The sequence below is a fragment of the Thermobia domestica genome, chromosome 3, assembly GCF_964235325.1.
Source record: "Thermobia domestica chromosome 3, izTheDome1.hap1.1, whole genome shotgun sequence".
Lineage (NCBI taxonomy): Eukaryota > Metazoa > Arthropoda > Insecta > Zygentoma > Lepismatidae > Thermobia > Thermobia domestica.
In genome coordinates this window covers 282,204,905-282,349,083 of record NC_137456.1, presented here as the reverse complement: position 1 = coordinate 282,349,083, position 144,179 = coordinate 282,204,905, and the positions used below count along the sequence as shown (strand labels likewise).

The window sequence follows — 144,179 nt, the reverse complement described above, 5'->3', positions numbered from 1 at the left end:
TTTTATTTTTATTTATTTATTTATTTATTTATTTATTTATTTATTTTTTTGTATTTATATTTGCGTAATATAAACAAAACCGAAACCATAAGTACTAAGAATGGATTCACTGCTGCAAAATGACTAGCGCCTCATGTGATTACACAATTAGAATATAATTTTCACTGTTTAAAGTAAATTGCATTATTCCTAATTTTCAGAAAATAGTTTAAAAGAGTTGTTGCTTATTTTCGAATTTTCTGTAGACTCCTTTTAATAGAATATCTAAGTAGCTAAGAATAGCTAAATCTTCGTCTCTAATATTTTTTAAGTCTTTTTCTACGGATTTCAATCTTTTCATTCAAATTTCCTTTTACAAGTAACTTGATAAGACTAATGATATAAATCTGAAAGATAGAGAAGACATTTTTACAAAAATTTCTAACGTAACTAGATAAATAATTTATATCAGTAAACAATATAATTTTTAAAAAATCCATAGTGATTAAAATTATGAAAATAGCAATTTTATAGTTCCTATGAATGCTTGGTTAGGGATTTATTTTACAACAAAATAGGTCTATTCACTCAAGAGTTAAATAGAAAAAGGAAACTTTTCCAAAGGAATCAATTCACTTTGGAACATTAGAACATGATATATTATTAATTTTAAAAATGAGGGTTATGATGAAATAAATTACAATGTTTCATTCGTGTAACAACAAAATTGAAATGAGCAGATCTTAAATAAAATTTTTTTGCAGTTTAAAAGTGTTGTTGTTTTTCATAGTACAGAAAACATTATATTCTATTTATTCAATTCGTTGAAAGGACATTAACAAACGAATTTGCATTAAAAGAAAGTGTTTTCTTTAGTAAAATTATAATGTTTTAAAAACAAGTAGATCACTTTTAAGAGAAACAAATGGGGATTGTATTATGTTGAAATTATTGATATAAATACTGAAGTGGAAGAAAAGAGGCGATAATGGAAATTTTCGATTGTAAGTAAATCTTCGAGTTACAAACCAAAACCTAACCCAACCCGTCACCTGAGTCCTATTTCAACAATCAAAAATTGACAGTGATTGCGTGCAGTCTCTAGTGATAGATTTTTTGTCATTGTTACATACTTTTGTACTTTAAAAAAAAAAAAAATAAGAAAAGATTTTAAAAATGTATTTCTAAAAGAATATTTTTATGTGTTTCAGTTCTAATATATATATTTTTAATGTTATTAATAAATGTTATTCGTCAGCAGTTACTAGACATAAATATCAAAAGGAAGAGAACTTGAATATTTTTAGTTGCTCCTAGAGTTAAACAGTGCTACTACTGCTGTACTGTCAGCATATTATATTTCGGTAACTAGCTTTTACTATGTTAACCGTGAAGATTATATATCTTTTACTTGCGTTAAATTATCAGAAAGATTAAGTGTAAAGAAAATTATTCTTATAAATGTATATTAATCTCAGAAGTTTTGTTTTATCATCTCTTGTGATAATATTAAGACTTAGAGCATTATATACAGAATTTTTTATACTAAATCTTTATGAAAATTTAACTACAAAACATCTGACTTCATGATAAGAAAGTTAACATTTAAAAACCACTTTCCTTAAGCACAAGCGTAATGTTTGTACACGAATATATTAAGTTTGAACATGACTTTTTATTTTTAGCACGGATATATAATGATGTTAGTATAGGCAAAAAGATATGGTATTGTAATTTATCTGAATTTTCTTGAAGGCCATTCAAGTGCAGCCCAACACTAACACTTTGTTATTTTTTACGTTGCAAGGCAGTGAAAATTTCTAGTCACAAAAAAAAAAAAAAAAAAAAAAAACGAAAAATAAGTCAGATACCTCATGTGTGCTGAGCTACTAGCCAAGAAGAGCTTGATGTAAAATATTGTAAATTTCATGTTGTTGTTTTCACTTGTGGACACCAACATTAAAGGTGGTAAACTGTTGATTTGTACTTTCAGCATATGTACAGAACTATGCCTGACATGTGTCTCCTATGTTGTAAAAAAATAAAAAAGAAGAATGTGTGCCAATTACTAAAAATAAATAATTCATAGATGATGATGTTCTTTTCATTTATTCATTTTCTTGGTTTTTCAGTTAACAAAGTCCAACTCTACAATATATAATTATTACCAAACCTACAAATAATTTCCCCAATTCCCTTTCTCTCCCTCTTAAATACCACATTTACTCAAACATAAGCGCTCCCTTTTTCTCAGAATTCTTGGCCTAAAATTCTTGGAGGGTGGAGGGTTTATAGTTGCTGTATAATTTTGTTTTCTATTTTTGAATCAAAAGATCCAATATATTTCAGGCAAAAAATTTTTGTAGGCCTTATATCTGGAGAACTACATACTGGTTCAAAACGTTTGTGGCTCTTGATCCAAAAACTAATTATTGGCTAAGATCGCAATCTTTGGATGCTTTTATATATATATATATATATATCATTCCTAAAATTCTTGTTTAAAGGTCACCCTATTGTTGCTGTTTTCAGCTTTAGTTTTACGCAATGAATGTACAAAGCTTCTAATACATGAGGGAGGGAAATGAAAACTATAAACAGCGATATGAGAATGCTGACGAATACTAAAACTTACTGTAAGACCATTGTCAATAACCAAACACTGCATAAATTAATTTTTCTGTCAAAAACCGTAAAATGACGAAGAAAACCGAGCTGAAAATGTTGACAACATAAAATTCTGATTTTTTAGTTCACAACACAATTTGTATTTTTCACAATGATAGAGATACTACTTAACTCTCTCTGGTTTTGTACAGGGGTCCTTCTATCCGCATATTATACGGATTCTCAAAACAGAAATTACATTTTAAGGGAGCACTTACACTCAGGGGGTGCTATATCTAGATTCGAGTAAATACGGTATGTATCTATATATGAGGCCTCTATAATAGTATCATGTATGCACGGAGATATATAGTGTCCCACATAAAACTGGTTCGCCTCACGCACGAGATTCAAGTAACACCTTAACAGCAACAATGAACTAACAATGAATAGATAATAGTAACGTTAAACAGTTATCTGTTTATAAGAGATGCTAGATGTGGTGGCCACGGGCATCCAGGCATCGCTGACCTCGTTTGATGACGTTACCAGTAACACACTGAAATTTTGCAGGCGTGATGTTAATTTCTCTAGTAATGTTCCGTTTAAGATTTAACATTTCTTTACACTCCTTGATGAAGCCTGTCTCTGTGTAAAATTACACAATATCAATTCGCTTTTCTATTGCAAATTGTCCCATTTCTGTTACAAATGTTCATTGTTACCACCAGCACTGACTCAACATAACACATTGCAACAACTCAACCGTACAAGATTCTCACAACTGACGCACGAATACGTTGCTGCACTCAACTTTCCGATAAAATGTAGTGTAACCAAGTTTCAAGACTGTTATCACCCCACAAGTAATTTAACTAGAGATGTAACACACTGTAGATGCGTGTGAAGCTACGCAAGTTTTAGTCGCTATGTACTAACACCGATATCAGCACTACATATTAAATTCTATTTTTATCTGAAATTACTAATTACAAAATCACTCTCAGTGATTACAGAAAAAAGTTTCCAAAAAATGCTGACACAAAAACCTAAAAATGAAGATGTTGACGCATACGTCGTTGCTATTCTAGAAACCTAATATAATAGAACACAGGTATTTATTTCACTATAGACATCAAAAAGTTAAAATAAAATCAAAGTAAGTTGATTAACTGATAATGATAAAAAAAAAAAAAAAAAAACGCACTGAAATATTAAACTAAGATACTTAGCTTTCAAGATTGAGCGTCCTATCATCAGAGTATATAAAAAGAGCTAAAGAAAGAAAAAGAAATAAATAAGAAATACTTTCAAATATCTAGGATCAAACCAAAAAACTCATGTCCACGAAATAAAATATCAACTGAAAACAGAAAAATTCATGTTATTATTAAGTCTAGCTATAATATGAAGTTGCCTTCCTGCAAAAACATGTAATTTGGGATCCATAGAGTTTAAAATCTTAACAAGCATTTTTATTGCCTCTAAGAGCCTCAGTTATTGGGTTCAAATTATACTTATGCTTTATCTTAGGAAATTTATTTTGTTCAGATGAGGCAGTAGCAGTATTTTTTTTTTAATTGTTTGATGGGCACATTCCGTTTCACATTGAAGAAACAAAGTTTGACTCAAGTTAAAGCCTTAAAAAATATGTATTATTTCTGGAGTCTGGGGGCTCTATTACCAGACATTGTACTGAAACGTGCTTATATTTATATCCTTCATCTATAATGAACTTATTCTATGTTGTATTTATACATTCATGTTCGTAATCGTATTAAAGGGAGTAAGAAAGTTTTATTTTGTAGTGAGCCACCTCGAATGCAGTGATGCTAGTTTGAGGGAAATTTCCCACGGCGTAGGGGGATTTAGCAAAGAATTTTTTAAGGAGAGGAAAAGGGAGATTTTACGAATATGAGATAAAATGTAGGGAAATTTAGCTTTTCAGCAAAAATATGTTACTAAGCATTGCGTCAGTATGACGTAAGACGGTGGCATTCTTTCCAGAATCCCACACACAAAGTGATGAACTTTTTTTTCCACAAGCCTGAGGAACACTGAGTTAGAACTTTGTTTCAATATTAATAGCAAACAATAGCAATATTAATATTATTAATAATTATATAAATAAAATTAAATATTAAGTGTTCACTAATCTGACTTAACTATTTTGGTAACAAAACTTTGAACTATCAATATAACGTATCTTTTTATTTGTCTGGAGATCTTTCAAAATCTTTGAACGTTCTTCGTCATCCAGTGCATAATATTTACCCGCGTATTTAGATTTGTAATACCTTTCAACGTTACATTTTTTCGGCATGATGGATGCATTACACAACAGATACGATACACTACAGCACGTATTGTTGCAAAATATTTGTCTTCCCAGGGACTGACTGTTTGGGTTTTCTGTTTTTGCTGGATTCTCCTTGATCAGCCATTGTACACATACGTTAATACATAGGAATAAGTACTGTTTGCTTGGTTGTTTCTCTTACACAAAGATTAGGCGTATAGTGTGAGGCAGAAGAACATGTTATACTCGGCCATTTGTGAATCTCTATACTCGGCTACCTGCAATGAAACTCTGTGTGAGTACGGTACACGCACATTTCAGTGTCAGTTGAGTGGCAACGTTGAGTATCGGTTTATTGCACACCAGCACTCAGCAGGGCCGAATTAAAGGAGGGGTTTAGGAAGGCTAGAGCCCCAAGTCTCCAGGTGGACAGGGAACTCCACTCTGATCAAAATCTCAACTGGCTATATAAAAAGAATTATGAGGATATAACCATCATAAAATAAAATATGACCAAAAATATTAAATATATTCTCTTATGTTTCCTACTGTACTTTCACAGAAATGTATTAGATAAAGTCACATATTTCTTTTAGCCCCGGTCATCCAGACGAGTTAATCCAGCCCTGGCGGGCAGAGAAGCCTAGTGTTATTCAGATGGACAAAATTTTACTGCCGCGTGCAGATCCCTTTTCTAGATCCTAATATAAGTTATCCAGTTTTGTTATAAAATATTATGCGTTCACTTTTGTGTATGTGTGTGTGTGTGTGTATTGAATTTGTTTTAGGATCTCAAAGAAAAGGAACATAATTATAAGCATATCAGATATAACTAGTTTTGGCAGAATTTATGAAATCAAATGAGATTAAACTGACGTGAATTCTCTGAACTTTTACATTCTTGTTTACTTAAATAATTATTTTAGGCTTTTAACTTAATACAAGTCAAGACAATGTTTGTCCATACTGAAAATTCTTAAATAAATTATTGTTATCAATGCTTATCACATTTTATAACACACATATATAATTAAATATTGCGGTCTCAGTTCGTTTAAAATTAGTTTAGTATCTACCAAAATTTACAACGATAATTATTTCAAAAGATTAAACTATTTTTATTCCTTTTAAATTTTGTATTTCCTTAATACTTATCATTCATTTCGCAGAAATTTAAAAATACACTTCAATCAACTATGGCTTCCTCACTTATTATATCTTTAAGGTGGATCACTAAGTGTTCTCCGTGTTATGCTAAACGTTACTTGAATAGTGCGGCATTGCCAGATAGTGTCGAGTGTTTACTGATGCCAGATAATAAAGGGAGTAATCATGGAATTCTGCTTAAATACTTACTGGAGAACTTATTTTTCGACCCTTACCGCGATTCTGCTTCAAGAACTGCAACGCTAGAATCCAGGAATTTTCTTATTGTGACTACTACAGTAAACGTACAGATTTGGCAACAACGCATTATGGTGCTCTGCGCAAGTTTCGTCTCAAAATCTATTTCCTTAAATGTAAATTAATATTTAAATAAAATATGAAACACAACACGAAAAACCGTCAAACAATATATGTATTTCGTGACAAGATTGTTACCTTAAAATACTTTACACATACAAATAAACATTTCATAAAAGGGAGCACTTCTAGTAAGATCTAACAAAAAGTGCTATCTTGTGTGCTCATTGTAAAACGAATCTAATATTTTCTTTTATTTGTTACCTTTTTCGATATCAGAAGACACCATCAAATGAATCAGTGTCTTGTGTTGTAGCTGAAACATAACTCTTTATTATACTACAATATTTATAATATGTAACGTTTCATTGCGAAGTAGTTAAGGGAATGAGCTAAAATATGTACTGACTTCCGGGTGGTGATCCACCTTAACAGCATAAATAAAACAAGTTTCAACAAGTCTGGTCACGAGATTTGTTATCATACGGTACCGGACTATTATCCTTGTTGCCCTAAAACTAAATATACATAAATATTATCGTTGCAATTTGAATGCCATTGAGTTACAACTTTGTAATGTTAAGAAGTCCTCTGCAACTTCTTTGTCTCTCATCGTCAAACTTAATTCTTATTAAGTTTAAGTTAACGTTTTTAATTTGCTATCGATTTACTTGTACTTTGATGTTTGCATATCGCTAGTGACTTCGTTCGTAATATTTCAATTTTAATACTATCTTCTATTTTATCATCATGCAAGATATTAAATTGCATACATCAATTATACGTCTAGACTAATAAGTACTTAAGTTATGAACTATTCTTAAGTACTTAAGTTAGCAGTTTGAAGAGCACATCACAGCACAATAATTTGTAATTGACCAATCAATTCTTAGTATTCGAATTATCCAACAACATTCATTTTCACATATATAACAACAAACAAACCAAAGTACTGTGCATCAAAAACATATTCATTTGGTGTAGACTTTACCTTTAAAACAGCTTATTATTTGCGTGATCGAACACCGCAAACTAACAAACGACATTGTTTCCACATAATTCGAACTACGTGTGTAATGGAAAATATATTTACGTATAACACTAGAACATACACTAAATAGCCCAAACAATTAAACACCAGTAACAATTTGAATATTCTGTTCTCACTTTTAAGAAGTCGTAAACCTCATTTGCTTAAATTTGATTGTTTTTGTACGGTCAATAAATCTTGAATTTCATGTATTGCGTGGAATACGATATTAATAACATTTGGTTGACTTTATCAATAATTCATCTTAAATTTTCAACCAATTCCGAAACAAGATGAAATTGGCGCACGTTCTCTATCTTTACTTCTTCTCCAACTCACCATCTTTATCATTACATAGATTTTCTATTCACCAGGTTATGGCATATGCTGATGATGTAAATTTAATAGGGGATGATAGGAGAACAGTAGAAATAAATGCAGAGATATTATTAAACGCTTGCAGGGACATGGGTTTAGAAGTAAATGCAGAGAAAACTAAATACATGGAAGTGCGTTGGGACCGTAATACGGCAAATTGTGGAAGCGTTAAAATATTAAATAATACTTTTGATAAAGTGGATACTTTCAAATATTTAGGATCAATATTAACAGATGAAAATCATATTCACGAAGAAATTAAATGTCGACTAAAAGCAGGGAATTCGTGTTACTATTCGGTTCAAAATCTCTTGTCGTCGCGAATTCTGTCGAGGAATTTGAAGCTTAAAATATATAAAACGATAATCATGCCTGTTGTTCTGTATGGTTGCGAAACATGGTCGCTTACTCTGAGGGAAGAACATAGACTGAAAGTATTTGAGAACAGGATCCTGAGAAGAATATTCGGACCCAAGAGGAACGAGAATGGGGAATGGCGAAAGCTTCATAACGAGGAACTACATAGTATATACGGTTTACCCAACATTGGTAGGGTCGTCAAGTCTAGGAGGCTTAGGTGGGCAGGTCATGTAGCTAGAATGGAAGAAAGTAGAAACGCTTTCAAAGTCTTGACTGGTAGACCCATAGGAAAACGACCATTAGGAAGACCTAGGCGCAGATGGGAGGATAATATTAAGATGGATCTCGCAGAGATAGGAATACAAAGTAGAAACTGGATCCAATTAGCTAAGGATAGAAGTCAGTGGAGAGCTTTTGTGAACGCGGCACTGAACCTCCGGGTTCCATAGGCCATAGAGTTAGTTAGTTAGTTAGATTTTCTATTTGTCTTTTGTATTACTCTTCCCTGTGGCTGCATCTGGATAACTGAAAACACGTTAAAACTGTATTTCTCTGTTTACATCTGTCCAACATTAAAAATTTTTCAACCGTATTTACTTCGAGTTATCCAAAACATAGATTCAAAAGTTTGATTTATTCACGATTTTTTACTGTTGTTTTCAATACAGTTTTCATGGGGAATGGACTTCTGTTCGAATTATCCCATATTTCGAATTATCCAAGTTCGAATTAACGAGACTCCACTGTAACGAAAATAAGTTCAAAGATCGAGAGGAGGTTCGAACACATGACTCCGGATCACTAGGATTAAACTCTAACACGCATAGTTATCAAGCTGCTTCACTGCCGTATTCGGAAATTCTAGTAATTGCTTCTCTAGGATTTCTCCCTTATAATCCTTCAAGTCCCCGCGCATAGTAATGGAACCATGTGTTAGATGTCTGCACGGGCCCTGGCAGTATTTTTTTTTTAAATATACAACCATGCTTCTTGGGACTTTTCGGGCCTAACTTTTTAAATATACTGTACAACGATATTTATTGGACCGTTCTTTCTGGAGAACTTTTAAAGCACAACTGTAAAATTAAACCTCTACTTGCTGTAAGCAAAAATACAATTTTGCGTTAATTATTAAATTTCTGTAATTCGGACTTATTTCGGGCTCATTTGATTATCAGACGGGTCTAAATGCTGAAACATATTTCGTACTCGGGTCGGGCCTCACATTATAAATTCACGGCCGGACTGGGAACGGGCAAAAAATTCAGGCCCCATGCAGACCTCTACCATGTGTACTGTTGATGTGTCAATAATCATCCTCGAAACTTCAGGATTATTTTATGATCTAATTTTGAGAAATAATGTACTATAAGTTTTTTCTTTAATTTTCAATTTTCTGTTTTATTTATTTATTTATTTATTTATTATTATTATTATTATTATTATTATTATTATTATTATTATTATTATTATTATTATTTTACTTTTTATCTTACAATAAAACTATTAAATATGCTGTAGCTACAGGAATTAATGTAGAACTAATTATAGTTATATTGTATCTCACACCTTTATTATTGTGCGTATAATACTGCCCTTCATTTTGAAGAAAGTCTGAATTATCCGAGTCATCAATACGTAGGCCTATTTGTGCTGAGTTAGGTCCACATTAGGTCCTATAAATCGGGTTCTAATGTGTTATGAGTGTTCACGTATGAGTATGCGAATAGATAAAAGGCATTTCTGTTGTGTAGCAGGCTCGTAGCCAACCAAAAAATATAAGAGGCGGTAGAAATTAGGAGGGATCCGATCCAACCATATTATAGTTCATTTGCAAGCCTACCGGGAAAATTTTAGGGAGCCAGTAGAAATTTAGGAGGGCCGCCCCTCCTAGTCCCTTTGTGGATACGGTATTGGTTTCGTAAGTAATTCGAAATTGAAATTTCTGAGTGGGAATCTTTGTTAAATGTTTACTTCTTATATTCTTATATGAACGACATTTTATTTCGTCATTAGGTCACATATTATTTAAAACTGCATCATATTACTCTTTACGATAATTATTGGGGCATATTAAATATTGACTTGCGTGATCGTAACGTATCTTTGCGATTAATTTCCGACAAACAACGCTAAATATTTTTTTCGGAATTTGTGTAATAACGTCAGTCGTAAGATTTTGAGATTTTGAAACTAAATTTATCATATTGACAGTCTTGAATCCGAATTTTAGAAATACTGTTTGGTGAAATTTTTTGCAGAGAGCAAGCAAAATTCTACAAAATCACAAGCTTTCATTTAGGATTTGACTAACATAGGTATGTTAATTCCACGCAAAGTAAAATCGCAAACACGTCGTAAACGAAGAGAACAAAAATTTGCTAGACACTATGACCGCAGAGTTCGGAAGAATGATATTTAATCGGCTTTGTTGTTAACCCTTTTAAATTTTATGGGAACTATAGTTCCCATGGAGCAGTGTCTTCTTTTTGGGCTTAAAAATGAACCAAAGAAAGCTTTTTACCTCGTTTGTGTGTGTGTGTGTGTATGTGTGTTTTCTCAACCATAGAAGCATTGTAGAACATGTTTCGTGGGATTTTTTGCATCTTGGGGTCATGACGTCATAACTGAATGACGTCATAAGGGGAAAATATATTTTTTGTTACACCTAAGTTCATTATTTTCTGGCGGGCTTACTTTTGCAGCTAGAAGATTGAAATTTTGTACAAACATTCAGTGTATACCATAGTATTTACCATATTTTTCAGCTCTGTACCTTAAGATGGGCGGACTCCAGAGGGGCGACAAGGGAGGGAAATGCGATTTTTCAGGGAAATTTCCCTTTCCCCTCAAATTTCCCGCCTCTGGTACATGATGGGGAAATTATAAAAAAAAAATACGATGTGAAAGAGTGTTCCATTCTGAAGAGAACGAACTATGTACTATGGTCCTTAGTTATTTAGAGACGTCTCAGGAAATTTTTATCTGAGACCTGTATAAGCAGACATGTGCAATATTCTGGGAATATGCGTAGGACATCGGTAAATATTTTTCCCGTCCTTATTTCTCAAGATAGGAGCCTGAAATTTTGTACACGTAGTTAGCATACCAGTTGCTATTTCATGAATTTTTCTGATGTCTGCGTTAACACAGGGGCGGCTCCGGGGGGAGAAAACGGGGAAAGGGATTTTTCTAGTTAAAAATTCCCGTTCCTCCCGATTTACTCGCTTTATATACATGATGGACAGATGTGAGTAGTACCGTCTGAAAGGTTGTTCTATTCTTAAAAGAAGAACAATAAAGCAAGGTTCTAGTTTAATTAGGGACGTGTCAGGAAATTTTTATCTGAGAAATTGTATAAGCAGGCATGTGCAATATTCTTGGAATATGCGTAGCACATTGGTAAATATTTTCCTCGCCCTTATTTCTCAAGATAGGAGCCTGGAATTTTGTATACACAGTCAGCATACCCCTTGCTATTTCCTGGATTTTTTCTGAGTTCTGCGGTAACACAGGGGCGGCTCCAGAGGCATGGGCGTCGCCAGAAACTTTCGCAAGGGGTCAAGAACAAACGCTAATAATACACACATACACACACACACACACACACATATATATATATATATATATATATATATATATATATATATATATATATATATATATATATATATATTAAACAAAATCACAATATTATAATTAGGAAGTCATGCAAGTACATATACTGTGTTGACTTTAGAACTTTCCGAAGACAGTATCGTGTTCCCTCCTTAATACTTCATAATAATTCCTGTTTTCAACATCTCAAACGTTGAAAGAATCAAGGAGAAAGAAAGAAAGAGAGAGAGAGAGAGAGAGAGAAAGAATGCATGTTCGTGACTATGTTGCTTCCGTACGTGCCTTTGGTGAGGGAGATTCGAGTTAGATTCCCGGTAGAAGTTAAGCTCATGAAGTTTGCATTCCATATGAAGCTTTAGGTCCACACCTCACCCTCGGGGCTGTAAGGGACACTAAACTCAGAATAAACCAACCGAAAAAGAGAAAACTTTATAACAGTACTGTATTTCTTGATGTTTATTTATCAGTCCTTTGCGAAGTCATGCAACAACGAGACTGCTCTCGGAATCTCGATAAATACAAGAAAATATTTTTTGTGCATGAAAATCAGAACCTAATCATTTCACATAAATAGAAATTTTAAAAAAATCACACATGCAAAAATGTATTTACGAAAATATTACGGTTTTACTTACCAAACAAGAAAAGAGCAGATTTTATAAGATAAAATCGTCGTTATCTTTGTGTTTGTAAATAACTAAGCCATAAGGTAGAAATAATTCCTTGTCTTGTCTCATATTCACACAAAACGCACAAAATCTTTCTTTCTTCCGTAACCACTTTACAAAACGCAGAACAATCAAATTATATTTATTTTTAAAAAATGCGAACACACAATATAAAGGAAAGTGCACATAGAAATTCTCTCTATATAAATAAGCATTATTACGTAGGTCTACTTCTTGAACAAGAATTGCATACGCCTTGGTTCTTTCCCAAAAGCATCCAACACGTCTGAGATGAATTGTTTTATTTTTATTTATAAGTTCCCGATGAAGACTCATCATACCAATCCTGTCAATCTTTCTTCAGAGATAGTTGACGTTAAGCACGTTTTCACACGTCTTAGGGTGCTAAAACTTCTCTCAACACTACATGTTGTATCGGGGAGGGTAACCATTACTTGTATGCCTTGCTTTATTGCCGGATAAAATGTGGCGTGATCCATCAAATCAAAAAGAGAGAGTTTCTCTAAACTGTCTGCATCTAGATTTCTGTGTTTCCATAAATCGTACCAGCATTCAGCTTGAGGAAGGAAATTGTCAAATTCATAAATGTCATTTATTTCATCCATCATCTTCATGAATTGTAGTTTAGAGGTGTTTTTTATTTCACGCGGATGCAGTGTGAAGAGTGAAAAGCCTGGACTATGTTCTTCCGAAAATATACTATTTAGCGACTGTAACAAAGAATCTATGTACGGTATAAATATGGTTCGCCGAAAGTATTCTTCCACATTTGTATATGGAAGATTAGCACGATGAACTTGTCGAGATGCAAGTCTGGGAACTGACAGCTGAATATTCAGTTCGTCAGCAACACGAATACACTTTTCGAAGATCGAATGAAACGTAACTTCAGCTGTATCTCTCTGTTCTTTGAACATACAAATCAACTCCGAATTGTGATTTTGCCGCCATTAAGTTCAACTGAACTCTTTGCAAAATTTGTGCTACTGGCTCAAGGTACGAGGAATATTGACTGATAACTGACAAAGAAACAATAAAGGCTCCTGTTGTTCCTGCACAAAAAAAGACAATAAGCATTGCTTCTATTCTCAGAAACTGTAGAATTTATTGACAGTTCTTCTAACACATACACTATTTCTATGAAATGTTCAGAAAATTTTCTGATGCTGCTGTATTTGGAAGTCCAGCGAGTTTCAGAAAGAAGTGGGATATTTGGAATATTTTTCTTCTTAATGGGCTCTCGCGAAAGAAAATTGTGATTTCTTTGATAGTATCCACTGTGTTTCGTTTGTAAGAAACAGAACATAGCTTATTAACGACAAGATTAAGCTTGTGTGATGCACAATGGTATATATATATATATATATATATATATATATATATATATATATATATATATATATATATATATATATATATATATATATATATATATAACGCTTCTGGGAATTGTCGTCTGATAATGCTTTGTACACCGTTACTACATCCAGCCATGGTGGAACAACCATCGAAACCCTGCCCTACAAGTTCACACTGAGATAATCCACGTTCCTCCAATGCTTTTAGAATTATTCTAGCAATATATGCGGCGTTTAACTTTCCTAATGAAATGAAACCTACGAAATCTTCTCGCATCTGATTTTCAACAGTGTCATAAAACCGAATACCTAGAGACAAGTGTTCTACAAACCCAATATCAGCTGTCTTATCTGCAAGCACACTATAATGGTGGGAAGAAACAATTTTAGGCTTTATATACTGTTCATATAAAGTGTTGCCTGCAACTGATATCAATTCATTTTGAGTTTGCACAGATAAGTATTTTGCATTTTGAGCAGCAGTTTCAAAGTGTTGCTTTAATGTTATATCTCCTGAATCTACTTTAAATTGGAGAAGATCGTAGAAATTGCCAGATTTAGCATTCTTTCCTCGTAAAGACAAATCATGTGTCGCACAAAAGACAATTGTCTCAATGATTGATGACAGTTTTTTTTTTTTTTTTTCGGTTTTCGTCAACTTTCTTCCGAGCCGCTTCATCAATTTTCAAATCAACGGGCAAACTTTTCGTAGACATAATAGAAAATAACTGAGCACGTTCTGTGGACGCCCGATGCCATTCAGATTGTTCGTGTTGTCGAGCAGATGCAAAAAATCATTGTATTTTCTAAACGGTGTTAGTATAAAAGACCCGTGCAATCCTCTTTTTACCGGAGATCGAAAAAGAACACACTGCTTGCACAACCCCCCTCGCAACTTTCTAGAATATGCTAGCCACGGAAATTCAACAAACCACTTATACAAAAAGGGACGTTTTCCTGGCATAACATCTTGTTTAAAATCATATGTTTCGGTCGGGTGCCACAGAGACATCAATATTTCATATCGACCAGTGTCCGACAAACTTGACTGCAAATTTAAGTCTACATAATTGCCAATGTCTTTTGGGTCACAGAGCGTCATCTCACCTAATAAAGTTTCACAAGCGGACATTTGGGGAGAAGGTACGCTAACGATATTGCCCTCCGGTAACTTTTTTCTTCGCTCATATTTTCAACACATAGAATATCACGTTTGATGTTTTCCAATTTTGAGGACACTTGCTGTTTTAGAAAAACATCGAGTTTCATTTACTTATGCTTATGCATGATTAATTTTTAAAAAGCAATTCTTTCTATTTCACTCACCTACACATGAGATATTAAATAAATTATAAACTAAGGGGAAAACACCCTCTAAACTCTGAAAGAGACCAGAGATCGAAAACCACACACATTTATCACTTTCCGACACTCCCGAGCAACTTTGAAGTTTTGAAAACGAAAACCGCCTATATGACACACCACAAACACGGATTTCCAATAACTGCATACAACCAACTATGCAAAACTAAACCTTTCTCTTCTTGAAAAGGGTCAATCTCCATCCTCCCCTCTAAAACTTGTACTTTTAAACCGCGGAGTTTCATAGAAAAAAAAAAGCTTAATTTCTTTCTGCTCAGAACGCTACTAAGAAGTAAGAACAAGAAAGACAATGTTTGACAGCATTAGAATAATTGTCTCTGCTGCTCCATTTGCAGTTTTGTCTTCTCGACCCCTTCCCCTCTCTGTAATCCATCAAGATGCTTGGTTTAAAAGGAGGCGGGGTCATTCAAACAGGTGCAGAGGAGTCGGTGACATTATTTCCATCACAAACAGAATTCTTGGGTTATTTTTAACATCAATATGTGTTAAATGCTCATACTTTTCCGATTGTTGCAAAGGTCAGACAAATGAGTCAGAGAAACATTTTTATTCTGCTTTACAAAGGAAACCACTGCAGAAGTATTAAAAGATGTGGCTCTTCATTTTCTATGGGAACGATTGAGGATAATTTGGTTGATTCTTTCAACGTTTGAGATTTTGAAAACAGGAATTATCGTGAAGTGCTACGGAGGGAACATACGATCTTCTCTCCGGAAACTCCTTCTAAGTTCAATATATATACTTGACTACTTCAAGATCAAGGCAATATTAACTAGATTTCCAGGGGGGTAGACCGACCTCTTCGACCCCCATGACGACGCCCATGTCCAGAGGGGGGAAAACTGTGGGCGGGATTTCTCTTCTAAAAATTCCCTCTCTTCCAGATTTTCTCCCTTTACATACATGATGGAGACATGTTAGGCCGCGCCTCCATTGCATCCGAATGCGACTGCGAACGCGAATGCGAATGCGAACTGCGAATTCATGTGCCTCTACTACATCCGAAGTTTTGTGAATGCGAATCAAGTTGCAATATCTCTTTCAAACCTTCAATGTGAAATATTTTTGCTTGAAAATTCATATCTTAAAGTTTTCAGAGCAATAATAATAATAATAATAATAATAATAATAATAATAATAATAATAATAATAATAATAATAATAATAATATATTAATTTCCTTTGTGTGCAAAATAGAGTGAATGTTGCTCCTGTTATTATTATGCTTCTGTGCTAACCGCTATTTTCAGTTTAAAATAAATTAACTAAATAAAATTAGAGATTGCAAAATCAACCAACTTTCTAAGAAAATTTTCTCCATTAGTAAAAAACCCGTTTTTGCTATCTCAAACATATTAGTCAATAATCAACATGCACGGCAGTGCATGGCAGCCAAGTTCCACGGAGAAAATGAAAACTGGCCTCCACTGCCGTAAGCATATTATACACGAACGAGTGGGGCCTCCACTGCCGTAAACGGCTTTGTAAAAATGATTCTATTAAGGGTAGAAACATGAAATTTAGAATTTAAGGAGATATCCGAGAGATGTACTCATATGACAAATCTCTTATTCCTACCTTCAACCATATTCGAGTACTGGACCCCCAAAATATGCAGTTTTCAGGCTCACTGACTCACTGACTCACTCATCGAATTGATTAGGTACTTCCCAATGAGATAGAGACGTGAAAGTTTCCATAAAGGTACCCTATAACGACTTGAGTATGCAAAAAGTCCGAAATCTGAGGAATGTGCTATGGCAATTTTTTTTATGGGCAAAAAGCTGTCCTTAGTCAGAAAAAAAATCATTTCAGTCACTCACTCATTAAATTGATTAGGTACTTCCCAATGAGATAGAGACGTGAAACTTTGCATAAAGGTACCCTAAAATAACTTGAGTATGGAAAAAGTCCGAAATCTGAGGAATGTTCTATGGGAAATTTTTTATGGGCAAAAAACTGTCCTTAACCAGGAAAAAAAATCGTTTCAGTCACTCACTCATCAAATTCATTAGGTACTTCCCAATGAGACAGAAACGTGAAACTGAGCACAAAGGTACCTTATAATAACTTGAATATGGAAAAAGTTCGAAATTTGAGGAATATCGTATGGAAAAGTTTTTATAGGCAAAACACTGTCCTTAGCCAAGCAAGAAATCGATTCACTCACTCACTCATCAAATTGATTAGGTATTTCCCAATGAGATAGAAACTTGAAACTTTGCATAAAGTTACCCTAAAATAACTTGAGTATGGAAAAAGTCCGAAATCTGAGGAATGTGCTATGGGATTTTTTTTATGGGCAAAAAAATGTCCTTAACCAGGAAAAAAATCGTTTCAGTCACTCACTCATCAAATTCATTAGGTACTTCCCAATGAGACAGAAACGTGAAACTGAGCACATAGGTACCTCATAATGACTTGAATATGGAAAAAGTCCGAAATTTGAGGAATGTCCTATGGCGAAGTTTTTATAGGCAAAAAAACTGTCCTTAGCCAAGCAAGAAATCGATTCACTCACTCACTCATCAAATTGATTAGGTACTTCCCAATGAGATACAGACGTGAAACTTTGCATAAAGGTACCCTAAAATAACTTGAGTATGGAAAAAGTCCGAAATCTGAGGAATGTGCTATGGGAAATTTTTTATGGGCAAAAAACTGTCCTTAGCCAGGAAAAAACTCGTTTCAGTCACTCACTCATCAAATTGATTAGGTACTTCCCAATGAGACAAAGACGTGAAACTAAGCACAAAGGTACCTTATGGTGACTTGAGTATGGAAAAAGTCCGAAATTTGAGGAATGTCCTATGGGAAAGTTTTTATAGGCAGAAAACTGTCCTTAGCCAAGCAAGAAATTGATTCACTCACTCACTCATCAAATTGATTAGGTACTTCTCAATGAGATAGAAAAGTGAAACTCTGCTTAAAGGTACTTTATAATCACTTGAGTGTGGAAAACGTCCGAAATTTGAGGAATGTTCTACGGGAAAGTTTTTATAGGCAAAAAACTGTCCTTAGCTAAACAAGAAATCGATTCACTCACTCACTCATCAAATTGATTAGGTACTTCCCAATGGGATAGACACGTGAAGCTTTGCATAAAAGTACCCTATAACGACTTGAGTATGGAAAAAGTTTGAAATTTGAGTAATGTGCTATGGGAATTTTTTTATGGGCAAAAAACTGTCCTTAGCCAGGAAAAAAATCGTTTCACTCACTCACTCATCAAATTGATTAGGTACTTCCCAATGAGACAGAGACGGGAAACTCTGCACAATGGTACCTTATAATGACTTGAGTAGGGGGAAAAGTCCGAAATTTGACGAATGTCTTATGGAATAATTTTTATAGGCAAAAAACTGTCCTCAGCCAAGCAAGAAATCGATTCACTCACTCACTCATCAAATTGATTAGGTACTACCCAATGAGACAGAAACGTGAAACTTTTCATAAAGGTACCCTATAACGACTTGAGTATGGAAAAAGTCCGAAATCTGAGGAATGTGCTATGGGAAATTTTTATGGGCAAAAAACTGTTCTTAGCCAGGAAAAAAATCGTTTCACTCATTCACTCATCAAATTGATTAGGTACTTCCCAATGAGATAGAAACTTGAAACTTTGCATAAAGGTACGCTAAAATAACTTGAGTATGGAAAAAGGTCCGAAATCTGAGGAATGTGCGATGGGAAATTTTTATGGGCAAAAAACTGTCCTTAGTCAAGAAAGAAATCGTTTCACTCACTCACTCATCAAATTCATTAGGTACTTCCCAATGAGATAAAAACGTGAAACTTTGCATAAAGTTACCCTATAATAATTTGAGTATGGAAAAAGTCCGAAATGTAAGGAATGTGCTATGGGAAATTTTTATGGGTGAAAACTGTCCTTAGTCAAGCAGAAATCGGTTCACTCACTCGCTCATCACATTGATTTCGTACTTCCCAATGAGATAAGACGTGAAACTCTGCATAAAGGTATCTTATAATGACCTGAGTATGGAGAAAGTCCGAAATGTGACGGATGTGCTATGGGAAATTTTTTATAGGCGAAAAATTGTCCGTAGCTATTAGGTACTTCCCAATGAGATGAAGATGTGAATGTCTATACGAAGGAAGCTTATAATGGCTTGAATATGAAAAATATCCGAAATTTAAGGAATGTGCTATGAAATTTTCTATGGGCGAAAAACTGTCCTTACTCAAACAGAGATCGGTTCATTTACTCACTCATCATTGATTAGATGTTTCCAAATGAGATAGAGAATTGAAACTCTGCTTAATGGTACCCACCTTATGTAATGACTTGTGTAAGTAAAGGTTCCAAATTTAAGGAATGTACTACGGGAATGTTTATGAGCGAGAAACTGTCCATAGCCATTAGGTACTTCTTAATGAGATAAAGATGCGAAACTCTCCATAAAGGTACCCTATAACGGCTTGAAAATGAAATTTGAGGAATTTGCTATGAAAAATTTTTCATGGCAAAAAAACAGTCCTTACAATCAAAAATCGGGAACGATTCCGTTATTGAACACATCATGTGCATAGTGATAATTTTGTCAATCGTATGAGTGGTCGAGTTGGTGCCCTCCTCGCTGGTCTATTGGCTACCACGTGCGCCTTTGGTGTATGGGGTCCTGAGTTCGATTCCCGGTGGAAGAGCCTTTGGAATCTTAACTCTCCGCGATGTTTCTGTGTTCGTATCCCTGTCGTTCTAGGTTAATAGAAAAACGAGCTAAGGTTACTGAGAAAAATCCGTTATCCGGACAGCGGTATAGTGTACAATTATACGGGATCCTTATGTTTACTACATAAATCAATAATTAATATACGTTATCCATATGCTACATACGTACTGCCCTCTTTCCCGCTTAGATGTTACACAATGTCGTTGCAGGATGTCTGACATCTAACAGTCTTCTGTACATTACGTACGTCAGCTATGTTACATACGGCCATCTGTATGTGAGATCCTGACCGCCTACATATAGTCTTTTCGTTCGTGCGGAAAGTACGTTTATTCGGAACACTTATATGGAAAGTATGTTTAAAATATACTTTTTCAGTTATACGTTTAGTGTACGTTAAGTCCAAAAACTACAGGATTTGCACATGTAACCAACGTTTTTACCTACGTCACATACATTTTTTTCTCAATGTGCGAGTAAAATAAGTGAAAGCTAGTAATAAGTAGATAAGCAAGTTAATGAGTCACGTTCTGTGAATCAGTTAACTTTTAAAAACGTGGGCTAAGACACGTACATATTGCCGTAAATTTCGTGGTTGGAAACCCAGAAAAGAAAGCCAATATTTTGTCTTTTTTCGGTGAAGATTTTTTCCTTTATTGCAGTCATTGGTATTAAATAGATATTGAAATTAATTTGATAAGTAAGATACTCTAGAGGTGAGAATATTTAAAATTAATGAAGTTTTCGAAGAAATGAGAAATTCAATTGTTCGAATTTATGTGAGACTAGCAACAAAATGTAACCGATTTCGTAAATATATTGGTACCACGAGTTATATTGTAGTTACCACAGTCGTTATGTAAAAATTGTCTTGATGCTTCGTGTCTCTATCTGTGAACGGTGTGAGAATCTCTTACGTATCAGTATTTTCATCAACAGTGAATTTCGTGCCTTTGCTCTTCATATTTACTGAATTTGCCTTCCTGGGGGTTCGCCCCCACTCCCTCGCTTTTGCTCGGCCTACTTTCTCACACCTCTTAAGCTTACAATTCCCGAATTTCAAGTTTCTTTTTCCTATTTCAACTAAAGATAAGATTTTGTATTCCAGGAAAACGCTATTTAAATAACATGATGATTTCTTCATCTCTCTTTAGACTCCTTAAAAATTGAAAATATTCAATTTTAGCAATTTTTCTGTAGGTCAGTACCGGGAGGCTTCAATCGTGCCAAATTTCATCATTCTAATCCAGCCGGAAGTGCCTAAACATTTTGGGGTTTAGGAGACGCCCAATATAAATAACATGGAAAAGGTTTTTCAGTTCCCCATAAAACCACTCTGAAGTTGGAAATTTTCATTTTTACTGACTTACTTAGGTAATACTAACGAAAACGTTGAAGCGTACCGAATTTTACGTTTGTATTCCAATTTCAAGTACCTAAAATATGAGATTATAAATAAAAAAAAAAAGCCTATTTAAATAGCATGGGGAATTTCTTCCTCTCCCCTTTAGACTCCCTAAAAATTAAAAATATTTACTTTTGGAAATTCTTCTGTCGGTTAGTTCCGAAAAACTACAATCATGTCAAATTTAATCATTGTAGCCCTACAGAAAGTGCCCTATAATTTTGGGGTGTAAAAGGTGTCCCATATAAATACGTACGTACCATGGGAAAGATTTTTCAGTTCCCCATAAAACCATTCTAATGTTGGAATTGTTAGTTTTACTGATTTACTTAGGTAATACTAATGAAAACGTACAAGCATAAGGAATTTCAATTTTTTATTTCAATTCCAAGTTCCTAAAACATGAGATTATATGTCAAAAAATGACCCATTTAATAAACATGGGAATATTCTTCATCCAGACCCATTTAAATAACATGGGAAAATTCTTCATCATTTCAACTTTCCACGTCAACCGGAAGCACCCTTTAATTTATGTCAGTTCATGTAGTTTTATATACAGTTAGGATATGTTGGTGGCAAATATTATTAAGTTTACAAGTTATTTGAAAGGTGTATATGATTGGAAGGAAAACCCGAGGCAGTATGAAACTGCGCGACATGAACTCCGTAATTTCGCAATGTGGAAGGGTAGAGAACATCTAAGTATATTGAAACACCAGCCATGTCTAGTGATGTAGCAGCGAGGATTCAGCATCAAGGGTTTTGGGCCCTGTTGATACTCTTCGTATTTAGGTAATGAAAAATGAGATATTAGCGATCGTGATTTTGTAGTTAGGGTAAATGATATAGAATCTCGTTTGGACATAACTCTCTGACAGATATTTAATAGAATAAATCATTCCTGCTGTTCTAGTGGCCAGCATGTGCGCCTTTCTTGTACAGGGTCATGGGTTCGATTCCCGGTGGGAGAGCCCTTGGGAACTAATGTTGCATGTGACACATTATGACTCCTTTAAAAATGTACAATTTTAAATTTAAATCCAACAATATGCCACAATTGAGAATCCCAATATACGATATTGACATAGTGAACTACAAAAAGAAGTGAAATATGAACAAAAACACCAGAGATGCAAAAAGTGCAGCCAAGTTCGTCAGCCTCAAAAAGTGTTGAGATGAGGATGGATGAGCCAAGTTCCTTGGCCACTGCATCTGAAACAAACACTGGAACTTGGCGCGAGATGTCAAGGAAAATGATGTTAAGGAACCTTAGGGATAGTGGTGTTGGGCGTGGTGGGTTTAGATCCACCACCAACTTAGGAATATCAATTTTGCTAAGGCGCTAAGGCACATATACATTATATTGCAGTAAGATTTGATGGTTCGAAACCCAGACAAGGAAACCTTATATTCCTCCACGAAGTGTCAAAGTAAATGAAGTTAACGAGGCTTAAGGATGGTGTTTGTGAGCGTGTTGAATTTGGGGGGTCACCACTAGCCTTAGGGCTGAAATGTCCCGGCCGTAAAACTAGGAACAGACATCTTAATGTATTCGAATATGTTAGACACCTCGCGCCAAGTTCCAGTGTTTGTTTCAGATGCAGTGGCCAAGGAACTTGGCTCATCCATCCTCATCTCAACACTTTTTGAGGCTGACGAACTTGGCTGCACTTTTTGCATCTCTGGTGTTTTTGTTCATATTACATGTATTCGTAAAATCATTATTTGAGAAACAAAGAGGAAATATAAATTGAATAAAAAGTTGCAGTTCGTGTATTAATTAAATCTTCATATTTTAATGAGAAAATAAAGAAAATTATACATATCTTCCACTCCAAGTTCTTTACTTACATCTGCCCATAATTTGTTCACGACGTGTCGTTTGTGGTAATTTGGATGAGCTTGGATCCACAATGGAACTTTATCAAAAACACAATTTATTAAAACATCAACATCTATTTCCATTTTTATTTTTATCTTCGCAGCTCGCAACGAACGCAAAGCGAACTTTCTTCTCTCACGTAGCGCTCAATTTCTCTGCAGACAACTCTCCATTCGCACGAATTCGGACGAACAATCCCAGCATGTTGGGATCGTTCGCATTCGCATCTTTTCGTCGGTTTTCGCAATTCGCAGGTCGGAACTAATCGAGGCACTCCGAGTTATTTACAAATGCTGGGAAATTCGCATTCGCATTCGCAATTCCATTCGGATGCAATGGAGGCGCGGCCTTAGTCTTACTGTCTGAAAGGTTGTTCTATTCTGATGATAGGAGCCTGGAATTTTGTACTTGGACTCAGTATAACAGTTGCAATTTTCTGTTTTTTTTTTTTCTGATGTCTGCGTTAACACAGGGGCGGCTCCAGAGGGCCCCAAAATTTAAAAAGAAGGATTTCTGCATTTTCCCCCCTCAGATGTATCATAGGGACATTTGAATAGTACTTTTGAAAAGGTCGCTCTATTCTGAAGAGGACGAGCTATAAACCATGATCCTAGGGTAAATAGGGAATGTTAATAGAAATGTTAAAGTTACATTTTGTGTTTTTAGGCCTATTTTGGGTGCATTTTTATGTTTTCCCACAGAGGTAAAAAAAATCCCTCTCTTACTATTCAACCTATGACAACAAAATTTGGTAACGTTGAAAATATGGCTCGAGAGAGCTCCAAATATCTTTTTTTTCTTAATCCCAAAAATTCCGATTTTCCCTCAAATATTTCCCCTCCGGTACATCATAGGGACATGTAAGTGGTACTGTTTGAAAAGGACTAGCTCAGGAGAGTAATGCTCCCGGAAGTAGGAACGGAAAACACAGTTCTGATTGGTTGGCGTTATCTATGTCTTGCCACGTTGCATTCAAATAGCAGAATTCAGACGGTTGTTGTTGTCGGTCCTCGTGGCCGAGTGGGCTAGCGCTATATGTTAGTAACGAAAGTCACTTTTGGCGTGAGTTCAAACCCGGCCCGAGGAAAGTTTTTTAACCTTTTTTTTACATTTTTATAACGCTTTTTAAATTAAAATAATACTCAAAAATGTGATTTACTTACTTTTGTGCAGATAAGTAGTAGTAGTAGTAGGAACGGGTTAGAAGCCCTGCAGGGCTCGTTTTGTTGCCCTTGTACTCCATGATATAAGGCTCGCTTTGTTCCCCTTGTACTAAATGATATAGATTTTGTGACGAACTTAAAAACAACTGACTAGGATAGCGCGTAAAACAGCTGGCTAGAGTAGCGCGCGAATAAACGTACTTCCGGGAGTATTACTCTCCCGAGCGGGTCGTGTTTGAAAGGCTGTTCCATCCTAAGAAAAAAAAGAGAGAGCTATGAACCATGATCCTAGGGTAAATAGGGATGATACTGTGGCTGCTTAGCTGAGACTCAAGAAAAACGCTTAAAAAAAAAAAAAACAGAAGTTAAGAGTTAATAGGCCGCATTCCGTATTAGATTGTGCAAAATTTGCGGATAACATCGCAGCGCAAACGATACAAAAAATAATTACAATTGTTATGTAGATTATCGCAAAATAGAATGTAAATTTTGCGTTCCATTCTCACAATCATAAAATTTTAAATTTCATATGATTTAATCACGCTTATTACATTTCATTTGTTACCATCAAATGCATGTTGGGTTGTTTCCAAGACAGCAATTTCCGGTCCTAAGCGGAAGTAGTGTAAGTTGTACTAGGGGTGCTTCATACTGTTTGGTGCAAATGTAAATCGTCTGTTTCGTTAGTATTCTTAGAAAAATTGTGTTTTGGATAGGAAAATGAATGAGTTATATCTCCAACCTTTGTCAAGAATATTGTACATTCACGCGAGGAGATGTAAATATTTAATATTCCTCATGATCTAGTTAAACAATCGTTCTGACGTGTTTCCCTTGGTAAGTATGTTGGTTATGAAGTAATATTGCACTAATCTGTGTGTTTATTGTGTATTTAATTAGTAATAAAAATGAAACAAGCTTGAACTATTACTGGTGTTACGGTCGTTAATTTTGGAATCCTTGGTTGGCTTTGGGATCCGTGTAAGTCGGTGTACAAACTGACTAGTCCTATTTTCTAGCAAACATATTTCGAATATTTGAAACTTTGTTTTTTACGTTATATATATACGTATGCACTATGCAAAAACAAAATTTCTAATATTCGAGGATATTACATGAAAGACAGAAAAGTACTGTTATTACACATTATTGTTAACAAAGGTTAAACATTCTTAAGAAATTAATTACAATAGAAGTAGAAGAGGCCCTTTTTTTTTTTTTTTTTTTTTTTTTTTTAATGAGCAAGACTTACGCCCTTGGTTTCAGTTGGATTGTTATGGAAGTTGTTTGTATGTGTCCTTGGTTGCAAGTGAGTGGCCACAGAACCACTGTGACCATTTGATTATATCACTAGGTGTATTGTTTAAGAAATTTATTTTAGAAAAGCAGGTGGTCTAATTTTCTCGATTTTTCTCTATCATGCTCCTTGTAATAATGAACAAAGGAAGTACCACTGACACAAGAAATGTATATTCCCTACTTTTAAAGTTAAATATGTATAGCAATTTAGAATCTCATACCAAAAAGCAAAGCTGTTGGTAGTGACAGTGAGTAAAGAAGACTTACGTATTGCACCATTATTAAGCACATCATAATGAAATGTGGGTAAGTAACATAAGTATTATTATAATAGCATATTTTTAAAAATTTTATTCACAAAAAAGAGTATGCGAGGGCCCTTTACTTCGCAGGAGTCCAAAATATTAATGACTTAAAATGTCAAATTTGGGTTGGGATAAAGTTTTAGGCTGATTCTTGACCTCTTCTGTAAAACTTGCCTCAAGAAGAATAATATATATAAGAGACAACTTAGAGGTGCCTTTTAATTTCAAACGTACAAAGAAACACGTAGCCCATAAAAAATTGTTAGATTGCGTTACGTTACGTTAATTTTTAAAACACGACTTCCATGCTCCTGAAGCATTGAAACCTTCCGCGTCTTGCAAATAGTACCAACTTCCACATATAATTTCTCGTATTGAATATAACTTTACTTCCAAGCTTACATACCTAAGATCACATAAGAACTCGAAGTCATCATTTCTTATCCGAAATTTTTAGTAAAAACGGAAGGGCACTACTAAAGTTAAGCCTAATATAATTTAAGTACAATAACTATGTAATCTGATATGAAATAACTGTACCCAGCATGCACTAGAACACAGGACACAAACTCTGACCATAGGAGATTTATGTAAACCTGCTCTTGTGCAGTTGATATCTAGTGGCCTTAAATATTGCTCACCCTTGCATTGAATTTTTACGCAGAATTAGACCTTATGTGGTCTTGCGGCTTAAGATTGCACGTCTGCATTTAGGTTCTGCACAAGAACTTTTGTTTTTAGGGACCTGTTTGGAATAAAATTAAATTAGTAGGGCTATAACAAAACTTGTCTTTCTTAACCATCTTGATTTCATTTGAAAATCGGACAATTTGCTGAAGATGTGTTTGAAGTAAAAATCTTAAATCGTGGTGAGCAGTTGTAAAGGAATCTATCAATTGGAGATTCGGGTTCGATCCTGGCTGGAGACGTGGTTTGTTTTCGTTGTCCACATCTACAATGAGGCTTAAAGCTCCGGAATGCCTTCATAGCCTAAAAACTACAGTGTTTGTGCGTATTCTTAGTTTCAGATTCTGCCGGGAGTTCAAAGTTGTTTATGGTGAGATTATAACCAGCTACTTGTGCTTATCCTTCTCACGGCTAAATTCGAACTTTTATAATACTTTAAAAGTCAGTTAACTTAACTGTTAAAATGAATTAGTAGACTACATTTGAATTCACGTTGTTTCGAAAATCCAAAAAAGAAAACCCGGTACTTTTTTTTTTGTTTTTTTGAATGAAAGTTATTTTTCTGAACCATTCGTTATGTTAAAATTACGTGTATTGAAAAATATTTCTATTTCAACTACTGTGATTAAATTTAATTTTCTACTTACTTCATATTAGTGTGTAAACACATTGGAAACTCATTTTTACTGATTAACACAGCACAGCAGTTAGTTGAAGTAATTTCTATAGCAGCAGTTCCATTGTAGATATATAAATGTTTATAATGACGCAATACTTTACAACAATGAATATTTCTTTCATATGAGCTCTTTTTCGTCAGATAGTCGTTTCAAATGCGAGCCTTTCACATTGTCTACACTTGCGTCTACGTTTGACATTTTGTACCCGTTATATGAAAACTTTTAGAGTATTGAGAGAGAGAGCAGTTTTTTTTTTTTTCTAAATTTCTTTTAAGCGTAAGCTAACTAATTTCATATTGTAATTTAAGTAATTTCCTATTACTTAAAAATTGGTAGTATGGCCGTACCCAAGAGTTTCTTCTGAACGGTTTTCGTTTTGGGTATTATTTAGTTTCTCTTCCAAATCACTTGGTAGTGCCTCTGGCTCACTTAGTAGTGATTACGGTTCGTTATTCTTAACTGTGATGAGTATAAATACAGTGTGGACATGTATTATAAAAACTACAGTGCATAAAATACGAACCAACTTATGCGAGGTGGACTCTAAAAATAATGCTATCTAACAGAGTCAGGGCAGGATCGTAGCAGGGGAACCCGAGGATAGCGAGGGGGTGCGTCCGTAGGGAGCAGACGCGTCGGCGATGGTAGGCGTACGCATAAACGAGGTAGTTTTCGACGGCTCACTATACCAAGTCACAGTACCGGCTCCGGAGCCATCGATGGATTTGGGGGGGATAATAAATGCCATTCTCAGTCGCTTATACTGTAACCTTTCTCAGCAGGTGAAGTCACTCACCTGGAGGTAGAATCACTTTATGAAAATGAAAAAGCTGATCTCATCAACTTGTTCGTGTAGAAAATGATTCTTGCAGAGGTTTCTGGTGAATTCACGAATCTTCTAAAACCACGAACTGTGGGTGATTCTCATTTATGTGAATCCTGCTTTTCGTGAATATGATTTTACACATAACGTCTATTCAAAACTAAGAAAAACATTAGTAATTCCACGGAATTGACAGCATTATAAATTATTTTCTATATCAAAAATTCATGCCAATTTTCTTTATTTTAAGAGCAGGGTGTGTACTATTTTGAATGATTCAGTTGTCCCATTATCAATTTTAGATCCTTGCACCCAAAGAACAAGATGTTATCCTAAAGTGATTCTGTGGTCATGTGAGTGACTTCACCTTTGACTGAAACTGTGCAGGAAAACACACTAAAATCGCAATAAATCCATGCTTCACTCTTTTAATGTTATTAAAAATGATTGAATTACTTCCTTTAAACAAACATAACCGATTTCTTCTTTTGTGGACCTTGTGTCGACGATTATAATAAGTCGTCATGAAACAGCCTGTATTCCATCTTCCGCAGTCTTAAAAGTGTAGATACAATTGGAAAACCTTTAGGGTATCACCAAATGATTATTAAAGATCTGACATCTACACAATTTCACTTTAATTGTACAAGAAATGAATGGAAGATATATTTGTCTCTTAAGAAAAGGCATGCAGATGTCCTGGAAAAAGGTCATTCCTTTATAAACATCGAATTACCACGATTATGATATACCTATAAGCAGAATCAAATTCCACGAGGGGACTCAACATTTCCTGGGGGAACTAGACATAATGATTTTATTGAGGAAATTGTCGTAATCATACTTCCGAAGGCCCTGGTTCGATTCCTAACGGGTTATGTGGTTCGAATCCTACCTTAAGTTAGGAGGGTACGGTGACTCAGTGGTAGAGCGCTTACCTTTGGTGCCTGGGGTCCGTTTTTCTATCCCCGACCAACTAAGTTTATGGAGGACAATATAGTGTGTATGAATTTCTCGGGGTGCTCCCGTTTCCTCCCCTTTCATTCCACTAATTCTTCTCTCATCATTCACTTACCTTAAAAATCGTCTCCCTTAGACTGAAGGGTATAAACTTGGACGTCAAACTTAAATACTTCATTTGTCCTAACTTAAGTTGTAGGTCCACGTCTTATATAGCCTCACTGCTGAAAAGGGCAATAAACTCAAATAAAAGAGATGCCCTACCACTCGTTCTATAAGATCGTCACCATCAAAAAGATCAGAACTTCATTAGATTCAGTGGTATTGGTACTCACAAATAGCTCGTTGTCTCAGGCACCCAAATCTATTTTTCGCATTTACCTTTATCGATCAGTAGTTAACTATGTGCATATAACAATTGCCAAAGATATTTTCATCCTGTTGCAGTACATGAAAACGAAATTAATGTTTTATCTCAAATTGTTATTAGATAATATTCCCAGATACAGAACTCCAGCACATAATTCAAGGACGGAAAAGAACTCTGATAATTTCAAGTACCCTTGACACTGTTTAACTGCAAGCTTGAATAAAACACATTTATCGTCGTAAAAGAGTCGTAGAGTTTCAGAGATTTACAATGAAAGCTCGTAGTTTCCTGAGAGAAAGCAAGATATCGAAATTGCCGTAGATCTGGAAAATCCAATTTAAAAAATTCTTTTTGTATCCGTATAATCCTTAGAAGAAATATCGTATTTTGGTTAAATAAGTTAAGCTTCTTTCGGTGGGTTAAAATTCAAGAGGTGTAGTCATTTATTTATACATATTTCTGAACATTACCAACATCCATGACCTTAAGTCCGTCACTTATGAAGGATGATATCGCTCGACTAGCACTCTGTCCGGGGAAGGGGTGAAAGGAAGCAACCTGAGACCTTTATGTTAGGTACCGTCCCGTCATTTGCCTAGTGTACATGAGGAAAACCTCACTCAAGATGGCTGGTCAGAAAACGCTGTTACATCTTTTCGACATCGTACTTGTTTAAACATATTTAAGAAGCGTATCCAGAAACTTACTTTCTCCAACATCTAAGTACTACAATAGGAGAAATTGTGATAGATACCGTGTGTGTGAGAGTTTTCTTGGGGTTCTCCAGTTTCCCTTAGCGTAGGAGCATAATTGTGGTCGAGGTTAAACTAAAAAAATAAAATGTATTGAATTTCAAAAAATATTAGAAATGACCTGTTTACCAAACTCTGTTATTCGGGCTTCCATATTAGTTGTGTTGTATTACAGCCCATGTCATCTAAGACAGAAAAAATTATTGAATTTCAAAGATTTTAAATGACTTGTGTACCAAACCCTATTATTTGGCCTGTTATATTAGTTCTATTACAGCCCATGTGATCTAAGGCATAATATCGCCTTCAAGAATGTAGATGTGTGAATCATCTCTGGAAGAGGACTGAGTGGCTAACACACCAGAAAGATGAACCGGAGACCGGTGTTTGATTCTCAGCCCATTCGCATACTTTTATTTCTTGCAATGCAATTCTTAACATTATAGTGAGGCTATTTCCTTGAATTGGCCTAAATAGCATTCGCCAATTAAAATTGTGAAAAGTTGGTAGTTTTTTGTGAGACCGTCGGACATCGTTATAAATATTGTGCATAAGCTGGACCATCTAATTCTGCTACATATGTTTCAAACATAATACAATACAAACACCACGCACGTAGCAAAACCGCACATCAGAGAGCAAGTAGGGACCTTGCTGAAACACGGACAGTCCTAAAGTCCTCCCCGCTGGTCTACTGGCTGGCGCGCGGTGTCCCTGGTTCGATTCTTGCTGGGAGAACATTGAAATTTGAATGCATTGTGGTGTTTCCTATTCTACTTGAAACTATAGATCCACGTCTCATATAGCGTCGGTGCTGGAAGGGTACTAAAACCCGATCCAACCAACGGACAGACTGAAGAAGTCCTTTCAAACTTTTTTGCAATTCTGAAACAATCTGAAAATAGGATGTTCGCTAGAAATTAGAAAGTAGCTTGTGCACCATAAAAGCATCATTCTCGCTTTAAATTTACTAGATCATTAATGCATAATTACAGCAACACAAAGGTGACTATTCAATAGTATCTTACTTTTTTATTTTTACTTTCATAGGCCACAATGTGGTGGGGCACCAGTTCTGGTAAAGAGTCCCCTCCTGCCTCTCAGAGTGCGCCGGAGGTGGACCTCGAAGGAAACTTGGAACGTCAACAAACAGCTATTGATCAGCTACAAGAAATGGTGAAAAAGAATGAGGAGCAGTTGTCATCAAGGGAGAAACAAGTACAGGTGAGATTTCAATGTCGCGAGTAGTATTTTGTAAAGTGTAAGAAGAGAATGTGAGCTGATTGGTTTAAAGTGTTCGCACTGTTGTCATAATAATTCCTTGACCTTCCGGCTAACTTATATAATTTCAGAATCACACAAGGTATAGCGAACTTAATTCCAGGGTGGAATGTTTTATTTTAGATAGTCGCCAGAAAATGGTTTACTCATAAATATTTTTTTTTTCTGTTGAAATGAATGAACCAAATTAAATGTAGTTTGTGATAGATTTCAGAAAATTACATGGGCCGTTTATTTCCAAGTTATCGATACAAGTACATTCGTTAAGTGAATATGCACTTTTGTCCGTTATTGTCCGATATAGTTGTAAAACTAGTCATTGATCACATAAAACGTATAGATAGAGTTAGAACAGAGAAATCCCAGCATGGACATACGAGAAACAAAATTTAAAAAAAAAATATGTTGTATTTATTTACAATATAAATTGATGGAATTCAATAAAGGTAGTTAGCTTTGAAGACTCAGCGTCTTGTCATCCGTGTGTTAAAAAAGTGAAGAAAATAAAAAGATCACTAAACACAAGGTCTAGTTGTATGTCACTGTGGGGCCATGTTGAATGTTGCCGTAAAGCTTTAAATGTGTGCTTCCATGTCAAAATCTGAGTAGGTGTCAAGGAGCAACGCTAGAGAAAGGCGGACATGGTTTACAGAGAAAATATTATTGTAGTAGCTACAACCATAATTAGATGATTAACTGAAGAACATAAATGAGACAATCGATCAAATTATTATGTCCAATGCTCATAGTAAAGTGCATTCAAGATAACAATGGTGCAATAAATCTTTTTACTCAGTCTAAACATAGAGCTGTATCATTATCATAAAAGCAATAAGAAGATGTGGAAAAACATTAGCTCCATCTCTCTTGCCAGCTGACAACTAAAAAGGAAAGAATAACCAATTTTGCCCTGGTTAGGTTATTAAAATCTATATGTAAAGAAAACAGTTTCGTGAGTGAGCAAAGAAACAGTTATTGAACGATTGCTCTTGTGCTTAGAACTCGTGAGGTGTGTGTAGTCACTTAACATGTTACACAGTACAGTATTTGCGCGAATATAGGCCGCACTTTTTTTCCCTATATTTTGGCTTGAAAAATATAGTGCGGCCTATAATCAAGATTTTCTTCCAAAGATCATAAATCTTAAGTTTCAAAATAACACGTACACGTATTATTTTGCAACCTCCAATTTGAATCATTTCAGTTGTAATGGCATATCCACATTTCATGTTTTAAACTACAAAATCAAGCAAATGTTTTTCCACAACTGAATATTTGCTATTTTGCGCTCGAAATGATCACCAACTTGTCAAACTATTTAAGAGTTTCTCTTCACTTGCACACCACCGACGAAGGTTTTAAATACAGGATGTTAATGAACTATACCGACAAACTTTAAAAGGTGATTCCTCATATCAAAGTAAGAGAAAAAGTTCATATGGACCTATGGCAAAAATTGCATAGTTTCAGAGCTAGGGCTGTCCAAAATCGCGAAAAAGCCAAATTTCAAAAGGCCCTATTTCGAATTCAAGGGACTAGATGGTGGTCCTTATCAGAGTAAAGGAAGTCACACACACGCAATCCAATAATGTATATTTCATTAATGTTCAATGGGTGTACAGATTATTCCCTGCAGGGTTAAATTCCCAGACATGCCATCAACCGAATTTTGAGATATGCTCTGGCTTTATGATTGGTCCAAAATAGGCAAACAGTAAGCCTTGATAGCATTGAACACAGAATCCTTTTGCGCGATGTCGGAAATGTTAAGGATCGTCAGCAGCACGGTCTCTCGTACTTGGGAAAACGCATGCTGCGATGATTTCTTTCACGCTTATAAGTGAAAAAAACGCGAAATATACCGTGACGAATTACATATCATCACACGTTATTCCTAACACAACGAAACATGGAGCTGCCGGTTCCTAACACTTTCACCTTCTCTCCGAACCATTGGATGTCCATTGTTGTTAACGTTTACCTCCTGGCTACTTTGGACCCTTCTTAAAATCAGGGTATATCTGAAAACTCTATTGAAAACATATCTGAGAATTACATCCTGTAGGGAATACCCTCTACACCTATTGGCAATTGATGAAATATGCACTTTTGGATTGTGTATGTGTGACTTTCTTTACGCTAATGAGAACCACCATCCACAGTTCCAAATACGGCCTATTGAAATTTAGCTTTTTCGCGATTTTGGACAGCCCTAGCTCTGAAACTATGCACTTTTCGCCATAGGTCTATATGAACTTTTTCTCTTATTTTGATGTGAGGAATCACCTCACCTCTTACAGTTTTTCGGTATAGTTCATTAACACCCTGTATATATATATATATAAGATAAGATAATCAATTCTGCGTCCAGCTTCCCACTTGCAGTGTTCTTTTGCATAGCTGATATATTGAAGTTTAAATTTCGCTGTGTAATTAGTACTCTCCTTTCTCATCGTTACTCAGAAACCAAATGACCAACTTTTGTCGAATAAATGTAAAATCCGTGCTAAGTGTCAGATATGGAAGAGTTCGGTTTAATGTAAAAATGTGGCCAATGTGCCTAACACTGCTCAGTGAAAAACTGGCTATCTAGTATTCACTGTGGAAGTAATTCAAATAACCGTCAGAAGAATATATGGGCCTTTGTACCATCAGTTCTGAAGTAACATCTGGACTGTTTACTCAATATTTTTGTTTTGACACTTCCCACGGTTTTTATATTCAGTCTACAAATCAACTTTGAACTTCCTCGCACTGTCGCTTAAATTAATCACGTTACCAGACCTCCCAATGCGCAAAACCTGTTCTGTTGATGATGAGTTTACCCTTAGTTATGCGAGAATTGAAAAAGGGAAAGGAGAGAGATGCAACTCGAACTAAATTTAGTGGTGCGGCCTATACCGTATTCGCACACGGCCTATATTCGCGCAAATACGGTATTTACAAAGGGTTACGATGGCTCAGTTGGAGATGCCTAATCTCTAGTAAGATAAGCCTTCAGTTTGATTCCGGGTCTTGAGGGATTGTGGTAGACAATATTGTGTCTGTGCGTTTTGTTTTTAGTTTCGTTTCGTCATCGTATTACTTTCGTTTACTTTTTTTTTTTTTTTTTTTCATCAGCTTGAGAGGGATAATCGAGGATGTTAAGCTAAAGATTTTATTTCGTAAAATATTTTCTGATTAGAAGTATTTTATGTTATTTGTTGCTCAATTGATCTAAGTAGAGCCACTAAGACTTAACTCGTGTATATTTTTGCATGCAGTTTCAGTGTAGCCTTTCGGAATAAAGAATCCCTAATTCAAGGAAAGGATCAGGAGCGGTGTAGCCACCGAGTTGCTCTAGGAAAAGGTGCGGGAAGAATTTTTACATACGAAGAGCAAACGTCTTTCAGAATATGAAAGCACCAATAACTCTCAGTTCATACATATACGGGATGGACCATTTATCTTCATACGCTCATGTAATTTTTAAACTAATGAGGGAAAAACAACACACACTGAGAAGTTTTGTACCATGCAAACATTAACAGGGATACATTGTTTGGTATACTCTGCGATACCACAAAGTTAACACTTTTTCCAACCCAACATGAAGTATTTTTCAAACAGCACTATTTCAGGTTATATTTCTTTTCTACATTTTAAATGAAAACTTACAATGTTGCATTTATTATTAAGTTTATTAAAAATGGGATTTTAAAAATGAAATTTATTAATTAATAAGAAATGGAAATTAAAAATTGCGTTAAAGTGGACATAAATACTAAAGAAAGAATAAATAAGATCAGACTCAAATATTTTATTCAATAGTATATAATAACTTGGTAATTATGTGCATCTAGTTAGGTAAATGAGAAAGCAAAGTAGATTATTACTTTAGTTGTTTACTTATTTTCACGCTGTTGTGTGCGCGTACATTTCTGTGCTGAGAAAACAAGAGGCGAGTTTCACTTGGCAGAAAAAGAAAGAAGATTTGCAAATAAATGTTTTTACTGTGGACAACTTTATGTTATTGTTTGCTGTTTGTTTTCTTGTTATAAGTAGTGCGATTGGGGATCTGGCAACTTCAATCACTTGTCAATTAGATAATGCTTAGAAACAAGAAATTTATATTTTGAAAAGCTAAGCATCGAATTCTGTGAAAGGAAAACACAATTTAAGATTTCTTATTCTTGGTCATATGTGGTAAATGTGTGGTCTGCTATCTCATATTCCCAACAATTCCGTATCCTTTTTATGGCTTCCTTGACTGTAGCTATAACTGTTTTCAAACAAAATAATAATAATAATAATAATAATAATAATAATAATAATAATAATAATAATAATAATAATAATAATAATAATAATAATTATTATTATTATTATTATTATTATTATTATTATTATTATTATAAACAAAGAGTAATGTATTAAAAACCTGATTTATTGAAAAATAGAGTCGTGTTACATGATCAAACACTAGTTCAATACTTTTATCGGTAATTGATGGTTAAAACAAAAACAAAGTAATTAATTAAAAGTGGAAATTAAAAATTGGCGATATTTTTAGCTGTTAAAGTAAAACAACAGTATGTGTGATATAATGTAAGAGGACAAGCTGTAGATTAATATGATTCAAAACTGTGGTAAGCAAGCGAACATTATATTTACTTATTTATTTTTTTAAACACTTGCTCTCAATGCTTTGATTTCTGAATTTGACAAAATGCAGTATTTATCTGATCGTTGTTCCTGGCCTATAAATAAACTTTTTAACCCTTTATTTGCGTCGTTATGTTTTGACGTTTGGATACTTCAGTGAGTGAAAATTTTTACTTTTATTATTATTATTATTTGTTCTGTAGGAGTATGCTGCCAGATTGTCTCGCATTAAATCCCAGCACCAGGCCAAATCTTCAAAGTCTTCCGCAGATGCCCAGAAATCCCAACAGGAAAAGTCTGAGACCAAAAAAGATGATCCGCTACAACAGGAAGCTTTATCAGAAGAAACATCCCAAGAAGAAAAGAAGACAAAATCTAGTGAAAAAGTGCAGAAAGCTAGAACTTTACTTTTAAGAAAACAATTAGAGGAGAATAGGTAAATTTTATTCTGTAATCCCTATTAAATTCTTTAAATAATATATATATAGTGTGTCTATAAGCCAGAAATATAAATATAGTACTGTTCATAAAGCCAACGCCCGAGGAACACCAGAATATGGGCGACCGTTCGTAATCACCAGATAGTGGTGGCATTGCGGCGTCCATCCAGCGCCGTGAGAACAATTGGGGAAACTGCTTGAAAGAAAGAAGTAGCGAACCTCATTCAGGAAAGCCTGTATTAATGGCAAAGGAAGCCGATGTTCTGACCACACATCAACATAGGCATTAGTTCCTCAAGCTGGCTAGTACTCTGGCTTCTAATGGCTGTTGTGTCAGTATTAAACGTGTTAAGCACACAATTTCACATCAATAATTCCGTTGTTTTAGAATAATGAAAAAAAGCGTCTTCTGTTTAATTGGGTACCAGTATTAAATTAATCAGCTTGAAGAGATATCTTTAATTTTTTAAAAAAATGCTTTGCTGTGTTGTTTTACTAATCCATTAAAAAAAATCATTTAATCGTAGAATTTTCGAGAACCATTTTCCGCATTCTAAAAACATAGATAAGAAAAAAGTAGATTTAATGGAGATGGTTGGGTGGAGTCAATTGCACAGGTAATACAATGTGCATTAGCTTGTTAATACCTGTAAACATATCTTGAGGCTTCCAGTGCGAATTTTCCCATATCTAAAGTTATTGCGCCTCTTCTGTTAAGGTTAGTGACGTCGGTGAAAGTGTCAATATGCTATTCAAACCGGAGTGTCCATATTAAAGTTTTATTTATTCATTCGAATGAAAGAGTCTCGAATGAGCTTGTCTGTAGATATATTTGATAAAGAAATGATCAAAAATTCTTTATCATTCATAGACAGACAAGTGTACGACGCTTTTTTCTTTCTAACTAAAGAAACTCCAACATGGGAGCTCTCAACACAGACTTGAAATACTGTAATATGGACACCTTCTCTGACGTCAGCAACCACAAAAGCAGACACACAATAGCTAAACATTCGTGTACGCACTGGAAACCTTAAGATATGTTTACAAGTAGTTAAGTTGTTAGTATGAGCGTAAAGCATTAAGTGACACACATCAGTATTTTCATGAATGTCCCAACACAACTTAATTGAAAAATAAAAAAAAAAAAAAAAAAATGTGGGTATTATTAAAAGTTCATATATCGAGTGTACCATTTATTATGTTCTACCTTGATAACGGAGAAACCAAAAGAGGGAGAGAACCTAACTGCACGAAGCAACTATAGGGAGGGGGACACCTAACCATATATTGGGTAAAATCACCAGATGAACAGTGTTGCCCAATACTGATCTGGGGCGTGAAAACTGAATGAAAACTACTTGGGAATTCATACTGTAGTTGACAGTGGTTCAATTAGATGTATATCTAGCGGCAGCAGCGTGAACTACTGGAAAAACAGCGCGTGTGTTACACTCGTCTATTTACGAAGTACAGAGAAGTATAGTTCGTTTCTTGTAGGCCAAAGGACAAAATTCAAACCACAGGGAAATGGTGTGCGTCTATGGGAAAGAATGTATGGACCGTAGCAACATATCCAGGTGGTGCAAATTCTTAGAAAAGAGCCGTGTAAACCTTGCGGATTTGCCACTTGCTGGGCGTCTAGTAATAGTAACAGTATCAAGGTCATAACCATTGAAAAGGAAATGACCGGCAAATCCATCTTCGAACATTGTCGTACACGTTCGACATTTCGTACGGTGCAGTATATGATGTAGTGCATAACAAATAGAGATTTCGTTAAGTGACTGCTCGATGGGTGCCAAAGTATATCATACACGTCCATTACAATAGCAAATGAAATGCCTGGACCACATGGTACACTAAAGAAGACATGGCAAGTATTGTTACAAGTTACGTTACGCCTGAAACAAAGCAGAAATCCATGAAATAGGAACATACTGATTCCTCACCAAAAATCAGTTTCAAAATGACTCAGTCTACGAAAAATGTGCTTATAATTGTATTCTGTAATATGCAGAGGGTTCTGTTGATTTTTTTCTAACACGAGAAGCCACTTTAAATGCAGTATTGTATGAAGCAACATTGTCAAAGATGCGTCGTGCGCTTCGTGACAAGTGCACTCATATTAATGCTGGAAGTATCAAACTCCTTCACAACAATGCACACTTCCGTGTTACTGCTTCTGTCCGTGAGAAACTTGAGAAGTTTAGGCGGGAGGTACTCGAGCACGCGCTGTACAATCCTGGTCTGGTATCTTCAGACTATTATTATGTTCTTTGGCCTGATAAAGACATTCTTGACTGGCTAACGTTTCAACTCCGGTGCAAAGTCGATCAGTTGTGCGCAGATGGGTGTACCGAAAAGATAGACTTCTGTGGACAGGGTATTTTGAAACTTGCCATGATTGGAGAAATGTGTTTGAGAAACTTGGCGGCTGTGTTGAAAAATAGCTTTCATGTGATCCCTTAATTTGTATGTTTGCTATCTTTTACCCTTTTTTCTGTTCTACATAAGTTACGTGTTGCTTATTGATCCTTTCTCGTATATATAGTACTACACATGTAATTAGTAATGTGTTTTGGCAGTACTGACAATATTAAGCGCAAATTAAACGATCAACTCATCTGTTTTAATTTCCAAAAAGTATAAACACTTGGTTTGAGCGTTGGATGCACTATGATAAGTAGACATTGGATTTTTTTTGCAATTGCACAGTTTGTTTCTTTATATGCATGTCTGTTAAACTTTGTAGGAACTTGCAACAACAATAATACACCTAGAATTCGAAGTTTTATAATGCATATAAATGCATATTTCAAAAGTTAGAGCACATATTAGAGCTTACGAGCATATTCAGCATATTTTATGAGTTTTTATTTCAGATGTATGCTTTTTGCGTGGAATAAATCCAGTTTTAGTTTGCAGAGATGCTTACGATTGCCAACACGTTAAGGGAAATCTGATAATGATAAAGACATTGCAATATCGTGTCGACATCAATTCAGAGACAAGAGACGCGAGGAATGCTGGTCAGTGAATGCTTAGTTTTAGTTGATGAAGTTCAGCACGAGCTGCCGTCAGTTTCTGATAAATTCCAGCGGTATGTGGGGAAAAAAATGACGGATGTTATTGCGAGAAACTCCGACTGCAAAAGAATTGAAGCCATGAAACAATATGTTCAAGAGTTAAATTTCAGCTTGCAAGAAAATATAGACACTAAACTTGCTCCTCTCTATAAATATTGTCCAGTAACATCTATTAATTATAACAGGTCATTTTCTGGCTACAAATGTCATAGACACCAAAAAATGAAGAGAAGCATCTTTTAATATAATGTAAGGCTAATTACGTAGAGAGTACATCCTTAGAAGCGATTTTTTTTTTCAGTGGAATCATGTAGAAAAGTGAACTTCGTATTATTTCGTGTAAAGTAAATAATTCTAAAACACAAATGTGGAGAAAAACTAAAGGTCTTGTTTTCATATCACTGTGTTATAAGTTTGCTGCATGTTAGAAAATGCTCTCTTTTATTGCATTGTTAGTGCATATTTTAACACATTGAAGAGCATATTTGCGTGTATGTCATGAGTTTCAAGTGCATAAAAATCCGATGTCTAATGATAAGTTACCTGATTCGTGATTCCTGTAAATACTTGTATTATTTAGGCTTTCACGTTACACGGCTTGTATTTCTCGTCTGGAGTATACAAATAACAAAGAAAAATTTACTACAAGATGATAAAAATATGCAAGGGAATAAAGGAAAATATCTATAGATGTCTTCTATCGTCTACATTGTTGCAAGCATAGTTTCGAGAATAAAATAATCTTTCACATCATTAGTTTTGTATAAAATTACTAAATTGCTGTATTGAAATTGTAAGCAGATAACGAAAATTAAATCTAGACAAGTATTGGATCACAAGTAGAGTGGTGACCTCATTAAATGTACCGAATTAATTTTTAAAGAATAGTTTAACTTGTATGGAATATATAATTTTGGTACTTTTTTTAACGTTAACTATTTTCTTTGTTTCATATTCTTCAATACAAAATAGTCGACGTATTTCAGTAATAAATTCAAAGTTTTCAGTTGTTGTGTTGCTATCTTAAGTATTAGTTGCTCACTTTTCGTAATATTCCTATTATGAAAAATGGAGTTTGCTAAAATAGTACGAATGTTAAAAGGATTTTTAGTACAGTACTTCTAGTAAGAGGGATAAACTGAAGCGTGTAGTATTGTGAACATATAACGCAGTATTGAGGTTTCTGGCAGATCCTTTGGTAAAGATACTTTCTAACCCTGCTTAAAACGATTTTTAAAATGTTAAAGAATTCTTTTAGTGCTATTTTTAGATCTTTATTCAATTTTTACGTCGGGGCCGCGGTGCTCAGTGGTAGAGCGTTCACCTCTGGTGCTTGGGGTCCCGGATTCGATCCCAGCCCCCGCCAAGTGAAGTTTCTGGTGGATAAACACCGTGTGCGTGGGTTTTCTCGAGGTTCTCCCGTTTTCTCCCACTTTCTTCATTCCACCATTTCACTCATCTCTCATCATCACCGTCTCCTTTAGCCTAGCCGGCATAATCGTGGGACGTAAAACTCAAAGATCTCATTTCATTTCATTTTTTCAATTTTTACGTCGGTAGAAACTCTGGTTGACAAAACAACTCCAAACTGATACCATTTTCGTTGGCAATTATGTGTTTCATTTATAAGATATATTGTATTGACAGTAATATTTTTCCCTGCTAATAATTCTGATTATATATATAATCAGAATTCATTTTTACTGTTTCTTTTCACTTATTTCTTGGAGCTTGCTGACAATGTACTTTAAAGGTAGAACACCATAAATATTTACAAGAGCCACACAATAGACTAAATGTTAATATGCAGCTTTCTCAAAATAATTTAATTATCGTGATGATATTTAACAGTATAAGCATAGAAAGTTATTGAATAAATATCATTTAAAAATTGAATTTTGGATAGGAGGTTGGGAGATGCAATTTTATATACTAATTTGTAATTTCAATTGTTTTTACCCAGAAATTTGGTTCTTGTGAGTTTTCAACTTTTTCGACCACACCTCTTATTTTAAGTTAATTACCAAAATTGATCATCGAATAAATTAAATGAAAAACATCAAACTAGGCAAATACTTAAGATTTCGTAATCTAACCTGATGTTCATGAATGTCTGAACACAACTTAATTGATTTTTTTAAATGTGGATATTACTAAAAGTTCATATGAACATAGTGCGAAAAACGCTTTGTTTCAAAGTTATGAGATGCCGAAATCGAGAAAATTGTAACTTTGAGGCTGCTTAGCTCAAAAACTATGAGAGATAGCAAAGACGGTTAAAGAAATATTAGAGGAACTAGTAGACTCTGGATCTAAATAACCATATTTCAGAGTTGGGATGTATCAGCGCAACGGATTTTATAGAGAAAGCTGCGGTATAGGTCTCGCTCTTCCACCTCTCTCTCTAAAATCATATGCGTCGGTACAATCCAACTCTGAATCATAGGTATTTAGATAGAGAGTGTACTAGTTCCTCTAATATTTTTTAACCGCCTTTGATATCTCATAGTTTTCGAGCTAGGCAGCCTCGAAGTTACAATTTTCTCGATTTCGGCATCTCGTAACTTTAAAATAACGCGTTTTTCGCCCTATGTTTATATGGACTTTGTTTTTATTGTTTAGGTGTGAGGATTTCACCAGTGGCTTTTGTCTACATAATAAATGAACACTCTGTATATATATTGAACCAAGTGAAATTTTCCGTCTCGCAAAAAATGCGGTCAGTTCATATAAGCAGTTCATCAAGTAAGAAAAGGGAGAGATAGTGAGAAAAGAACAGAAAGTCATCAAGTATTTAATTAGCTTATATTAGAATTTATATTTGTCAGGATGGGATTGTTCCAAAAATTCTTCCGTAACTATTACTTATTTATTTTCTAGTTCTTATGCTTTTGTAATTACAGTTAACCTTTTAGTTATTAGCATATAGCTTGTGCTCACAGCATAAGTGTCCGTTGTGTGATGTTACAAAATTCGATTCGCATGTATTTTTTACAGGCTAAAATTCGAGCAGCGAGAAAGAGAACTATCGGAGAAGAGGAAAGGCATGGAAGATATGGTTGAACAGCTTCGTAACCAACTCTCGGAAAGAGACAGTGTGATACAGTCATTAAAAATGAGCATTGAAACTCAGGAGCAGCATCAAACGGAGACGAAGCCGCAAGCTGTATCCAAAGAGGTAAGTGTTTTCTTGGTCAGAACAAAGGAATCCCAATGTGGGAATAAACAAATAAATTACTTACCAGAAATATTAGTAAAAGAACCTAATCGCCTAAGGAAAAGTTGGAGGATACGCTACAATCGTTTTCGCTAAAAGCTTGATCACATAGGAAGAAAAAAGTGTAGAGAAAATAAAATAAAATAAAAAGCAGAGAATTCAAGTATTGGATTAGTTTTTAATAGAATTATTCAGTAGCAAGTAAAAGATAATACTTCATTCTCACCACTATAATTCACAAAACAGTGTCACTTTCGAGGACATGGCCCTCATCATAAGCTGATTTGAAGTTTGAAAAATAAAGTTAAAAAGGTAAAAAAAAAAAAAAAAAAAAATCTGGAAAATGGAAAGGATAAAAATAATTATTCGAAGCAAATAAGCCATTTCATGTTCACGGACACTGTGGCAGTTGAATCACTTTAAACACACTAAAGATTGTCCGGTTATTGTTCTTTCTTTCCAACCAGTGGATACACCATTTAGAAAGATCATTCTATATTGGATTAATTTCCCGTTTGTCCAGATTGAGTTCAGGATTAAATTTGTGAATATAAAAGGCCTCCCCTTTATTCTACGTTCAGTCGTAGTTTTTGCTTTTTTCAATTTCTAGTACTGAGAGTCCTAGTAACGCAAATATGTTCAGCTAATCCGGTAGAAATATTCCTTTTGGTTTGTTCTATATATACAATTTATCACAGTGATAAGTGACATGATAGTTGTCACTTACATTTGTTTATAAACTCGATTAAATAGTTGAGAATCGGTGAAATAATATATGAAGTTTATTAAATAAATCCGGACAATTATAATTGGGAAATACTTTTCTTTGACGAAAATATTTTTATCTGAGACATTTCAGCTGACAAAATGAGAGGAAATGTGCTAGCTACAAGTTCCTAGAAAGGTCCCAAGACCCTGAGTGCCATAGTCGTGTGTTTGTTTGGTGTAGCATGGGTATGCCCTATGATGGCTTTACTTTATTTTAGTGAAAAAGATGTTTGAATTTCGTCCGAAGTCCACCAAAGAACACAATTTTGAAACTCGTAGTATAGCAGTTATTGTGTTTTATGTCACCAACGGGTTCAGTAGCTGTTACCTCAAGCCATGGGACTGAATATAAGTTGTGTCCATATTTGAGAACAAGGCATGCAGGAAGAAAGCAATATTTCCAACCATAAGCATTCCTTATGTCAGGCAGCACCAGACATTCTCATGATGCGAATGGTGAGTGACCTCAGAGACTTAAGGTCTTTGTGAAGATTACGATGGACATTTCATGATGAGAACGTTTTAAAGTTCTAATCATAATTTTTGTATGTCGGTGATATAACTAGAGCGGTAAAATATCTTTAAAGCCAGGGGTAAAAGTGCGGGGGGACGCCGTACCCCACCTCCAAAAAGTAAGTACGGTGTCCCCCAGTTCCTAAAAAAAATTACAATGGGCAAAGATAGGCAGGCGGACGGCGGGACGTCATGCCGCTACCTACCGTCCCCCACTTTTTCAGATCCACTTTTACCCCTGTTTAAAGCTATGTTAGTAATTCTTAAAAGCTATGTAACGGAGTTTGTGTATGATAAATATGTATGAAGTGAATTCCTTGAAAGGTTTTTCAGGACTCTTTTTTTTTTAACCATAAAAATGAGGTATATTTTTTAAAATAAAATTATTATTTTTAACATTTTAGCGAAAAATGGAAATTGCTTAGGTATTAAAAAAAACTAAAAGTTTCTTTGCCGAAAGTATTTCTTCTTCAAAACACTTTTGTCACAGAAACCTCAAAAATAATCTTTTGACTTTAGATGTTAATTTAGTTTCCCGTTGAGGATATTTATTATTTTAATTTAATTATTTATTTATTTACTTTTTTAACAGGGACCGGAAAGTATGCAAGAAGTATATGCACAAATGTTGTATAAAGATAACAAAATTATCGAATTAAATAATAGGATATTAGAACTCGAAAGAAATATAATGGATCTACAGGTAAGTTTCGAAAGGCAATTAGTTCTTAAGTCATTGTATGCTATGCATATATAAATCAGTCATGGCTCCAGGATTCTATAAAAAGGAAATCATATTGACAGTGACACTAAAACCTACAACACATCTCGGGTTTGGGCTTTTTAATCAGTTTTCACTTCGAAGGCATTCTTTAAATTCTGATATGAGGTACAAAGATTACAGAAAAAATAATAAATTTGACATTGCACAAAATTAATAAATACACTGTTCAGCTTATTTCTTCAGTTTGAATTTCGTAATGAAATGAAATTTTAGTTTAACGTCATAGTATTCGACACTAAGGTACTGTAGATGTGCATTGCCTCATCCGCCTCACTTGAGTTATTACAGTTCCAGAAGACTTCAAAGTTCGTATGTTTATGATGCTGTGGCGCTCTTAGTTTGTAACACTGAACAATCAGTGTAGTACTATAAGATTCTGTTTAACATGTAGATTTGGAATATGTAGTAACCTGATGTAGTGCCATTTGATAAAAGTGCAGCTTTACGTTGGGTTGGTAATACTGTTTTCATACAGCTTTGCTGCAGAAATACTGTTAACCAGGGACATTGGAGAGTATGTCAGACAATGTCCCTTTGCCGATATTTGCACCCTGCAAATTTCAGCGTGTCTTAAAGGGGCCGCGGTGGCTCAGTTGTAGAACGTTCACCTCTGATGCGTCGGGTTCCTGGTTCGATCCCAACTCTCACCAAGTGGACTTTGTGGTGGACAAACACCGTGTCCATGGGTTTTCTCGTGGTTCTTCCGTTTCTTCCCACTTAATTCATTCCACCATTGCATTCATTTCTCATCATCACTGTCTCCTTTAACTTAGCCGGCAACCGTATGACGTAAAACTGAAAGATTTCTTTTCTATTAGCCTGAAAGTTAAAAGATCATTTCAAGTTAAATGATCCACTATGTTATCGTACTAGTGGTTTATTAAGTGAGACATTTTGGTTGCTGGAAATGTCAACCTTCCTTAACCACGAAGTACAAACATACAGTATCATTGTTGCATTGCTATTAATTTCTTGTCAGTTCTACTAAGCCATGAATAACAAATTATTTCCGCAAGTTTACCATTGTTTTCTTTTCTTTTTCAACTTTTTTCCATATATATTAATAAATGTGTAATGTTTTAAAGATATCAATATACGTCCAGATATATCCAAATATGTTATTGGAAAGATATCAACCAAGTTAGTTAAATGACTAGTTGGGTGGAAAAATTAGCACTAGAAGTTTTTTGCTTTCAATTGATAGTTGAATATATTGTTAACCCCCCTTTGGAAAACCTCCGGCGCCTCCACCATGTCAACCTCCCTTTTGGTGTTTTTAATAGTAATAGCGTAGCTTTGAAAGTAGGGAGATTGTTTTTTGAACATTTTTTAAAATGTTTAGAAAATATTTAGTAAATTTGTTTTAAGGAAATAAATATAATGACGAATTTTATTATTAAAAATTTGTATTTTTATTAAAGTAATTGTTTTTGATGTGTGTGGGATATGTAAAATATTATTAGATTATAATGTATAAAGTTTGATTTTTTTATTTGATAATGATGATTAGATAGTAAATATATATTTTTTTTAAGTTGAAGATGTTGGTTGTTTTTTTGAAATAAGGTGTAGCTTAGTGAAATTTTTATGATTTGTATTGATGGAATTATTTGGAGTGAGAATTTTAAATCACTGTAAAATTTAATAATTGATAATAGTTTATTATGATTTGTAAATTATTTGTTTTTAGTTTTTATTTTGATTTTGATTTTTTTATTGATTTTAGTTTTATTTTTGGTAGAGTATTTATTTGAAAAATGTTGATTTTTAAACTGTTATTTTGATTTATGTTTTTATATGTGTTTGCTTATTTTATTGCTGAAATTTATATTTTTGTAATGATTATTAAACAGATAAAATTTTTAGATGTTTATTTTTGTAATTTGACAGATTTGTTATATTTTAAAAATTGTGTTGTTGATAACAAACAAATTTTATAATAGTTTTTACATTACAATTTAATTGTTTGTTGTTTTTTGTTATTATAATAATATAAATTTACATGTTTGTGTTTATTATTTTATATAAACAAAATAATAACTTAAATAACATTATATTTTATTATAATTTTAAAATAACTTATTAATGTTTTTTATTTAATTTTAATTTTGTAATTTTTTATTTTTTATTTTGTAATTTTTTATTTTTATTTTAATTAATTTTTATAAATTTTAAAATTATAATTTTATTTTAACTTAACTCCTTATCAATAAATATATTTCACAAGGATACATTGTTACTTAGTAAATGCGCAATATTTGTCATAGTTCAGTGAACTTTTTTTTTTTTTTTTTTTTTTTTTTTTTTTGAAAGCTAGGGCAAGGGCGAGAAATTTTTTGTAAAGCTTACACGAAATTCTAAACAAACTGACAAAATGCAAGAAACTTGCTGGATCAGCCATAGATATTTCACTGGTAGTCCAAATGGTCCTTAGTTCGATCTTTCTTACTGGGAGCGTTAGCAACAGTTATTTATTGCGTCATTGGATCATTACCTTTACATTCGTGTTGTGGTTTTAGTTTTTTTTATGAAGAGCAATTTACACATAGTATTCCGTAGACGTAATTTTAGTTTTTAATTGCCCGAAACTCGCTGAATTATTGTCACTTTATTTACTAACAAGAAGTGAAGAACTTTAATTTAATTAGAAGAAATCTTAATGGCATAAACGTACAGTGTTCATAGTCAAAATAAGTGTTCAGCCACATAAGTCCTATAATTGACAATAATGTATTCGGAATGTTAAATCTGCCAATAAAAGTAGTATTTACAACAACCGCAAAAGTGAATTTAATGCCAATTATATTAGAGCAACAAAATTAAAAAGACATATTGTGAAACTCCACATAAATTGTTAACTGGGACAATAGTCTTTCTATAAAAGTAGTGAGTGGAGTTTCATTTACAGTTACAATAATCAGGGGCAATTAAATCTGAAATTAAGTCTACTGAATACCCTGTGTAAATTGTTCTTTGTAAGAAAACTAAAACTACACTAGGACAGGGCGCAAAATTTCAGGTCGCCATTGACGACTAAAAATTTAGAACTGGCGACCATTACGCAGTTCCTGTTTTGCACAAAAATAATCTTTGAATTTGGTGTGGAACAAATAAAACTGATTTTTTAAGTACTTGCAACCAGATTTATACAGTGAAAAAGTGGACCTTGTTTTAGCAGAGTGGACAGAATATATTTTTTTTTTCTTTCTTCATTGACGTTGAACCAGACACTGAAAAAGATTATCAATAAAAACTTCATTACGAGATTCCTAAATCAGCTTCCAATGGTCACATTTTTGTGCAATTTTACCTGAGCACTGCCTCATGTGAGAGAGGCCTCTCATAATTTGCACATGAGAGATCCTGGCGACCATTATTTTTGGATTGGCAAGTGCGTGTTACTTTGAAATTTTGCGCCCTGTACTAGATTAAAGGTAAGAACCTGAGGACTTCGTTAAAAAAAAAAATGCTGACGACGTTCCTAGCGATGAAGGAAATATATAAGTAAAGAAACAAATAAGAAGACACAAGGAAGTAACTTTTTTTTATGAATACGAGGGTCATTTCAAAAGTCTTGCACACCGTTTGAGTGGTGAGATCAAGTTCACTTTTATATCAGTTGTGAATCAGAGTTTGGGCTTGACGGTTGTGCTTGTGTTTGCTAGTTCGCGTGACTGTGTTGTAATAATGTAATGTTAAAATGGAAGGTGAACCCGACTCAGGTCGGATTACACATAGTAACCAGTGTTCCTATATCAAAATCGAAACTCTACGTGGAAAGAATCCAACTGAAATTTACAGTGCTTTGCGAGAGGTTTAGAGGTTTGTGGAAGTAGTATAGTGGATCGTAGCACTGTATCACGGTGGTAAGCTCGTTTCCGTTAAGATAGTGTAAGCACTGCGGACTACCGAAGAAGTGGAAGACCACCAACTGCAACAGACCACACCTCTTGAGATTATTGTGAATGACGTTTTGAGACAAGATCGACAAAAAACACGTGAGGAAATTGCATATGAGGCCAGAATGTCTGTCACTTCAGTTTACAGAATCATTACTGAAAGATTAAAGATGAGAAAAATAGCTGCTAGATGGATTCCACGTGATCTGATTAAAGACCAGGAAACATGTCGCAAAAAGAATCGCAGAATTGCTTCAACATTACCGAACAGGAGGAGATCAGTTTCTACGAAGGATTGTTGCAGTTGATAAAAGCTGGATACGAAATTTTGAACGAGAAATTGATGGAACTACTCCGGGGAAAACGTTTCGATACAACTGGCGAAGCTTCCAGTGAGGCGACCCGAGTGATCAGACAGCTCAACAATGAAGGTGCCCTATCCGGAATACAGAGTTTACCAAAATATTGGGAAGCTGCATAAGCAAGAATGGAGATTATATTGAAGACCTGTAAAGGTATTTTGTATAAATGTGCAGAACTTTGAAATTACTTTCGTATATGCCCTGCAGCTTCTATCAGTAAATATTTTGGTGAACAACTCTGTCATTGGTAGTTTTGTATGTGTTTTCTCATTCTGTTCATTTCTCCCATTCTTCTATTATCATTGAGTTGCATTGTCGTTCTCTTTATTGTGCAGAACCTTTAACTAAAGTTTCCGTTCTTCATACATTCCATTGTCTGCCAAAAGTGCCAATTGCAAAATTCATTAAAAGTGTGGAGAAAGGGAACTTCTAGGGAGAAATGAGTCTATTATTCTTAAGATACTTAATTTCATTCATTGCTGATAGAAATTTATTTATTTTTTATTTTATTTATTTGTTGTTCTCCTGTCATTTCTCTTTCGTTTTAGGAAAGTTTAAAAGAGAAAGATGAGGTAATTGAAGTCCGAACGAAAGCGATAACTCTTATGTCAGAAGACTTGTCGAAGAAGGGTCGTATGACATTAGATCAACTAGACGAAACCCGAGATCAGATGCGACAAATGCAAGAAAATTTTGTGTCCATGGAGGCAAAAATGAAGGATGAGAAAGATAGACTTAATAAAGAACTGGAGGAGAAAAATAAAAGGTGATAATCTTCCATTTGTTCGTAAGAAAACAAACAACTATACAAAATAACAATTTAAGGACATAACAAAAGAAACACTGACCAAAGCGTGAAACACACTTCATTTTATTAAGGACTTAACTGACTCATGATTTCAAACATTAACTTAAACTAACCATGATATACATCTAACATTTCATAATTGCCGAAATTTTCAGTGTGTGATAGTATCTTCCCGATTGGCGTTTTCTTAACGCATCAACTGCAGTTCAGCTAAGTAAAAAGTCTAATCAAAACATTACATTATTCGGAAGTATAATGTATTAGTGCCTTTTTTGTTACCTCAAGTTTGTCATCGTATAGTACATCTGCGCCAATCTGGAAAGTTTCAAAGAATTTCAAGTGAAGTTCAGTGTGATTTTGTGAATGTTCCGATAATTAAAAGTGAAACCTTTGTTGTGGATCCTAATAAGATAATTATATACCTTTATTTTTTGAAGAAAGATTTTTGTTCGATACATCTGTACTACAACGATTGATGCCATAAGATATGATTTAGGAGTTGCAGTTAATGCTTTAAGAAAACGTCGCTGAGGAAGATCCATTGAAAATTTCAACAATTACTAACCTTGATTATACTTGTGATTATAATAATATTAAAAGCGCAACAGCTTTTGGGGGCCATGCCCTACTAATCGAATTTTGCCACTAATGACTTTGAAGTGGTATGTAGTCAGCACATGACTCTCTCGCCGTTAGAGTTTAGTAATTGTCCCCATGACATTGGGTGGACACCGCGATACCCACACCGTTTGGTTACTACGAACAGTCACGCCACCTTTCCTCTGACTAGATCCATCAGTGCTTGATTTGGCTGATTTCACGAGAACCGATATTCCCATGCAACTAGGGCGTTGGCAAGTAGTATTGATTATAAGATAATTTTTTGTACGAATAGAACCAACAAATAAACAAACAAAAACTAATTCAATAAAAAATGCCAGTACTTGGCGAACCGTGGTTCCACAGAAATTTTACAGGGGCCAGTTTATGGAGTAAAAATGACATACGCGTATCTATATTTACGTAATTTCATAATTTTCTCACAATATAATATATGATAGTAATTGGAAATCAAATTAACAATAATTAGAATTAAATGAAATCAAATTAAGCAAGTAGTCAACTTAACGGGTTGTTACTATAATATATCCTTAGAAGTTCTTCAGCTTAAAATATAAAAAGTTTCTTTGCGAAGTTTCTCTGAAATTTCTGGAATTTCCGAAAACTACGCATGAGTTGTAATGGCATTAATTTGACAATCAAAAAGGAAGAAGTTGAACTAATTTAAAATTCACATGATATGCGCCATTAAAAAGTCATAAATTTCTTTAAGATCTGGAAAATAACCCAAATTGATAAACTTTAATGTTAAATGTAGCAATTCACCGGTGTTGTGTTCTATTTCAGTTTATGTAGCTAATCATTTCGACGACTTTAATACGCTACTAACGTCAATTACCACTTCGCGGGGGTAAAATAAGAAAAATTAATAATATGTTCCGTTAGTCAGTCACTTTTTACTCTGGGGGCGCGGTGGCTCAGTGGTAGAGCGTTCACCTCCGGTGCTTAGGGTCCCTGATTCGATCACAGCTCGCGCCGTGTGGACTTTGTGGTGGACAAACATAGTGCTCGTGGGTTTTCTCGGGGTTCTTCCGTCTCCTCCCACTTTCTTCATTCCACCATTTCACTCATATCTTATCATCACCGTCTCCTTTAGCCTAACCGGCATAACCATGGGACGTAAAACTTAAAGATTTCATTTCATTTTTTCACTTTTTACTCTTACTTAAGCGCTGTCAAATCGATAGAAACAAAGAATATACAATGAAATATTTGAAAATAATAAGTAATCTGTATAAATAAAAATTAAATATTACTATTATGGGCTGAATTTGTATTTAAACTGCATCGGAAGTGTCACTGATCATCTCAGCGACCCCGAAAACTAGGGATTTGATACTAATATCGGCCATTTTCATATATATATATAATCCCCAAGTTGCGGATCTGAATTTGGATTTAAACGGCATCGGAAGTGTTACCGTTTATCTCAGCGACCACGAAAACTATGTATTCGACATTAATATGGGTCATTTTCAATTATTTTTATATAACTTCCTCCTCCTCTTCCCCATCCCCTAAGTTGCACCGTCAAAGTGAAATAATAAAAACCATCCTAGACTCGAACCTCATGTATGTTGAAAATTTGATCGAGATCGTCGGGTGGTTCAAGAGTTATTAAATCGCAAACATAACATTAATTTTTATTTATGTATATAAATATATAAAAGGATTCCCTGCTCTTCTAAGGTGTTGTTTTGTGTTACTCTTCAAATTATCCCCTTTCTTTCCTCGTAATAGTAACCGCTAGCACGATCTGCAAAGAGTTGTTTCACGATGGTATGTTACATAATTTGTGTGAAGTATTTCTAACTTTCACTTTTTCCTTAACCAGAATAAGGAAAAGAAAGAAAAAAACTGTTAAAAAGTTTGATTAAAGTAATTTTTTTAAATGTTGATTAATTCCAACTTATCTAGTGATTAGCTTTGGTTCCAGTTTTTGTCTTGTAATTTCTGTTTAGAAAAACAAGAACATAATCAAAAACCGGACTCTGAGAAAATCAGGTCAAGATTGATAGCAAATCCGTGAACACATAAGTAGATAAAGGGTATCAGAATGTAAATGATGTAGGATCAGGAAACTTAACGGTCCAATATAGTGTTAGAATCTTTTATTTGCAAGCCAGAAACTTGAAGTCTGAACGCTGTTATGATTACAGGTTTGTTCGTTGATTGTTGACCTTGTTTGTGTTTCGAATTGTTTTGTATATTTTAATGGAAACTCAGCTTCCATTGTGATGATACATGCGAGTGCAGTGTTAATTCTAAATAAGCAACGTGTATTTTAATTAAGTTCAGGTCTGATCAGTGTGACAGTTCTTACATTGGGACAACACAGAGAAATAGAGAAACTAGAATAAAAAGGATTCGGCGTTGCTGGCTTATGAAAACGCCTAGGCGTATCCAAACATAAGCAGTTCAAACTGGTTAGGAAAATGTCACCAGCAGAAGGAGAAATGTGTTTGAGTTACACTACATTAGGACAAAACTCCCAACGTTAAATATCAATGGGTACAACCTTGATGAGGATTGGGATGCAGTTATAAACAGCTTCATTCAAAAACTCAACCCTCAGTGTCTTTAAATACTTAGGGGCTACAGGTAGTTGTCTATACGGTATTTTAGAAGAAGAAAAAAGTGAAATATTGTAAAGTGTGAATAACAAGTGTAAATGGTTGTGTCTAATTTTTTTATTATTTATTTTTTATTTATGTAAAACTATTGTCTCCAAATTTTGGGCTAGTGTGTGTAGGTGATCACCAAAAGTTAAAACAAATTGATTGTTGATATAAGTGTTTTCTTTGGAAAGGACTAAGTGAAATAACGTGCAATAATTTTTGTGAAGCCTACGTTCTTCAGTTAGTATTAAACGGTCAATGACAATAGGACAGGTTGCCGAATTTTTACCAGGAAAGTGATAATCTGATTAGGATTCCCAGCATAGCCGTAACAGTCGGTGGGCAATGCACCGGGGCCGCAGACGAAAGGGTCCCGCACCAACTGCTTGAAGCTCATATTACTTATTACTGAATAATTAAAATTATACTCTTATTCATTTTATGTATGTGAAATATGTACAGTAAAACTGCATATTAGTAGTAAACTTGTTACGACTCCTATACTTCAAATATTAAAACGATTAAAACAGTTTGGGATATGTTAGTCTTAGTCCTTGAATGTGTAATAGCAAAAATGTCCCTGAAATGTCAGCGAAACCGATCATCAGTATATTGTTGTGAATGCCATCAAAACTTTCTCTTTGTTGAAATGGGAAGATCTAATAGGCTGACTTTTTTTGATTTAATGGTGTTACCTTTCATTGCCCCTAGAAGAAAACTAGCCATTCCTACAACAAGGAGACCCGAAGAGAGAAGGTTCCTCAGAATCAATCAGAGTACCATATATACAAATCACCAGTTGTTATATGTAGTGCCGTATGCACAATTTCACGGGTAGGAGGGTGTTTAACCTTCCAATCTTATATCCTTTCATGAGAAGCTTTTTTTTTTATGTAACATAATATATTTTTGTTGATTTTCCATAGTATGTTACTCAAAGGGGAGGGTGTAAAACTTCGACCCCCTTTGTATACGCCACTGGTTATACGGATGGTATAGGAGGTGCTATCGTGCTTCAGGTTTCAATTGTTATCTCTTCAAAATAACTCGCTGGTTGAGGGCCCCACAAATATCTTCCAGCGCTGGGGTCCCGAAGAAATTTGTTACGGCAGTGATTCCCAGGGACATTAAAAAAATAATTAGTGATTTAAATCTTGCCATGATTATTCTTCGATTATCTAAAGTACAGGAACTAACAACATTCATCATTCAACATAGGAGCACCTAGATCTTTTAATAGGAGCTACCTTGGTGTGTAGTCTTTTGTTGGTATCTATAAAGTGTAAATTTTGCCGGACGGCATATTTTGTTCATAAAGCAGATCAAAACTTTAGAAACACTCAGAAAACTTTAAGCGTAAGTTCAGCGTAATGTCGTTCTACATATTTTGTGGGAACGAAAGTATTTTCGACATGTTGAGTACTTCTGTTCTTAAAAATGGAAATGGAAAATATCTTGCAATATTTCATCTGAATATTTTATTCATTCTAGACTCCACTTCTGTATAGATTACCCATAATAGCGTATGCCGTGGCATTTGTATTTATCATATCAAGCTACAAATATTCAGATATAATTAATGTTCTGAATGCATTTTGAATTTTAAGTACTCACTCAAAATATTATATTGAAGCATAAAGTATAGCTCAGCTGTCGGCGATTAATGTTCTGTAGTCAGTATGTTTGCTTAATATACTTTTGTGTAAATGTCATTTTGATTACTTTAATTATTTGAAGTTCTTTGTGTGTCATTGTATCTTTTGCTTGCTATCTTCACATGATTCTATTTCCTCTGTATCTCCTGTGTTTCTGGGTGTCGGTCCGTAAAAGTTTGGATTTCTCACTTTTCTTCACTCGTCTATCGATTGCGCATTGTTTGATTGGCCAGTGGTACTATCAATATAAGATGTTCCCTTGTCAGTGATAAAGTGCACACACCTGGTGCTAAGGGTTTTGATCAGTCATATCCACGGGTTTTAATAAGATTCTCTCATTTTCTGTTGAGACACGGTGACTTAGTGGTAGACCTTTCACCTTTAGTTCAAGGGGAGTTAGATTTGATTCCTGTCGCGTGATCTTGTAAACAATATTTTGTCCGCGGAGTTTTTAGGATCCATTGTTTCCTACCACATCTTAATTGTAATAGTGTCTAACAGTAAGTACGTCATGCTAATAGGTGCTGCTATCTGCGTTATTGTTTGCCTGTCTGACTAATAGATGTCGCTAGCGTGCAGGTAGTTTTCCTATTTAAAAATATTGTGATAATTTAATTACAACTTATTCACTGTATTGGTTGAGTTGAGTTGATTTTGAGTTTAACGTCCCGTTCAGCAGCGAGGCTATATGAGACGTGACTGTATTGGTTGAATTTAATTGTCAAAATAGATATCGATGTAACTAAACTGAAGCGTGCTTTGCTGTTTAGTATTAGGACAAGGATCGTAATAATATTTAGATTTGAGCATTAATATTTGTGTAACTGCCTGTTAGTTGGTGGGCAGACTTTAAAAATAAAAAATAAAAAAATGTACACAATTAGAGGTTTTAATTAAATATAATGTTTAAGTTACAGCGAGCCGAAGGTCTGGGCGCAACGATTAGTTATAATAATACCAATTATTTCATGAACATACACTTGTTGCTGTCTCCGGGACGTTAGATTGAATATTTTATTCATTATTATCAGATGGCCTCTTCTTCGCACGGGGAGAATATATATATATATATATATATATATATATATATATATATATATATATATATATATATATATATATATATATATATATATAGATAGATAGATAGATAGATAGATAGATAGATAGATATAGATATAGATATATATATCATTTTGGGCAAAAAGGGAAATTGGGGCTGAATTTAGATTTAAACAGCATCGTAGGTGTCACTGTTCGTCTCAGCGACCCCGAAAATATGGATTCGGCACTAATATCGGTCATTTTCGAACATTTTTAAATATTTCCCCTCTCCAAAGTTGCATCGTCAAAGTGCAATGACAGAAAACATTCCACACCCGAACCTCATCTATTTGATCGAGATCGATCGATTGGTTCAAAAGTCATAAACATAGTCACTTTCATTTATATATATATATATATTGTAATGTCCCACATGATGTGATAAACAAACAATTCCACACGCCAGTGTTTACAAACACCACCACGTGGTTTGGCAAAAAGACTTCACACCAGATGGATCTACAGTCACTTGCAGACGACGGCTTCTAGCCCCTCACACGGAGTAGAAGACGACATCGGAGCAGTAGCGCCACCGCCACTCAAGGAACGCTATAAATTGGATGGACCAGGGCAATTCTGTACCAGTTTTCTGGTGACCCTCCAATTTGCTTCGGAACATTAGGAGTAACCTAACCCCAGGGCCTCTAGTCTGCTTCGGGACTACGCCTATCCTTTCTTCTGGCTTAGCGTGGCGCTGACTGGGAATCCTACCCACAGCCCGCTTAGCCTGCTTCGGGGTTCTGTTGGCCACTTAACCTTCCTTCTGCTTGCTTCGGAGCATTGGGTCCCTAATTCCACTCTGCTTAGCCTGCTTCGGGCCTCTGTAGAGATCCTGTCTGCGACCTTACGGTCAAAGACTACCTATAACTTACCTTGTAAATTTGAAGAGATTACTTGTATAGTATTTTGTAAAAATAGTTTTATAGTAAGAAAATTTTATAATAAAAGTTAGTAGTGGGAGTCGATTCCGGACACTTTTTATTAAGGCTCTACCTATACCTATATGGGACAAAGTTTTATATATTCACATATATATAAGATCAGGCTGTGAACATTTTGACATGTTTAATAAGCCTCTGTTTTCTAGTCTTTTTCTTAACACACGTCTCCTAGAATACAGATTCCAAGTTGTCTATCTATTTTTCAGTTAGCGAGTTATTGCACATAGAGAATCGTAACATTTTCTTTACACTGCAAAAGCATATCCAAGCATTAAACCGATTTATTAAGCTTAGTTTAGTGCTCTATTCGAATGAAGAAAGTATTCCAATTCTATATGTGAAATAACTCTATAACTCAAATGCAGGTAGACAACATTTGAATTCTAAGAGAAATTATCTCTGATAATACCCAAGATACTTTGACTTTTTTCTATTATACATATATACGTATTATATAAAGTAAAAACTTACGTCTAGTATAAAGTTTTTGCGTTACTGTAATGCTTTAAATCTGTAACTATTTTATACGTAAAACTTGTGTATCATTGTACATGGCTTTGTATATCATTGTTGTTTTACAGATTTCAGACCAAAGTATTCTGTTTCGATTATACTTGTAAATACATCCTTTTCTTTTCAAATAGGATAGAAGACCTAGTAGACGTAACAAAAAGGCTAGAACTAAACAACAAAAAGCTTGAATCAGCTCGCTTTGATTTAAGTACGAAGAACGCAGAACTTCAGGAGAAAGTTGTGAGGCTTCAAGCGGATCTTGTAGCGTATAAGAAGAAGGCAAAAGAAGACGCAGAGTCCGAAAATAGAATAGCAGAGCTTGTTCAATCACTAGAAGAAGCTAATAAACAACAATCTCAACTCAGAGGTAGAATCAAGACATTAGAAAGGCAGAATGCTGGCCTTAAGAAGGTAAGTCGTTTATATTGATGATTCATAACAATTCATTTTGAATTTCAACAATATATCTCTAAGAACGTTGTATTTAATTTTGAGACTGATTTCTGTCTTGATTACGAGTTCTTAACCTTTTTAAGGTTAGCACCTTTAGTAACTTAGATTACTTTGGCAAGCGTCGTGAAGATTTAACTATAATCTATATATTAAAATGCTAGGTTAATATGTTTGTGGTCAATTCCATTTATATGTTTGTGACGAATTCTGTCGACAATGAGATCTCGGAAACCACAAGCTCTAGAAACGTTCTGTTTTCACTGGTCTATTTCAAAGTTTGTGTACACTTGTCAGTTCTAATCCAATTTAAGAAAAAAAATGTGCCGTTATTGTTCTATTCAACATTTTATGGGTCGGTTTGAGCCCATAAGATTAACATTGTCGCTAGGGCAAAGCTAGGTTTATATCATTGTGTTAGGCAACCAGTAGAGAAGTTACGTATGGCGGGTTGACGTACATTACAGGCGCTTTGCTTTAACGTATTGCATGCAGGGAAAACCTATTTTATGCTGGCAACTTCAAAGACCTCAAGAGCTGCAATGAGACGTCCTCGGACGAATTTGGATTTATAAGGACGTCATCTGTCACTTCTCGAAGTTCGCCACAAACTCAACTGAACATTTGTACATTAAAATGCTAGGTGTATATGTTTATAGCAATTCATCCCCTTTATGAGTTGTCTTGTCCTTTAATTGTGTGTATGGACAGCTATAGTGAGGACATGGGAAAAAACCCATGGTCATATCAAAATGATGAGCTGAGTAGACAGCGCAGGTTCAGGTAGTAATAAATAAATACGTTCTCTGACTGTTAGAAATTGTCTTATTATTACCTGTATAGTTGTTTCTAAGAATCTACTTTAAACATAACATTAAGTTGGACTAACCATGGTATTACTCACTAGTAAAAAATTGCCAGCAGCTGGTTTTGTAACTGAAATGTAAACAGCAATGTTACCACCCTGTTAACTTGTAATTAATTTATCACAGTTCATATTGTCCAGCTCGTTAGAAAGGACCGAATGTGTTTGTTCAGTTAAAACAAATAACATTTCAACTGGTTTGGAAGTTACTTTGAAAATATTTTAATGGTATTACCACTCTCAGTAATGCTAAAGTAGTTCGTTTTAAATACCACAAACTTCGGAGCATTTGACTGTTTTAATCTTTTAAATTTTATCATTTATTATTAGGTGATAAAGTAGTGTCTTCATTATTCGATGAAAATAGTATCAATAAAGTTTTTTTTTGTTTGTTTGTTTGTCTTTTCAAGACTGGAGGTATTGTTGCGTTACGTATTTTTTCATGTGTTTCTGCGTCGAGACATAGGGGATAATGATGACATAACTTTTAAAAAATATTTTTTATTATGCCTACTTTCATTATTTTTTGGCGAGCTTACTTTTGCACCTAGAAGATAGAAATTTTGCACACATACATTCAGTGCACTCCTTAGTATTTTTCACATCTCTGCGTTAACACAGGAAGGATCCAGAGGGGCAAAAAGATTTTAAAAAATATATTTTTTTAAACAATAAATCCCTTTTTTCGCGATAATCCCGCCTCAGATACATGATGGATACATGTGAATCGTACCGTTTCAAATGCTGTTGTATTCTGAAGAGAATAAGGCATGAACAATGATTCTAGAATAAATAGGGATGTCTCAAAGAGCTTTTACCTGAGATCCTGCTTTATGCGGGAATCCAGGGTATTGTGAAGATATTCTTAGCACATTGGTAAATATTTTTTACCTTACTTTTCAAAGTAGAAGTTTGAAATTTCGTACACACATTCAGTATACGCCTTAGTATTTTTCGTTTGATTTTGAGATCGTGCGTTAACACAGGGGGTTGCAGAGGGGCAAAAAGGTTTTAAAAAAGGATATTTTTTAAACAAAAAATTCCTTTTTTCGCGATTTTTCCGCCTCAGATACATGATGGAGAATATGAATGGTGTACCGTTTGAAAGCCTGTTCTATCCTGAAGTGAATGAGATACAAAACATGACCTTGGGATAAATAGGGATGTCTCAGGAAATTTTTATATTACATCCGGATCTTTTGGGGTAATTTGGGGCATTATGGAGCTCATTCGTAAATATTTCCCCCACTTACTATTCAAGATAAAAGCTTAGTTACATGCAGCTGAAGCACTCAGCATGCCGTTGTTAACCACGGCGACTGGATTTTTTTATAACATGTTTAACCACAGACTAACAATATCTTTTGGGTATCTGTTCAACTGTTTCAAGCGGTGTTTGCGAAGTCTAGCAAGGAAAAAGCCCGGACCACTTGTCCAGTCGCGGTTGTTAACTACGGCATGCCGAGTTCTGCGGTTGTATGTAAATACGCCATATCGCTCTAAACAACTACAGCTTATTACAACGTTCCAATGAAGATGTATGCACCAGTGTGATTTGCAATCAAGAAGGAACCATCGATAACTCCCGGAGCACGACACTTCTAGAATGTGATACACTTGTCCCGATTTCTCCCACGCCACTTTAGAGATCTAATTGATAGGGTCATTTAACAAAACGAATTCGTCACTCATCCTGAAAATCTCCTGCTAGCTTTAATATCCAACCAAACTCAGACATAAGAAATCTTGATTGGCGAGGAATTAAGGAAGCAAGAGGATCGAGAAAAGACAAAGACTTCGCTCTTGTGTTTTACCAACCATTAATTTTAGAGCAGAACAATACTATGACATGAATGATTAGGCTTCATGCTTCCTCTTCGAACCTCCATTGATCAATAATATTACAAATGAAGAAGTAGATGACTGTATTGTATAAAAGCGGAAATTCAGGGCTTTCTCTGCCAGACCCAAGGAGTAGAACGACATTTGAAAATAATCATCACAAAAGTTGCTTCTTCCATTTTCGGGGTCAGCGCTTGTCATGCTACATCAAAGCGAAATTGTAATCTAGGGGATATACGCTGACATTTCGAACAAAGAATGACTAAAAAGTCCAAGAAGAAAACTAGAAAATCTTGACCTGCTCCTTAGCAAAATTATGTTTGCCAAGATAATTTGGGGTGGGTAGACCTCGCAGTCCAGCCACTTCCTTCTGGTGAGCTGTAGGTTGTTTTCAAAACATAATAAGCTATGAAAGTAAGCGAAGTGTTGGACAGTAATTGAGAAACTGTTAACAATTAGAAAGCCAAATCTTTTATTTATTGTGTAATATCGGAAAACTTCTCAAAACTCAGTCAAAACCAATTGGAAAATATCAATTAAAAAAAAAAATGTCTAAAATTGACAATTTTGGGTCAAAAACATAAGTAAATAGCATAGAAAACCACCCCTGAGGTACGAATTTAACATATTTGTCAGAAACAAAACAATAAACGACCATAATGCAGAAAAAATACATAAAATAGCCAAATAATGAATTTTTTGTGCACGCAGGAAAGTCAGCAGACGTCAAATCTGGAGAGCGACTGGGCCATAAATCTGGAAATCAGACGCTCGCCAAAAAATTCGCACAGCATGCGAAGTGAATCGTTGGGTGTGTGGCAAGTTGCTCCATCTTGTTGCAGCCAAGCATCACGTTCATCTTCTTCCAGGAGAGCAACGAATTGCATTACGAGATCCCCGTACACAGCAGTATCCACTGTTGTCTCAAAGAATAACGGTCCGACAATACGTCGTCTCGATATTGCCCACTACTCTTCGACTTTTTGGGAGTGCAAGGGTTGTTCATACAACTGATGTGGGTTTTCTGTGGCCCAGAATCACGAATTCAGGCTGCTTACAAAGCCGTCCAATTGAAACCAAGCTTCGTCGGATATATATATATATATATATATATATATATATATATATAACATATTCAGAATATTGACACCATTTGTTCTAATTAATGATTGGAACCAATGACAGTAACGCAACCGTGATGCAAAACCCACCTCTTTCAATTCATGCACAACATGAACTCTATATGGATAAAATTCCAGTTTCCGTACAACTCTGTGAGCAGTTGACTTGTGTAAATCACATTCTGAGGCGAGCTTCCTAACTGACTTCTTTGGTGATGCCACATTTCTTTGTTCAACACGCTGCATAACGTCAGCCACCAAAACAGAGAGGCGTCCTGAACGTAACCTGTCTGCTACTGATCCAGTTTCTCGAAATCTTTGAACTAGGGAAAAATGGTTTACTTCTGTGGCAAAGGAGAGTTCTTACACCAGAATGACACTGTCCGGAAGTATTGTTCCACAAAAAAACACTTTCCTGCGTAGAGAATTTCATTTTGAAAAACAGAGCACTTCAGCACAAGTGGACACCATCACCTATCGAACAACGAACAGCTAACTGGATAGCAACTATTCTAGGCACATGAAACAAATGAAAAACTAATCGCTACATTTCAGGGTTGCCAAGTATATGTACGTTATGAGATTTTCCCATAAAAAAATCAGCTTTCTCCTTTTTCATTAAAAGTGCCTTAGTGTGCTAGCTAGAGGTCAAACTCATCTGTTAGTGACACATGACAGCAGCAGTGTTGCCAGCATGGTTCATATTATGGTAAAAACATGGATTTTGGGAATACACGTGTGCAATGTTTGTAAGACTTCATCAACGTACTTTTTCTGTCAAATTCAATATATGGGCATCCAGATTATTCAGTAGTATTGAGAAATGTTGGAAAAATTTACGCGTATGGCTTCTGTGATTCAATATAATCGATTTGCAAAAATGTTTTTTCTGACTCGGGCAACATTTTTCATGTTTATTATTAAATCATGCATGGCAAGAAACATGTTTATGTCTGAAAATTTTCTCAATATATAGGGCTTTCTATTGCAAAGAGCGTTCCTTCTCATTCCATTTAGTTTGTTAGTTATACGGTCTTAAACATCGGGTTCGGTGACTTGTGGGACGCCCTGCATTTATGTATTTACTTCATTTATTTCTTTCCTTTCAAATACGATAAATTGCATAAACGTTATCCTCCCCGTGCGAAGAACGGTTATTTCAGCTAGTATTTATATATAAATATATTATTTAATTATAGATTATATTTCAGTTCTTCTTTCCCTATACCCTATTATATGTATATAGGATGGTACAGTCACGAAAGAAAGTATTCTTCAGTTGATATAATTTCTTTTCCTAATAACTCAAGAATAAATTATTCGAGTTCCGATTTTGGCAAGTTATCAATTTATAACTATTCTAAAGATAACGACAGAAAGATCCAAATTCATTTGTTCCTGAGTTAATGGAAAAAAAAAATTGTCAACTGAAGAATACTTTCTTTTCCGTGTGTACAATAATACACTGACAAACTGAAGAAGGTGATAATACATGACATTAAACAAAAAATGTCAATTGAACATAGGTCGAAAGCGGCACTCTTTTATCGTGAGAGGCGTTCAAGCGCTGATATAGTGCCGAATATCTCACGAACACGGAAAGGTATTTGGTATTATAACAGCGCTTTCGCCGCGTCTTACGATAAAACGGTGTCGCTTTAGGCATGTGTTCATTAGACAGTCTTTTCCTTAATTTCATGTCCTATCACCTCCTCCAGTTTGTCATTCTATTATCATGCTACTCTGTATAAGAAACACTGTCAGGATTGAAGGAAGTGGTTCTCTTTTTGTTCCTATGCAATCTTACCGACCCATTAGTTTTATGTTCGTTCACTAAACAGTATCTATTTCCAGCCTTGAACACTATCACTTGATCCTCCTATTCCTAGAAGGTTCACGCCTGTGTACTTAAAAATTATTTTTCTGTTCTTCTGTTTTTCTTTCCCACTTCATTTCGTCCTTTTTTGATGAAGCAGTTAACGATGACACTTACAGTAAAATTTTTTAGTGTGTGTGATCGTTTTTGATATGCTCAGAGAAGTCCGAATTACTGGATTTAGCGAGTGAATGAACGAGCTCAGATTTAAGTGTACTGTCATTTTTTACTTTTCTAGTTTGTATTTGCAGTTTCTGATATATTCTACCATTTTTGATTGCAGGGATCAGATGCAGGTGAGGAGATAGTCCAGCTGCAAAATAAAATAGCTGAACTGGAAGAAGAGAAAGGTAACCTCCAGTTACAGCTGGTTAACTTTGATGAATTGAAAGGTATGGTTTTTATAAGCACATGTTGTAAATCACTTGGTGCTGGTTGTCTGGGGCACAGAGCTTGGAGTGCTTGTTCAAGAATGTAATATGGTTGTTGGAAAAGTGTTACAATGAAGCGATTTTTTTTTTTTTTTTTTCTCGTTCGTGAAATAGTTTTATTCAGGCAGTGAGTGCAGAAACAAAAATAATGGAACTAATTTATGTGATATAAAATTAAATATTAAGCACCAAAAAAAAAGGCCAGAGTAGCGTAATCAATAGCAAAAGTATAAAGAAGTATTCTTACCTGGAGCTCGGAAATGTAAAAACTGCCACAAGATTTCATTATTAATAGCAAATGCTATACAATTAATAGATCCAATATACCGTAGAGGTCAAAAATAAGGGACCACTCACGTTTAAAGCAAATATTTCGCTGAAGAGCGTTTGCCATTATATTTACCGCGGAAATGATGTTTTCATTGGGAAGATCATGTATTACTGCAAGAAATTGGGTCAGTATATTGCAGCATCGCAGCATCACCCTTATTTTTAAGGAAGAAACAAAATGGCTTGCAATTTTACTGAAATTAAACATACTTTATCCTGTAATAAAAATTAAATGTTCGCACACAAACATTGCCGCTTTATGTATAAAACAATGTGGAAACGAAAAAAAAAAAGTTTGGTTCGACTACATTGAATTAAGTGGCAACAGATTTCTTGATCGTTCGATGTTACACAAGTTTTGCTCACTTTTAGTTCACCGGCAATTTCCCTTTTACTGAATTGACCGTTATGCAACTCAATACTCTCCTATTTCACCCATCCGCCACTACACACCTTCGCATCTTCGTGTCTACACATGTTACGTGTAAACAGTCGGGACAGTTCTCAGATAGCCAGTAGTTGACCAAATAGTTAGTAGGGGCGTGTTGGTGCCTCGATTAGGTTTTATTCTCGTTATTTTTGCTTGCCATTTTTTAACTTTGGTTTGAAAACAACAAGAGATATTGAGTCAAATTCTTTTTGGTTTCCTCATTCTTGTAAACATACAACGGCAATATTTGTATGATTAGAAAAATCTTAATTTTTATTATAGAACGACATATGTTTAATTTCAATTAAACTTCAAAGTCATTTTATTTCTTTTTCAATAATAAGAATAATCCTGTAACATGCTGACCTTGTATCTTGCTTTTTCCGACGAAATCATCAGTTTTGCCGTAAATCTCATGACAAACGCTGTCAGCAAAATGTTTGCTTGAAACATAAGTGGTCTTTTATTTAAGATTACTATGGTATATTGATAGAAGGTGAAATTCTAGTTTATTTTTTGTGAAATCTCGTTCAACCATACTTCAACGTGTGCTAAAATTTGAAACTAATTCATAACATTTTAAGATTGCATGAATTTCCTTGTTTTTCTAAACTTCAATTCGTACAAAAAAAAAATCTAGTTTTGGTACAGTTCACAAGTCTTACAAATTTTGGTTAGATGGATGAGATAAGAAGAAGTAGAGTACCTAGATTTGTGACAGGTAAAAGACAAAGTAACTAGTGTAACTGAAAATAAAAGAAAAAAATAGATTAGGTTCACAAGAGAGAGAATTAAAGATCGAGTATATGTGCATTTTATATTATGTTGTTTCTACTCGCATATAGTCTAATGGTTATTCGCGTGTCTGTGGTGTGCTTAATTGCTCCCGTGTTTAGTTCTCTGTCCAGACAAATTTTAAATGTTGCCGGAGCACTGCGGGGCATTTATGTGGTGTAGAAAGTCAGAAATAACGTAATAGAAGCCGATATTCTAACCATGCATCAGTCAAGTAAATCCACCATAACTGGTTGTAAATGCCAAGAAGTTTAATGTAAGTGTTCCAAAATGTAAATAACGTACAATTTTTCGCCATCCTCAGAGTATTAGTTTGGTTATAACACAAGTTCAAGTCTTTCTGAAAAAAAAAATAAAATCCTATTGCCCTACCTGTTTTTGAAAAGCCCTATATGATCCTTAGATAGAATTAAATTAAGTAAAAGCGAATCTTCTTTGGTTATTGACAACTTCCTTCAACCGAAAGCATTATAATTTGCTACATACATTTTTGCGAATATAATTTTTTTAAAAAAAAGATCGGTGGCTAGTGCTTTTTATTATTATTATTAAATAAAAATACTATGGTGAATTATTCTATGAGGAAAAATTGTCTTCTTGGAGGGTGCTTCTTTGTAATTCTATAATATTTAAACGTTTGTTACTCTGTTTTTCCTCTGTCATAGTTGCTAGATCAAGTAGTATGAATAGACACTTCTCGAAGAAAACTTTATGTGGATTTCTATTGCGACGGAAAGTTGGGAGGATAGTTCTTGTAATGCTCGGGCAGAAATGGTTTGAAAAAATGAAAATGAAATCTTCAAGTTTTACGAGCCATGGTTATGCTGCCGAGGCTAAAGGAGACGGTGCTGATGAGAAATGAGTGAAATGGTAGAATTAAGAAAGTAGGAGGAAACGGGAGAACCCCGAGAAAACCCACGCACATGGTATTTGTCCACCACAAAGTTCACTTAGCATGAGCTGGGATTGAACCAAGAACCTCATGCACCAGAGGTGAACGCTTTATCACTGAGCCACTGCGGCCCAGAAATACTTTGAGATGTAGGCACGCTCGACCGGTTTCTACTTTCTTCCATTCTGGCTATATGATCTGCTCACCTGAGCCTCCTAGACTTAGTGACTGTTAACAATGTTTGGTAAATGGTATAAATTATGCAATTCCTCGGTATGAAATTTCCGTCATTCTCCATTCCCGTTCCTCCTCGTGGGATGCAACACATATAATTTCTAACTCTACTAATTACAGTCCTAACTGGATTAGTTGGCAGAGAATAGAATACTATTCGGGCCTTTGTTTCAGCGTCGATGATCCTTTGAAATTTTTGTCATACTTTGTGTCTGTGTCGTTAAAATTTTAAACTGGTGGATATAGTTAATTTAAGTTAGTATGCCAGATCGTTAGAAAAGGAAGAAACAGTGTCAGATGCCCTTCGATTGATGCAAAAATCAAATTCATCCTGTTTGTAGTTCGCTCATATTCTAAGCTTGTTATAAATACTTAAAAATGCATTTAACAGTGTTGGAAAAACAACTTGTTTACCACTACTTGTTTCTAATTATTGGTAGCCTTCACCCTGGCTGGCTTTAAATTACTAAAAGCAACAGAATATGTACACGCTCTCCTACATTTTCAACACAAGCATTACAACTTAAAATAAAAACATTTTCATCTAGTCACCTTTAATAGTTTATTTTGTTATTAATATTCAGAGTGTGAACACTATTTTTGAACACACTATATATTATCTTAAAAACATACATATATTAATACTGCATTTATCTAGCTCTTTGGGATCTATTCATTTCGTATCATATTGTCTGTTTAATATTTGAGCTTATTAACGTCAGTCTAAAGTCATGAAATAGTATCGTCAGAAAGAAGTACAATTTTTCACTCGCAGAAGACGTAGTTTTCAGTTTTTACGAAATTTGCAAAAAATGATAGCAGTATTGTCGTACCCAAGTTAGAAGATGAGATAAGATCTTTTTTGAGTTAGATTCTTTCTTTCCTCTCAAAGATTAGGTCAGACCGTGTAGGTGCCGCTTGTTTGCTACCTTCGTAGGACTAGATACTTCCATCCCTCTAAATTACCCGAAACCGCTGACTACTGCCCAATACTATGCAACGTGTACGTTCGTTTTTGAAAGGAGTGTTTGTAGCTTATCGGGTCATTTCTTGCACAGAGGAACCCTGAATTAGCGAAAATGCCGATTACTAAAAGCACTTTATATATATATATTTGTAGTACATTACTTGTCTTGATTCACGTAATACTGTAATTGCAATTAAATACACATTTGCATAGGATAGATTTAATTTATTCAAAGACGTCACAAACTACAACACAAGAAACTGCAGTAGCGTACACAGAACGTTATTAAGAGGAATTCAAGCACCCAAATTCATATCGTATGACACTGATATCAACAATACAGTAAAGGATACGGTACACAAAAGTTTAAATCTTCAACCCAGTATAGGGGGTTTTAAAACGTGTTGCTCTTTTAAAATTTCATATATATTGTCAGTGTGGAGTCATAATGCTGTTTAGCGATAACGACAATAAAAGAAAGGAAAGAAAATAGTTTTAATGACCAAATTGGCGAGAGAAAGTAGTGTATTTACGAAGGTGCAATAGTAATTATCAAATACTTAAAATTAGTGAATAAAGTGACTAAATTGTTAGTCATTGTAGAGTGGTATCTTATTTGAAAAAAAAAAAAGAAATGAAATATTTCAGTTTAACGTCCCACAGTTATGTTCTTCAGGCTAAGGGAGACGGATGACTCAGGCAAGTGAATGATGGTGGAATAATTGGTGGAATGAAAAGGTGGGAGGAAACGGAAGTATTCCGAGAGAATGTAGACACGATGCTGTCCACCACAAACTTATTTGGCTATAGGTCGAACCAGGGACCCCACGCACCAGAGGTAAGCGTTCTGCCACAGCCACTGTACCTCCCCATATATATTATTTGCAAAAAATTGCAAAATATCAATGTATAAATTATAGTAAATCACTTCGTAAATAAATATTTCATTAACTTCTGCACAGTGTTATATAAATCATTTCTGCTGGAAAGGAGGAGTGTACACTTTAGGAGTTTTCTTCAGATGTAGTTTTCCGAAAACGTCTATTATGAGTTTTTTCATATTTCGTAACTGCAGCATAACCCGATTTAATTTTAAAAAGGGTTTGGGTTTGAAGTTTTGTATTTTACGTTCTTATGCACTAATGTAATTGGACGTTGTAGTGGACGAAATCAAGAACGTGTATTAACGTGAGCTCCAAACCACGACTGGGGCTTGAGTGCTGCGTAATTAGTGAATTCATAGACCATCATGCGAGATCAATTCTTGCAATATATTTCGTTCCCCATCACAATCTCACGTCCAGGAAATATAAGAAAGGGGAACATGAACTGTATTTCCTTTTATTTATTTCAGATTAAGAAAACAAGTATAGTGAGATTTCTTGCTAAGTTTATTGTTATATATAAGATCTGTACTTGTAGTGAATATATTCTTATGTGTGAACTCACTTTCCATAGATTATGAGATGCAGAAAAAAGACGAAAGGTTATTAAACAAAAGATTAATCAGTCAGGGGTGCGAAAGGAGTGATACGAAGACATTGTCATTGCGAATTTGATCTTTTATTAAGAAAGCATGTAACAAATTGAGAAATCAGCACATTTTTAACAGCATACGATATGAAGAAACGTCATAATTTTTGCAAAATCCGAATATAAGCTACATCCTAATTTTCATAATTGAAATTTTGATAAAATAGGCGGCTTATATTAGAGTCAATACAGTATTTGGTTTATTATAATGCGATTTTGTGTTGTATATAATGATAAGATAAAAGTCAAATGGAGGACATCACTTGCTTTTCCTATTTAATTATTAATATACAAATTCAATAATCGTGGGTTCAATCTCTTATAAATCACAATAGCTCAGTGGCAGAAACCCTATTTCGGAATGCCAAGGGTCAAATAACGAGTTTGGTACTAAATAGTTTTTCTCTCTCTCTCTCTCTCTCTCTCTGGAGAACTCGAAAGCGAGCCTGTATTTATACATATTTGCATAAACCTTAACGAGGACTGTGCTATTGGATATATCGATCTATCCATCAGGTATTCTCGAATATCTAAATATCAATATCGGAAAACTTACTGATTAAAATTTCGATATTTTTCAAAACCTCGATATTTCTATGTTTTTCCCTAGAAGTGTCGCATATACTTACGTTTGATGTCATACACAAGATGCAACCGTTCAATTTTTCAGTGATGCTATAATTGAACAACACTTTGTTAGCCTACTGGATCGTTTTTACTTTCGAGCGACGATATGAGAGAAGAAATCCCGGCGGGACCTCGTGTGGTTCGGATCCCACGTTAAGATTTAGGATTTAGATTGCTGGGCTTGCGGCATCTATGGCCATGTTAGCTTATTACGTATGTGGGATGACGTCCCTCGGCGAGCACACTATTCGGGGAAAGGGAAGAAAGGAAGCGGCTTTGGACCTATACGTTAGGTACCACCCCGACATTTGCCTGGTGTTAATGAGGAAAACCTCATTCAGGATAGCTGGCCTGAAAAAGCTTCTTACATTTTTTTGACCGAGTGTCCCCACCGGGAATCGAACCCGGAACCGCTTGCACTCACGTTAAGATGTAGATCCACTTCTCATATAGCCTTGCTGCTGAAAGGGACGCTAAACTCGAAAAAGCTAAATCTAAATATAAACCTTGTTTTCGAACCGTTTCCTCAGGAGCTCAGCCGATTTTGTTCATGTTTCATAAACAACCGTATAACGTGATGAGAGCAGTTTCTTCTGAAAATATACACAAAAGGTGGGTTTTTCAGCCGATATCTGAAATTAAAAAAAAAAAAAAAGGTCATATTTTATAAATAAACACAGTAACAACCCTACAATAAGGCGGATGTAATTTCAAGTTAGAAATCAACAAGGAGTAATTTAGTCTTGGAATAATTTGACTTCGAAGTTTTCTGGAAATTCGTATTATAACTTTGTTGTATTTCATAAGTAAATGGGAGAATTTTTCTCGACGATATTTCTCAGTCTATTTTTACTAACAGGTTTTTTTGCTTTCCTTACACCTTATATGTTATGTACTTCAACAAATACCATATAAAGCTTAAAATATAGAATGTAATAATAGTAGTAAAAGAAAAATAAAATTAGTGAGATAGAATTTTTAATAACGTTGTGCTCTTGTGTCAGTGTATTGCGCAAGCGACAGTGTAATTGTATTTTCGGAAAACTAATGTTTGGAAAGTTGATTTGGTTAAAGGTTTTTGTAACAAGTTTGAAATTTTATAGAAGAGTTTCCTATTCTGTTTTTCTTCTTTTTAATTTTTGTCATGTTTTACAGATTACGTTAGTTACTTAGATGTATATGAAGGGAACTATAAATAATCTAAGTTACAGAAAATAACCTGTAAAAGATTACACGAAAGCTAAAAAGAAAAACCTATTCTGTAAAATTTCAAATTTGTTACATGAGCCCTTATCTAAATCAACTCTTCACTTATACAAAGGATTGTGCTATACGGGCTTTATTTGGCACTTTTTCACTACCAAATTCATTGCTTATGTGCTTAACATTTTGGTAATAGTATTAAACAGCTAACCCTAAATATAACTTAAAAATAAGAAACATTTTTATCTTATTATGTTTCCACCTTATTAATTATAAAATTTTTAATCGGCAAAAGAAATGTAATTTAACAATTATAAGATTTTTCCATCTTCTTAATTATAAATTTTTCATCATAAAGGAATTGTAATTTAACAAAAACATATAATATAGAATGTAATTAATAATTGAACCTTACCATTTAATGTTTTGTAACTTTTTTTTTAACTTTGTAAAATGCTGTGTTGTATTCATGTTGAGCGTCTCTTTTCAGTACTACATAGCTTATAGTTGCTAACGAACTGCATATTCTTCCATTATGTGAGCATCATGTTCGTGGCATTAAATGTATATTTGTGGAACGTACCTTACACAATTCCTGTATTGCAGTTTTTCCATATTACGATTTCATGTTACCTTGCGCCAAATTAGGACTTTTCGTCGTAGTTTTCGGTATATTTTATTTACGTGTTACAATTACTTTTTAAATCTGCTAATGTTCTACCAGATAGCATCAAATTATGTCACATAATTTTCGGACTTTTCTGTTTCCAACGTACTGTAGCTTTGTAGACTCCCTTGTTTCCGCGAAGCTTTTTTTTTTTTTTCTTTTCATTCTTGCTTCGACACGATCTTATAATTTGGTAGTTCCTCATTTTTAACATAATTACCGAATGGAATCAATCATACTTGTGCCAAACGAGGATTTTGTAGCGATTTTTGACAGTTCCTATTTTTTAATCTGGTTTTATTTATTGCTTCAGATGAGTTTATTATATAAAGGTAATCAAGAAAGTCCTGTCGCTTTTTTGGGGTTCTGTGATCAATTGGCCCTCAAATCGTGAGTTGAATGCGAATGGAGATAAGTCGAAGGTCAGTTGTTGGTGTGGATATATCCAACATTCTATCTGGTTGTGGCAGTTCAGTTACACCGTGAACTTCGTAAGGACAGAGCGTCATAAGGACATGTATGCTGTACGAGTTCAAAATGGTTTCAAACGCTGTTGCAGCGGGGCGGAAGATATGCAGCCCTTCTATGAGGGTGTTGTGACTATGCGGACACTGCAGCGATGGTTTAACAAGTTTAAAGACGGGGACGAAACACTCGGAAGACGCACCACGTGCCGGAAAACCAACACTTGTACAAAATGAAGATCTTCAGGCAGCAGTTGAGACGAACAGTGACCAGACATGTAAGGAACTGGGACTAAAATTCAATGAGTGGAGAAACCATTCGACAGCACCTCCATCAACTTGGGAAATACTACAAGTTGGGCCGATGGGTCCCACATGATTTGACTCCTGCCCAGAAGGCAACGCGAACAGATACCTGTGTTTCTTTGCTGTCTCTTCTGAGTAAGGAGCCATTTCTGGACAGGGTGTTGACATGTGATGAGAAGTGGGTCCTTACGAAGCTCCACGGCACCATCATCATTGTTAGCATTCCATGAACCTGTTCCAAAACAGCCGAAACCAGCACTGCACCAGAAGAATGTCCTGTATATTTGGTGGACTGCCCGCAGCATCGTAGATCGGGAATTGCTACCAAATGGCCAGAGCATCAATTCAAGTGAGTGCTGCCAGTAGTTGAGCAGTGTTCAAGAAAAGCTCAAAAAACTTTGGAGCCAGTACTTCTAAATTGCAAAGGGGTCCTCCTGTTATAGGACAATGCTAAGTCCTACTTGGCCAGGATGACTCGGGATACCATTCTACGCCTTGGATGGGAAACACTATTACACCAGTCATTGCACCGTCCGATTATCATATGTTCCATTCTTTGGACAATAACCTTAGAGGACGCCAGTTGAAATCCCTAGTAGATGTGCAAAACGTACTTGATACCTTCTTTGCACCACGGCCCATCAAGTTATACCACCTTCTCCTTCTTTCCAGAACCATCCATGTCCTTCCAGAACGTTGGCAAAAGATTGTCGATACTGATGAGGGGGCGATAGGGGACTTCCAGGTATGTCTTAGGTGACATCGTTGTTCGAAGGTGATGGGTGAAAAAGCGATAGAACTTTCTTGGTTACCTTTATATACCCTACAAGCATCATGTTGATATCTAAGAAACGAAGCTTGTAATTAAAAAAAAAAAGATTATTGAAAACAGAAAAGAGAAAGAAAAAAACAAGGTTAAGAGCCTAAATTCGAATTTTTCATGTGCCCCTAATTACCCAATGGTAACGATCTGTACTTGCTTTTGTTCAGCAAGAACTGATATTCGACTGGCGTAAGTTGATTTGCGTTCGTACTTATAGTGCGGATTTATAAACGTAAATTTCGAATTTTTTGACCGAAAAATTGGATTTTAATTTCCCTAGTTTGCAACACTTAGTGAGTGTTCTAATTGGTCTAAAAAATTTGTATCTATATGAGGTATATATCTGACAAGTCCTAAGTAGATCTCTCTAAAACGAAGGAAGTTATACTGAAAAAACTTTTAAAAAAATTGAAATTCGAAAATTCTCGAATTTTTTGCTTCGGGCTCAGTTTGAGAGAGAAACTCGATACTCAAGAAAAAAACAGGATAAACTATAACCACAATCATATTTGACATAGAAAAAATCATCCCGATATCTTAATTAGTGTACACACAGCATAGGATTAAGAAAGTGGTACGCCCGCGTCCGTCACTTTCCCGACCCTGTTTCGAAAGGCTTAAAGATAATTTGATTTTTCGGTATAAATTCAAAATACGCGCTAACGTATTTGTTTTTGCATTGAATTAAGATTTATGTAATTACTGGTACTTACGAATTTTTGTTGATGAAATTGTAAATTTTCTCCGCGTTTGGATGCATATTTAAAATACAATATTTTTTAATGTACCACCTTCTCTTTCGTCTGTCTCTTAACAGTAACAGGATATTTTAGAATGATATGATACTTAAAGAGTGAGAGAATGAAACCTATAGTCGACGGAAATTTGTCCTTAAGGTAAAAAGTTTTATACAGGGTGGAGCAGAGGGAACGCATGTTTTTCTAAACTGCAACTGCTTCGCGACAAGTAAGGGTATTTTGATTTACCATTGGCACACAGCTCAGACAATGCCGTTTCAGTCGTTGGGTTTCATAACTCATCTGCATCTTCCGTAACAATAGCGTCCATTATGTCACAAAATTTTCTGTGCTGCATAAAATCCGTTTCACTTAGCTGCTGGACAATCATTACTTTATGCGGCTGAAATTTGAGATTATCATGTAAGATGCGATAAAGCAAACGACGTGACATACCCAGCGATACAGCTTGTTGCCTAGCGAATCGTTTCGGACTAGCAAGAACTGCCCTTTTCACTCTGTCTACGTTTTCCAGAGTTCAAACTAAATGGGTTTCCATTTCATCGCAGATCCAGTACATCTGAACGTTGCAACCCATCTGAGTATAGTGTTTCGATCTGAGACTGTACCTCGACGTTCGATATTAAACTTCCGACGGAAAAGACGTTGAACCGTGACCGCAGAATCATTGTTTCTAAAGAACTGCTCGACCGCGAACACATGATGCTCTACGCTTCCCACTACATAATGACTGAAACTGCATTGTCTGAGCTGTCTGCCAACTGTCGCTCAAAATCATTACCCTTACTTGTCGTAGAGTACTAGCGGTTTTAAAAAACATGCATTTCCTCTACTCCACCCTGTAGTTCCTTAAATTTTTGAAACAGCATAACTTTATTTAACAGATTTTGTCAAACAACCGAAATAAAACGTGCCATCCGATGAATTTAAGGAAAAATGTCACTATATTTGCATTATTCTTATTAAATATTCATAATCAGGTCATATAGAACAAAACCTCTTTTTTCCAGTGTCTGAATCGAGATGGCAGAATCAAGTTACAGAATTGGAAGAGCGAGTAAAACTTCAGAATTCTGACTTGGATAACCATGTGCACATGATCAGTCTTTTAGAGAATGAGAAATTGGATTTACTTAATAGTAAGTATTATTAAGCGTTTTCTGTATTCGCATTCTCTGTTGTGTACTCTATTACTGTATTTATATTTCATAAGGACTTTCTAAAACCTGATGTTGTGCTTTTGTATGTTTGAGGAGAGGAAGAGCAAGGTTTGTAATAAATTTGTATTATGCGAGCATTAAAATGCCAGAGGAGGTTGTATTGTGACTTATAATTGGAGGGTTGGGCAGTTTTTCTTAGGTTATTTACTTAGTACAAATTGTTTTATTTGAAGCTCTGATTGTTGAAAATATCTTATACTTGTAATCTTCCGACTCTCCCCACGAGTTTTGGTCACTCTTTTCCACGAAGCAAAATTTCAAGTAAATAAAGCGATTTTTAAAATTCCTGAACATGTTAGCATATTGTGCATAGCGAAATGTTTTGTTTAATATTCGCATTCTGCTGTATTACAGAAAATATTATTTAACTATATAGAGAAACGTTTCAAAATCCTCTGTTATGGATTAAAACCCATTTTTCGGTTGTAGTCATAAGTGTTATTCCCGAAGCAAAGGTTGAGGATAAAAAGTGGCATGGACCGAAGCAGCAAATAACGGTATTTGTCTGCAGATTTAAACATCTTTAAAAATACCAGAATCCTTGGCGAAATGTGCAGAAGACGCCATGACAAATGACTGAGGTTTCAGTGCTGCCAGCTGTGTTGTGTTTTGTTTATATTATAATTATCCAACAATTATTTTGTATAAATTTCTTTTGTGTAATGAAAAATAGAATCTCAAGTACTTTCTTATCCTTTGTGTTTTGTGGTGTGTGTAAATTTTGACGCATGTAATATTAAGGTTTTCTGCTTTTAAATATTTGAAAAGATTATGCGAACTACGAGGATCATTTCATAAATAATGCACACTAACTTTTTGTGACTTACACGTCTATTGTTTGAAGAGGATCTCTCTACATGCCTTCGCTATAATCTACCTGGTTGGCAATGACGGGCTCCCAACCTCCGGGTAGCGTTTGTATTCCATCAAGGACGCTATTTTTGTAAAGCTGCCGAAGGGTTCGGATAACGGTTGCAGAAAGCTTTTCCAGACATGGAAACCGAAGTCAATGCATACGTTGTTTTAATTTCGGGAACAGGTCGTAGTATGGTGGACTCATGTCCGGACTGAGAGGAGCATTAGGTAACACTTCCCAACCGTATTTGCGAAGGGCTGTACACACAGAATTAGCGCTGTTCGGGCGAGCCTTCTCATGGAGAATCAGTGGACCCGAGTAACTGCCGTCGGGTTTTGTGTATTTTTCTGCGCAGTTTCAGGAGAAATTCAAAATAATATGCTGCTGTGACACTTCTTCCACGTGGAACTCATCCGTTATGATAATGCCTTGGTGATCATAAGCAAAAATCATCATTTGTTTAATCTGTAATTGAGATCGGCATTATTATTATTATTATTATTTATTGGAGAAGATGGAGCTTTCCATTCGTTGGATTGTGATTTCAACTCCGGCTCAAAGTCTTTGATCCACGTTTTATCAATAGCAATAATGGGACACAGAAAGTCCTCACCTTCAACGTTAAATTTTTGTTTCAGCACCATTGCATTGCCCAGACGTGTCTGTTTCTGTTCAGCAGTCAAGAAGTGGGGGACTCACAGCACAGAAATTTTTCTCTTCTGTGTAAATCACTTGTCAGAATTCGGTAAACTGACGCAAATGGGATCCCTGTGATTTCAGAAAGTTCCTCACATGCCACACGGCGATCTTGTTCAAGCGGTTGATGATTTTGACTTTACTGATCTTGCATCATCCTTTATGTTCATAGGGCCACTACAGAAACGAGTTGCTAAACGAGAAACTGTACTACGGTACACTGTTGTCTCGCCACAAACTTTAGAAAACATTGCAAATTTTTGTAGAGTTTTTGCCACGTAAAGTTCCAATTTTTGTGTACGTCTTCTGATCTTCAGTAGATACGTTACCCGAAACACCTACAACCTCCATTTCCAACACATGTCACAGCCACACTGTGTTCACTAGAGAGCGTGCAGGCACACGTCCTGGTGCCTCAAGACTTTCAGCTTCAACGAACGAAATGTTTACGTCGATTGCATCATCCAGTTCGCAACGTTGCTATAGTGTGCACTATTTATGAAATGACCCTCGTAGTAAAAATAGTGTTATGTGATAAGGTTTTCACTATCTTCTTGTAAGTTCATTTTCATTCCAATTACTGTATTTACCGGATGTTTAAGATAAAACGTCCAATGTTTATAAATCACAAACATCTGGATATATATATATATAAGGATGAAACCAACTGAGATAGGAAAATATTAGAGTACGCATGGAACGGAGCCCTGCGGTTCACCCGAAAATATAAGTAATAACATATATAATCTCATACAATGTTGAAAAGATAGTGGTCAAACTAACCACTTTTGTAGGGAAAATTATTTACGAAATCGACATCATTTTACTGTGAATTGTTTCACAATCAGATGAAATATCTGTCCAATGCTTATAAACATTTTGAAGTATAAGGATGAAACAGAAAGTGAAATAGGGAAAAATGTCTAAGGACGCATCGAATTGATCGTTCTGCATCCCACAGGGTCGCCCGAAAATTGTATTTGGAAAAGTGTACCATTTGATACATCATTGAAAAGATCATGAAAAATAAACAGCTTTTGTAGGGGAAAAAGTTGTTTGTATGGGGCACCGCTTACGAAGATCAAGGAGATGTTTAGTGATTTGGTGTTGCATTGCAGTTAAATAGTAGTCATTCCGTAATCGGTGTCCCACATGAGAAATGAAAATACAATTTATGATTGGATGACTTTGCAAGGGAAATTATGTAGTTGGGTTTGTCAGGAAAAATAACACTATGTATCTAATGTTTTAGCAGTTTTAATACTTGTGCTTGTAGTTTTCCTCTTTTAAATAAATTTGTGTAAAAAGCACTGAACCGCTTTGCAGTACACTTTCTAATGTTTGTAATTTTTGATTTCAGCGATCCAAGACCAAAGGCAGAATATAAACGAATTAGAAACGGTTGTTAATAACTTGAGAGAGGCACATACTGAACTGGAACACTTCAAAGTATCTGCTGAGATGAAGACTGTTGAATTGGAAGAACAACTGGATATAGTCACAAGAGAAAAATCCGAACTTCAAGAAGAAATGAATAATTTGTTGCAAGAGCGTACGGACTCTAGCGTGGAATCCGAAAAGAAGAAGTTAATAGAAGAATTAGATTCTTACAAAACCGAACTAGAAAGTGACAAAAATAAAAATCGAGAGTTGGAAACCCAGTTAAATGAAAAGACTGAACTTATTTCGAAACTAGAAGAGGAAATACATTCTGTGAAAGATACTCTGTCAAAACAAAAAGATATTATAGATGATCTTTCATCGAAGTTGAATTCGAAACAAGAAGAATTAGTGTCAGTACAGGAAGAAATTACCAATCTTACTTCTGATTCATCGGAGAGAACTCACGTGTTAGAAAGGCAGATAGAAAGTTCTACGCAAGATATTAAGGAATGGGAACAAAGGTGCTGTAATTTAGAAGCTCAAGTGCGATTGTTAGAAGAAGAAAAAGTGAAAATCTGTGAACAAATTCAGTTCCTAGAGAAATCGAATTTAGAATTGTCAACGTTATTAAACGAAAAAGATTCTGTTCTTAATGAAGTGTACAGAGAGAAAGTAACGAAAGAAGAGACGTTAGTGACACAGAGTGCGAGAGTGCAAGAGTTAGAAAGTACTGTGAACGACTTGCGCGAGATTGTTCGTGCAAAAGAGGCCGAAATAGCGGCTGCGAAAACGAACATTGAAGAGTTAAAGGTACAAGTGCGAGAGAGTGTAAATAGAAATGAAGTGAGAGAAGAAATAGATAATAGCAAAGCAGAAATTAATAGACTTACGTGTTTGATAGATGAAAGAAATTCAGAGATTCATCAACTTAAAATTGCGTTAGAGAATAATTCGGTAGAATTAAGTGAATTAAGGGAAAAATTAACCGCTTCTTCGGAAAGTATACGTGTGTACGATAGTCAACTTCAAAATTTGACAGTAACGATTTCGGAAAAGGAATCAGAAATTAGTAATTTACACGCGAGTAACGAATCTCTGATGCAACAGTGTGAAAAGTATATGAATATTATTGCTGAGAAAGACAGTGAAATTCAACGACTTACTAATGACTTGCAAGAGCAACTAAAAAGTGAAGAAAATAGGCATTCTGAATTATCATCTGTTTCCGATAAAATTACTGAGCATGAAGAAACCGTTCGTTCATTACGAGAGCAACTTGAGAATGCAGAAAAGATAGCGAAAGAAAAGGATGAAACTATTCAAGAGCTGCAACAGTTGCGTGAACAGCATGAAACAAAAATCAAGGAACAATTAGAGAAAATGAAGAAGTTAGCTGCTAGTTTGAAGCAGAGAGCTAAAGATGTTAGAGATTTGAATGATAAATTAAAGCAGTTTGAAGCCATTATTCAGAGTAAAGATGAACAGATCTCTACTCTTTCGTTAGAACAGCAGAAAGTTCAAAGCCAGCTTAATGAAGGCGAAACGCGAATATCAGAGAATGAGCATCTCGTTAAAGAATTCCAAGAACATATCAAAAACTTAGTTGGCGAGATGGAGCTGAAGACTAAAACAGTGCAAGAAAAAGAGCAGTCCATCATGGAACTTCAAACAAGAATTTCTGACTTGGAGCATCAGTTGCAGAAAAAGGACCAGGAACTGGAAGAAGTTGTGACAAGTGTGAACAAGTTAAGTGAGCAGTTGAACAGTGTAACGGAAGCTAAGAAAACAAGTGAAGTGCAGTCAGAACAAAAACTTGCGTCGTTGGTAGAACAATTATTGGAACTTGAAAAGGAAACATCTAACCTGCAAGAAGAACTCTCGCAAAAGGATAATTTTATAAAAGAACAAGAGACTATATTAAATAAAGTGAGTGGTGAGAAACACCAATTGGAGCAGCAAGTGGAACAATTAATGTCAACCTGTAGCGGTCTAGAAACCAAGATCGAATCATTAGAAATCTTGTGCAATGAAAAGGTTAGTGACTATGAAGCAAGGATTTCGCAGCTAACAACTTTTACTGAGAACGCAAAGGAAATACAATTAAAATATGAAGAATTGCTAAAAGAAAGAGAAGAATTGGTTAGTAAATTAGAAACTGTTCAAAATGAACATAATAAAGTAGTTGCGGAAAATCAAAATCTTCAACAGGAGTATGAAAATCAAGTGCAAGCTGTTCGTGAGTTAAACACGAAACTGTCTTCCATGGAAACTAATCTTGAAAATTCTAAAGCACAAATAGAGGACTATGTAAACCAGATAGAACAAATGAAGGTTGAACTTTCAAGTAGTTCGGAGGAAATTCAAAAATTACAGTCACAGATTACGAATGTTGATGATTTGGTAAACACGAGAAACGAAAAAGAGGCTGCTGATGCTAAAGTAAAAGAACAAGAAGCTGTAATAGAAGAACTGGAGCAGCAATTAATGAAGAGCGAAGCCAGGGTAGAAGATTTGGAAAACAAACTGAAAACTGTAGACGAAAGACGTTTATCATTGGAAAACAAAGCAGAAATCCTTGATTCAAAACTACGCGAATCATTCGAGGCTAAAGAGGAGATGGTAAGAACTGATGAAATGTTAAAAGAAGAGTGTATGAGTCTAGCTGAAAACGAAAAGAAACTTCTTGAAATGAACAGACAGTTAGAAAAGCAAAACAATGATCTGAATCAACAAGTTGAAAAGCTACATCGAGAATATGAGGAATTACGAAATAACTGTATAAGCGCTGAAAATACAGTAAGAACTTTACAGCAACAATTAGAACATCTCAAAGATACAGAAAGCTCTCTCAATCAGGCAGTGGAGAAAAATGCTATACTGGAAAGAGAAGTTAAAGCCCTCCAAGAAACTGAACAACATCTAAAGGACGAAAGCACGAAAGCACAGCAGTACATTGAACAAATCGATACTGAACTGCGAAACCAGATAGAAAAATTGGAAAGTGAGAAAAGGTCGTTGTCTACTGAAAATGAGAAGCTTCAAGATGAAAAGAACTTTATGAATGAAGAAATGACGCAGTTACAAGGAGCAATGGAAAGCATTCAAAGTCAGCTTGAAAACAGTCAACAGCAAGTTACAAATTATAAAAAAGAAATTGAAAGTGTAGAATCCATTCTTAAACAGAGGGAAGAAGTCCAAGATGTAGTAAATATGTATCAATCAAAAATTAACGACCTACAAGAAAATCTTCGCATAGTTTCAAGTGAAATATCGGAGAAAGATGAAAAGCTTAAAGCATTGCAGGAGGAGAAAGAAACAAATACAAAGAAAATTAAGGAATTAGAACTAAATATAATGGAATCCATATCTACGCGTAGTGATATAGAAAATGACTTACATAATACGCAGAAAATGTTAACCGAATCAAATGCCTTTGTTGAAAATCTTCAGCTGGAAATTCAGAAACTCCAGCATGAGCGGGATGATTATGTACAGTACAACAGCTCACTTCAATCAACAGTTAGTGACCTAAATAGACAGTTAGAGGAAAAACTAAATGTCGTAAGTGAAAAAGGAAATGTTCTAGAAGAACTTAAACTTGCGTTGGATACCAGTGCGAAAGAATGTAGTGATTTAAAATGTAGGTTACAAACTATTACAGAACAAAGGACTTCAGTAGTTATATTGTTAAACGATACGTTACAAAGACTAAATAACTTAAGCAAGGATATTACAGGGTCTTTAGAGATCGTTATCAATGAGTTGGGCTTCTCGCAGAAAGATGATACTCAGCAAGACCTGGTAGAAATTACAATTGAAAGTGGTGAAGAACATGTGAGTAACATGTCTGAAGTTAGTCCCGAAACAATAAGCAAAGAACCTGAAGTTCCATATCATGAACTTGAATCCAGACTTACTGAGCTAGAAAAGCTACAGAAGGACATACAAAATCATTTCCACTCAATAATAGCACAAAACAAGGAGCTGAAAAATAGAATATCAGATATAATAAACACTTTTGAGTTGGAGAGAAGCGAATTTAATTCAGCAATTGAAGCGCGGGAGAGGAGGTCACTAGAGCTAACAAAACAACTTCAGGAATCAGAAGACTCAAAGATGCGTGCCATAGAAAGTATTCAAGAAGATATTTCATCAGCTAACAAAAAACTTGTGGAAAAAGATTCCATTATATCTGAACAGGCTGAGAAGTTGAACATGATTCAAGTTGAATTTGACCATATTCAGACACAGAAAGAATCAGCATTGTCCAAAATTAATGATCTTTCAGAGCAGATTGCTTCTCTAGAAGGTGAACGAAATACTTTGATGAACGAATTACAAGATTTGCGATTGGAACTAGGAAAAAATAGAGCTGTTGTTGAAACTAAAACATCTGAAATTGAAAGTTCTATCGAACCAACGGTTGTAACTCCTTTGCAGACGAGTATCTGGGAAGTTGATGAACCGAAAGAAGGCTGGAGTTTTGGCGAAGAAGAAGCAAAATTAGAAGCTGAGCATAGCCAACAAAAGTCATCGGAAGACGGTCAGTTGTATGGCGAAATGAAGAAGGAAGTAGAGCAGTTGCAACAACAAGTGAAAGAATTGTCTAAAGATAAGTCAAAACTTGAGGATAGTCTCAAAGCAGCTCAAGTACGTTGTGGGAAGATGGTGAAAAAAGTAAAAGAATACAAAGATAAAAATGATAGCCTGACGAAACAAGTCAGTGAACTGGCTAAATCGTCAAGTAAAACTGATACAAGCGACTTGGACAAAGCAATTGAAGAGGAACTAAAACATCAAATCGAGTTGCTGGAGAAAGAAGCGAAAGAACTAAAGAATACTATACAGAGTTTGCAGAACGAGAAAGTAGCCATGTCTAATCGAATAGATACACTGGTGGCTGCTAACGAAAGGCTTGTAGAAATGAAAGAAAGACAAGACACAGAGGTTGAAATGCTACAACAAAGATGTAAAGAACTTAATAATAAAGTTGAAGCACTGGAATGGAAAGTTAGAGAATTAGAAGATAGATCAGAAGTTAATGTACAGACGAATGAGCCATCCGCGGTAGAATTAATGTCCGTTACTGTACCAAGTGATACTCAACAGGAAATAAGTGCCTTGCGAGAATTAGTGAGTGAAAGATCTGGGGAGAATGCGACGTTGTTATCGCAGATTCATCAACTTCAACAACAGATTAGTTCATTGTCCAAAGATAATGAGACACTACAGGAGTATCTGAAAGTTCAAAAAGAAGAACGATTGGGTATGGAGCAAAAACTGTTAGAAAGTGAGTTCCAACTGAAACAGTCAACAAACGAAACTGAAAAACTTCAGAAAGAGTTGGAAAATAAAATGATTCTGGAAAGAAAATTGAAAGAAGCCGAAGCAACTTACGAAAGCATGAAAGGCGAATATAATGTTATTTACTCAACGTACACGGAAATTCAAGAAAAGTACGATAGCTTGAAAATGGAACATGAGATGTTGTGTGCCGAGAAAAATCAGTTGAAGGAGATGGTGTCTCACCATTCAGAAACTACTCAGTCAGTTGCAGCAGAAACTACCCCGGCTGTCAGCGACATGACTGCAGAGAATGAGAAATTACAGCAAGAAGTCCACCAACTTAGGCAGCAACTACAATCTGTTGTACAACAGCAAGAAGAAGAGTGGTTACTGCGAAAATCTACTGAGGATGATGGGTTAATAGGAGACCACGAGAAACGCGCTGAACTAAGCAATCAAGTGTTACTATTAGAACAGCGAGTCAAAGTATTAACAGATGACCTTCAGAGAAAGATGGACGAAGTCAGTATGTTGCATGAAGAGCTCTCAAGACGTGATCAAGAAAGGTCTCAATGGAATACCACGTACCAGCAGTTTGCTACTGAATTGGAGAGTCGAAATAAAGAATTACAAGAACTTCGTAATACACATGGAAGCACGCAGGAATATATAAAACAACTTGAAGCAGAATTACAGAGAGTAAGTTCAACTTTGAAACAAAAGGAATCGGAGGTTGAATACTTAACAAACTTACTGCGGCAAAAGGACATACAGTTCCAAAATATTAAGACTGTAGACGAAAGTAACAAACTTAGAGAACTTCTAAGTGAGTCAGAACAAAATATACAAAAGTTAGTGAAACAGTTATCAGATAAAGAGCAAAGAATTAGCAATCTTACTGCTCAGCTACAAGAATATGATGCCGAATTCCAAAATAGAACTGAGAGTGTACTCCATGAAATGTTAGCTAAAAAGGAACTTGAGTTGAGTGAGTTGAAGCAAGAACTGGAGAAGATAACAAGTGAAAAGCAACATCTAATAATCTCCAAACACGGCGAAGGAGATGAGACACAAAGTATTGTTCCTAGCAACGATATTGTAGACGAACTAAAAGTAAGATTAGCTGAAAAGAGCAATGAGGTTGAGAATTTGGAAGCAGAATTGGAATTAAAAGACTCTCTTCTGAAGAAACTAGAAGAACAAGTATCTTTCTCGGGTGATGAAAAACACCAACAAGCATTGGCTAATGTGCAACAAGAACTGGACATCGCGTTGTATATGCTTCATCAAAGAGACGTACGCTGTGAGGAATTAACTGTCGAATTAATGCAGGTATGTGAATTTTACATTAACTTCATTACATATTCACAAATGTGAGTGTTAGTAAAAGTTGTATGATATATTGACTAATACCAAGCTTTACGTTTGTTTATCGAAATATTACAGAAAAGTGGAATTGTATTTTTTGTTGATCTTAATATTAAGAAAAATACTTTAAAATATCCAGAATTTTTGTACATCCGTTAAGCCACCAGAGAAGATCGACGTGAATTGACGAAACAAGGATAAGACAAAGCTGTTCATTGGACGTCATCCCTCCTCACCCGTTAGACAGACTCTTCCGTTCAATCATTGTGGAAAAGCGAGCTTGAAAACGTAATAAGTGCAATCGAAGTGGGCGCCAAGTATGGACTACATAATGTAATTCGATTGTTCCAGGCGTGATGGCATAATACAGCCGAAATTCATCGCCGAATGAGTAAGAATTACGGCAGGCAGGCCCGCAAACAGAGGGGACTAGGGGTGCCTGGCCTCCCTTAAACTTCCCGTGGCTCCTCTAGACCTCAACACAAAAAACACAATTTAGATATGTGTAAGAGAATTTTAATGACCCCCCTCCCCCAAACCTCTGTGGCTGGTTTCGGGCCTGACGGCAGGAACTTTTTAAATGATGATTTATGACTGGTGCAGCTTGAAAATAACGAGTTGAGTTGAGTTGAGTTGAGTTGATTTTAGTTTAGCGTCCCTTTCAGCAGCAAGGCTATATGAGACGTGGACCTACTGATTAACGTGGAATCCGAACCACATGAGCTCCCGCCGGGAATCGAACCCGGGTCTCCCACTTGAAAATAACGAGTACAATCGAAGCGTTTGCCAAGTATGAACTACATGATGTAATTCGATTGCTCCGGGCGGGAGGGCATAATACACCCAAAATTCATCGCCGAATGGGTAAAGATTACTGCGGGAAGTTTATAAGTAATGATTGTATGTATGACTGCTCTAGAGAAAGGACTGACCGATGTACACATCAATGGCGGCCAAACTATTGCTGCAGATGACCTTACAGAACACGTAAATTTTGTGGTCCGTGAAAGGCGTACATTACGATTTCTGAATTGTCTGCTGAGTTCCCAGCAATTTCAAGATCAACGCCCGGTGAAATCGAATTACGCGTAGCGGGCACTTCGATTGTACTCGGTATGTTTTGAGGTCGCTGCTCCATACGACTAAAAGCGATTAAATGGCTGTCTTTGGGTGTTGAGGGGAGGCGATCCAATGAACAGTTTTGTCTTATCTCTGCTTCATCATCCAACATGGTTCTCCTCAGGTGGCTTAGCGGAGGCTGAAAAAATTAGGCATCATATATGGAATTCCATGATAAAATGACTGATATGACAATAAAATAATGTCTTTAACACTGTAATTCATATTATTATTATTATTATTATTATTATTATTATTATTATTATTATTATTATTATTATTATTAAGTATTCTGCCTATTGGCAGGTCCTGGGAATAATTAGTTTTCTTTTTTTATTTTTTTTTAAATTTATTTATTGATTTGAGGTTTGGACGTGGAAATCTTTCTTCCACGTTTTTCTGTCTTCAGCTTCCTCTTTTAATTCCCAATATTTTCTTCTATTTTTCAAATATTAGATCAGTTGTGTTCTTCCTTTTCCTTGCTTTCCTTACACCTTTCCTTCTATGGCGGTATGTATGAAGAAGACAATTTCTTCAAGGTGTGTCCAATCCAGTTGGCTTTCCTACGAAGGATGCTGGTTAAAAGCGTCCTTTTCTCTCTTATCCGTTGAAAAACATCTTCATTTGTTACTCTCTCTGTCCATTTTATCTTCTCCATCTTCCTTCAATACCACATTTCGAAGCTTCTAGATATTTCTTCTCTAACTTCCGTAGTGTTCAAGTCTCTGTGCCATATAGTCTAATACTCCATATATAGCCAACTTCTTCCTTAGTTCAATATTAAGCATGGTAGTTAAGAGTAATTTTTTTTTTTTTTTTTGTTCAATGCTTCTTTGGTTATGGCAATTCTTAACCTGATCTCTTTGGTGCAGTGAGCGGCTTTCGTCAAAATATTCCCAGATACTTAAAGTTATCGACCTCTTAAGGTTCTCTTTGTTTATCGACCTCTTAAGGTTCTCTTTGTTTTACTCTGACACGTAAAGGTGCATTTCCACAGAATATTTTCATTACTTTCGATTTTTAAGGTTTGATTTCCATTCTATATAGTTTTCCAGTGTCAACTGTTTTGTCAATCATTTCCTGTCCTTCTTATATATAGATGTAATTAATTGGTTATAAGACTTATGGAGCACGTCTGAGGATATTGATTTATCCATATTCTAGTTTTAGTGGCATTTGTTGCTGTTGGTTTGTCAGTTAAGAATGGGTCTTTTCTTCCCAAGCTCGGATTACTTATAATAATAGAAGTCTCATTCCTTTAGAGAGTACCTTTGGCGCGGGAGGCCCGGGTTCAATTCCCGGAGGGAGCTCATGTGGTTCGGATTCCACGTTAATCAGTAGGTTCACGTCTCATATAGCCTTGCTGCTGAACGGGACGTTAAACTCAAAATCAACCTTTAGAGAGTAGTATCTTCTAGTACTGCCGTAGACTCAGGAGTCAGCCCAGCCTCGAAACAAAACAAAATCTAAGACCCAGTGTAACTTTAAAATATTATCAATGTTCTTTAGAGCAAGTGCATCCTCACGTAAAATAATTTCAGTACACGTATTTAACTTGCAATCTTTACCTGTAGTCCAGTAAAGATAGCCCATTTTTCTGCCAAGAAAGGAACAAATTAGTAACAAGCTGAAAATTGGTATGGAAGTAGGGGGATGTGTCAGGAATAACATACTAAAAGTCCCCTAAAATCCCACTGTAGCTTTTTCCGCAATTTTGAAAAATGTCCGCCATCTTTAGACGACGACAAGGAATTTATGAAAATCATCACCCTTTATGTTTATTCCTCTAGCCACCGTTCTAATTATCACAAAACCATGAATCATATATGGTTGGAAAGCTTGAAAGACAGAAAATCTAAGTAAATAACATATATGCCAATCGTGCTAAATTTCTAGAAGAAGAGGAAGAAGAAAACTGCTTTTTTATTTGAAAAAGATATATTTTCAGAAATCATGAGAAGTTTGCAACACTGACAGTTATTGCACACCAACGAAACACCACCAACAGATGTCCTTGATATTTATCTCAATCATAGCCAACAATGACACAAATCGGTGCAATACAAGCCGAGAAAAAAAAATATAACTTATGTTACTGTCTGACCTCTTTGTACAAAAGTGCATAAGGTGACATACACTTTCACGGTTCTAGTCACCTTCTTTTATCACATAGGACCAAGAGTTATATATCATTGGAAATCTTAAGAAACGTAAATTCGAACGAGGTAACACTTATACTAATCAAGCCCAATTTGTGGAAAAAGCGCAAAACTCAAAATTTCGGGACAAAACGTGATTTTCGCCATAAATTCTTTAAAACTTGCAACACTGACAATTATCGTATATTAACAAAACTCAGTTACCGTTTTCACTATCATCATTATTAATTTACTCTTAAAATGGCCAACGTTTTTCCCAATGGAGTAAGCTTTTATGATACATAGGTTTACATCACTTAAATATAGCACAAAAATCATTTATTGACAGCATTAGAAAGTAGCAGAAATTGGTAGTCTCCTATTCATAGGAAAATCGTAATTCACACACTAAAAATAACTCTCAACTACAATAGTCATTTGAATGTAATTTTTTAAAAAATGTCTTGTTTATAACTAGAATGCAATTTTCCTCCAAGTATTCTTCAAATCAACTTAATATTTACATTACACGTTAGTATGCACTTTAAGAACATTCGAACTTATTTTATTAGAAATCGATGAGGTTATCATTATCTCGTTCATCTCTATGGTCTTCATCATTTGGTTTTGCATTCATGCATCCAATTCCTCGACACTGACATAAATTAGAGCACACAATTCCTGCTTTTCGACAACCGTACCTGCTTTCACAGCCCTTTTTACAGTTACAGGATATTACACGGAGCAGGTTCCTTGGTCATTCTTGCTGGTACGAGGATACCTCCTAATGTTGTCCATCCATATTCAGTCGCTCGCAAATCATTTCCACGGTACAATTGAACCTGATATGGTGTTTCGCAGCATCACTGGTGGGTGGCAATTTTGCCAATTGTATTTCGTTCTGAATGGGGAGCGACTTACTGCAAAGATGTATGAATTCATCCTTGGATACTGGAATTCATCCAGTAAGGTTACTATTGCTGGAGAATCGTAGTGTGTTAGTAGAAATAATGTGCCAGCTTCATAGATTGTACACTAGTATTATTATGGTTCAAAACTTCAAGTGATCGGCATAAATCTTCCCGTTTTTGAAGTAATCAGAATGGCTTTTTCTTTCCCTGTCGATACAAACCACATGATGTGTCGCATCTAGTTAAAGCATGTAGCTGAGCAAACCAGTTAGTATATTTGCCTGTGTATCTTACAACTTTTTAGTACTAAATTCCTTACTCAAGTCTTGTAGACGTCCAAGCTTTCGAAATGTGATGTCGTACTGATTATTACCTTGTTCAAGCAAAATGATTAAAATGTCAACATTATCACGACGTGCTTACAAGGATTTCAAGACTTGGCTACAGCAGTTTTAGCTATAAGTGTGTCAGCATCACTTCTTGCTTGCTGGGTTTGAATTCCAGCTTGTGTCAAATAAACCATCAATTCACGGGCGAAACAATCCTTATTTTTGAAATTACCTAAGAATTTATCTTTTTTGTTAATAATGTGGTGTCATTTGTGAATAACACCAAAGCTGATTGAACCTTTGACTTACGTTGCTCCCGCTCAGCGGCTTTTGTACAGTTTTCAGTGCAATACCCATAAAAAAAATAATTGTTGCTTTCGTTCCTGAGTTTGTGAGTACATAGGACACATACGAGTTGTGCACGTCAAGGTATGTTCCATATTGTGGCCAAACAACATGATGTAGAAGCCAGCCTCCATCTATAACGTACACACTGTTTTCAAATTGAGTTTTAAAATTTGTCCGATATTCAAACATGTCGTACAAATCGGACTTTTTCGTTTCTCTCATGAACATTTCTGTGAAAAGAGAAAGTGAATACGGTGCAAGCTCGTAAGCAAAACACTGCTGGAGTTCTTTTTCGGACTTCTACTCATATGATTCAGTTGAAGTATGGTGTTTACAGCCAGTGGCTCATCACGGCTACGCATCTTTTTGTTTAAGTTTCACATTTTCAAAAGTCCGTCCAAACATTCCTTCCATAGCAGCCAATCCGATTTCCTTAGATTTATCAGTTGACCATGTCAGTGCTTAGGGACGTGAGCTCCGGATATGAAGGGCGTGGAGAATGCTGGCAAAACCAAAGCAAGAATTTCTTTAGATGTAATATATCACGCGATTGACTTCTTTAGTACAGGTCCACATGCCGACCAGTGTGAAGTTCTTGCCTATCTTTGTTTCATAATTTTTCAAGACATTCTCGTAAGTGGCACGCTGCTGGCATACTTGACACACACCTAGATATTATCTTTTCAGTTATGCCTCTCCTATGGGTCAGTCCACCGCTGCTCTTCATTGCTCTCGCTAAAACCTGCTCAATCGTCATATCAGACCATGTGCCACTCCAAAATATATCTTTTCTACGAATAGTGAAGTAACCGTCTCCTGTAAATAGCTGGAACTCATGAAGATCCATTTCATCCAACCGCAACATTTCTTGTAAGTACAGATGTGAGTACTTGGCATACAAAAGATGCTCAGCTGCATAGAAGTATGGTAACATTTCTCACATGCAGTGAAGATTCAAGTCTCCAGTTCTTTCGAACTAAAAGACACATAATTTCTACAAGCTGATAGTACAATAACTTAGAGATACGGCTTGTTTCTGCAGCAGCATCAACGAATAGCTTCAGGGCATTTGCAATCTTGATTGACTATGTTTGAATGTTGAACCACTACATCAATATCGATATCTTCTTCAGTAATCAGAGGAATACAAACATCTCACAATTGACGCTCAAACTCCTCAGTGGCGTCTGATTCATTAAATAAACAGTATATATTGCAATTGCAAACTGTTTTTAAAAAAATAGCTCGCAAAGCACGAGCAATAAGAATGGCCTGGCTTTATCTGTGGCATGGAGTTACTAGCATACGCACAAGACCAAAGTTCTTCACTGCCACTACCTTTCATTACATATGCAACTGTTTCCATAAATGACACTATAGTTTGGAAAGCCCTCAAGTCTAATAAACACTGACGGTAATTCACCAGAATTTCTACATGCTGCTACAATGTCACATGCTTTAGAGTACAAAGGTTGATCTAAATTGACTAAGCACACTCTTTTGCTCCTTTTCTGCACATTCTTTGCTGGCAAACATAAGCGAAGAGTATACAGCATCCATGCTTATTGGCTGAAGATTGATAAAAGGTTGAATTACTACTTAATATGCTTGGTATTTATGGTTGTTGCTTGTCACCAGCTGCATAAATCCATTCCAATTCGGGCAACTTGGTATTTTCAACCACTTGAGAATCATCCTTGTTACATCGTACAGAAGGTGGATTTCAGTTTGGATATTCAGAACACGAAGGTATCTTATATCTTCAATGATTAAATCCGAAAGACCATTACCTTTGCGTGTGTACGTTAAAAGTGGTATATTCCATTCATTCTTTGACAGTGTACGTTTTTTGAGCCCAGGTATTGGAAGACTGAATATGAATGGACAACATTAGGAGGTATTCTCGTACCAGCAAGAATGACCAAGGAACTTGCTCCGTGTAATATCCTGTAACTGTAAAAAAGGCTGTAAAAGTATGTACGGTTGTCGGAAAGCAGGAATTGTGTGCTCTAATTTATGTCAGTGTCGAGGAATTGGATGCATGAATGCAAAACCAAATGATGAAGACCATAGAGATGAACGAGATAATGATAACCTCATCGATTTCTAATAAAATAAGTTCGAATGTTCTTAAAGTGCATACTAACGTGTAATGTAAATATTAAGTTGATTTGAAGAATACTTGGAGGAAAATTGCATTCTAGTTATAAACAAGACATTTTTAAAAAATTACATTCAAAAGACTATTGTAGTTGAGAGTTATTTTTAGTGTGTGAATTACGATTTTCCTATGAATAGGAGACTACCAATTTCTGCTACTTTCTAATGCTGTCAATAAATGATTTTTGTGCTATATTTAAGTGATGTAAACCTATGTATCATAAAAGCTTACTCCATTGGGAAAAACGTTGGCCATTTTAAGAGTAAATTAATAATGATGATAGTGAAAACGGTAACTGAGTTTTGTTAATATACGATAATTGTCAGTGTTGCAAGTTTTAAAGAATTTATGGCGAAAATCACGTTTTGTCCCGAAATTTTGAGTTTTGCGCTTTTTCCACAAATTGGGCTTGATTAGTATAAGTGTTACCTCGTTCGAATTTACGTTTCTTAAGATTTCCAATGATATATAACTCTTGGTCCTATGTGATAAAAGAAGGTGACTAGAACCGTGAAAGTGTATGTCACCTTATGCACTTTTGTACAAAGAGGTCAGACAGTAACATAAGTTATATTTTTTTTTTCTCGGCTTGTATTGCACCGATTTGTGTCATTGTTGGCTATGATTGAGATAAATATCAAGGACATCTGTTGGTGGTGTTTCGTTGGTGTGCAATAACTGTCAGTGTTGCAAACTTCTCATGATTTCTGAAAATATATCTTTTTCAAATAAAAAAGCAGTTTTCTTCTTCCTCTTCTTCTAGAAATTTAGCACGATTGGCATATATGTTATTTACTTAGATTTTCTGTCTTTCAAGCTTTCCAACCATATGTGATTCATGGTTTTGTGATAATTAGAACGGTGGCTAGAGGAATAAACATAAAGGGTGATGATTTTCATAAATTCCTTGTCGTCGTCTAAAGATGGCGGACATTTTTCAAAATTGCGGGAAAAGCTACAGTGGGATTTTAGGGGACTTTTAGTATGTTATTCCTGACACATCCCCCTACTTCCATACCAATTTTCAGCTTGTTACTAATTTGTTCCTTTCTCAATCCTATCTTTACTGGACTACTGCGTTAAACTTCTAAATTATATCACAGTATTTCTGGAAACATCAGTCGCAAATCCCGAACTTTCTTTCATGAAGTACGTGGTTCAGAAAAGTACAGAATGTCATCATTGAGACCGCGAATAAAATTAATTTGCAGATGACTTGAAATACATAGTACGTAATCTCTATAAAACAGCGGAAATAACTAGTGGTGTAATTACTAATAGATGCTGTAGGATACATAATGAATACATTATCTCAGTTCCCTCCACATGGGCTTTGTAGTAGACAAACAACGTGTGTGTGGGTTTCCTTGCGGTTCCCCCGTTTCCTGCCACTTTCGTTATTCCATCATTATCATCCATCTCCGTTAGCCTTGGTAGGGCTTAAAATAATAATAATAATAATAATAAAAACACACCGTGATACAAGGCAAGACTATTAAGCTATATTTGAATCGTAAAAAATTAAACTATATATTGGCACTTCTCTTATTACTATTAGTATTAGTATTGAATATGATTTCTTGAGCTCATACTTCGACTAGCCTTCAGTCATTACCAGACTTTTTTTTTTTCTTCAGATCGTCAGGATAGTATTAGTACAAAAAATAATAAATACGTCACGTTAACAATTTTGAATGTGTTCGTTTCTTTGTTTTAATTTTCGGTTAATCAATATTATTTAGATTTTCGCGGCACACATTTTGAGAAACATTGATGTAGCCTCCAAAATGTGTAACTTAATCGAAAATTGTTCTTGTTCTTAAATCATAATGTAAAATTTTTACTCTGGTATTAAAATTAGCCAATACATGCATAATATATTTAATAATTGAAATATTCCAGCTTCTTGAAGAGAGAGATACGCTACAATTACGCCTTTCGAATGCGTTGAGGCTGAACGAAGAACTTCGTCGAAATCAAGAATCACTTCGTGCTTCTAAAGAGTCAATATCTGGAACATCTGCACAGTCACCTACTCAGAGTGGCAATGCTCAATTTCCTCCTGCAGACTTGGAAGGTTTAAGTGATAAGTAAGTAGAGTGAACTTTGAGTTCTAACAAAGAAGCATTATTATGTTTATCAATATTAAACTTCGAGATTACTTGTGACGTTAGAAACTCCACCATACCTGTGGTTGCCTGTAGAACTTTTCGTCGGCTGGACGAGAGTAAAATTTAAGAGAAACTAGGGCATCATAATTTATGTATTGCCCCTGGGACCCTATTCGACAGTCAGGGCTCTCTGATTCCTGAAAAAGAAAGAAAAAGAGCACAGGAATTCATCATCGGTATTAGTGATTAAAGTAAGCTAAAGTTTGTGGGATACATAAATAGTTTAAGTTCAAATATTTCTAATATCTTAAAAAGAAGTTAGGATGCAAGATGAATTTCAAGGTGACTACGATAATTCAGATTGGCTTAATTATCTACAATAGTGATGGCGAAATGGTTGCCAAACTCGCCATCACAGTATACCTGAATCGAGAGTTACAGGGTGTCCACTCACCGGGAAATAGCCGGGAATTTCATGAACCGGGAAAAACCGGGAATAAGCCGTGAATTTCTCCAAAGAACCGGGAAACACAATGATAATAGCTGAAGAAGGCCGAAAGTTAAAAACGCAAGGCGTAACTCAATTGTTTTCTACCGATAAGTCACTGGGCGCTTCTGAATTCATGATTCGGTGGGTCGGTTCCAGCGTCATCCGATCGGTATCCACCGTTTGGGGCGTCCGAATTCAGCATCAATGGTAAATCGCAAGTGAACGTGGCAACGGTGAAACAGGCGCTCGCTTGAATCCTACGTTGTGGTTCACTTATCGACCATGTTTTGCATTTTTTAAAAAAAGAATAGAGTAGTGATGCGTCAAAGGGGGTGGTTTGAAACCTGAAAGAGCGCTGTGTGTAGTCAATAGTCATGTGTGCGGGCTTTTGTTCTGGCCTTGGTCTTTTAAGAAAAAAATATGGATAATTATTTAACTATAATTCAACTTTAAGTAGCACGAATTGTTTCTTTGATATATTCTTTATTATTATTTTTGTTTAAAATGAATAGCAATGTAAAGATGAATGCGAATAGTAAATGGCGGGAATGAGATTGTCTATTTGGCAGTTATGATTGCTTGTTTAGTAATGAGTCTGGTTCTACAATCTCCAGATATCTTTAACCACCAAATAAGTTAGCAAGATGTTGCTGCAGTAGTTATTATTTTACGTAAAATAACACATTAGTACTGTGATAAGTTGTATCATTCCATTATCTTATCTGACGATTAAGAGACTTCAGGAAATTGTAGGGCTTGCCCTGAGGGAATATTTATTGGTATACAACTTTATTGAGTAATTTAAAACTTTCAGCAAGATGTTGCGGCAGTAGTTCTCATTTTACATAATATATTAATATTGTGATCACTTATCTTCCCGTTCTTATCTGACATTTAAGCGGCATCCGGAGATTGTAGGACTAGTCCTCATAAAACATTTATTGATGGCGTATAAGTTTATTGAAATTGGTTTTAAAAATACTTCAAATGTACGGATGTGAGTAAATATGTAAAACGAAAGCAGTTTTCAGGCGCGGAATGCCAAAATAAAGGAGGGCATTAATTTTCTGGATTAGGCAAAAGTTACTTCTGCATCACGAAGTGACTAAAAAAGTCAAAATAGTCAGTAAGAAAGTCATTAGTCCTTTTTTTTATCACGCGTGGTAACATCAGCACAATAAGTACAAGGGAGCATATTACTTCGTGATGGTCATTATTCTCTTAACAATATGAATAACAGTAGAAAGGCTTTTGTTACAGTGATTCCAAACCACAGAAAATAAATAAATTGTTCATGAACATGTGTGAAACCGAGTGAGTGTGGGATTGCGTCTGATAAGCAATCGTCACTCCGGTCCCGGCAATAATCCACTTTAATGTAAGCGAAATATTGAAGTTTCTTGCACAAATTCTTGCGGGCCAATCTATACAAACTGTGATAGTAAGTACAAACGTAAATAACGAAGCAAATCTAACTTAACCAGACCTGACCTAACCCAGTTTAACCAAAACTGACCTTATCTAACTAAAATTAGGCATTAAAAAAAAAAAAAAAAAAAAAAAAAAAGCAACATTTTTTGGTAAGAAATTCTGGCGCCAATCAGGCCGACATATGCCGAGATATTATTATGGTTTCTTATTATTTTTTATTGCCTAATACAGTGGAAAAATCAGCTGGAGGACTTTCATTTGCGTTGTGAATGGATTAACTCATGTTGCGTTTAAGAAGTCGTCCAAAACTAATAGTAAACAAAGTTCATCCACCGATCATTGTCAAGCGTCAACTTCTGCTTCTTCGACTGAGAATGACACATCTTTTTCTTGTCAGTCAGGCAGTATTCATTCTACTTCTTAACCGACTATTAAACGTTACCTATTAGCAGATTCAGTTACTAAAGCTGATGTGCTTTGGTGTTTACAAATTGTGATGAATTGTCTCTCCGAGAAGCTGAGCGTCGTGCATTAACATTTAAATTGATGTTTGCTGACAGTGATATTACAGAAAAAATGCAATAGCATCGAACTAAAGTGGGGTACACAGTAGTGTGTGGATTAGCACCCTTTTTCGAGTGAGAACTTCAGAGGTTATTAAAAGACTGTACCTACGTTGTGACCTGTTTCGACGAATCATTGAATAAAGTTTCTCAGAGGCAACAAATGGATTTAAATGTACGATTTTGGGATTCAAATAAATCTTTTGTTACAAGATACTTTACATCTGTTTTTCTCGGATACTCAACAGCGTCAGATTTGTTAAAAGATATCAGTAAAAAGATATCTTCGGACGTTTTAAAGAAACGCATTCAGGTGTCTATGGATGGGCCAAGTGTCAATTTTAAACTATTGTCAGATTTGCAACTTGAACAGCAACATACGCCGGAAAGTCCAGTGTTGTTAAGCATTGGTAGTTGCGGTCTTCATGTAGTTAATGGGGCGTTCAAAACCAACATGCAGAAGACAGATTGGGACTTAGTGGGGTTTTTACGTGCTTTGTATTATTTATTCAAAGACTCGCCAGCACGAAGGTCGGACTACACTTATTACACTGAATTTGATATTTTCCCAAAGAAGTTTTGTGCTGTTAGATGGGTAGAAAACAGTGACGTTGCATTTTGAGCCTTATTAATGTTGCCTCATTTAAAGATTATATATATATTGCGTGTGTCAAGAAGGACAAGGAAACAGCTAACTCGACAACGTTCTCAGTTGTAGAGAAAAAATTTGCACGACAAAATGCTAGCACCAAAATTAGCATTGCTTCAATGGTGGAACCATTTCTGACCGAATTTCAAACAGACCAACCCATGGGACCCTTTTTGCATGAAGAGCACACTTCTTTCGTACAAAGATTAATGGGAAAAATAGTGAAGGGTGATGTTCTTAATAAAGCAGGTGCATCTGTTCAAAAAATAGATATATCAGATCCAAACAATCTTCTTCCTGCTAAAGATGTGGACATAGGCTTTGCAACTAGGGATGCCATGTGTGGAATCAAGGAAATAACTGATCTAGACAAGCTAACACTGCGACGAACGTGCAGAGAAGCTATCGCAGCGATGATTAGTAAAATAATGGATAGGTCACCATTGAAATACAAACTTACTCGAGCTGTTTCGTGTTTCGACCCTATGCTTATTGGTCACAACCTGACACTAGCGGAGAAGCGTTTGACATTATCTTTGGAGGAGATGGTAGCTAAACGATGGTTTACGGGAAGCAAAGCAGATAAAATTGTGGGACAATATTGGAAGGTATTTTCGTCACCTGAATCTGTTCATCAGTGCAAAAAGCTTAAAAGAAAGGAGAAGCGTCTGGATGCATTTTATGTTGAACTTCTTAGCGTATTCAGTGAGGACAGTGTACGAGAACTCAATGATTTTATACAATGTATTTTGATACAGTCACACGGAAATGCATCAGTAGAGAGAGGATTTTCTGTAAATTCTGAATGCATTTTTGAGAATCAAACAGGAGAGCCTGCGGCTAGAAATGCACATGCTCGGTATACTGAACATTTGAAGAAAAAGGCGAAGGATTTGAGTGAAAAGGAAAAGATGGAAAGAGAGAGAAAACGTGTAACGCGAGAAAGACTGGAATTGGAAGCTAAAAGGGGAAAGGTAATTGCTGAGAGAAAAAAAAAAACTGCTCTTCTGGAAGATAAAATCAATGCACGTATCGGGAAGTAATGAAAACAGGTAAGAAAATATAATTTCTTTCGATAGTATAATTTTATGTTGTTCGAGTGGGAACTAAATAATAATCCTTCCGCCTCTTTCACAAAATATTCGTCTTTTAGTGCCCGTTATAATCGGGAATTTATCTAGTAGAGCCGGGAATTTCAAAACGCTTTGAGAGTGGACACCCTGGAGTTAGTTTTTAACTTTGATAATATATATATATATATATATATATATATATATATATATATATATATATATTAATCTTTTGGTTAACTCCATACCGCAAAGTAAGGCCGTTGGTACCGAAATGAATTGTTTTTTCGTAAAAAATATAAAAAAAAGAATTTCGTAGTTTTCTTTAGCTATTAGTAGTGCAGGCTCTGATTGGCCTAGATGCAACAAACAAAATGCAGAATACGCATAATACAAGAGAGATTAAGAAAATGTATGACTTAGGCACATTCATTGAACCAGAGGCTCGTAGAAGGGGGGACGAATGCAAAATGGCCTGCAAACTTAATTCGTACTTTTTTCTAGTCCGGGATCTGTTATGGCACGGTTATACAAAAAAATTTCTATTTCATCCTTCAACGGGACGAAAAAGGCAAAACAAACACAATGTTTTAAATGGAACCTGGTGATACCGCAAGTTGAATCAAGTTTCATATCTTCTTCCCCTTTTCAAGAAACAAACGTGTTTGTTTTTGTCAGTGGACGATTAAGCGGGCAGCACGCTGATTGGCCATTCACACACAGAGAAAGAGAGAGAAGTTCTCCTTACTCAACGAGCTTAAAACAGAATTGCAGATGTTCTCATTCCTGCAAATGTGCTGTTGTTGCCTGAGCCGCAGAGAATTACGAACGTTTTTGCTGCCAACTCTGATTTGCCTCTGAGTGAAGCAAATTGAACAGGCGAGATGAAAATAGGAAAATTGCGGTATAACCGTACCCTTAGCAGTTAAACGTCACCAGGGTGGATTGATTTAAATCAGGCTGATTTAAATCACGATTTAAATCAAGATTTAAATCAGTTGATTTTTTAAATAAAAATCGTTGATTTAAATCAAATACCGAAACAAAATAATTTAAAGTGAAAATAAGTAAAATCCCGTTTCTGTTCTGTTATTTCGGTTACGGAAGTTAATAATCATAATACAATGAGACTCAAATGTACAGCATAGTATGAAAATAAGTGTCATGCAGAGGATGATTAGGGAAAATCCCGTTTTGAACGGGTAACGGAGCAGTCCTGCTTTCTTCCCTTCATAACAATGGGTTTGGGTCTTTAAATCGTTAACTATTCCACCATCGACATTTAAGACGAAAATTCTTTTGTGTGCGCGTCTGCTTGATTGTTCCCATATAATAGGGCGTATTTAGAGGGGTCCTATCCCCCCTTCGATTTTTTTTAAAAAATTATAACTAGGCGAAATTTATGTATTTCGTGCCTCAAAGTAGTTCCATTTTTTTAAAAAATACGCCCCTACCAAATATCAGTAACTTTTGTGAAAAAGGTGTCATTTTGATAAACTTTGCTATACTTTTTCCTTAATGCTTAACCTTTTAAATTATATTACCTATTTTTATTCTATTAAAAATCGAATCTTCATTATTCGATTAAAAAAGTATCAAATAAACCTTTTTATTTCGTTTTTTTCAAGACTGGAGGCATTGTAGAACATGTTACATATGTTTTCACGCCTTTCTGCGTCGAGACACAGATGCCTATTATTATTTTTTTTTTTTTTTTTTTTTTTTTTTTTTTTTTGGCAGGCTTACATTTTGTATTCAAAAGACTGAAATTTTGCAGTCCTTCAGTGCACCCCTTAGTATTTTTCAGATGTTTTCAGATCTGCGTGGAAACAGGGGATGCAGAGGGGAAAATGTAAAAAAAAAGGGTATTTTTAACAAAATAGCTTTTTTCGAAATTCAGATGGAGACATATGAATTGTAATGTTTGAAAGGCTGTTCTATTCTGAAGGAAATGATGTACGAACCATGATCCTAGGATAAATAGGGATGTTTCAGGAAACTGTTACCTGAGATCCTGTTTTATACGGTAATCTGGGGTATTTGGGGGAATATTTTTCGCGGGCTTACTTTTGCACCTAGAAGATTGAAATTTTGCACATTTATTCAATGCACCCCTTAGTATTTTTCACTGTTTCAGATCTTTACCTTAAAACGATTGGTCCAGAGGGGTAAAAAAGTAAAAAAGGATATTTTTAACAGAAAATCCCTTTTTCCGTGATTTTTCCGCCCCAGATACACGATGGAGATTTGAATGGTACGATTGGAAATCTTCTTTTATATGAAGAGAATAATGTAGAAACCACGACCCTAGGATAAATAGGGATGTCTGAGGAAATGTTTACATTACATGCGGGTTATCTAGGGCATTGTGGGGATGTTCTTAGCTCATTGTTAAATATTTTCCCCGCCCTTACTATTTAAGACAGCTTGAAATTTTATACACATATTTAATACTCCCTTAATATTTCCCGGTTGATTTTGAGATATGTGCGTTAACACGAAAGAGTCCAGAGGGTATCAAACTTAAAAAAAAAAAAAAAATCAGAAAAATCCCATCTTCTCTCAAAATTGCCCGCTTCAGGGACATCATAGGGAAATGTGAATGTTACAGTTTCAAAGGCTGTTCTATTCTGAAGAGAATGAGGTATGAACCATGATCCTAGGATAAATAGGGATGATATTATAGCTGCTTGACTGAAAGTCTACAATTTACCTTAAAAAAAAAAGCCATAATTTAAAAGGGTTAAGAAACATTGTTTGGGATTGATATAGGTTAACAATTGGGGATTAATTCAAAATTCAACCCTAATACTTTCACTTAAATGGCATAATTAGCATTTAATACTAATTCCTAAGGCTTTTTCTTCAGTTCGCGTAGAAGCCGACACGACACACTACGAAAACGATTGTCATGCCAAGATAGACTGCATTAGGAAGATAATACACTTCTGTTGGTGTCTGATGAAGAGGACGTTAGGTCCTTGAAACTGTAACACATTATAAGTATATTTTTTAATATATTTCATTCTGCTCTGGTCAGAACTGTGTTTTATTTGTTATAATACACTTGAGTTTAGAAAATGCGGACAGATCAGAAAATTTCGGAAAATAATGTAAGCGGACTGAAACTTTTACTCTCAAAATTTGGATATAGCGTAAATGCTGACGTATGGTAAATCCTACGCATGATACCATTTGTAATGTGTACAAGAGAGGCTACAAGCTTTGCTTATTCGGTAGTGAATTTAGAAAAATTTGTAACCACTTGGAGCACCTTCAGTAACTGTACAGGTGCAGGAAACTTGTATTGCCGGTAATTGTAGTACAGGGTGTTTTAAAAGAAGGACTATCAAAAAGTAAAGCACAATATATGCTTAATCGGGGTATTAACCGTATGTCATGTTGGCCCTTGTTTCACCCTGTAGTGTTTGAAGAATCTTCAATGAAGTTTTTCTGTATTGTTGTTGAATTTATAATACTCGTGGACGATCAAAATCTATTGTCCCGAAGTGTATGGTGCCATTTATTAGTTGGCTTTGAGATTACCGGACAGTCTTGGTATGCAGAGCTGAAATTCTGATACCTTGTACGGCTTCCCCTTATGTTTGGTGTCTTTACCTGCAAAGGTAAAGGAAATATAAGGTTTTACTTTTAGAGACGTTTTCTAACACACTCTATATATATATTAAACTTTGATGTATAGTTAAGTGCAACACTAATGCAAATATAGAATTGAGTTTTCTTCCTTTAAAGTGTGTATACATTATTTTGACGGATTCTTTACAATACACAATTTTTCTGTTACTGTCGATTCCAGCACGAACATTTCAGATAAGGAATTTCAGAATGATGCGGAAATGTAAGCACGATTTCAGAAATTGTATATCCTGTTCAGTTCTCTTTTACTGTTTTAAAATTGGCAATCTTCCCCTTATGACGAGAATTATAACCTTCGAACAGGATATTTTGTTCCTAAATCCATGTTTATGTTTCTCCGTATCGTTTTGGAATTCCTTTCTTTCTTTCAGTTTAACGTCCCACGATTATGGCAGATAGACTAAGGGAGACGGTCTGAAATTGTTTCCTGGAACGTTCCTGATAGTAAAGAGGAATTATGCATTGGCACAGACTGGATATGTAAAAGATTCTGTAAAACAAAAATACTCAATGTAGATACTTTTTTTTCTGGATGAACAGGCATTCTTGTTATGAATTTTCAGTGTAGGGAAATTAATTATCCGAAGTTTATGTTGTTGGAGGTCTCTTTTGCTGGCTGATTAATGTTAAAGACGAAACCTGGCTTCATCCCCTCCTGCTCGAGACAAAGGATTTGGTGGCTTCTCATCCTGTTTTCGTAGTCGTTCTTACTTCCATGATATTGACGCCTTACTATGTGTGTTATCTCTCTCCGTCTAAAGTTCCTTCGATTGAAGGTGACTCCAACATAGAATTTTAGGAATTCTGTTGGTTTTATTCGATCAAATTTACAGTAATAAAACTGATAAAAATTGGGTAATGAATTCGTCGCAGTTAAGTGTTTTAGAATAATGTTTCTTCATTATCTCCATATTTAATCGTATACTTTTACTTAGGGTAATGTTATGCACAAAGTAGTGTTATTTGATGTATAAGGCAAGAATATGAAATAAGAGTTGTAAGTATGCAGGGAGAAGGCACGGTGGCTCAATGGTAAACCTCTGGTGTGAGGGGTTCCTGGTTCTATCCCGGCCACACAAGTTTGTGATGGATCGTGTTCGTGGGTTTTTCCGGGGTTCTGTTTCCTTCCTGTTCTTATAATAGTTAAGTTTCTTTAGCCTAAAGGGCATAAACATGGGACATAGAACTAGAAATTAGAAGTGTATAGTGAAGGGTAAAGTATAAATTCGCTTATTAAACAACTTTGCAACAGTTTAACCTAGTATAATCAAATCACAGTTTATTAATTTATTTATTTTTGTATGTAAAAAAAAAAAAAAAAAAAAAAAAAATCAAAACTAACCAATTTCTTACTTCTTTAGTTAAACTTATACCAAACAATTTCTTAACTTGCTAATCATTTTCTTAGAAACACAGTATATGTGTTACAGATATTCTGTAATTTAGTAAAGTAATAAACTGTGATGTGATTTTCAATTATATTTATTCTTTTAAACTTACCTGAGTCATTTTAACCAATATCGTAATCAGCATTTTTGGTTAGAAGACAACCGATATATATATATATATATATATCCTCCTTTTAAAGATTATAAGGGATTCCATGCCTAAATCACATAGTAAGGGATTCCATGCCGAAATCGCATATTAGTCTTTCGATTTGGTTAGTTAGTTTTGAGTTTTAACGCTCTTTCAGCAGCGAGGCTATATGAGACGTGAACCTACAACTTAACGTGTGATCTGAATTACATGAGCTCCTCCCTAGAATCGAATCAGGTCTCCCACGCCAGAGGTGCGTATCCTAATCACATAGCCACGAGCGAACTTAAGTAGTCCGTCGTGTCTCTGGGTAATATCACTTGCCGTCTTCCCTATTTCATGGCTTACGATATTTATAAGTAACATTGTTAGTGAAAATGTGTTTCGTGTTTAGTACACCGGTAGTAACATACATACCAATACTGTTCCTAGTTGCTCCAATATATCTTATGTACAGAATTATTGAACTTAATTTTAAATACTTTGTTCAGCATAAAGAAAAATTAAGCAATTCAAGAAGTGGAAATAAATTTATGATGCCAACACGGTCCGACCTATTTCTTTCATTTGAATTTCTCAATAGATTCTGTAAAAATCATTCTGTTACACACCCATTAACATAGTATTTACTAGCAATGCAATTTGAAACGGATACCAAACTGACTTTATTTATTAATTTCTTAAAAACTAGACACGATAATATTTTCATGATGCATTGAAATTCAAATATGCATTCGACTTCTGCCCTTCCTAGAAACAAATGAGTAATTCATTCGACTATTCGTTTCAGCGTCGAAATTAGACCTGCTGTTTAAGATGTAATCTGAATCATTTGTCCTCCTACTGGGAATCGAAGCCTAGTATCCCCATGCCGAAGACGCGTTTGCTGACCATATATCCACAAGAAAATTCCAAAATATGCGAGAAATTCCACAAGTTTAGCGGAGATCGAATTTACGGAAATCCCGTTTGTTCCTGAAACCTATCCTGTATGTCGTGACAACTGATTCTTCTCTTATTGTTCGTGTTTTATAATTATTTATTTGTTACAAGTGTAGCACCTGCATATATATGTCACTGACTTCGCATGCTTGTTTTCACAGTAACATTTCGGAGGGAAATCAATCAAAAATGTACTTTCAGATGTTATTAAATTCCGAAATTGTAAGAAAATATTTTTATTTTATCATTTGTAATAATTTGTATATGGACGTCACAAAATTAACATAATACTTCCAAAAACCAACTTCTGAGTTTTCTGGTCCTTGAAATAATATTAATCAGTCTTCCCGCAAAAAGCAGAACAAATTCCTCCCATTTTGCTTTGTGCAGCCACATAATCAGCACAGAGCTTAGAGGCTCCACCGTATTTCTTCCTCTCCCACCCACTGCAAGGAAGTAAATATAAAACAAGTTTATTCAGTCACGATAAAAGTATGAATACATTGTATGTAAGGATAGGCGTTTAAAGGATTATCCTGCGAGACAGGCAAACTCCAAAAGGAACCAAGCCAGGACACGTGACCAGAGAATAACATAAAACATCGTGACTTAACACTGTGTTATCATATTTCTCATATGCATCAATTAGGGTTGCAGACTCCATATTAAAATAACTATAATTTTTGCTCAGTCCTTTCTCATTCGTGTATAAGAATATATGTTATCCCGTCGCTACATTATAGAATCACTCGTATTTAGTATCATTTCGAAATTTACCATAAATCCCAAGGATCAATAACGCTTCACTAGGCGCTCATAATTGTATCAAAAATAACTAAATTTCTATTTGGAAAATTGTCGGCAAGGTATAATACTATCAAACTGGTACTTAAATTCTTTCAAAGTAAGAACTTTGCGGGAAAAACTTTCAAGTAAGAGACATTTTCACGAGAAGAATTCGTTTGAATAGGACATTTTGTTGGAGGGAACCATGTCAGGGAACTCTTTCAAAATCAAATCTTCAGTATAAGTTAGGAAGTGTAAATGAGATCATATGCCTCTTTTTTGTTCTTACTATATTATTCATATGTTTATATAGTGAAACCTGAACATACTGGCCACCACCGGTTCCATTGTAAAGTGATAAATCTAGAAAGGTGGCAAATTTTCAGAAAATAAATCTATTTTGAAGCAAACTATTATATCTAGTAGTCTTAATAAGCACTTTTAATACAGCAACAATTAGAATCTACGCTTTAATATGTATTTTAAACTAACATAAAGTAAAAACTATTTTTATAATGTAAAAAACAGTATGTTAAAAGTATCTGACTTAGTTCGTAATTTACAAGCTATGTTTTAAATCTAATTTCAATATGCTAATTTCGTATCAAACGCCGTGGCACGTTCTTCATTCTTTTATCTTTCCCACCTGTAACGACAGATGCAGATAAGATCATCAGTTTCAGGAAATAATAAAAATATCCTTACTGTTTCACCCATGTTAGTCGTGAGACACGAAAAGCTAACCTGTGGTGCATTTAGAAAAAAGCTTACGTTTGGTTGTTAACCAGTGAGCAACGGAAGGAAAAAGGAAGAAAATTTGTCTTATCTTAATTTTCTTACTTTTTAACTCTTCAGCATGAATCCAGTCGTCATTTGTTCTACTTCTTCCAAAGATAAAAGGATTCAGAAACGTGACAAAAACAAAAAGACTGAATTACAGATACTTTACAATATAAAATATAATTTAGAAACTGTAATGGCTCCCGTCGATTCACACACTTGCCGATAATAGACGTATAAAATAAAATAAAATAAAACTACCATCTTTTTCAAGTAACGTTCAATGGACAAGTCTTTTCCCTTTCTCCCTTGGGTTTATCGACCTCCTGAGACATACAACAGTAAAATATGCGCTGAAAAGATTTGTAAGAAATTAAGATCGCATAAGTATCCAACAAACAGAGGTGAATTTAACATTAACAGCATAGGAATAACATTGCCTCAATACACCTAAGTTCCAAGAGAGACAAGTGACCAGCTTACAGAGTAATGCAAATCTTACGAGAAAATTTAGGTTCTACAGAAACGAGTTGTTACGCAGGAGTCCAAATTAATGTTTTACTGTGCTTAATAGAATCCATATGTACTTATTAATTAAAATTGTACAGGGTGGCACATATGTCACGCATGGGTTGAAACAGTGTATAACGTTTGTGTTTGTAAATGCAAGTAATTATTCTTGTCGCAGGAAAGAAGTACATGTTTGGGAGATTTGAAAACACTGTGTGTGAAAAATTATGTCCTTCAAATGTCCACCATTTGCAGCCTCACAAAGGTTGGCTCTTTTCAGTTCATTGTCCATAACTTTACGAAGAATTGCTGGCTGTAACGCACGGATCTCTACCCTTATGTTGTTTTTGAGTTCCTCGATGGTTGTTGGTTTGTTGACATATACACGTTCTTTGAGATATCCCCAAAGGAAAAATTCTGGAGCAGTTAAGTCAGGCGCACATTGAAGTGCCGACGGTATGCTCTCTCGGTGAGTATGATTGGTCTTTGATTTTCAAAATACAGTTCAATCACTTTCGTGCGTTGTTCAGGACTCAATCTCTCCATGATGAATCTCCCAGGATTCTTCTACAATCCTGAAAAAGAAAAACATCCATTAATAACTTACCAAACAAAGTATGAGGCATTAAAACCCATGCGTGGTATATGTGCCACCCTGTACTTACCCAGTAACATCCAAATTATAATTTCAACCTTGTGAACGTTCCAACAAAAGTTCATTGCCATCATCAGCATAAATCCTTTCAGAAAACTAACGCTGGTTGCACAGTCAGCGACAAAAATTCTTTCCATTTGGTAAAATTTATTTTGGGAGTAACGGTGATATGACTAGTATTTTGAGAGTAACGGTGGTAGTAACGTACAGTCATTATATTCTTTTTAATTTACTGAAAACTGTACCCAAATTGTCATTCCTTTAAGAAGTTACGAAACCCATTTCATCAAACAAAGAACTTTTGTTGCTGACTGTACAAATACATCTCGTTGGCTATTTTCGTCTGTATATTATAACTTATATAATTCTTAGTCTTTGAATACAATTTCCCTTGTACCTATGTACTTCTCTTCATTAAACTGGCCATAATTAATGAAATGATTGCTTTGAAGTGTCGGTTGTTTCTTTTCACTTTGTGCTGAAACGTTCATAGTTATAATTTGGATGCTTTGGGATAAGTAGAGTTTTAATGGTCGTATTGTAGTTAGGTGTATTATAATTGTGTCTGTATTGCAGGCTTTCTCAGTTGAGGACCCTCAACTACCAAAAAGATGTAACACTTAGAGACGAACGTGAGCAGCGGCATCTTGAACAAGTTCAAATTCTTCAACAAACACCAAAATCGAAACATGGGAAAAGACGATTACATCGTGCACCTTCTCAGGATGAAGCACAACTTTTAGTCGATACCAACTACACTGTCTGTAAGTATAAGTGGTTGAATTTACTTTGAAGGTTATTACTTGACCCTTTAGCCTCAAATCCAGTATTTTCTGTGAGCTCGAATGTTTCGCAACCTTGTTTTGGATCCTTTTCTGGGAACGATCTTTTAGAGAAGATAATTTTAAATGCTATTAAATCGAAAGAATTAAAAAAAAAACGAACTTGTAGTGGATTTATACTTATAGAAGCCATAGGGCACATATCCATAAGAAAAGTGACTCACATTGCACCACCGTGTTTGTCACTTTAATTAAATATTTTTTCTCCTCTGGGGACGTTCTCAGCTCTGTTGTTATTACTGCTTCATCGGATCCGTACCCTTACATCTAATAGTTCTTGTTTTCTTCTTAACTCCAATATGTACAGACTATTATGTAGACTTAATTTCGGTTTTTGATTACTTTTAATGAGTGACCCTGTATTATAGTCAATTCGCTGTTGTTTGTGAAAAGAAAAGTATTGTTAAAATTAATACAGGGCAAGTCAAAATGATGAACCCGATTTTAGAAATTTATTCTCTGAAATTTAATAAACAAATATTACTGGTAAGAAGGGCAAACTGTCAAAATTTGCTTCAAATATATCCCAAGTGTTCTATGTGAGCATCTCGCGTAATACGGCTTACATCAACCCGAATCATTTCATGCTTGCAGCTGACTCTTAGAGGTAGAAAGTGGAAACACAGCGTAGAAACTAAACTCCGAAAGTTAACCTTTTGAAGCAAATGTCTTAAAATAACATATGTTCATTAGATTTTACAGCATAAATTTCTGGAATCGGGTCTATCATTTTGACTTATCTGTATTTATGCGGAATTCCACAATTTACTTAATTTATAAATGTGCTGTAGTTGTCCCTGAAGGAGTTAAGTTTACGAAATACAAGTTGTTATTTGAAAGACAACAAAAACTACAATAAGAGATATAAATGTAAGAATCTGGTGATATAGTAATAAAAATTATGCCAAGACGTTCCAAGAGAGGAAAGAAATTTTCAAATTTAAGTAACAAACACAAAGGCAAAGGTAAGTGACTTTCCTTGTAGCGGATTTATTCAAATTGTGGTACTAGTGAAAGAAAATTGAAAACAATATATTGTTACCAGATAGAAACATGCTTCTCTTCCAGATTTTATACGGGCATCATCTTGGAATCCGGTCACGTGAGTGTTCAAAGTTGAAAGTGAAGTGTGTTTCATTTAGAGGAAGATAAAACTATAAGAGTACTAGAGAAAGAAAGATTAATATATTTTCATTCTCTTACCGACCAGCCCTTCGTATTAGTTTCATCTTCCTTCAGTTGAAATACTGTACTTTCAAGTTGAAAACAGTATCACGTGACTGCATTCCAAGATGCGCTCATCTAGAATCTTCACAGCTATTTCCGTGAAATGACGTTTCCGAAGTTTGTGGTTGATCTATGGGGATACAATTGTAGAACATACGCGCGACTTTCCTGAAGTGTACTGTATGTGAAAGTGTATAGTCCCTTCTTTTTTTTTTTTGCAGTGAGCAATACCGGAAATTTGTACCTTAAAATGCCACCGCAAGGGCACCTTAAACAAACCATTGCGATATCATATTCCAACAATGTGCGCCTACCCACACTTTAAGCTTAGTCGAAGTGAACTCAATAATCGACTCTGATGATAGTGATTGTTGGCGTCCGTTTCTCTCAACTGATACCGTGTATTTTTTGTGGTGAGGGTTCGTCAAATATAGTATGCTTGCTTTCACAGATTGCTTTACGCAGTCGTATAAATCATTACACTAATCTGCCATGATACACTACAACAAGTATCGGGCTACAAGTTATATTTGTGCTCTGCTGAAAGAAACTTCCACTGAACACCAGCGATGTATTGCAAGAAAGCATTTTTGAGTTTCTTCTTATATATATATATAATTCTTTTTAAGATGATCTATGTTTACCTACTAACATTGCCATAATATTTTTACTTTCTCATATAATTTTATTTGTAATGATATCTAAATTTATAAACTCGAGTAGTAGGTGTATGACACGTAGCAAAAGGCGTTCTACAGTCAAATTTCCTTCTGCTTTTTGAACTTTGTGTGAAACATGGTATGAAATCAATATGTGTGTTTGACTAGTAGTAGATAGCAAGAAACTCCGCATCAAATTTCTACGTATTCTTATTGAAAACAACACTATAGTTTTCCGAAATTGTAAAGTTTGTTTCATTAATTTTAAATATATATGTTCTGTCCATACGATTAGCAGTTATAAACTCTTATTGTAAGTTTGGAATAAATCTGACACAAATAGAAACATAGTTTACACTGTTCAAATATTTACTGTTAGTTCTCTAATATGTTTCCAACATAGTTCACTGTATCAGAGACACAACTGTTTTATTACGGTGGTAATTGTCGAGAGTCCAGTCAAAAATAAAATGATGAGATATTATAGTATGCTTCAGAATTTTAAGTACAGTGAGAGATTTGATGTTGGCGATTTGAAATTAACTATAGGTTTTGTGAATAGATGGCTAGTAGAGTGATAATTGATGTATACCACTCTAATCTTCTTCTTCATGGCACTACAGCTCTTTGACGAGCCTTCGCCTCCGTCAGAATCTGCCTCCACTTCTTTCGGTCTGCCGCACTCGCTTTCCAGTTCCGTATTCCCATTTCCTTCATGTCCTCTAGGACCGTGTCCCACCATCTCCTCCTTGGTCTTCCCCTCGTTCTCTTTCCTTCGATGTTAGCGAAGAAGATTTTCTTCACTACTCTTTCTTCCCCCATTCTGACAATATGTCCCACCCATTGCAAACGGCTAAGTTTGATGTGCGTTACTATGTCTACGTCGTCGTACTTATTGTAGAGTTCATTATTATATCTTATTCGGTATGTATTTTGGTCTACCTTCACACCTCCATATATTTTCCTTAAAATCTTCCTTTCAAAGTTCCCTAGTAGTTGCATTTCCTCTTTCCGTATAGTCCAGCATTCTGATCCATATGTTACTACGGGCCTGATTAATGTTCTGTATATCCTGGTTTTTGTAGTTTTAGAGATGAGATTTGATTTTAGAAGGGGCAGCAGTGCAAAATATGCTCTGTTCGCCGTGGTGATTCTTCTTTTGACTTCCTCACTTTGGTCATTATTTGATGTGATTGTTGTTCCTAGGTAGATAAATTCATTCACTATTTCGAAGTTGTGTGATTCTATATTTATGTGTGTCCCGATTCTTTTCAGATGTCCTGTGTTCTTAGATACGACTAGAAGTTTGTTTTTTCCTTCATTTATTTCAAGTCCTACTTGTTTCGCTTCTTTCTCCAGGTCTATAAACGCTTCTTTTACTGCTTTCAGACTTCTTCCAATGATGTTAATATCGTCTGCATACCCTAGAATTTGATGGCTATTGGTCGTTAGGGTCCCTGTTCTTTTTATGCCTGATCGTCTTACTGCTGCTTCTAGTACCAGGTTAAATAGTATGGGGGCTAGTCCATCTCCCTGTCTGACACCTTTCTGCACTGGGAACGCTTCTGACATATCGCTTCCTACTTTTACTTGGGCTTTCGATTCCTTTGTACTGATTTTACATAACTGAACTAGCTTTCCGGGTATCCCTAATTCCTGGAGTGCATTCCACATTTGCTTCCTATTTATCTTGTCGTATGCTGTTCTGAAGTCTATGAATAAGTGATACGTGGTTATGTTTTTTTCCCAGAATTTTTCAAGTGTCTGTCGGATTGTGAATATTTGGTCCGTGGTTGATCGTCCTTTTCTAAAGCCACCCTGATATTCTCCTACCAGTGCTTCGTAATATGCTTCCAGTCTATTGCGTATGATGGTTGTAAATATTTTATATGCTGTTGTGAGTAATGTGATTGCTCTATAGTTATCGCATGATAGTTGGTCTCCTTTTTTATGTATGGGGTTTATTATCCCTGTTTTCCATTCTTCAGGTATGTCTCTCGGGTCATTCCAAATTTTGCAGATCAGTTTGTGTAGAGCAATCACTATTTCCTCTCCTCCTTTCTTAAGTAGCTCTGCCGCTATTGTGTCAATTCCCGGTGCTTTGTTGTTTTTAGATTTTTTTATTGCTTCTTTAACCTCTTGAAGTGTTGGGGTCTCTGTTTGCATCTCTCTAGTTTCTTTGTTTTCGAAATTTGTCTGATCTGTTTCATCTGGTTCGTCGTGGAAAGTTCTTTCGTAGTATCTAGACCACCGGTTCAGTATCTCTTCCTTGGAGTTTAGTATGCTGTTGCCTTCATCCCTAATTGCAGTGCAGTATGGCTTAAACCCTCTTTTTAGTTGCTTAACTTCCTTGTAAAAGAATCTTGTTTCCCCTCTATATCGTACGTTCTCAAGTTCTGCTATTTTGCTCTCTATACTAGATTTTTTCTTTTGTCGGAGTAGTTTTTTGGCTTTTCTCCTGGCTTCATTGTAAATTTCTTGTCTTTCCCTTGTTCTGTGAGTTAGCATGTTGTTCCTAGCTATATTCCGTTCCTTTATTGCTATCTCGCACTCGCTGTCAAACCAGTCGTTCCGTTGAGGTTTGTTCCTTTCTCCTATTGTTTCTTCTGTTGCTCTAACTATGTTGTCTTTTATTGATGTCCATGTATCGTTGACGTTTTGTTTTCCTGTCCATTGTGTTTCCTCCATATATTGAGTGATTTTGCTCCTATATTCGTTGACTCTTTGTTCGTCCCTTAATTTCTCTATGTCCCATTTCTTGACTTGGGGCATGTTGGGCTTCCGTTGTGTGCTTATTTTTGTGTAGATACGGGTTACTACCAAATAGTGATCGGAGTCTATGTTAGCTCCCCTCCTTGTTTTCACGTCTTGTATATTGCAACTGTGTCTGCTGTCTACTACAACATGGTCAATCTGATTTTCGGTCTTCCCGTCCGGTGATCTCCATGTTACCTTGTGTATTCTTTTATGTGGGAACCACGTGCTAGATATGGTCATGTTCTTCCGAAGCTGCAAAGTCAATTAACCTTATGCCGTTGCCGTTTGTTGTTTCATGCGCGCTATATTTCCCTATCACTGGGTAGAAGCAGCTTTCTTTACCGATTTTTGCATTCATGTCACCTACTATTACTTTCATATCATACTTCGGACATTCGTCATATCTTTTTCCAGCTGGTTATAGAACTCGTCCTTGACTCTATCATCCTTTTCTTCGGTTGGTGCGTGGGCTGTGATAATGGTTATGTTGTATGGATTTGCTCTTACTCTGATTTTACATATCCTGTCGCTGACTGGCGTGAAGCTAATTATTTTACTACGTATTTGACCCCTGACTATGAATCCCGTTCCAAATTCTTTCTTTTTGTTGTTTCCACTGAAATAGATGGTTTCCTTTTGTCTTTGGTGAATGCCTTTGTTGTCCCATCTCATCTCTTGTATGCCACATATGTCTATGTTATATTTCTGAATTTCGTTTGTTAGTTCTTGCAGGGCCCCCGGTCTATGTAGTGTTCTAACATTCCACGTTCCAAGTACCAGTTCTTTGTCCTTTTTTTGTTTCCGGTCCGGCTTTCCCTTAATCCGTCCATTCCGAGGCGATTCTTCCGGTCTTCTAACAGTAGTTTTTTTCCGGGGCCAAGTTGTCGGCCTGACGCCCAACCCCCAACCTGGAGGACCAGGCCCGACTTCTTCCGTCCCCTTACTTTCCACAGGGATTTTTACCACAGAGGTTTTATACCCTGCCTCCGGTAAGGGTTAACAGCACCACCACTTGAAGGCGAAGTCGGACTTGGATGGGAGAGGTGTGAGGCTTCATTTCAAAAACAGATCTGCCATTCGGTGCACTTCACCACCCGAATAGGTGCCATACCACTCTAATCTTCACAGTATATATCAACTGTGAAATTTTGTTTCTGCCTTCTATTGTCTCCAAGAACTTTGCTGGTTGCTCACGTTACTTCAGGTAATCATGAAAGAAAGCTTCAGTAATTAATGCAATGACGTAGGATCTCTTGTATTTTATACGAATATTTCAGAAAGCCGAAAATGAAGAATCCACAATACTTTTATCAAAGAAATGTAGTAACCTTTCTATTGGACTCCAGTCCTTCGAAAACTTTGGGAAATGTTAACTGGAATATTGTATGGCGTTTTTTGGTAAGAGAACCGAAATGCATTTCGACATAGTGGAACTGTTTACTGAACCGAAAACCGTAATTCGGCGTGCTTCGGGAAGATAATCGAAATGCATTTCGACATATTGGAACTGCTTACGGAACCGAAAACCGTAATTCGGCGTGCTTCAGTAAGAGAACCGAAATACATTTCGACATATTGGGACTGTTTATGGAACCGAAAACCGTAATTCGGCGTGCTTCAGAAGCGAACCGAAATGCATTTCGATATACGGGTTCTGTTCACAAAACTGAAAAATATAATTCGATGTTTTTCTAGAAGGGAATTCAAATATATTTTGACACCAGTTGTAAATATTATGAACTCAAGATCTTACAAGCTGCAAGTGATGTTGCGCAATTGTGAAATGATAACTGAAGGAAACCATCTACAGCAGTTTTGTTACGAAACTTAATATTCTTTTCCATGTAATTCCACATCCACTTCAATATTGATTTCGGTTCCACAACCAGAACAGGCTTTCTCAGAAAGTTAATTTCGCTTCCGGGACCGAAAACGATTTTCTCGAAAATTATGTTGCTGTACCGAGTCTGAAATCATGCTCTTATCAGAATATCCTTTTATATACCGAGGTTGCAATCGTTTTTTCGCAAAAATTCGTTGCGGTTCCGAAACCCAATAGAACCTATTTACGCCTCTAATCGGTTCCGTTACCGGAAACAACCATGAAAAATTGTCACTTCTAATGAAAAACATACTGTTTCTTTTCAGATAATTTCTTTTTCCTCTTCTTAATTATATACAGTATTGTGCTTTTATTGTTGGATCAAAAGATCAAATACATTTCAATCAAAAATTTTCTTGTACGCCTTATATCTGGAGAACTACATATAGTATAACCAAACCTAAACTATCATTTAACTCAATAAGATGTGCTTATTACGTAGAAAATACGAAAACTCGATTTAGGGGCAGTTCAAAAATTTTGTGGCCCCTGAGCCAAAAACTAATTATTGGCTAAGATCGCAATGTTTTGATCCATTTTTGGATCATTCCTAAAATTCTTGTATTTTTATTTATTTTATTTTATTTATCTTAATATTTTCCATCAGTTTCCACTCTACCAACTTAATATCCAGTTTATATTTTTCTGAACTCTCATTTTTCAAGAGGCTTCTAGTCATATGAGTTAGGAGTTTGATAAAATTATGCAAAGACGAATCTGTTTTATTGTTACGTTTTTGTGTGTACATAGGAACGCGAAAGGTGTAACTTTTAAACAAAGTACAAATTAAAGTGCCTCATTCTCAAGTTATTCTGACAATTAAATAAAATATTGTAAGAAAACTTAACTATAGTGTAAAACATTTTCTTAAAATACATGAATGATTAGATTGTGTATCGATAGATATCTATTTTCCTAATATTAACCTTTGATCTATACCTTCTCAGTAACTTACTTTTCTTTCTTTCTTTCCTTTAATAAAAAGCTCGCCATGTGGAAAGTCCTTCAAGGGTATTCTTCAATTGGATGTGGGGAAGGAGGTAAGTGTTAATAATTACTATTCATCAGTTAGTGATATCTAAAATTACATAATTGTTTAGTTTCTTTTGGTGGAGGGAAGATTACTTCACTTATTGCAAAACCTTGTATTGAACGTTTTTTTAATTCCATTCATATCGTTATACAGAAAGTAGATTTTAAATGAATTGTGGTGTAACTGTTTAGAACTCTTTATGTTTTCTTTCAACACACACACCACTGTATACTAGAATGTCTTCCTTTAAGGTTGGTTTAAAGGGACAAGTTTTGCTGATAGATGGCACTACAGTCTTCGTATCTCTCCCATGTATTTTTTATCTTTCACGAATATTCACGATTTATCTTACAAATTTCAACCTACAGACTTCAAATTTTTTGAAAAGGAACTTCATAATCTATCGAAGGCAGTAATCCGTACCGATTCTTTATTTAGAATTTTCTTCATGATTGAAATGGCTTGATTGTTGAAAATGGATATCCAAACCTTTAACAATGGAATTGTTTCAACAATGAAGAAATTCTAAATAAAAAATCGGCACGGACTGTTCCCTTTAATAGGTTATGAAGTTCCTTCTCTAAAAATTTGAAGTCTCTAGCTTGAAATTTATAAAAGAAATTGTAAATTTTCGTGAAAGGTAAAAAATACATGGGAGAGATACAAAGACTGTAGTGACATCTATCGGCAAAACTTGTCCCTTTACACTAACCTTAAGGATGGTGTAAAGGGACAAGTTTTGCCGATAGATGTCACCACAGTCTTCGTATCTCTCTCATGTATTTTTTACCTTCCACGGAAATTCACGATTTATCTTACAGATTTCAACCTAGACCCCCCAAATTTTTAGAGAAGGAACTTCATAACCTATCGAAGACAACAATCCGTGCCGATTTTTTATTTAGAATTTTCTTCATTCTTGAAACAGTTATATTGTTAACGGTTTGGATGTCAATTTCAACAATCAAGCCATTTCAGCAATGAAGAAAATTCTAAATAAAAAATCGGCACGGATTCTTGCCTTCGATATGTTATGAAGTTCCTTCTCTAAAAATTTGGAGTTTCTAGGTTGAAATTTGTAAGGGAAATCATGGATTTTCGTGAAAGGTAAAAAATACATGAGAGGGATACGAAGACTGTAGTGACATCTATCGGCAAAACTTATCCCTTTACACCAACCCTAAATTCTTACGATTTAATTACCTATACCAGGTTGTTCAGAATAGAGGTGATAAACACATCTGTTTTGAAGGTAACAGCTTGAAAGCTTGAAAAGGAGTTTATTTTTCTCCCATAGAGGAGCAATTTCTCGTACTTTTGTTAATCTAAAATGCAAACCATTTCTTGTTAAGTAACGAAAGTGAAAGTGTTAAGTTGGTGAAATATGAGCAAGCAAATCAAGAAAAGAACATTTGAATTGACGACTGTGTACATATTTAAGACAACCATCGGCGCAAATCTGTCTTCTACATTAGGGAGGGACGCGTAAGACCGTTCCCATAATTTTTATTTAAAAAAAAAAAAAATAGCCATGTTCAAAATATTTATGAAGTTGAAAAACAATTCTATGGAGGATCATGGGAGCAGAATTGTCTTCAACATTGGGAGGCGGGCAGATTTGAGGCTTATTCTGAGGAAGGGGGACGGGGGGAGATGAGACTCATGTTATGGTAGATGAATCTGATTTTTGATGTGAACTTGTTGTATATTATGCAGCAAGGGACATCAATTTCATCTCATTTTTCTTTGTGGCAGTCAAACACAAATCATCATATTTCTCCTCAAAAACCACATTTCAAATCGGATTATTGGAGGGGACAGTGTCGCCGGTTCCAAGCTTGGGGGAACATGTTCCCCTCACCCCCTCCGGGATTTGCGCCAGTGAAGACCCCAGAAAATTATTTCATTTCAGTCTTATCCGTGATATGTGGAACGATGGAATGATTTTCGCCCGTTACTGTTACAGCATTAAATGCAACGTAGCATATGGTTACGTTAGTTTTCTTTGAAATGCTAATGTTATGAAAATAAAAATTAGGTACACAGGTTTTCTATAAAGTTACATATGTGATATATCTGTGTTAAGAGGACAGCAATGGTAACGTGTATTGATAGTGTCACACGTAGCATAAATTGAGCTCCCTCGTGGCTGCATGGTTAGCGTACGCGCTTTCGGTGCGAGAGATCCGGATTTTCAGCGGAAGCTTATGTAGTAAGGATCGCACGCAAGCTGTAGGTCAACGTCTCATTTAGTTTCGGTGCTAAAAAGAATGCCAACTTCGAAATCAACCATCCAACATAGTACATTTAATAATAGTCTGTAGCTATAATTCAAAAATAGTTACTGGGTTGTCCAAGCACAATATATGTTCATTCTGGTTCATTGTACGTGATGTAAAACGTACAGCGTCGTCCTCAGGAGTGAAAAATATGGTTAGTTAAGGAAAGGACTGGGAGTGGCAGCAGTTAACACACACACACTATAAGCCTGAGACCGTAGTCTACCTCCGACCCAGTCACACATTTTCACCTATAGTGAATTAGGTGTTCAAAAAAATCGACTGTGTTGCAAAGAACATTATAAATTCCTAATTCAAGTGAGACGGAAATGTTCATTCTCGAGATACTGGTGCAGGGTTGTTCCCCTATTGTTTTTCCCAGAGAAACTTGCAGTGTTTGCTAACCGACCTGTTCTCTGTTCAGTATTTTCACTAGTTCTTCACAGTCCTCAAGATCTAACTGGTAGTGCAGTCAAGACCGTTGTATTGCATTTCTACAATATAACTAACCGAATGTGTCCTAGAATTTATTGTATTAACATTTTGAAGAAGAACCTACCTGCACTTATTTTAAGCTATATTAAAATGTTTGACAGAATTATTTCCACTATATACAGTATTTATAAAGTGCGTAGTAATTAATTAGTGTGTTAATAATACGACTTTTGTTATCTATAATAATATTTGCGTGTAAGCACACCGCCTGTGTTATAAATTTGTTGTATTTGGTCTAGGAATTAATTCGTGCGGGTGGACAAGAGATGGCGCAACGAACGGAGCGTCCCACAGTTCCGTGTATCCACACATGTGTTGCAAACTCTTGTCATCGCGTATCGTTCGTAGTATAGGGCAGTGGATTAAAGCGTCAACAACACCAGTTTGTAGTTAAGTGAACATGGCGCAATTTGTGCCTGATAAAGTGTTTTTGCGGGGTGTCCTGCTGCATTGCTTTAACATGCAGAAAAGTGCGACTGAAAGTCATCGTATTTTGGTGGAAGTGTATAGTGACCATGCTCTAGCTGAGCGAACGTGTCAGAAGTGGTTTGCACGGTTTAGAAGTGGTGATTTCGGCTTGGCAGACCAAGAGCGAGCTGGACAGCCAAAAAAATTTCAAGACGAAGAATTGACAGCATTGCTCGAGCAGGATTCGTGTCAAACGCAGGAACAACTTGCAGCAGCATTAGGCGTTGATCAAACAACAGTCTCCAAACGCTTGAAAGCCATGGGAATGATTCAAAAGATGTCACATTGGGTTCCACATGAATTGAAAGACAGAGACGTTGAAAGACGAAAAACCATTTGCGAATTGCTGCTTCAACGACAGAGCAGAAAGGGGTTTCTGCATCGAATTATTACGGGTGATGAGAAGTGGATCCATTACGAGAACCCTAAACGAAAAAAGGCCTGGGTGAAACCAGGTGAACCAGGTCCATCACAACCAAAACGAGATCTTCACTGTGCAAAGGTTATGCTGTGCATATGGTGGGATATGAAAGGTGTGGTGTACTATGAGCTGCTGCAACCGGGTGAAACTATGAATGGAGAACGTTATCGACGACAATTAATGCGTTTGAAGCAAGCTCTGGCCAGAACACGACCAGAATGGGAGAACAGACATGATAAACTTATTGTTCAACATGATAACGCTCGCCCACATGTCGCAAAACCGGTCTAAACCTATTTAGAAAATGTCGGATGGGAAGTTTTACCCCACCCGCCGTATTCACCAGACGTTGCTCCTTCGGACTACTACTTGTTCGATTGCATGAACAACGATTTGATTGGACAGCGGTTTACTTCTTCAGAAGATATCGAAACATGGGTCTCTGACTGGATCGCTTCCAAGGATGAGGACTTCTTTCGCCACGGAATCCGTACATTGCCTGACAGATGGGCGAAAGTGGTGGCTAGCGATGGACAATATTTTTCTTAAGGTATTTATGTATTTTGTGTTTGTACTACAGCTTCAATGTGTGCGTACCAACCGCACGAATTAATTCCTAGACCAAATAGGTAACATTTAGGTTTTCTCGGGACTGTTCTACTTCCTTTGATATTCTCATTCGATCAATTATTTTATAATTGTTCACTTCCATTAATCATCTATTAGCCTAAAGGGTATATCCATGGAACATGAGCTCATTCGTGGCTAAGCGGTTAGCGCACGCGCCTTTGGCGTGGGAGATCCGGGTTCGATTCCTGGAGGGAGCTCATGTGGTTCGGATTCCACGTTAATCAGTAGATCCCTTCTCATATAGCCTCGCTGCTAAAAGGGCCGTTATGCTCAAAATCAAATCAACTCAATATTCGTAGAACATGAAACGACATTCCATTTCAAAATATATTCATTTCCTAAAGTTGTCTATGTGTTTTAAGTTAAGCTATTTTCAGTGATACAAATAATGGCTAACATTAACCGGTTTCACGTACTATTTTTTGTTTTAGTAAATTCCATTGGGTCAAAGCTTATGGGTACGTAGAGATTTTTGTTATGATTCGGTATCGATACCATAGCAATGTATTTCTCAGATTGTCCGTTATTTCTGAAAACGTAAGGGTAATCTTTAAATATTGATAGATCTTTTTGCTTTCTCCACGATTTTTCCCTTCTGCCCGCTTGTTCTTTTGCATTGTTCTCAGCTTTCTCTTCTTGGATCCTTCTTCAATCCTTTGTTAGTTCTCGACATTAAAATAAATAATAATACTAATGAGAGGAAGAGTCAAGAAGGGAAAACATGAGAGTACGTGGAGACGAACAAGTAAGCAGAAGTTAAATGAAAGCAGATGCAGCAAAGAAAAACTGTAGAATCTATGAGTGTTATTTAAGGAAAGACTACTTTAAGGTATTTCAGAAGGTAAGATAATTTAAAAGGCATTGTTATAAAGGTGACAAGACACACGTTTTAAGTCCTCTTCACTTGTTGGATGTTTCTCTCTCTCTAGCCTAGTGGCTATTGCCAGAGTTTGTCCAAGGGGCCCAGCACCACTGAAAAAAAAAAAATTACTTTTTATAGTATATTATTGCCACAACTAAGCTGTATCATATTGTTTTTTTGCGAGATTTTGGACGTATATTGGGAGAATATAACACTTTCACATATTAAGATATACAAATTCTAAATCCAGATATAAATTTTAAATATGCCGAATGAATGAATTCTCACCTTGATTTGAGATGATTAAAGAGCATATTAAAATATGGATTGTATTTATATTGGAAATGGCAAACCAATTTTACATTTATAAAACTATGTATAAAGGTAACTAAGAAAGTTCCGTCGCTTTTTGTGGAGGTCTGTGTTCAATGGGCCCTCACACCGTGAGTTGAATGCGAATGGAGATAAGGTGAAAGTCAGTTGTTAGTGTGGGTATATCCAACGTACTACGTGGTTGTGGCAATTCAGTTACACCATGAACTTGCGTAAGGACAGAGTGAATGTGGGTCCTCAATAGAGCGTCATAAGGGCGAGTATACTGTACGAGTTCAAACTGGGGTCAAACGCCGCTGCAGAGGGGTGGAAGATACGTCAGGCCTTTGGTGAGTTGTTTAACAAGTTTAAGGACGGTGATGAAACATTCGAAGACGCACCACGTGCCGGAAAACCAACACATGTGCAGAAAAAAATCTTCAGGCAGCAATTGAGGCGAACGGTGGCCAGATATGTGAGGAACTGGAACTACAATTCAGTGTGAGTGGAGAAACCATTCGGCAGCACTTCCATCAACTTGGGAAGCACTGCAAGTCGGGTCAATGGGTCCCACATGATTTGACTCCGGGCCAAAAAGCAATGCGAGCAGACATATGCGTTTCTTTGTTGTCTCGTCTAAGGAAGGAGCCATTTCTGGACAGGATGTTGACATGTGATGAGAAATGGGTTCTGTACGAATCGTTATTGATTAGCATCCCATGAACCGATTCCAAAACAGCCGAAACCAGCACTGCACCAGAAGGTCCTCCTGTGTGTTTGGTGAACTGCTTGCGGTTGTGCATCGGGAACTGCTGTCAGCTGGTCAGAGCATCAATGCAACTGTGTACGGTCAGCAGTTGAGCCGTGTTCAAGGCTAAGCTCCACGTAGCTAGGATGACCCGGGACACCATTTTATGTTTTGGATGGGAAACACTATTGCGTCTGCCGTACTTTCCGGACAGTGCACCGTCCGGTTATCGCCTGTTTCATTCCTTGGACAATCACCTTAGAGGACGTCGTTCAAATTCCTATTAGAGGTGCAAAATGCACTTGATACCTTCTTCGCTTCACGGCCCACAAAGTTCTACAGCGATGGAATCCATGGCCTTCCAGAACGTTGGCAGAAGGCCGTCGATGCTGATAGGGACTATTTTTGATCTTCCAGGTACGTCTTATGTGACGTGCCGATGTTTAAATGTGGTGGCTGAAAAAGCGACAGAACTTTCTTGGTTACCTTTATAAAATAAAATGCAGTAATAACATTTCGAGGACATAGCGGCCTAGAATATAAAAATTATTGATTAAAACTATTTTTGGGACAAGGATAGGTGTAGAAATGTTCCTTTATATGTATTTATTATAGCGCGGTGAACAAAGAAGGATACGCGATGAAGGATAGGTTCAAAGTGTGAGAAACTAAATACAATTATTTAGAACAGTGTATGCAAAAAATTTTCTTTGCTCTCGTCACTGAACTAGTGTCTAGTGCTTGCGCCTTTGATGCACGGGTCTCGCATTCGGTTCCTGGTGGGAGTGCTTTGAAATTTGAACGCATTACAGTGGTTCCTATACCACTTTTAAATTGTACATGCTCGTCTCATATAGCTGGGTGCTTAAAGGGACGCTAACTCCTACCAAACAACTTACTGATGTTTATGAAGTTTATTTGCAGAACTTTATTTCATGTTCATTACAAAATATTGATTTTCGTATGAAAATGACTCGAGTCTGTGTCCTGTTTTTATGCTTTTGTTTATATGTAAAAAACCTAAATACACCGTTGTAATTTCAAAATGGCAAAAGGAAATGAGATCGTATATTTAGATAGGGTCATGAGAATTGAGCCGCATCTGAGATTCTTATGGATTCAGGTCGATAATTTTACGTAGCAGAGACGTCATGTAATACATCGGTTTGAAGTAGCTTTCACCCAAATACGTAACAAAGTTATTTCCAAGCTAACTTTATTCGTGTAAGGATTATTATCGTGAAAGTGAGGGAACGTAATGAATGTGCTTCGTAAAACCGCCCTGTTACACAATGGTACTCGCTTTTTCCAGTACTCTTGGACCCGATTTAGCACGTGTAGATCTATAGAAGCTTTGGCGTCCATAGTGGATCGATTGAGGTGGAGCAAGTCTGGTACAACAGTGATTTCAAATGTTCCCATGGATAAAAGTTCAGGGACATATTAACCGCGGCAACCACTCCATGGGACATTTTCTATATATCCAATGATCGGGAGACTGCTTGTTCAAAGATCTACGGACCCTGGCAGCAAACTGCAGAGACGAACATCGTGCTGGTAATAGGTGGTAAATGTAGCCTCTGGATTCAACAGAGAGGAGAAATAGAGTATGTCACTATCCAATATTTCGTCGATGTAAACTTAGTCCACAATATATGGCCACGTGGCTTAGTGGTAGAGCGTTCACATCTGGTGCGTGTAGTCCCTGGTTCGAACCAAGATCGCGGTAAGTGAGCTTTGTAGAGGACAAACCGTGTGCGTGGGTTTTGTCGGGGCGTTCCCACTTTCTTCATTCCACTATTTCATTCATTCTCATCCTCACCGTTTCCGTTTAACCTACATAGCGTAACCGTGGGACATAAACTGAAAGATTTCATTTGAGCTCATAGTTCATGTTTTCCATACATCGCACCACATCATCACTTTTTTTTACGCCCACGTGTTCACTATAAGCACGTTTCTGGCTCTTCACAAATTAAGCCACAAGTCTCTTTGTAATTTCCTCGTCAGTAACTGTCCTCGGACTATTTTATGCCTGCCTAATATAGTACCTTTTTTTACTTAAATTTTTCCAGTATCTTGAATATATTACCGTGTGAAATGTTCTCTTTCTGGGTGCAGTGCGTTAAACTAGACCTTGATCAGTGGCGGCTCGTGGAATTTAAAAGTGGCGGGGCACATCCAAAATACCTACATACTAGGGCGTCATATATATCAATAATAATCTACTATAGTAAAATACTAATTAAAAATTTTAATTATGTCGGTGGATAGTCTTGCCTCCCGCCCCCCTACCATAATCTGAAATAATCTACTGCTACACACTAGGATAACATTAGGAGTGACCATTCTTTTGAATCCTGCCATCGTTGAAGATCAGTAGCGTGATATTCAGGGACGTACTTAACATTTTTGCCACCTTCGAGCCATTGTAAAAATGCCGCCCCGTCAATAACAATAAATTAAATACCAGTATAGCAAGGGCGCCCATGTTGTGGTTTCCAAGGTGGGGCAAGTATAAGCGACGTTTCAAAAATAGTTTCAAATTTTGCTGTAACTAAAGTAACAATTCTATTGGATTTTCGATTCTGAAGTACAATTTCCTCTAGGGGGCGAGCGCCCCACCCTACCCCCCCTGATGGGCGCCCTTGCAGTATAGAAATTCTGAGACAGTTGCTGATTTTGAAACCAAGTTCATGAGATCAGCCAAGTTCAAGAATAATAATACAACATTGAAACATTCAAATTTCTTGCGTTGGCGGCTCGGTTGATGTTTGAAAACTGTAGATAATTCTGGAAGTTTATCAACAATGGAAATGCTTTAAAATTACGATAAAAGAATAAGGTGTCAACAATACGAGAGGGGAAATAATTGATGTAAATTAATAACTAGAATGTTAATTACTTACTTCCTGCCAAGCAGATTTTTTTTTACAAATGCAATAATCCCGTGTCATATCACCATAACTATGCATAATAAATAAATACATGAAATTTCCAAAGCTGGTATTAAAAAAATGATCTCAGAAAACTCGCCGTCCCAGGCCATGACCCATGTTGGCCCATGTGTAAAAACGTCCCTGATTGATATTTTGGGTAACGAATTATTTATTTGTTTTCAACAACAATTTGTTTCAACTACTATATGTCCATTTCCTTCAATTATGTGTGGTTTCTTAATTACTTTTCTGGGAAACATTATATACGTAAAGTGTAGCTCACTATTTGAAAATACGATTGCAGATGCCGATTGGTAACTTATGCGTGTAAATTTTAGGTCAATGTATTGTAAATTAACTGCACCATGGTGGCAACCCTTGTCATTCGCTACACCCGGAAAGGCCAAGCATAAACCTTTTCCATCCCCAAATTCTGAAAATGGCTTGACCCTCCTTCCCCCTTAACCCTTCTTACGTTCCACTCTGTACAGAGTTGAGTTTCCTTGTCGCGACCTTCTTACCGCTGTATGTTCCATAAGACAGAACACAGCGCCTCATGCGACAGGTCTCAACATTACTGTGCCCATTTTCAATGGACATAGCCATAAGATCCCCTGCCACCTCTGATGATAGGGCTACTGTCAAAGCATAGAGATTGTAAGTCCGCAGCCAAAAAACAACCGTCGCTGTGTTGCCAAGTTTCGTCTATCCTACGAGAGCGCATAACCACAGCCTCCTTCATTCGCAAACACGGCTGTGGCGGAACAAATCCAAACATTACAAAAGAAAAAGAAAGAAAGAAAAAGGTTTCTGTTAATGTATTAGTACTGATTTATTAATTGCAGTTCTATTTAGATCATGAATGGCAGGGCACGTGACCGGGTGCCCCTTAAACAGATCCGCCGCTGACCTTGATAGCATAGGTACCGCGCCCGCCACTCATGAACACTACTTCAAAGCGTTCCTGTAGTGATCTCATAGTGAATCTCCTGAAAGATAAAATTACAGACCATTACATTCCTTCATTTTTCTCACTTCTATAGTTAATAACTGACATGTGAATGAAGATAGCTCGGTAGCAACTTCAGTTTTATGTCTAGTAAGAAGCTAATGTAAATGGTATATGACACGGCCCCTTTTCTGTTTAAAATTTTGGACCTGACGAAGATGAATATGGGTTCGGCCTTGTTTTCATTAACTCTACCAAAGATTCCCTGCAATTGTGTTAAAAATGTACAAGAATGTGCCGTTTTTGCCTTAAAAAATGTATCCGACTCTTTTTCTTTCCTTTATGAGTTCATTTTCGTCTATATTTCAACCTTCTCTGTGATCTTGAACGCGAGCTGCTTTTACTAGCTGAGAAAGACTAATTTGACATCTTGTTCTGTTTTCTTGTCGTATAAAAAAAGGAACGTCCTCAACTATTGCGAGAAGATAACTTTATATTTTTACACCTTAAGTTGGTATTATGTTAATCCACTATCTGAAAATATTGAAGGTAGTTCCATCATGTAATTTTCTTTAATAACGTACACTTCTCAAGTGACAAACAATTAATACAGTTCAATTACAAGTAACAAGCAATCTTTTAGTGTAACTTTAGTGAGAAATATATAAGTTATTAAACCAAATTATCTGATAGAACAACCTACAATTTTCTCAGATTGTGAATCGACAAAATTCCAGCTTTAAGATGTACAAATGTAGTTATTTGGTTATACTTAAGACCATTTCTTTTTTTACTAGGCAAGGAAGTAAAACAAAATGTGAAATTAGTGTTTCTAAGCTAGCAAAAGAAACTCGTGTTCAGGACTACCGAGCGGGTTGGAATATAGAGGGAAATGACTCATAAAGAAAACGAAAGGTATCGGGTAGAACGTAGGTTAGTTTTTATGTTAAAATATACACTATAGCATCATTAGTAATTATAGTTAGTTTTACTTTTTTTTAAACATACTTAATATAAATTAAACATCACAAAAGACTGATTGATTTAAATTTTAATTATACTATAGTGTCAATTGTAACATTCATGCACGCTTAGGTTTTTAGTTTTTGTAGAAGCCTATTTTTTTCAAGCTTTTGAAATTGGATTGTTGGGTTCTTGTCAATACAACTGCGAAAAGAATTTTAGAATGGTAAAAATCTAACGAAATGAACGGAAAACATTTACTTGCCATTGCAAACTTAAGTCGTCCGTAACGACGTGTGAAAAATTCATCATCTTGCATCTCGGCCATCGATTGTTGTAGATCCAACTATGAAAGTTGGTTTGTTTTATTGAATTCATTATTTTAGTTTGTCTATTGTAAAAGAAAGCACTTGTTAAGTTAGGATTCAACTTATGCATGAGTCAGAGTGAAGATCTCGTTCAATCACCTGGATGAAATATACCAGCGCTTTAAGTGAGCATCTGATTTGTGATATTTACTGATACTACTTGACACTCTTACACACGCAAGTGTAAAAACCGGAGGTTTCTCAAGTTAAACGATAAAGCATACAACGACGACACAGTGAGCGTTTTTAATTTTGTAATTAGTCAATTCCCAAGTGCCATGAGAAAATAGCTTTCCTATATATTGATCCTTGCACAAGTTGTATGAATTTTGGTTATTATTATTATTATTATTATTATTATTATTATTATTATTATTATTATTATTATTATTATTATTATTATTATTATTCAGTACTTTCAATTGTCAGACGTACTAATGACACGCTTATGACTTTCTGCGTACAGGTTTATGCAATTCCTGCATACCACTTGCTCTTCCGAGCTTTCGATTCTTCCCTGGAGGGCGCGGTGGCTCAGTGGTAGAACGTTCACCTCTGGTGTTTAGGGTCCCTGGTTCGATCCCAGCTCGCGCCAAGTGAACTTTGTGGTGGACAAACACCGTGTGCGTGGGTTTTCTCGGGGTTCTCCCATTTCCTTCCACCTTCTTCATTCCACCATTTCGTTCATTATCTCATCATTATCGTCTCCTTTAGCCTAGCCGGCATAAGCGTGGGACGTAAAACTCATTTCATTTTTCGATTCTTCCCTGGAGTCTTGGTCACAGAGGATAGCAGCAGAAGAAGATATAAAAGGAACGGACTTACCAGGGTAGAGCAATGCTGGTGACACTTTATCAGACCCAAGAATCAAGTGTCAAAATGACAAGTCCTTATCTTTTATTTTTCCTGATTTTTCTATTTTTTCTTCTGGTGTTATTCTCCGTGACCAAGATTCCAGGTAACAGTCGAAAACTCTGAAATGCAAATGGTATTCAGGAATTGCATAAACCTGTAAGTACAATAATACTTTCCGATGCTTTTTATTCTCCCCACTAAAATTTCCTTCTTCAGTTGACTTGACAGAACCACGGATTCAGGGTCAAAAGTTTGAAAATAAACTTATCTGAGAGCTTCTAAACTCTGTAATCAATTGGTCAATAATTGTGTGTTGTGTTTTAATTTATGTGAATGCAATGGCTTTAAATCGCCGAAAGATATTGCTGTTGGTGCTTAATGTGTGAATTATGGCTCATTTATTTTTGTTTTACTTATTTATTTTTAGCACCCCACGAGTGATGCATGTATGAGCGTTGTAACTTTGGATTTACTCGTGCATGATATTCAGGTATGTTAGCTACTTCAGCCTTTTTTTATGTAACATGTTCTTTGTTGCATGTTTGCTAAGTTTAGTATAACATTTCTTGATCAACATTGCACAAGCTTTTCCTTTCAAGAGATCCAAGTTTGGTACCCAACTATTTTTTATGTAGTTTAATATGTTTTTCAGTATTGTTTTCTTCTTTCTTTAAACATCACTTAAACACAATCACCTTAAACAGCAGTTTTTATGAGTTATTGGCCTTTTTAACACGTTAACTGCCATGTGGCCACTGGATTAGTCCAAGAAAATGTCCTCGAAGGTCCGATCGGACCCCAATTTCTAATTCGTCGAGTTATCATTAGAGCACTTGTATTGCGAAAAACTGCCTCTACTCTTAATAAACTGTAATGTTTCTATCACACACACAAATTCACACGCGTGTTAAACAATTCCTTGTAGACATGCTGGTTTTGATACATCAGCAAATCGAGCAGCTTCATTTACTGTGTACCAACGGCGCCGACTTTAGAAAATTTATGTGGGTGCATATTAATGGCGGGACGTGTTAGCCTATATGTTTTCAGGGGAGTCTTGATATTTGATTGATTTATTTTTAGTTAAAATCTTTTATGAACACTGTCATAAATGGCTATGCTGTAATAAAGTAAAATATACCGGTACTATAAGGATAAGTTGGGACTGTCCTAGCTCAGTCGATAACACGGCTGACTTAAACGCAAGAGAAACGGATTCAAACTCGGGTCCAAATTAAAAATCTTGAGGGTCCCCTGCACCCACAAGATTATTTGTGTGGATGCCGGAGCACCCACGTAGTCGGCGTGCATGCTGTGTACCATAAGCACGCCTAAATATAATGGTCCCTCTTTTCCATTTTATCACGTGTGTGCTAAACCCGTTTAAATGTGCTATTTCCATACAACCAACTAGCACACTTTGAATCAGTTACCAAATTGTCAGGTCATTTAGTCACTAGCTAGCTGTGATGATAAAAGCAAACCAATGTTACTCTTAGAGAGAATGAATAATTTTCTGTCTAGTGTTCTTATATCTTCTAACACACATGTATTCTACAGAGCATTCAAAAGGTCACTCCGTAGTGAATGTAGTTACTTGTTATTGTGAGAAAAAGATTGAAACATTCACCTTTTTCCTTGTGTGTTCGTATTCTTATGCAAAAGTCAGACACAAACAGAAACGAAACTAAACTTTAATGTTAAACTAAATAGAGACGTATATTGCATTATAAAGACGGTTCACGTTAAATCGTAACTAGTCATTATGTTCGAAATTCGGTCAGAGTTCTGTTGGGTCTCGTGTAATACAAGTGTGTGTTACAATGTTGACAATGGAGTGGTGTTTTTTAAACTTGTTTCGTGGGAGTGACAAGTACAGTTTATCGAGTTTATCGATCACCAATCTTCTAGTGTTCGCAAACATGTGTAGTAGGATTGGTCTGTGCCTTTAAGCTAAGATAAACCACTTTTAATATTTATAACATTTACTGCAGTAGAGTATTTCTGTGTATCTCTTTGCCATAATCCACTGCGGAGCGACTCTTTCAACACATTATATTTCTTTGAAGTTAAATTAATTGATTCACATATTCTGATGAACTTTTTTTCATTGCAGACGATGGTGCTATGTCATCTTGAGGTCTCGTTCAAGACGACGGAAACTGTATTATCTCTACCTAACTCTCCTGCATGCTGTCGTTTTGTACGCAATTATATTTTAGTGCAAAATCAGTCAGCAGAGGAGGATATCTGCGGATTGAAGTCCATTGTGATGCATGGATATTCTCAAATTCATCAGGAATGAATAAAGCGAAAAAAAAAAAAAATGTAAAAGTACAGAAAATTGTTGATTGTGAAAGTTACTGTTTCTAAATTTTTATCTTACGAAATCGTTTACAATTTAATATGTTTTTATCAGAGTATTGTGCAAGATCTTGCCATTATGTGCCTTTCAAATGAAAATCATTGTATTCAATTATATAGGGTGCTGTAGCTATGTTGGAAGTGTATTTCAAGGAGTTATTTCAAAACCCAGGATATTTTTTTTTTTTCTCTCTCTGAACATTTTTTTGAATTTCTTCTTGCATTTACTTAATATTGGCTAATGGGCACTGCAAGGGTATTGCATAAAACGCACGGTTTTTTGGTTATCAAAAATATACTAGTTTTTTTGTTTTTGTTTTATGGTCGCCACTCAACATATCTGTCGTTGTCTTGATTTTTTAAAAATAATTTATGTTATTTTTTCTCCACTTTATGCACTTTAGAAATGGGCAAAGGGAAGCAATGTGTAATTGCCGCATTCGCATAATACTATGATTTCAAGGGATATATTTGGAAATGTATGTTTAATAATATGCCAGTTTTTTTCGTAGTACAGAGAAAAGTAAACCCTCTTTGAAAAAAAAAAAAAAAGCTTTATAGTCAAGGGAATTTACAACATGATTTTGTAATAATGGGTCTTATGATGAATTTAAGCCTGAGTTGACGTATAAATGTCTGTGAAATATTAAAGTAAATGAATTGAGATTAAGCCAAATGGTATATTGTCAAGGGTGAAAGACAAATACCAAACCAAGGAAAAGAATTCGCAGGAGTGGAATGCAGAGATTCCATAGCGAATTCACTGCCTAAATCACGTGCCGAGTGTATTTTGCGAAATGCATTCCTTCACTTTTAAGATGACCACAGAGTACTACCTAATTTATCTAAGTTATTTGTTAATTTAAACTTTTCCACTATTTTCTTGCCGTATTCATTTCATTACTTAGAAACTAAGGTATATTTGAAACAGCGAAGGGAGAGGGATAAGCGATCGTGGCTATCTGGACTCAGGCAATATAGTAGCTGTATAAAATAGTGTTCATAGAAAAAAAAAAAAAAAAAAAAAAGAAGTGCGTAATCATATCACAGTTTTTTAACACTAGGGTAAAATACTTCATATGGGAGCCCGCTAATGTACTTCCTGCTGGTTTTTCTAATTGGAGTATTGTAATGATAGAAATTGATAGGTGTGTACGGTAAATCAGATTGAAATTTTGTGAACTAAATGACGTACATGTATACGTCATTTACATGTACATAGCTTTTTATTTCCTGTTATATTGATCCTATGCATTGATATAACGTTACATTTATAGAAATGGTTTCCTTGGTATATACCTTCAATATTGTTTTCCAAGTACCTTGGTGGAAAAAGTGAAGAATATGTATAATAAGGCCATGTGCTTTAAGGTTGTCAGATTTTTTTTGCTAATTAACAGAATTTTAGTTGTTTAATTTTTCTGATTGGTGAATAAAATACTTCTAAATCAATTGATAATCCTGAATGTAAGGAAATATTGTCTGATAATTAAGATATAGTTTCTTGTTTTTTCTCTTTTTAAAAGATCTCAAATGTTGACTTAAGTCCGAATTTAATTTGTTTTCCATTTAAAAAAAAAAAAAAAATCAGTATTATCCTAATATTATTATCCTTTGGTATAAAAATTTGTATCAAAGGCTTGTGGAAAATATATTTCTCATATATACATAATAGAAATATGTGAAAAAAACATACGTAACTATGAATCGGTTGTTCAAATATTTGGCAAGACATTTGGCAATCTTTGCTCTTATTATTATTATTTAATATATATATAACTATCATTGTCTTACAATTCCTCTCCCTTGGCGTCTGTTTTCGAAATACATGATTTTTTTAACATTCCGAAGACTGCAGTTGAATTTTATATACGTATATTTTTTCTTTCACCTATGTGAACATTGAGTAAATACATGTGGTCTGATTATGAAATACCATATTATAGTGCCTCATAATCTCCTTCAATATAGAAGAGATGGCTTCCAGTACTTGAATAGTCGATAGTATGTTTTCATTTGAAAAAGAAAGAAAAAAAAAATGAAGTGTCATCGCGAGTGATGTAATTTCTACGAATGTTGTGAAGCTAGTCTTCAACTTGTGAATGTATTAAAAAGAAACCATGAGAACAGAAAAATTAGTATATTTTTAAATTGTAATTTATATAAGTGTGGATGATTAAAAAGAAAAGAAAAATGGATGGATGTGGACAATCTTGAGATGGTGTACATTTGCTTCGACGAAAAATTTGATTGTTGTGAGTTAGTAGTTGTGTTCAAGATGATCACACCGTCCACCTTGTATATTGCACAGCAACCAACTTTGTATGTGTGTGTGTATATATATAAATAATAGAGACAGCTAAAGAAAAATATTCTACTTGTTATATTCATTTCCAGTTATATCAGGTAACCAAGAAAGTTCGTGGGGTTTTTGAGAAGAGTTACGTTTGTCACGTTAGTGGTGTCAAATTGATTCTAGTGACGTCATATATTTACATTCATTTCAAACCTTATTCAGTAGAGTTGGGGTCCCGGGTTCGATCCCAGCCCCCGCCAAGTGAACTTTGTGGTGGACAAACACCGTGTGCGTGGGTTTTCTCGGGGTTCTCCCGTTTCCTCCCACTTTCTTCATTCCACCATTTCATTCATTACTCATCATCACCGTCTCCTTTAGTCTAACCGGCATAACCGTGGGACGTAAAACTCAAAAGATTTCATTTAATTTCATTTTTCTTATTCAGTAGAGAGTTGTTTAGTGCATCGTAGTTTTCGCTGTCAGTTTTCTAGAAAGCGCAGTCTATGAAAGAATATGTCGTTGGAAAGGAAGATTTTGAGGCCTATTTAGCTTTACGAGTACAAATTAGGAAACAAAGATGCAAAGGCCGCTAGAAGAATATGCTCCACGTTTAGAGAGATGTCAGTGAGTGAACGGATTCAAGAGTGGTTCAGCTGGTGGCCTTCCGCAGACGAGAGCCTTGAAGACAAGCCTCATGTTGATCGTCCATCCACCCTCGACTAAGTCAAGCTGGAGGAAGAAATCAAACACAATCCTCATCCAACCTGCCAGGAACTTCTTCACAGGTTTGGAGTATCCGACGAAAACATTCGATCACATCCTCATAACCTTCGGATGACATAGAAGGCAAGTGGGTTCCTCATGTCCTGTCCGAGGAAAAGAAGCTCCGTCATTGCGGTCACGCCATAATAATGCTTCGATCCTGGACTAAATCTTGACATTGACGAAAAAATGGATCATGCCTGATAACCGGAAGAGGAAACATTATTGATCGACTTCTGGTTCGGTCTCATTGATCGCTAAACCGCACATTCACCAAAAGAAGGTAATTCTGTGTGTTTGGTGGACCAGCGCTGGCATAGTCCAGTATGAATATCTAGAAAGCGAAAAGAAACATAATAGCCGAGATCTACTCGTCACAGTTGCGAAGTTTTAGCTGCACTGCTCCAGAAGCAGCCAGCACTGGTCAACAGGAGAGGAGTTCTCCTCCTCCACGATCTTGCCAAACCATAAACGGCAAAAGCAGCTAAAGAGGCGATGAAAACAGTGGTCTGGGAAGTTTTGCCTTATTGACTCTATTCCCCGGACGTTGCCCGGTCGGACTACTACCTGCTTTTGGCTATGGATAATCACTTGCAGGTATAGCATTTCCGAAAACGCGACGATGTCACAAAGGCTGTATCACGAGTTTTGGACTCCAGAGAAAAAGGATTTTTTCAGAAAGGGCATTTATAAGCTTCTCTCTCGTTGGGAACAGTTCATTGAAGCCAATAGTAACTATTTCGATGAATTAAATGGGTGTTTAAGATTTTTGTGAACCGTGTTTGATGAATGACGAAAACTGCACGAACTTTCTTGGTTCCCTTATATGTCCGAAATACATATGTGTGATGTTAAAGGTATAAGAACAATACAGGTTGTCTGTAAAGATTGGAGACAATGGCGGTGTTATTTTCTGATTACAAATCTGGGGAAAGCCTTATCGCCCTAACCCTGCGCATCCCCTTCTCTAAAGAATCCTCCTCCAAGCAGCGGACCCTTAGTGTGCGGAAGAGGGTAGAACTGAGAGGGAAGCTTCATCTTTCATCTATTCATTTGCATGTTATTTGTTTGCCCTCTCAGTCACAAATAACTGTAAGACTCGCGTGTGGCTGGTGGAAGTCTGGGAAAAGGATGATTGGTGGGCGTATGTTCCTTTCCCCTTTAGCATTCTATTTTAAAAGAAATAAAAAGTAGGATAATATAAAACTAAAGAGAAAATTCGCACTATTTTGTATTCGTATTTATTTTAGGGTACTGAAGATTGTCCTATTGTTAACTCGGGTTCTTTTCTTTTTCTCTCTGTTGGTTTTATCTTAAGAAAAATGTGCGTTTTGTCAGTGGGAATGGTGTTTTAGTGAATCTTCTATTCCCTTTGACTACGTGTGTCCCAGGTTGATCCTACGGTGAGAGCGTGCTTACGCGATTGCTACGGAAGTAACGTTAATTCTCCTCGTGATCACTCTGATGTGGTATTGCAGCGACCATATAGAATTTCTCAATTCACAGTGTTTCATTTAAACATTTACATACAGGTAAAAGATCTGTAATTTCGGATCCGAACCCACCGTTTTGTGGAAAGGCCAGATTTGAGGAGAATGAGACAGAAAATCAGTCTGTAGCAGAGAATGTGGAGAAGATTAGTAAAGCCATTCTTCTAATGAAAGACAAAATGTTACTGGTGGTAATGCAGAATTTAACCGTCCGAAGGTTTCTCTTCTTTTGTTATTAATAAAGTTAGCATCTACATAGCTGAACAATTTAAGGATAAAACTACGAAACGACACGTTATTGGTGGAAACTGTGAACGAGCAACAGAGAAGTTGTTCAAATTGAAGAGCAGTGAACCACTTCACACTTCAGTAGAGCCTCACTGTCTACCTGTAGTGAATACTAGTCGCGGGGGTACTTTTAAGATTTCCAAAGGCCATCGAAGAGATCAAATTAGTTAGCTGACCATTTTGAATTAGCCTGAATCAAAATAATAAGTCACGTAAACTGCTTTCAGCTCAGATCCTTATTCTTACTTTAGTCTGCCTGCACTCCAGGAATATGTGAATGCTGCATGTAATTGGTTAAAGTTGCGTCCCTAAAATCTGCCCTCTTGACTGCTTTAAATGTCTCAACAACGGATATGTTAACACTTCTGTAATGCGACGTGGACCCTTTATGTAAACTGCTGCAATGAAAGTCGTAGTGTGGAGCCGGAGCCCCGTACAGCGGCCAAGCCCTATTGTGTTAACTGTAAGGGTGAGCATTCTGCTTGGTCTAGAGACTGTCTAGCTTTCGAGCAGACCTACTGATACGAAACGTTCTATTACGGAAAGCGTTTGTACCTCGTTCCTGTTTGTGTGCATCTGTAGTAGCTGCTTAGCAAAATCAGTCTCTAAGCAGATAACTGACGTTTCCACCCAAACAGATGGTGGAATTGTTCAAACAGACCGTTATTGATGTTGCTTGTAATTCGATCCCAGAATACGGAGGCGACAGTCCATGACAGCAAGTTCCATGATTATCTACGAAAATCTATGAAGTTATCCTGGCTTATCATCATGGGCTTGCTACTTTTAATCGGCAACTAACTTTGAGAATCTTCAGCAATTTCGCATTCTTTTTGCGCGCGCTAGATGTCTAATTAAATTTTCAAGGTGCCATAATTGAAAGGATCACATATTGTCTCTGAGTAGTCCAACTCCTATGACTACTGTTTGATGGATTTCTTTCATAAATGGTCACTGTTCGACTACTAGTAGTTCTGTTGTATTAGGAAATGGAGTCCTGCAGAGTGTAGAGTAATTCTACAGTGATAGCAAATATTTTGGGCCAACACGTTTCTTCTATCTCTGATTTTGCACGTTATTCTGTCGAATTCGTTTGTTTCGTACTCGTATGTAGAAGAATCCTTTAAATTTTCATAGCGCTAATACTGAGCATTATAATGTTAGCTTCATGACCTTTGAGTTCGATTCTCACTTACGTGAATCATTGAATACTATTTCAGGGATTGATCCTATATTTTACGATATGTTGCACAATGTTTCGCGCGATTCATAGCTTCCATTGTTGCAACGTGTTTAATTGCTTCTGGTCGGAAAAAACTTTCATGCCTCGGTGCCTTGCGGTTCTGGTTGTTTCAATCATGAAACCAGAGGAAGTTCTAATGACAGCTACGAGCCACATACTCATTGCTCTTACTGGTTGCGTCTTTTTTCTTTCTTTCTTTCTTTGTTTTAAGCGGGTGGTCAACTAGCGCCTGATGTAGTATTTAGAGTCACATTCTCTGTTGAGCAACTTTCAGTATTGTCGTAGTTTCATTTCGACAGTAGGATTCAGAAAGCCTTTTTTTCCATCGGTTAATGCCGTATTGCTATATTTTTCGATCTTGAGAGGCTTTTGAGACAACTTGATGGTACGGAATTCTGGATGTTCGTTATTTTAAGGTACGTGTTGGGTTCTAGTGTCTTCAGCGATTTCTGCTAGCAGCTGGTGTCCCCAAGGCAATGTTCTTACGGTCATGCTGTTTGCTGTCGCCGTCAACAGTGTTCTTTCTCAGAGCCACGCATCTATCTTACTGTATACTAACGCTTTTGTTTTATTACCACTCGAGACACCTTCGCAGCACCACTCGACAGCTTCAACTTAACATTAAATCGTCTTGTTCGCTGGTCAAATCAGACAGGCTTCTGGTTTTCTGGCGAAAAAACTCAGTGCACTGCATTCACTTCTGCCGCTAAGGAATTTGCCTTTTCGATCCGAACTTATATCTCAGTGGTATTCGTCTCTTACTTGTTTATACTGTCCGATTCCTTGATTTTGCATTTGATCGCCCCTTAACGTGGACACTATACATTTCGTAATTTTAAGTATTCTTGTTTCCGAGCTCTGAATATGTTTTTTAACCATTGCAAATGGAATGCTGATCATATTCTGTTGCAATTATGCCATAGTTTAATTCGGTTCAAGTCAGGCTATGGTGGTATTCCTCGTTGCTGAAGCAATTCGACACTGTTTATCATCTACCTATTCGACTAGCCCTATTGCTGTCCTTTAGATTGAAGGAAACGAGCTGTACCGTGAGTCTATCATTGCGAGATACTTTTGCAGAATTATTCAGCGTGTGTGCATTGTATTCCTGGTCACACCTGTAGTTTTCCTCAATGTTGGGACTAGATATATTACATGTGGCACGTCCTCGGGTTATAGACCCATAGTACTTTCATCCATACGAGTGTCTCATCGGGAATGAGTTTGTATTTGTAATTTTTTCTTTGTTCACTACATGTTTCTACTCTTCCACCTGGCGTTGTGTCCGCCAAGGTTGACTTTCGCCTGTCGCCACCCACCAATTATAATGTTTTACATGGAGGTTCAAAAAATGAGAATTTGTGGCTGTGCCTTCATCGACGAGGGCACTTTAGGATTTAGTCTCCATCGGTTGCGTTCGGTGTTCAGTGTTTGCTTTCGACCATACACTTCAGCTTCTGCTTCGTCGTATTTTTATCAGTACTTATTCTACAGGGTGTCTATCGGTCACGAAATCAGAAAACGGTCATGAAAGTCAAGAAATTTAGCTTTGGGGTCACGATCTTTTTTATCTGTGCAAATATAAATGTAGATAGGAAAATTTTGTTCTATAAAACGTAAAAATTCACCACCAAAAATGTCTCTGGTCGGCTTTAGACGCTACCAAGTCGCAAACAAACCATGCTTCTATCGCATGCATGAAAATTCGCAGCCAAATTCGCTCTTGAGAATTAACTAAATTTTATGGTTTAGGAAGGAAAAGGTCGCGAAATTTCATTTGGGAATTTTAGTAGATTCCCTGTTCTAAAGCCTACAGAATTGTCTTTAGAAAACATACCCTCATGTAATATATTCTCAAATGCATCAGCCATATCAACAGGATTGTATCATCGTAATTTGCTGGGTCCCAGTTCATGTCGGTATTCGTGAAAACAAGCGTGCTGACAGTAGACAAAAACGCCGCATTAGCTGATGTACTACAACCTCTCTTCCCTGTACTCAGATCGTTATAGCTATTTTGTCCAGCTGATGCGCTTTTACTGACACGTGAATTGAAACCAGGCCGACGAAAATAACCTTCACTTTCTAAAACCTATTTTCGGCAAACTTCGTTTCGTAGCAGACTTTGTTTCATATTAGTCACCGAGATGGTGATTCTGACGGGCTTGTGTATCCAAAACTCGTTGCACACAAATCCTGTTTAGTGTATGTCATCAAGCGCCTGTATTGTGAAGACTGTATCGACTCCATGAGTATTTGTCCATTCTTATAGAATGTCCAGAATACTCAGACTTAAGAGAACGTTTACGAGGCCTGCCTCAGTCACGTTTTGGAGTGACGATTCGTGAGATTGAAATGATTAACATTCTCGGATGCTTTTGTTTTTAGCTTTTACATGTTTTATTGTTGTTTTTATTCGTCGAGTTATTTGTCTCGTTATATCCTTTCTCTTTTGTTAGTTGTTTCACGACTCGTGTTTTTTCATCGAGTCTATACAGAGGTTGATTCATTAAATTTTATATTGAGCCGATTTTGAATGTGCTACTTACCTAGGAAATGCCGTGTTTCCAGTACCAGTTGTGTTTGGTCTGCAGGCCATCTCTAACTATTGCCCGACATCAGAATTCCCATTGTTGGTGACTGCGTTGCAATTGGACGATGGATATTGCATCCCACTCTTCTTTACAGATCTTTCTTGTTCCTTTAGTATTTGTATATCACATTCAAATCTTTTTCCAGTGAAGAATTATTAGTATTCAAAGAATCTTACATTAATGCTAGAACTTTTGGTAGGTAAACGCTTGACCGTTTTCAAAGATATAGACCATATACACTCTTGCTTTCGTAAATTTGAGGTGAGTCTACGCTGTACTATAAACATTTTAGGTTGGTATACGCCGTATACTCCCATATACGCCCCATTACATCCGTGCTTATTACTATTCAAAGGAGCCTTTGGGACATTTGATTAAGTTCCTATCATTCTTAAACAATTTCTCCTTAAAATTTGTATTTAAAACCTTCGTGACGTAGTTTTATCACGTCACAGTATAATGGCATTCCGTGTTACTGTCTTCACTTAGAAATACGTGACCGTCTTAAAAAATATCAAAGGGTCCGCCGAGAGATAATATCGGCATATACATTTCCTGTTGCCTTCAAAAGAAGTATATGAAAACGAAAACTCAAAGGAAACAGCTTCCACCGATAAATAAAGTCATTAAGCACATTTCCTCTTCGAGTTAAAAGCAAACATGTACAAGTTAAATATGAAAGGGTTACCGAAATATTAATTAAGCCTTAGGGTGAACACTTTTCTGTTTCATGTTTCCGGAAAGTCATTCAAGCGGAATAATCAAGTTTGAACAGTTTACTTCACAACAATAATACGGCGATATTCTCACAAATTCGTGAAGATCATTCACCCCGAAAAATCCTGTCTGTACAAGAGCAAACAAGTTACCTCCTGTCTTCTCTACATATAGTTAAGTAACCACCTTCGACCTGTCAATTAATAAACAATAATCCTTTCCTTTAATATATCTAGTATACGTACTACGAGGTTTACACTGAAAGTTTCGGGAATCACGTTTTGCTGGGAACAATATAAGATTAGATTTTGTTCCAGTTATAAACTGCCATCTTTGTTCACTCTAAATGTAAAACTCGGAATCTTTGTCGTTGCAGGGCACCTGTTTAAAGTGAGATGGTCATGATCAAAAATGGACCTAAGGAGAGAGCACTTCCGTGTCATGATTTATTACGATTTTCACCAAACAAGAGTATGTTCGTCGGGTGACTACTTTTCCTGATGAAGCCCCATTTCAGACGACAATTTACAGGTGGTTTCAAGAATTCAGATGGGTTGGGTCAGCCTGAGTAATGAGAATCGTGCAGGTCGTCCATTGACAGCCATTGTGCCTAAAAACTTTGAAGCTGTTCGTGAATAAATTAACACTGATCAACATGTTATCGCGAAATTCAGGGACCTTAGGCATTTACATGAGCCAAATACAAACAATATTGCATGGTCGTTTAGGTGTGAAAAACTTTGCGCTCGTTGGATACCACACAATTTAACTCAAGCACAAGAAAGACGCCCGTGTGAAATGATGCAAAGTTATGCAGGGTGCCTATCGGTCACGAAATCAGAAAACGGTCATGAAAGTCACGAAATTTAGCTTTTGGGTCACGATTTTTTTAAACTGTACAAATGTAAGTACAGGTTAGAAAATTTTGTTCTATAAAACGTCAAAATTCACGACCAAAAATGTCTATGGTCGGCTTTAGATGCTACCAATTCGCAAGCAAAGCACGTTTCTATAGCATGGATGAAAATTCGGCCTAATTCGCACCCAAACTCACTATTGAAAATGTTAGGAAATTTTATGATTTGGTAACGAAAAGGTCACGGAAAAGTCACGAAATTTCATTTTGGAATTTTAGTAGACACCCTGTTATGGGTCATCTAATTTGGAGTTTAACATGAGTAACAGGTGATGAAACGTGGTTTTATGCATACGAACCGGAAACAAAGGACAATCTGCTATGTGGGTGTTCCGCGATGAACCTAAACCAACCAAAGTGTTCGTGCACGGAGTGTCTCCAAAGAAATGATTGCATAGTTTTTAGTTAAATCAGGTCATATTGCAACTGTCCACTAGAGAATCGTGGAGCAGTCAATGCAGAATGGTACACAACCATATGTCTAGCATTTCAAACGTCGAATCATTCTGCATCCCGACAATGCACACAGCAGCTGCCACAAGTGATTTTCTGGACCAGGAAAACGTTGAAGTCATGACACATTCGGCTTATTCCCTCAATTTAGCCCCCTATGATTTCTTTCTGTTCCCAACAATCAAGAATATGTTGCGTAGGAAGCGCTTTTACACTCCAGAAGAAGCCATCCAGGCATACAAACTGCATGTTTCGCAGGTAACAATTTCGGAGTGGCATAAATTTTTCTAGATGTGGTTCTATCGCATGAAACAATGCATTGCTGCACAAGGAGAGTATTGCGAAAAGCAATTTAAAAAATTGCTGTACTTTTCGTTCTATCATTTTCCTGAAACTTTCAATGCAACCCTCGTACTTAGTGATGTGAGGTGGAAAATTTTCCATTTCGGAAAATTTTCCGCTATATTTTTCCGGAAAATTTTCCGTTCTAAAAAAAAATATCAGTAATCAAGTAACAATTCCTCAGCAATCATAAAATTGGTTGAATTCATGTATAGAAATGTTAAAAAGTGAAAGATCGTTTAAAGAATCTGAAAATTTTCATGGCTCAGACAATTTTCAATACTATGTAGGAACAAGTTAAACAATTTTCCATGAATCGAAATATTTTCTGTCTTATGTGGAAAAATTGAAGAACTTTTTATGAGTCGGAAAATTTTCATCATTTTGAAGCAAACAGTAAAACAACTTTTTGTGAATCGGAAAGTTTTATTGCTGTGTAGAAACAAGTGAAAGGACTTTTCATAGATCGGAAAATTTTCATCACTATGAAAAAATGTGGAAAAAACTTTTCATAAGCCGGACAATTTTGGATATTATGTATAGCGATGTTAGGTGGAAAATTTTCCACTATATTTAACTGCACATTGAGCTACAAAATTGAATTTTTGTAGAGGAAAGTTGGTTAGCAGCAAACTACAATTTTCCAATTAGCTTTCGGGAACCGGAAAATTTTCTAATGTTTCAAGTTGGGAAGTAAAATTTTACACAGTGTTTCTCTCCCTCTCTTCCTCTGCGAGCTCCTTCGTTGCTAAGCGGTTAGCATACGCGCCTTTGGCATGAAAGACCTGGCTTTGATTCCCAGCGGGAGCTCATGTAGTTCGGATACCACGTTAATCAGTTGGTTCCGTCTTATATAGTCTCGCTGCTGAAAGGGACGTTAAATTCAAAATCAACTCAGGGGGCGCGGTGGCTCAGTGGTAGAACGTTCACCTCCGGTGCTTGGGGTCGCTGGTTTGATCCCAGCTCGCGCCGTGTGGACTTTGTGATGGACAAACACCGTGCTCGTGGGTTTTCTCTGGGTTCTCCCGTTTCCTCCCACTTTCTTAATTCCACCATTTCACTCATTTCTCATTATCACCGTCTCCTTTAGCCTAACCGACATAACCATGGGACGTTAAACTTAAAGATTTCATTTCATTTTTTTTTTTCAAAATCAACTCAATTAAACTCCTCTCTCTCTCCGTTTTTTTTTTTTTTTTTGTGTGTGTGTGTGTGTGTGTGTGTGTATGCAAAGTGCAGAGAACATACATCAAGTTCGTAGAGTACCAATATCCCATTCTGTTATTTAAAATTTCAATTTATTAAAAGTCATGAATATTTTCCGATTCATAAAAACATACTCCACTTATTCCTACATCGTTGTTTAGTCGTAAAATTTATTGATAATAAATATTGTCTTAAAAAGTTTCATGAGGTGAAAATCTAATGATTCTTCATTTCAAGAATATTTCAAATACTTCAATGCGTTTTCTCTCAGAATACAACTTTGATCTTACAATATTAGACTTCGTCAGTTTAATAAGTATAAGACGGTTTTCTCATTGCTTTACTACTTTTATAGATTTACATACTGAAAATTTATAAATAAGTAGATATAATATAAAGTGCCTACTGTAAATTTTTGACTACCCAAAATTCGAGTTTAAGTAACTCATGAAAGCAAATACTGACAATTTTCTAGAAATAAATATTTATTTATTCATTCAGAAGAGAAAGTAAAATATAACTAATAAGGAAGCTGGTTTGTGTAGTTGTTCTAAACTGCACTATTTGCGCTGCGTTCTAAAAGCAACAAGGAATTTCATTTTAATTTACAAAATAAAAAACATATTTCTTTTATTTTGTATATATATATATATATATATATATATATATATATATATATATATATATATATATATATATATATATAATATGTACTTGTTCTATGGAATCGTCATTATTTCTAATACATTTTTATACATAATAATGGTAGTTTTACAATACAAATATCTGCTCTAAGATGTTGATTATACAAAATTCCAATATTGAAATTATGATTTACGAGTGTTAAACACAATAAAATCATTTTTTCTTATTTTCTGTTACAAAAATAATCTTCGTAAGGAACTTTAATGTAGTTATTTCATTACATAGGCAGGCCTACATGTGAAGATATAGTGGAATTTTCTATTTCTGAAATTGATAAATTCACAAAGGTTTCTTTTCAATTCTTGTTACATTTTAAATATTGGAATGGGATATTTGTTCTCTACGAACTCGATGTATGTTCCCTGCACTTTACACACAGACACACACACACACACAGATAGAGAGAGAGAGATATATAAACACGTATATTTTTACTTCCCAACTTGAAATATTAGAAAATTTTCTGGTTTCCGAAAGCTAATTGGAAAATGACAATTTGTTGTTGTCTAACTTTCCTCCACATGAATTGAATTTTATAGCTGAATGTGCAGTTAAATATAGTGGAAATTTTTCCACCTAACATCACTATACATAATATCCAAAATTGTCCGGCTTATGAAAAGTTTTTTCCACTTGTTTCTACATAGTGATGAAAATTTTCCGATCTATGAAAATTCCTTTTACTTGTTTCTACACAGCAATAAAACTTTCCGATTCACAAAAAAAGTTGTTTTACTTTTTGCTTCAAAATTATGAAAATTTTCCGACTCATAAAAAGTTCTTCAATTTTTCCATATAAGACAGAAAATATTTCGATTCATGAAAATTTGTTTAACTTGTTCCTACATAGTATTGAAAATTGTCTGAGCCATGAAAATTTTCAGATTCTTTAAACGATCTTTCACTTTTTAACACTTCTATACATGAATTCAACCAATTTTATGAATACTGAGGAACTGTTACTTGATCACTGATATTTGTTAAGGACGGAAAATTTCCTGGAAAAATATAGAAGAAAATTTTCCACCTCAAATCACGGCTAAACTACGATGTAGGAATA

The 144,179-nt window shown here is 35.8% G+C and overlaps 1 protein-coding gene across 2 annotated transcripts; it reads left to right on the top strand.

Annotated features, from left to right (window-relative positions):
* Positions 1 to 24,928: 24,928 nt before the first annotated feature.
* On the top strand, positions 24,929 to 130,659 carry LOC145681095 (uncharacterized). 2 transcript variants are annotated; one of them, XM_081752490.1, is made up of 15 exons: positions 24,929 to 25,146; positions 31,236 to 31,409; positions 36,314 to 36,546; positions 42,637 to 42,817; positions 44,730 to 44,840; positions 49,731 to 49,948; positions 57,574 to 57,853; positions 63,880 to 63,946; positions 75,067 to 75,195; positions 78,189 to 84,829; positions 93,774 to 93,961; positions 107,631 to 107,818; positions 115,407 to 115,461; positions 128,171 to 128,233; positions 129,860 to 130,659. In XM_081752490.1, exons 2-14 carry the CDS (start codon positions 31,242 to 31,244, stop codon positions 128,193 to 128,195), a joined length of 8,484 nt encoding a protein of 2,827 aa, XP_081608616.1. In that variant the 5' UTR covers positions 24,929 to 25,146; positions 31,236 to 31,241; the 3' UTR covers positions 128,196 to 128,233; positions 129,860 to 130,659. The 2 variants fall into 2 exon arrangements, with proteins under 2 accessions (XP_081608616.1, XP_081608615.1); XM_081752489.1 differs by having other exon boundaries at positions 63,880 to 63,988.
* The last annotated feature ends 13,520 nt before the right edge of the window (positions 130,660 to 144,179 follow it).

Coding starts and splice junctions, on each gene's coding strand:
- LOC145681095 (XM_081752489.1), top strand. CDS start 31,242: ATGTGGTGGGGCACCAGTTCTGGTAAAGAGTCCCCTCCTGCCTCTCAG. Junction 49,949..57,573: donor CTGGAGGAGAAAAATAAAAG/GTGATAATCTTC, acceptor CTTTTCAAATAG/GATAGAAGACCTAGTAGACG. Junction 107,819..115,406: donor CGATACCAACTACACTGTCT/GTAAGTATAAGT, acceptor TTTAATAAAAAG/CTCGCCATGTGGAAAGTCCT.